This window comes from Microcebus murinus, chromosome 4, assembly GCF_040939455.1.
Source record: "Microcebus murinus isolate Inina chromosome 4, M.murinus_Inina_mat1.0, whole genome shotgun sequence".
Classification (NCBI taxonomy): domain Eukaryota; kingdom Metazoa; phylum Chordata; class Mammalia; order Primates; family Cheirogaleidae; genus Microcebus; species Microcebus murinus.
Window position 1 is genome coordinate 16,036,768 of NC_134107.1, and position 144,179 is coordinate 16,180,946.

Consider the following 144,179-nt stretch of genomic DNA (forward strand, 5'->3'; position numbering starts at 1 on the left):
TCAGTCAAATTCAGTCAACTAGAATATACTTGGTCAATAATTTGAGTGCAATTCTGGACTGATGAATGAGGGTCTGTAGGCAACAAGGTGATGGGATTAAAAGTGGATACTGTATTCAAAGTCACATGGGCATTATCTAACAGATAAGAAGGTGGCTATGTGTATTGGGGCAGGTTGTATTGAAGGCAACATGCCTTATTCAGAAGTCACAGGTTAGAGATTGATGGTGAGCCTTGGTGTGCTGGAGGTCTAATTCAGAAGTCATAGAATTAGTGATGGGTGGTGGGTATTGGCATTATTATCCTGTGAAGGGTCTGCTGTTTCTGGGAGACAACTAAAATGGTAAAAGCTCAGATAAACAGAAAGATTACAATGCTCTAGTCATTCAGTACCAGAGGCCTGGGAATCCAAAGCATAAGGAAGCTACAGGGAAAGCACACCTTGTATGCTTGTTACCTGTGACCATGGAGGCAGAGATTGGAATGATGTGGCCACAAGGCAAGGAATGCAGGCAGACACCAGACACCAGAAGAGGCAAGGAACAGATTCACTCCTAGAGCTTCTGGAGGAAGAACAGTCTTGCTCCCACCTTGATTTTAGGATTTATGTTCTGCTCAAGACTGTGAGAGGATACATTGTTTTAAGCCAGCAAATTTGTAACAAGTTACCACCAACTTGGTGGTTTAAAACAACAGAACTCTATTGTCCTATGGCACAGTTGTGGGGGCCAGAAGTCTGAAACCAAGATGTCAGCAGGGTTGATTCCTCTCTTTGAGGGAGAACCTGTTCCACGCCCCTCTCCTATCTCCCGGGGGCTGCCAGCAATCACTGGCATTCCTGTGCTTGTATTAATAGATGTTTCACCCCAGTCTCTGCCTCTATCTTCACAAGGCCTTCCCTTCTGGTCTCTCCTCTGTGTTTCTCCTTTGCTTATAAGGACACTTGCTAATGCAAAATCATCTCATTTTTAGAACCTTAATTTGATTACATCTACAATGCCCCTTTGTCCAAGTGTCCCCCTGTGTCCAAATAAGGTCACATTCAGAGGTATACAGGGTTAGGACTTGGACATACCTTTGGGGAGGGGAGGGCACAGTTCAACTCACTATAATCCCCTTCAGACTATTATCCCGTTTCAAAGAGAGATCTGGAGTAGCATGTGATAGTGTATTGGCTCTATAAATGGGGATTGGAAAAGTGGGTAGTGATAAATCCAGGCCTAAGTTGTATTTTCTAGATACCTTGTCTTCAGATCTAGGACAAGAGAAAACCAGAAAACAGTATTTGTTACATTCTGAAATGCTTGCGATACTTCTTAAGTGATCCAAGGTAGATGTACTTTAGATGCAGGCATGGACAGAATGGACACAGTTGTGTCTGGGTCTGATGAACCGGCTCAGGTAGGAGAAAGAACAGTAAACTATATTTCATGACTTAATCCCCAGTCTTCTCCCAGGTACCAGTTTGGGCAGCAACTCAGTTATCCTTCCTTCTTACACAGGAAACAGGGGTAATGATATCTGCTCTGCCTATCTAATAGGTATGGAGATATTATGCCAAAAATAATTTAAGGAACAGTAAAGTCACATAAATTAAGTCCCTATGATGATTAGACAGGCATTAGACTTAAAGCTATATTTGAAATGACATAGACTATGAATTCTCATTATTTTTGGTAGTTACTTTCAATACAATTGTTTCAAACATTGAATTAACAAATACTGAACCATAGCTCTTCGGAGTAACAGTGTTAAATTCCTGTTCGCCTCTGCTCACAACATTTTCACCAACCAGTCAATATGTAACCTCGTTTTATGTGTGTCTCTTTAAAAAGATATCTTATTGAATACATATTGTTGATTCATTAACATTGAACTCACTATAGCCAATGGTGCTATAGCTCATGTGTGAACAAAGCTTATCTAACACACACGCTTTCTCTGGAAGGCATATCACAGCCTTCTTTTGCTCAGGAACACTAGACAGAAATTCAGCCTTATGCATGGGGGCTATTTAAACAGCAAAATCACTGACAAAAAAGAGCCCAAAATGCAAAGAAAGTAGTACTAAACATATAGTGGGAAGGGTAGTTTTTTTCTAGAATGAGAGCGAAAAGAAGTTAGAGCTTGGCCTTGTTCTACCTCAGCTGGGAATGTGTGCAGAAAATTTTTCACTCTCTATGTATAATTGTGGATGAGCAAAAGCACCATGAGTATTGATTTGGGGAGTTACGAATTAATTTTAGGTAGGCAAATTTGCAAATACCGAGCCTGAGGACCTTCAGGGCTGAGAAATGGTATTCAATTGTTATGTTTTATACTTTATAACTTTCTCCAATGATCAAATTGCATTTGATTTTTTTGTCCAGGAGACATCTCCTCATGGAATGATGCACAGTGTAGGAGAAAGATCAATCACACAGCAACACCTGGAGATACCTATAGACACCTGGAGAATAAGGGGAATGGGGGGAAAGGACTATGTCAGCCTGTCTCCACTGCCAACAGTAACACGATGGCCAGCACATAAATCAATATCAGTGGAGTGAAGGTGTCAGTGTAATTGCTGGTGAGTCCTGTCACCTGCTGTCTGCCTTCCCAAATCATTTTATCACTCCTTCTCCCTTCTCTCAATTTCTCTAGCAGTTAACCTGACCATCTGGCTGGTACATGGTACAACCGTACTCCTGATCCATTATCATGATTGTGTGATTGCTTCCTGACCACACACCCTCCCTTCCTCCGCAAAGAAGCCAGGCTTCTGAGGGTTACCAGCTGCTGAGGCTTATACTAGGCTTTGTCCAACCCTACCCCACATTCTGCATCATATCCCCCTAAGAAGAAATAGTCCCTTTCCTGGTTAGGCTTCCAGACACTTCAAGCCTAGGGCTCTCAGATGCCCACGCCATGTGGCAAAGACCTTCCCCGCTCACCGGATTTCTCGCTCTTTCCTTGCAGTGAGTGCTCCAGACACAAGTCCTAAGCCAGGAGGCCAGAAGTTTGGTGGAGGAAATGAAGGGGCCCTGAAACCTCAGGGCTGGCAAAGGAGTGACCCAGTGGCTGAGGTTGGCTCCAGCTCAGTAAGAAGGGAGGGAAGTGGAGCCAAATAAGGTGCTCACCTTGAAATGGGCTCCAACTTGAGGGCCCTCTGGCCTGCCAGCCCAACTTCCGAATCTCGGATCTTCACATTTTCTGCCACTTTGTCCCGAGGGAAGCTGGAAAAAGAATTGGGCTCAGAGCCCCTGGAGATCCGGGAAGGGTCCCAGATGGCTTTGATTGAGTTCTGTGGCTCCATCCCAGGCCTTGGAACCAAACACCTGACATCTAAAACCTGCCCCCTGGCTCTGGATGATCTTATACTTAGGATGCCCTATTTGCTCCTCCGTAGAACTGAGATGACGACAATGTTTTTACTCCTAAGATTATGGCACAGTCCAAATGTGATATTGCATTTAACTTTTTAGCAAGGCCCTAAATATTAAGCCCTACATAAATGGTAGCTACAATGATAATGTTATCTATGAAAGAGATGAAAGAGAACAGGCAAAAATGAAGAAGTGGAAAGAGGGATCATGTTTGAGGAAAGCCCCAAGACCACAAGACTTGTTGACAATGTAGGTATGGGATGTGATCAAAAATGCTTGCAGGGATTTTAATCTGGAAGAGATTTTAGTCTGGATGGTGGAGCTGGGAACAGAAAAGAGACAATACGAGAGACAGAGGCAGATCTGGGGTGGAGACAGGCAGAGGGGGGATTCCCCGTGACTTGTTTCTATGGAGCTGGGTTTGAGGGACTGTGTCCAGCAGTTTGACTTCCAGATTTGTGCTCCTGAGAGACAGTAGGAAGAGAACTGATGATGGTGGAATGGACCAAATAGAGGTAACAGCAACACTGAAACAATGGGCACAATTGCCAAGTGGACAATGTGGAGGTGAAGAGGATGGAAGATGAAATTATAAGAGAACTGTGCCATCTGGATAGCACAGGAGAAAGAAGAGCAAGGAGCCATGGAGGGGTGGAAAGAAAATCAAGATGCCATAAAAAGCTAAAAATAAAAACAGCCTATAGGACAGAGGACAAGGGGTTGTCTGGGATTACAGAAGGGGTCAGACTGCAAAGAATAACATAGGGGGATTCCTTGAGGTGTTGGAATTGTTTTGTGTCCTCGTAGTAGTGGTGATAATAAGAATCTATGCATGTGTTAAAACTAGTAGGGCTGTATATTTAAAAAAAAAAGAATTGCTTTCACTATATATAAGTAAATAAGTAAAAAGGAGAGCCTGTAGGAAACATGATAAAAGACCAGTGGACATGATCAGGGGTCAGACATTCCAAAGAGCAACTGTTCTTTCTCCCATCTTTAGAATTCCCCATCCCATTTCTCTTCCTCATTCTTTCTCCCCTATCTATACAGAACACTAAGGAGAAAACCTATCAGACCTGCTCTTCCTTAGACCTTAAAGCAAGTCTCCTAATCTAACTCAAATCAAGATAATTCATCAAGTCACTACTCTCACAGTTTGAAGGACAAGGGGAAAAGGAATTGAGGGCACCGTATTTCATCCTCTCAAGAATCATTATTATCTCCACCTTATGTTTTAGAAGTTATGTAGAAGAGTTAGGAGCATGGACTCTGCAGCCAGAATGCCTTGGGGTCATACTCCTGTCCTCCATAGCTGTGCCAGGTTGGTGAAGTCCCTTAACCTCTCTCTGTGTCTGAGTCCCCTTACCAGTGACATAGGGGCACTAGAAGTGTCTACCTCACAGGGCTGACGTGAGGAGCTGGACTTAACATGTGTAAAGTACTTGAAACCGTGCTAAACTCATATACATGCTATGCAATTTAAAAAAAAATTACAGATAAGAAATCAAGTCTCAGGGATGTTAGGTAATTTGCCCAAGGTATACCAAATATACATATTGGGAGAGTGTTATCAAAATCTGAAATTCAAAATTCTTTCTGTCTTTAAAGTGTATAATGGGGAGCAGAGTGTGACAGAAATGAAGAGTTTGTGTTTTAGTGTGAAAAATGGAAAGCGATAAAGTAAGGAAATGAATGTTTTGGAAAAGAAACGGTGGTAGAAATGAGAAATGAGAAGAAAGCCATGTTTGAAGCTTTTGTAAGCACAGGTGGAATTCCCATGTGAAAAATAATCAAAGACAGAAAAGAAGTGGGGATGTATGCCCAATTTTCATTAGATTTTTTTACTCCATACTTCTCTAGGATGGCACCAGACATTAAATATGGCAGAATATCTCAGCTGAATGAAAACACCTGGGAATAGGATTTGTTTATAGCATAATTTATCTGCAGCACACAGTGAATGCACAGATAACTTGATATGAGTAACCAGTTAAAGTTGTAGGATGCATGACAAGCTCAAAACTGATAATTTATGATTACAGCAAGTCCTCATTTAACATCGTCATTAGGCTCTGGGAAACTGCGACTTTATGTGAAATGACACACTGTATGCCCAAGGAACTTAACTCTTGCTTATATCAATTAGCTCATGGCAAAATTAGTTTTGTACAGTACGTTGTTTCACTTAAAAGTCGTGGTTTCCAAGAAACTATCGATGACGTTAAGTGAGGACTTACTGTATGTGTGTGTGTGCGTGCGCGTGTATTTATGCGTGTGTAGGCTAGTCACCTGTTGTCAGTTCAGTAGCACTACCACTTCCTTATAAAGATGAGATCTATTTTTTCCCAGAGCCCCTGTATGTTCTGCATTAGCATTTGCCAGTGAGAAATATGCATAAGAAACTTGGAAGGTGGAAATAAAGTGGTAGTCATTGTTTCCTGGAAGATCATGGCAGTCAGATAGGACTTTGTAGTATCTCCACAAGGTCCCACTTGTAGATCGTATCTGACCTAGGAATTCTGCAATATCTCCGTAAATTACAACTTTAGTATCATCGTGGTGACAAGACATGGCATCTTGTCAGACTGCCCCACATCAATTAGCAACTTCTCTCCTCCTTGCAATGCTTTACACTGATATCCATCCTCTAGTTGCAATCTTACAGTTGCAATCCTCTGCTCTTCTCATTGTTATTGAACCCCTAATTCTTAATTAAATACCTTATTTCTGTAACATTTGTAGTGGCACTGTTTTCCCGACTAAATATGGGCTGATACTATGTGTACATATCCTAGATCATCCAAGACAGCCCCAATTTCATTCATAAAGCTCATATTTTCCTGAAGAATCCCTGGCATTCCAACACTACCAGTATGCCTAAAACTCACAAAAACAGACCATACCAAATGCTGGTGAGGATGTGGAAATAGGAAGAGTCCTTCATTGCTGGTGGGAATGCAAAATGGTACAGTCACTTTGGAAGGCAGTTTGGCAGGTTCTTACAAAGCTAAACATAATCTTACTATATAAATCCATCACTTGTGCTCTTAGGTATTTACCCAGTGGAGTTGAAAATTTATGTTCACACAAAAACCTGTACACAAAGGTTTATAACAGCTTTATTCATAATCTTCAAAAACTGAAAGCAACTAACAGGTCTCTCAAAAGGTGAATGAATAAACACATTGTGGTATGCCCATAGAATGGAGTATTATTTGGCAATAAAAAGAAATGAGCTATCAAACCACAAAAACACACAGAGGAACTTTAATTACATATTTCTGAGTGAAAGAAGCCAGTCTGAAAAGGTTACAGATGATAAGACTGCAATTATACGATGTTCTGGAAGAGGCAAAGCTATAAGTATCAGTGATTTCCAGGGTTTGAGGATTCAGGGAGAGATTAAATAGGTGAAGCATAGATTTTAGGGTGATGAAGGTATTCGGTGTGATAAAACCCATAGAAGTTTACAGCACAGAGTAAACCTTAATATATAGAAATAGAAAAACTCATTTAGGAGATCAATTAATCAAATAACATGATGTCTGAGATACCCCTCTTGCCCTACTAATCTATAAAAACAGTGAATATTACCCTCTGAATTTCAGGACACATAATATGACAGTTTTAGTAGTATGAAGATTTGGGGAATTCTAAAATATTTTGTTTGAGATCATTTTTAATCAAGCATTTAGCTTCTAAGTTAACATTAACTGTAGCTCCAAGTTTGATTGCACCACACGTTTTTCTAAGCACTTACTTTGCATATGTCAGATATTGGGGATAATGAGATGAACAAGTTTTGGCTCCTGCCCTGTAGCAGATGAATTTAGGGAATAATAAAGAAGGAAAAAAAATCAATGGTTACAAAACTATTACTGAATCTTATAATTCTTCACATTGCTTGACTTTAAAATAGGGGTCATAGTCCACCTCATTGAGTTGTTAGGAATAATTTGTAAATGTGGTTAGAAAAATGCCCAGCACATAGGAAATGATCAATAATATTCATTATTATTATTTTTGCAATTGGCCATTAGAAAACTTACCATCAATGGCTATGGAATAGGAACTCCATAGGCAATTCTCTTAAAGCTAATAAATAGGCCTAATTCTCACAAGTCCTTAATCCTTAACACTCATCATTTCTACATCCATCTGACTCATAAATACTTCTTCATACCATGCTTTATATCTTTGCTTCATATCAAGGAGGATGGGCTCCATAAGACACCCAAACTCAATGACACTACAAATATCATTTTCGTAGGTGTAAGCGAAGCCGGCAGTGTGCATGGCCACCAAATAACCTTTTGAATCAAACACTGGGGATCCAGAAGCCCCGAAGTAAAAACAGGTGTCATAGGTAATCACATCAGCATCGTGAATTATTTTCTCGAAACTTCTTGGCGTGTACATATGGACATACTGTGCACATTTCTTTTCTCGTTGATCCTGAGAGATTACAGCACAAGCATCATGAGACTTTCTGTCTCCATTTGGATGGCCAACAATATGTATCAACCCACTAAGGGGCACAGGATGGAGCCCATGATGTAGTCCCACAGGTACTTCCTGTCCATTTTCCTTCAGCTTCAGGATAGCATAGTCAAGAGTTTCATCAGATACCTCAAACCAAGGTTCAACGAAAAAGCAGTTCTCCTCTTTCTCTGAGGAATCTTCATAACCAAATGTCACCCTGACACACTGACCAATTATGGCTGCCCACTTACTTGGCTCTATTCCTTCTCCCACAATGTTATTTATTACATGCCGACAAGTTAAAATGAACAAGCCTTTAAAAACAAAGCAGGTGGCAGAACCCGTAATTCCATTATAATCCCAGAATATGTACCCAACTGAATCACTGAGATGTGAAAGACGTTTTATCATTTTAATTGGAGTAGAGTTTTTTGTTACTTTCCCAAAATTTGTTTTGTGCAAGTCAAATAATGATGTTTTCCCCTTTCTTTTTTTCATTTCTTTTCTGAAATTTTCTCTGATTTTTTCACTTTCTTTTTTCAAACTGGGGTACTGGTCTGCAATGTATTCCCTCAACACACAGGTGTTTCTTTTCCCCAACTCAGAATTCTCAGCAGCTGCTGGCCCGGGGCCCATTCTTTTCACAACCTCAACCTGAAAGAGCTTGCCCTCTAATTCATCAACTGGCTGGGTGCTTTCTAAAATGGTGTTCAGGTTTTCAATGAGTTTCCAATCATCATTCTCCAAACAGGAAAGAAACCTGCCATCCTTGCACAGAGCATCCCTGATGGTTTCTCCTTTGAAAGCATAGACACAGAGTTTGTACCCTTCTTTGTGAAGCTGCCCGCATTTAACGATCTTTTTCTTGTACTTTCCAGTTCCAATTGCATGAATGTAAAATTTGACACACTCAGGAGATGATACCTTGTCGTGCCGGCCAAATAGTTGGTTACTTTCTTTCTGTTTATTTTTACTTTGGGCAAATGTAATTACCACGTGGCAGCTTTCAGGAAAACAAGTGAGGGGCATTCCAAGGTTGATGAACCCTTCGATTCCTTCTTGGCCACGTACCAGCATTTCTCTGCCTTGATGAGTTTCTATTTCTTCTTTGACAGCCTCGAGAGTGTTGAGAGCCATGTATAAGCGATCCTCCTCACTCCCTGTGAGGGAGTATTTCATTTTTTTGTTTTTCCTCTGGTTTACATCCAAAGTGACATTAATCGTCTTATTTGGGGGCATGGTCTGGTCTTCTGGATTTTTCTTAGGTGAATGGAAGCTTTCAGCCTTGGTGTTAGTCATGTCTCTCAGACCTCCTTTCGATTTCATCTTCATCGGAGAAGTAATGGAATTATTCTGTTGTTCTTTAGGGACCTAAAAGCAATGTTAGATATTCTGAAACTTTATATGCAACCCTAGTTTCTCTTTTTAGTATGCAATTCACAAAGTTTCTCTGGGAAACTCATAACTTATCAAAGTGAGTAGAATTAAATCAGTGTTTGACTTGGGGTCCAAAATTAAAGCTAAGCTACCTGTCACATCAGTCAAATAAGCTCTTGATATCACTACACTGGCAGATTTTCCTGAGAAATATGAGGGAAGAAACACAATTTTTTTCCAGATGCATCAAAAACAGAGATTCTTGACTTTACCATCTCTATCTGAAATAGTGTCATTTCAGGTCTTGTTTACTCTTTTCAGCTATATAATTTTTATATTTTCTGAGCATAATGATGGATCATATGAAAAAAATTTTTTCTTGAAACACTGAATTCAGCAACAATGAGTTACCATGATTTATCAGGCATTAAATATTTTTTAAAAACCCCATATTATTTAACTAATCATTTAGTCATAATAATGTAGTTTTCTAATAATAAATACTTTGAGTCACCCAGCATATATCATAGAAAAAGCTCAAATTATTTCCTCTGTCACATGAATTAATCCCGAAATCCTATAAAATGAGGGGGAACAAGTATGGCTTATCGGATGGAGTCTTTCTGGTGGAGAAAGTTTTTCCAGTTTTTCTTGTATGTGCCCTTTTTAGGGCCACATAATAACCAAAAAGTGAAGTGAGTATCAGAATTCCAAATCCTAGTCCAATATTTTTTTCCATTAGACATCTGTATATATTATTTTTTTGTAAATGTATCCATGAGTTCCATTTTTATAGGGTATTATCTTAAGAACTAGGGGTCAGAGGGAGGAATTTAAAAAGGAGGATTAATCAAATAGCAGAAAGTGGATGAAATATTAAGGGCATATGATTCCTGTGTCTAAAAGATACATTTGTCCCAAGTCATATTATCATAGCATGAGTATCAACAGATATGGGTTCCTATGCCAGCAATGCCCCTTACTGGTAATGAGAATAGCAATGCCAGGAATGTTGTAAAGATCAAGTGTAACATCATTGTGTGACAATGCTTAGCACAATGATTGGCATGTGATAAGTTAATTTTGTTTTCTTTCTTGGTAATAATACTAATATTCTGGATCAAACAACAGATAAACAAAAAAAGCTAAGGTAATATAAATTTACTCTGGGCATACATACAAACTGTTAAAGAACATTCTTTTAGTCTAATGTTGTCAGAAACACCCTTGTCATGCACCCTGTTGGAACACTGTAATAGACTCCCAGCTTATTAAAATGACTCTTGGGTAGATATGAACACTTTTGAAAGGGGAAAAAGGATAATATGTAGTTATTTGTTCAGTCTGTCATGCAGTAGGACAGAGAAAAACATAACTAGGCTTGCCTTGGATATTCTAGATACCCGGATGTTCTAGTTTTCTAAACCAGGACAAATAAAACAAGTTGAAGGGCCAGGTGTGGTAGCTCATGGTTGTCCTAGCATTTCAGGAGGCCAAGGTGGGAGGATGGCTTGAGGCCAGGAGTTTGAGACCAGCCTGAGCAAGTGCGAGAACCCGTCTCCACAAAAAATAAAAAAAAAAATATTAGCCAGGAATGGTGGTGTATGCTTCTAGTCCCAGCTACTCAGAAGACTGAAGCAGGAGGATTGCTTGAGCCCAGGAGTTTGAGGTTGCGGTGAGTATGATGACAACACTGCACTCTAGCCTGGGCAGCAGAGTGAGACCCTGCCTCACAGAAAAAAAAAAAAAAAGAAAACAAGGTGAAGGATTTTAAATTGCATTCTCAAATGCTTATTACCATTCTTCTCGATAAGTCAAAGGAGCATTTTAGACACAGAAAAAAAATACTATGATTTGATATGGTACACAGCTCGATTAGTAGAAAAAGCCCTGAGTCAGTACGTCAGTAAACATACGTCCAAGTCTTCACTTCACTCCTGCTTTAAGCAGCAATTCATTTCTCTTCTCTCCTCGTCATAAACAAATCGAGGATGGCAAAATCTTCCATGCCTGCCTAATAAGGTTATGGTAGGAATAAATATATAAAAATTGTTTTATAAAGGGTAAAGCACTATTTAAATGTAGGTTATTATCATGATTGAATAGATCAGCCACATTTGGAATGGCATATATTTTCATGCTATGAAACACCTTTAATTTTGTTTTTCTTTCATAGTTTAGTGTAATATATTGTATTTGACTTTTATTGTTATTCAAGAAATAGTACAATAGCTTTTTATTAGATTCCTTGATATGGCTGAGATTTGTATTACAACTCCCTTCTGTGCAGCCACCCTCCAAAATAGAAAGGATAAAATAGATGAGAAAGATTTTAACTTATTCAATAATGCCAGCACACAATGAGGTAATTTGTTGGCAGAAAGAACTATAAAACCCAATGCCAAGGATGGCTAAGGCTAATATCAGTATACAAGCAACTCCTTGTATCTGTGGGTTTCCCATCTGTAGATTTAACCAACGGCAGATCAAAAATATTTGGGAAATAAATATTGCATCTATACTAAACATATATAAACTTCTGTTTCTTGTCATTATTCCCTAAATAATATAGCAGTATAACAACTGTTTATATAGCAATTTACCTTATATTAGGTAGTTCAATCAATCTAAAATGATTTTTTTTTTTTTTTTTTTTTTTTTGAGACAGAGTCTCGCTTTGTTGCCTAGGCTAGAGTGAGTGCCATGGCGTCAGCCTAGCTCACAGCAACCTCAAACTCCTGGGCTCAAGCGATCCTTCTGTCTCAGCCTCCCAAGTAGCTGGGACTACAGGCATGAGCCACCATGCCCGGCTAATTTTTTTATATATATTAGTTGGCCAATTAGTTTCTTTCTATTTATAGTAGAGACGGGGTCTCGCTCTTGCTCAGGCTGGTTTCGAACTCCCGACCTCGAGCAATCCATCCGCCTCAGCCTCCCAGAGAGCTAGGATTACAGGCGTGAGCCACCGCGCCCGGCTAAAATGATTTTTTTTTTTGAGACAGGGTCACTTTGTTGCCCAGGCTAGAGTGAATGCCATGGCGTCAGCCTAGCTCATAGCAACCTCTAACTCCTGGGCTCAAGTGATCCTCCTGCCTCAGCCTCCCGAGTAACTGGGACTACAGGCATGCACCACCATGCCCAGCTAATTTTTTGTATAGATTAGTTGGCCAATTAATTTCTTTCTATTTATAGTAGAGACAGGGTCTTGCTCTTGCTCAGGCTGGTTTTGAACTCCTGACCTTGAGCAATCCACCCACCTCGGCCTCCCAGAGTGCTAGGATTACAGGCGTGAGCCACCGTGCCCAGCCTCTAAAGATGATTTAAAGTCTACAAAAGAATGTGCATAGGTTATACACAAATACTAAGCCATTTTATATTAAATAGAAAGGACTTTGAGCATCCATTGATTTGGGTATCCGAGGGGGTCCTGGAACCAATCCCCCATAAACACTGAGGGACGAATGTATTCCATAAGTAGAATTTACAGACATACCTGAGAAAAATAGTGGTCGATTTTCTTATTATGCTTTGCATTAAACCGGATCTCTGATCTGCGCTTCTTACTGCTCATGATGACTTGAAGATGAACAGATGGTTCAGCTGAGACACTAATTTCAAAAAGGTTCAAGTTACAGCAGTTTCTTCATAGCTATCATTAGTTGTGCAAAGATTAACTGGAGTCTCATGTCCCACCTTTTCCTTTGAGCTCCAGACTCACTCTCTCTGGAGATGCTAACTTAGCAAGTAGATGGTTTATTCACCAAGGATAATCACCTCAACAATAAAAGCTCTCTTTTACACAAAGCTACTTGTCAGACACTATACTAAGCACTTTACACAAATTACCTCTAATTGCCAATCCCTACGAGTTCCATGGAAAGTGGGTATATGTGCATTCTATAGACGGGAAAAGTATAGGTTAGAGAAGGTAGGTGATCTGCCCAAGGTCAGAGCGACATGGCAGAGCTAGAATTCCCATTCAAGTAATAATACCCTGCAGAAGAGTGTGCAGTTGGAGAATTCAAAAAGCTGTTCTGTTTACACTGATGTTAAATTCTGGTCTGCATTTAAGAGGGAGATGGCAAGGGATGGTAAAATGACAGGGAAGTGGGTGGGAAAAGAACTGGACAGTACCATAATGACAAAATAAATTTGGAATGAGACTTCAAAAAGAATTCTGGAATGTCTGCCTGAGGTTTATGGTGAGGAACCTTAGTGGCTGCATTAAGTTTTTTGTTTAGAGGGGCATTTTTTCCCTCTATCTCTCCTCTCATGTCTCCTTAGAAGAGAATGAACAATTTAAATAAAATAGTAAAATCTCCAGTAGAAGGATGAATAGCACTGGGGGCAGTAGCCATATCTGTCTTCAGTACCTCACCATCTAAAACAATGTCTGGCACAGGGCAGGCCCTCAGTATAGACACATTTACAAAGATACATTCACTGAGGGAATGGAGTAGGCATCCGATGTACTATGCCCTGTTGTTCTAAGTGCTTTTCATAAACTACCTCATGTAATTCTCGCAACCCTATAAGATAGGTATTACTGTCCCATTTGGATATTAGATCATTGTCTCACAAGATAAAGAACTTGAACAGAGATGTTAAAATTTTCCTTAAGGTCATGATGCTCCAGAGAGTGTACTTTTGAGACTTTTCATTATGAACATTTTCTAACATAAAAAAATAGAAAATAGTACAATGAACCTGCACATGTCTATCACATAGTTAATTACTATTCATTTTTTGTTACAAACTTACATCATCTTTTTATTTGACTAGATTCTTTTACAATTAAAGACATCATGACATTTTAACCCTTATTTTCACTTTCCATCTCTCAAATTAAGGACTTTTCTTATATAATCACAATACTAATTTATTCACACCAAGATCCAAGTAAGGGACACATGTTGCCTTGAATTATGTCTTTTAAGGTTCTTTTAGTCTAGAGAAAGAACTGATTTGTTGAAGTGAACAGAGAAGTTATTTCTATAGGATGTTCACCCTCCTGGGTTGCTTCTTTACACTGTTGTTTAACTGATATTCTATCCCATGTATTTCTTGTCAAGTGGAAGTTATCTATAGACTATGTTCATTTTCCTAACCATTCCACTATGGAACAGTAGCCCTGGCTGTCTCATTCACTGGTAATGAGCTACTAAGGAAATCCATTACCCTCTGAGCCTTGGGTTCCTGCTTGTAAAAAGAGGCAATGATTCTAAATAAGAAAATGAATATCAAAGTGCTATATCAATGTCAGTATTTATAGACCATCTGAGTTCAAATATCGAGTCACCACGTACTAGCTACATGACCTTGGGCATATTAATTAACTACTCATTGCCTCGATTTTCTCACCCTAAAAGGGAGTGGTGTTAGAATCAACCTCCATTTTTGTAAAGACTGAAAAATGCAGAGCCTTTAGAACAGTGCTTGGCACGTGATAGGTTGCCCAATAAATATCACGCTGGTGTTATTTATCAATATCAACACACCAACCATAGGGATACTTTTTAAACAGTAGAGAACCTAGGAAAACAAAAATAGATATATCATTGAAGAACTGGGCTATGCTGTAAGATCCTTGAGCCAACAATTGCCCAACAATTAAGAAAGTTTGGCAATTCCCTGTGTCTTTCATGATGATGTCTCATCTAATGTAGTTTGGGAGAGGACACAAGTGCTTCAGGAGTGACTAACAGACACAGGCTAAAAAAGGAAGTGAAAGTGGACAGAAAGAAACATGCATTTTGTAGGCCACTGGCTTGTACTGGAGCAGTCACAGTGGAAACGGGCAAGAGGTTAAGAAAACCCCCCAATATTTTTCCCCTTCCCACACTGTTTCCAGTATCCAGACTGAACCATGTTGTGAGAAAATATAAAATGCCCTTAGCTATCCTATTCCAATCTGTCTTATAGTTGAAAGTCAATGTTCTATTTACCTTGACTTCCTACAGTAAAGGGATAGAGCAACACAGTCTGTCCTGAGTCCCATCTCCAGCCCACCTGGCAGCTCCCCTTTGGAATTTCTGTCTTTCTCAATCTCTCTTTCCCATCTTCTCTCTCCCTCCATTCCTCCCTCTCTCCTTCCCTCCTTCCTTTCTTCCCTCTTCTCTCCTCCCTCTCTCTCCCCTTCAGGCGTTCCTGAGTCAAGGATCAATGCTGACCCTAAGCCTTATCCAAGCCCAACACCCACCTCACCCAAGCCCACCAACAAGCACATGAAGTAGCCACTGAAATAAAACCCATGTCTTCCTTGCCCCCCAGATGGGCAGTGCTGTCAGGTCCTGGCCTCCAGGACCCATGTCCCTTCCCCTTCCAGCCCACCCTGCCTAGCACCAGAGCACCAGGGTACTCACCAAGGGGGCTGCGTGCCTTGCCCACCGCCAGCACTTGGGCTCAAAGTCAGCGCCCAATGCAGGTCTGGCTCTTACTGGAGGAAGTGAAGGACTCCAGAGCTCCGCAGGAAACACAGCTAGTCTGGCCAGGGAGAACATGCCCATGTTAGCCAGGATGGGGATTGAGCAGGAAAGGGGGGAAGTGGGGCTAAGGGTTTGGTTTGGATCACCTGCTTTTGGGACCTGTGGTCTGGCAGGCCAATTGCTTACTACCTTCTTTCACTTTCATATGTGCCAGGCCTTACTTCCCACCTGAACACTCCACCCGCCCTCTCTACCGCCATCTCTCACTTCTTTGCCTCTCTGGACAGCTGGGGATGCCAGGAGACTGGCTGTTCCTGGGCTCAGGTAGCTCCAGAGCAGAAGTAGGTGGCACTGTTTATACAGACAGCCCCACCAGTCTCAAACAAAACCTTCCGAACTTCTTCTTGGTCCAGAGGCCAGCTTGAGAAACTGACTTCTGGGACCCTCATCTCTTCCCTGTGAACTTTTTCTCTTACACAGTACATTAAAACATGGCAAGGACAGAGACAACTTGTACTGTTGATAGTAATAAGGAAGATTTTCACCAAGCACAAAAGCTTTAAAAATCTGATCAGATAATCAAAAAAGATTCATAGAAAGTTTCTTTACTTCTAGGGATAAAATAAACTCAGCGCTTGGGCAGCTCAACAAAAAGAAAGTGGAGTTCGACATAAGGCAAGATCTACTTTCCCCACCTTTGAGGTCAGAGAGCCCCTGAGGAGGAGGCTGGGGGGACTTCAAGGGGAGACGCTGATTCTGAGTTGAGGGTGTTCTTCTTTGCTGGGGCCTCCTAGAATGTCAAGTGTGGGCTCTCCAAGACACCATTAAAGCAACCTGTCAATAAGACAAAGCTAAGTTTGTCCTCACTGAGGCAATGGAAAACAATAACATTTACTTTTACACTGGCTCGCTCTCTCTCTTTTTTAACCTTTTCAGGGACAACACTCAGTCCCCTTTTCAAGAGTAACAGCAACTGGGTGTACAGGTTTTTATCCACTCTCTCCCCACCGGCCTGAGGTTTCCCTGCACCTGCTGCAGCCAAAGCATCCTGCCAAAACTCCACATCACCCCAGAACCCAAGGGGTAACTCACCTATAGGGGAGTCGCTCCCAAACCAAGCCATCCCTCCCTGCACTTGCCCCTGGGGAACATCTCCCTCCCGGCCACTGGAATCCTCGCACTTTGGAGACTGAACCCGCCCGGGGAACGGGAACGATGATTCTGGCCAACGGAGAGAGAGCGAGCCTGGGTTCTCTTTTCCCCTAAGACACCAACTCGCCTGTTGCAGAAGCCGATTGTCCACGCTCCAGCGGCCAAGCGGAGCAGCGAGAAGGAGCGAGTGGAGAGGCTGAGCCGGGGCAGCGTGCTCGCCCACTCTCCCCTCCTGCAAGCTCCTCCTTTTTGTCGCTAGCAGGACCTTACCTCGCTACCTCGCTGCCCAGCTTCTGTTACCTGGGTTCCCCTGCGCCTGTATATTATGGTAAAAGGCCCGGGTCGCGGACAGACCGGGCTGAGCCGCACTGGAGAGGCCGCGGGAATTCGAAAGACCGGAGTCTGCGCGGCAGGGACGAGGGAGGCGGGGCAGCCGAGGCCGCGAACCGCGCGCGGGAACAGGCCGACGTCGTGGGCGGGAACCGCGCGGCTTCCGCCTGGAGAGCTTCGCTGGCGGGGGCTCGCGGGCGCCCGGCTGGGGCGAGCAGCGTGCCACTCGCTCCCGTGCACAGGAGGCGCTGAGTGGGGATGAGGGGGCTTGGCGATTTGGGCACTTCCCAGGGGACAGCATCCCCAGCAGGAGGAATACCCCCTCCCCACCCCGACTATGACAGTCAGGAAGGAGCCACAGATGCAGGCAGAGTGAACGCCCTTATCATAAGTTGATTTCTCCAAACGTGCAGACGTTCACAATGCAGATGAAGGTGACAGGGATTCCAGTAATACGCATCTCAAAGCTTATGTTCCAAGAAGATAGGAAAAGGCTTGCAAGGTGGGCTGCTCTTTAAGGACCTACGTTCTGAGCACGTGTGCAAGTATTCAACGCTGTGTTGGAGGAGATCGTGGTCACAAAGCTGACAACTTCTACGCAATGTATATGATGTATATAAAGTGATAGGGTGGAAAACTGTGTTGGTAACTACAGTACATGTGGGAATTTTGAGGAACTCTCCTTAACGTACATCCAGTACACCCAGAGTAGCTAAACTTATTGCTTCATCTTCTGTGGGTTCCCTGGAGTTTGGACACAGTAGCCTTAAAAAAAAAAAAAAAAAAAGGTATGAATGCTGAGACGTTTTCTATGAAAGTCACTTTTGGAATCTGCTCTCCTCTGTATTCAGGAAGGATAATCTAAGCTAGTTTTTGAATTTCAAACAAGAGCAGCAATAAGTCTCTTACTCTGGAGGCAATAATAGAACATTATTGTGGACAATCTTTTGTCACTTTAAACTTGAGCGAAGTTAACAGCTTTTGCAGGCCCTTGGCTGCAAGTACCCATGCAGGACAGGATGTGGTTAACCAGAATTCATAGATTCAACAGGTGTGATGAGACAGTCGAAATTTATAAATTGTGGTAGCTCCGACATTTATAAATTGTGGTAGCTCCGTGGGGCAAGAGGGAAAGAGTGTTTGAAATCCCCACCAAAAAAATGCAGAGTTTACTGACAATGTCAGAACCTATGGTTTGAATCAACAAATATTTACTTAATGTTAACCATGCACAAGGCATTGTGCTTGGCGCTATGAGGGTAAAAATACATGAAGACGCAGTCCCTGCTGTGAACAGAGGTGTAACCTGTAACAGACTCAGACCGAAATAAACCCTGCTTACATAAAAAAAAAAAGCAACAACCAAGGAAACCACAAACTGTATAAAAGTTTCACCACTTGCTGTCATTCCTAGAATCTTTAGAAGTTTCTACACCCTTGAGAGCAGTGTGCAGTGATCACCACAGAATCAGAATTTGGCTGATTCTTTTTTCATTGTGGATTCTGGAGCTGTAATCATCGCAATGACCGTAAGAGATGTTGAGGAATCCTGGGGTTGACATTGCCCAACAATCTGAGGACACTGTTTTGGAGAGCTAACCTGGGGACTCCAGACACTAAGCAGCAGCCTGCCATTAGAGCTGAGTCATTCATACTTGGTATGCTTTTGAGATATTGCCTGGAAATTAAGAAAAGAAACTCAAAAAGCTGCAAAGAAGAGCAACATTTTCCTGTTTGGAACAAGCACTGGTGTGTTGAAGCCACTGCATGTAAAGGTACCATGGAGTAAGATCTGAGATGATAAAATAATACAAGTGGGTAATCAACTGAGAATGTGTTGGTGCAGATGCGAGGCATTTTCTATGGCTTTTTCATTTCTCTTTCTCTTTTCCTTCCTTCTTTCTTTCTTTTCTTTTTGCCTCTTTTACATTTCAGTGTATAAGCAAATAGTGATTTAATAGACAGTAGGCTTAACAGCACTTTCTAAAACATGGATGTTAAGAATCCAACCTACTGATAAAATTTGTTTCCAATCTACAGGGTTTGTTTTTGTTTTTGAAAAAAAGCTCTCTCTGTTGCCCATGTTAGCGTGCAGTGGTGTCATCATAGCTCACCACACCCTCAAACTCCTGATTTCGAATGATCCTCCCTCACAGCCCTCCCAAAGCACTGGGATTAAAGGAATGAGTCACTAAGCCTGGCCCAACCTACAAAATTAAGCTTTATTAGAAAGCTTATTCAAATGATTTTGATACATTGAAATATTAGTGCACAAGAATAAAAGGTTATTATTACAGAGGATATAAAATGTATTCCTACAACTAAATCTACTATGTCACAAGGTATCTATTATCTGTGCAACTAAATTTATATAGCAAGATATGTATTACATTCTTTCTGAAATATTTATGCTATTTTGTATAAGTTTAATCATATTTTAAAATATTTCTGGTTTGACAAATTGGGTGCTGGTTTATTGGAGAAAAAGTATACAATAACAAACAATTTTCAAATCTTATACATAAGCAATGAAATAAATTTTGGCTTTAGGTATTAGAAAAATAATCATTTTTTTTTTGATCAAAGGTTACCATCATGTTTTTTCTTCAGTTTTCTACATCTTTGCTATTTTCTTAATTTATATTACTAACTAAAGTTCCCTACTTTAAAAAAAGATGTAAGTTTGAGATTTATTTTTCTGTAACAACCCTTGGCTCTTGTTTTTTCTTTAAATTTCAGGCGAAATGAAGTCTTAATTTCAAATTACAAAATATAGCTTGTAAGATCTAAACCAAATAAAATTCACACTCTCAAGACTACAAACAGGTTTTGAAAAGCTACATTAATCATTAAACTTATTTATTAAGTCTAACAGTTTCTTGTTTTAGAGACCAGAGTTTTTATAATTACAATGAAGCTGCTATTCTCTAAACATAGCCTGAGTTCCTTGTCAATATTTTATTTAGCATGCTGTTTCTTAGTTCTTAGAATAGGTCTACAGGGGACAAGTCTTTTCCAGCGTAGCTCCAAATGTTTTTTTCCTCTACATTTAATCGTTTAATTTGCTGTCAGTATGTAGCTTTTTTTTTTTCTTTTTCCTTTTTGAGAACTCCTTCCTTGAAGGGAAGAAATTACTTCCTACATGGAGGATCAAATATAAAGGTAACAGCATGGGATGAATTTTCTTCCACACCCATATAACACATTTTTATTTCTTGCCACTTGCTTTTTATGTAGTTGCACCATTAAAACAGAATGGACTTAACACAGTTTCGTTATTACATATAATTCCTGAGTTTGTTATTCTGCTGCAGAAATGAATTCTATAATTATACTAAAAGCTTACATTCTTATCTGATTTATTGGAAAATATCTAAAAATAATGCTTTTGTGGCTTTTCATAGGTTTGTAGTCCATAAACATTAATTTTACTCAATCTCTCATTTTTATGGCAAATTTCATTATGGGTAACACATGAACAATAATACACATGGGTATTCTGTGATAACTGGTCTCTTTGGAGAATATTTATTATCATTCTTGAATATGATACTCTGGCTAAAAGAGTCATAATTTGATAACATACCTATAAGAAATTAATATGCAATAGCATATTTAAATTGTAACCTCATCCACATTCTATAACAAGGACTTCTTACAGGAAAAGATTATATCATGCACGAAGATGCCTTGTTTTATATTATTACTTCACAGTTTATTTTAAAAGCCATAACCACTTTGTAAAAAAATAAATATTAAATAAACAAAAAATACAGGTTCATCATATTCTACACAAAGTTTCTTTTTTTGTTTATTTAATTCTTCTTCTTCTTCTTCTTTTTTTTTTTTTTTTTTGAGACAGAGTCTCGCTTAGTTGCCTAGGCTAGAGTGAGTTCCGTGGCGTCAGCCTAGCTCACAGCAACCTCAGACTCCTGGGCTCAAGCAATCCTGCTGCCTCAGCCTCGAGAGTAGCTGGGACTACAGGCATGTGTCACCATGCCCGGCTAATATTTTCTCTATATATATTAGTTGGCCAATTAATTTCTTGCTATTTATAGTAGAGACAGGGTCTCGCTCTTGCTCAGGCTGGTTTTGAACTCCTGACCTCGAGCAATCCCCCTGCCTCAGCCTCCCAGAGTGCTAGGATTACAGGCATGAGCCACCATGCCCGGCCAATTATTCTTAATTATCAAAAGCATTGTAAACAAATACTTATATCATAAAGCAACATGTGTGATCAGGTTAAAAGTGCCACTGTTACTGGTATATAGGTTTTTCTTATGACTTCTTTATAGTATTTAGAAGGTGGGGAGGTGGTGATGTGGGATTCTGCAGCAAAGCCCAGCTTGGCCATTTGACTACTTTTGCTAAACTAGCTAAGATGTACATCTTCCCAGGGAACGAGTAGGCAGTGTGTGTCTGTGTCATGATCCACGAAATGTACCTGTCGCGAATGCTCCATAAATGGTAGGTAACCTTTGTCATTGTTACTACTCGAACTAGTACCATGTTACTCTGTTTTGGTGTATAGTTGCCTAGACAGTTGGGCATGATGTTTGGGTTTTGGATAAGTATTGCCAAATTACTCTCCCAGCAGCAGGAAGAGATGACTCATTTCAATTTTAGATCAAAGGTGTTGGGAGATCAAGATTTCTAAGAGTGAGATCACAGAGACTCCAGCTCCGCCCAAGACCAGGAAGGCAAAGAACCTAAGGGGCTTCCACTAAGGCTCTGAAGGGCGCTGCCCACCCTGGCCCAACTCCATAGGCTCCAAGGAGGCGGCTGCTGGCAGGCTGGGCCCTCTCTCTTTCCAGAAGGGCGAAACTCACCGCCCCCGCTTAGTTGCAGCCTGAGGCCCCAGCGCCAGGACAGCGGGGACAAGTAGGCTGCAGCTGTCTGGAGTGGCCTCCGCCCTTCCTCATACAGCAGGACTCAGAAACCTGCCCTGCTTTTCTCCAGGCCCCGCTGGACTACCTGTCCCTCTTTGATGCTCCCGGGGCACCCGCGATGCTTCTGGACTCGCAGCCCCCGGGAATGAGACCAGCGTGGGCAGCCCCCTTGCAGGGCAGGCCCTAGGCTGCCAGCCAAAGTCCTAAGAACTTCGCCCAGCACCGCCATACGTCAAGACGGGTGCAGTGCCGTCAGTGGCCAGTAGATGGCGCCAGAGGATAAGCCTGAGGGAACGCGTGGAGAGGGCGGAGCCGCGGGAGGGATTGACACACCTCCTGCCCAATGGTAGCGCGAAATGGAGATGGCTTCTCCAATCCTCAGTTCTCTGGGGCGGAGCTTGAGCCCTTCTAGAAACTGCTTTTCTCTTGCTCAGTGTTGAGGAGAAGGGAGTAATTCTCAGAGGTGTGAAGTTGGGGAGCTGGAGATTCACTTCCCTGTGCTCTTCTAAGATCCAGCTGTTGGTCTAACGGAGATAGGACTGAGGTTGGCTGAGCCTGATGGGGCGGCCTCACCTCTCTGGGCTAACAAGTAAGGTCTCAGATGGTCTTTCTCTCCCTCACTCATGTTATCCTGGATTATTGTGAAAACCTAGGGGGGTTCCTGGTGCAGGGCTAAGGAGTCTGCTGTTGTTAATTCAGCTGCCAAGTTGAGCGCTGTCCTGAAAGTATCCCGCCAAGTAATAGGAAAACCAGCATTAATATTAACAATGGCTGGATACTTTCCAGAGCAGGCTGGACCCTTAAATATATTTGTTTCAGTTATATATTTTTTTTCTTGGAGCCAAATATATTACATAGTAGGAAGTTTAATTTCCTATATCTCGTTTTTCTCCTTAGCCTTTTGATAGCAGAAAGAAGAGCAAAAGCATCCTGCAATTGGCTTAGTCATTGCAGCAATTGATTTACTTAATTAAAACCCAGCAATTAACGTACTTAGCCGCAGGCCTCCTCCATGCTGGTCATTGAAGCAGTCAAATCACATGACTGGACTGACAAGAATCATTAGCCAGAGGTCATTTTTAGTGGCTGTCTTTTAGTTCTGTTTTAACTGTATAACAGAACCTCACAAAAAGCAACAACAGAACGGGCAAACAGGAACGTGCAGAATGCACTGTATTCTGTTCAAAGGGGATGGACCCTCATGTCATGTCACCAGCAAGCACGGACCAGGCTCTGATTTGCTCTTCTTGGCTGCCTTGATGAAGCTGGATGCAGTTGGTCAGGATCATGCAGCAAAGAGAGAAAGGAAAGGCTGGATGAGACCCACACGTGAGGCCTCACCTTTAGCTGGTGTGTGTGGCTCCAATCAAGTAAGGGATAGCCGTCACTCATCTTCGTTTGATCTGATTCAGACCTATAAACCTGAAGTCATTTTTATTCAGTCTGTTTGGGGGACGTTTTATGTGTGTGCCAGACATAATGTTAAGCATTGAAAATACCAAGAAAAATGTAACGATGTCCTCACCATGCATTAAGTTACAATCTGGTAGGTAAGAAGGACAAATGAAAAGAGTTATATGTTCCATAAAACAGGAATGAATGGGATGCAGAGGCCGCACAGAGAAGGCTCCAGGGATGCTGGCACAGAGGTGGTGATATTTGAGATGCAGATCCCAAATTCAGATGTGCTTGCTGTCGAATAACCCTAGGGTCTAGGCGTCCGATTATTCAACACTGCAGTGGTAAATCGTACCTAAAGTTTAGGTGGAGAATTAATCTTACCATGAGCACTTGGAACCACCATATGTCTGGCCTATTTGGTGGGACCCATCTTTGCTTCAGAGGGGTGGAGGCAGATATCTTTCAGGATTAGGGCCAAGAAGGGCAGGCCTTATTTGCATACTATTAATAAAAATGTTTGCGCAGCCAATTTACTCACCATTAGAAGCTCCCATGAATAGTCTACAGCAGAGATTTATTTGCAGCAGTGAGATCAGGCGATTAGAAATCTTTAATGCATGTGGTAAGGGGGAGTACTGGGCTCCAGCACTGGACAACAGGAACTATGGTTTTATGACAATGTGTAAAGATACAATTTTGCTTAAAGTTACACCTCAATTTGGTCGTGCAATTGTTCCTTTTAGTTTCAGTAAGTCTGAACACAGGAAATGTCAATCTACATGGTCTAGTAGAGAAAAAAATGAACCTAACGCTGAGAGTAAGACCTCAATGTCCTGTTACTTGGGTAGTATGAAAGAAGGTCTGTCTCTTCTTTCAACGAAGGGCCCTTGAGGTGCTTACAGGTAAATAATTATAGTGCAGATCTAGAATTTCTCAATGAATAATTTCTCTGAGCCAGATTTATGGTTTGTGCACAACTAAGAGAGTATCACATATTTGGATATTCCAACCAGTTGCTAGTTGTCAAAGGAGGGTACATCAGCCAGGGTTCTGTGCAGGTAAAGGAGATTTAATGCAAGGGATTACCTGCTGGAAATCTTTAGGATGATAAGAGCCGTGGGATTCAAGAAGCCAACACTGGAATCACAAAGTTCAAGAACACACCCACTTCACTGTAATCCAGGAATCAGGAAGCTGAATGTACCACCACAAATGCCTCTCCACAGTATCAGAGTGCAAGAGTAGACCCTGCAACATTCCTGGCTGCTACTGGAACTGCTGTAGCTGCTTCTGGAAACCCATGAAGCTGGTGGCTAAACACTGACACTGAATGTGGCCAACGCTGCTGTCTCTAGAGAGTGACTTTTCCATGAGCTAGTTTGCCAAAAGATGACACAGCAGAAAACTGCCTGCTTTTTACGTACACCTTCCAAATAACTTCTATTTGGAGGAACCTGATTTATATTCAGAATTTTAGTGCAAATTAGTCTTGAGATATTTAGCTTTGAGCTTTCCAGACTCTGAGCACCAGACAGTGAGGATGGAGAGGAAGCCTCGAGTCACTGCTGCCAGAGAAGGGTTAACAGCTCTTGCTGTACTAGAGGAAAGAAGTGCAATTTCTACTGTCATTTGCAATAGAGGCTGATGTCACAGGGAGCAGGAAGAGAAGAAATGAAGATTAGGAAAGGATTTTGGATTTTTCAGGAACAACACATGTTATTTTCCTTAGGTTTAAAGGTGTATTTCCCCATTATCTATTGGGCAGAGAACAAGAACCACCATGCCAGTAACAGATGTATCATCCTAGAAATTTAGAATGACAAATGCCAAATTCTTTGTAAGTGTGTAAGTGAGCTAAGAATTTTAGTGGACCATTGAAATTGTTTCAAATAAAAAGAAAAAAAAAACAATTGCAAGAAAAATCAATATTTATTGGAGCTCTAATATGTGTTTTGCATATCCATATAATTCTCTAAAAGTTTTCTAAGTAAGAAAGAATTTTCATTATACTTAAAGGAAACAGCCCTTGACACTCTAAATTATTGGCCTATTTTATTGAAGATAACATCTCTTTTTTTACTAGTATTCTAAAGGTTCAATCTGATGATCTTGAAGTGGTGAATCTAGTTTGTTATTTTTCTCTTCATTTAATAATTTGTATAAAGTCTCATTTTTCTCTTTAATATTGAGAAGAATTGAATCCATAGAGTAGCCAAACTCTATAATGGTCCTGGTATTCTGTCCACATCCATAAGAATGCCCAAAGGCATGCATAGCAACCAATTTGCCAGATGCGTTAAACACTGGGGAGCCAGAGGACCCCTCAAAGAAACAAGTATGATAACTAATTGTGTTGCTGTCCCAGGCCTGGTATAGGAAACTTCTTTTGGTAAACATAGGGCAAACATTACCAGTGGCAGCAAGGGGTTCTACCATCGCACCATAACAATGGTCTCGATACCTTTCTAACCGTTCATTTAGAGAAAGCACAGCACAGCGATCCGTTTGCTTCACCCGCCCCTCTGGATGGCCAATTATATAAACCACACCAATAGATGGTTGATGGGAAATTTGTGCAAACAGGCCTAGAGGAAATGCATTCCCATTTTCCTTTAGTTTAAAAATGGCATAATCTAGAGTTCCATCAGACACTTCAAACCATGGCTCCATGGAAAACCAGTCATCACTATTAGGACAGAATTCTTTGTAAGTGAATGTTACCTTTACACATTTACTAATTGTATCTGGCCATGAACACGGATCTGTGCCTTCACCCACTATCAGCTTTAAAACATGTCGACAGGTGAAAATATAACCGTGATTGAAGACAAAGGAAGTAGCATTGCCTGCATTTCCATTATTGTCCCATTTCATGAACCCAACTGACTTACTATGATAATTAAGTTTTTCAGAGGTTGCAACTGGAATAGAATCCATATTCACTTTTGCAAAGTACTTTTTATATATGTTGAATTGCCGAGACTTTGGCAGATTTGTTCTCTTCCGTTCTTCCTTGAAATACCTTCTCATCAAACTTGTTTCTTCTTTAAAATTTGGATATTGATGCATTATGTGTTCATTTAGTATTTGTAGATTCTTTAAAAGGTGAGTTGCTTTTGGATACCCCTTTTGGATGCCCCGGCGGTTAGCATATTTTTGACCCAGACGGGTGCCTTGCCTAACTACCCGGTTTCTGCCATAACTTGTGTCGTAATGAAGTCTAACAGTGGAAATTGTCCGGCGAATTTTACCTTCAATATCATGCCCTAGACTTTGAGGTGGATGAGTTTTTTCTCTGCTGTGTCCCACATCTTCAGTGTCTCCTTCCATCTCTGGTTCACGGGCCCTTTTCTTAGACTGTGTCAGCCCACAGGGATTGATTTCATCACTGGGATTTTCATCCCGCTTACTTTTTGTGCCTTTCTTGCCACTTGTTTTTCTAGGAATGTCCATTTCTAAGATTTTTCCAGATACTTCATCCACCATGGATCCTTTTCCATAAATTTTATTGTGACCTTCTATTAGGTTCCATGTCAATTCGTCTAAGTCAGACCGAAAGCGGCCATCCTTGCGTAAAGCCTCTGCGACAGTCTCACCCTTCAAGGCATAGACACAAAGTGTACTTCCTTTTTCATGAAGTTTCGTGATCTTAACAAGCTTCTTTATCGTCTTGCCAACAGCAACGACATGAAAAAGAATGCATTCGATGTTTGGATTTTCACATCGACGCAGTACCTGACCCTCTTCTTTCTGGTGACTCTTTCTTCGACCGAAGCTTATATTAAAATGAGATTTTCCAAGCAGGCACTTGAGAGGCATTCCTAAATTTATAAATCCCTTTATTTTTTTTTCTCCATAAACAATAATATCCTCATTTAAATGATCCTCCATCCTTTCACTGAAATGGTCGTTAGCCCTCAGAGCTGAGAAGATGTTCTCATTGGGGTCACCATATGCTGTAAACTCGCTACGGCCCGATTTTCTGGAGGTTTCATTTAAAGTAAAGGTGAAGCAACATTCTTTATTGGTGTTCGAATTTTGATTCTGAATTTTAAGGGCTGCTTCATGCTTGTTGACTTTACTTTTCAGCTTAGAGGTGCTGCTACGCTCTCTTACGTCAGATAAACAGTGATCAACAGGTGTGTCAGCACATGTCTGCTGCAGGGCGGTATCCTTAAAAAAGAAAAGATTAAATATTTTGTAAGAATCACCCTTGATAATCTTTCATGTTTTTCTAATGATAGAACTAATAGATATTCTGCTAAAAATTGGATAAAATTATGGCAAATGAATGAAGGAGAAATAAATCAATTACGATTCTATCACCAGAGATAATCACTCTTTTAATACATTTTGATTTGTTTGCCTCTTATTTTATGCAGATAGAATTTTTTTCTTAAATACTATGCTGCATATGAGTTTATTTTTCACTATGCAATCTGCCAGTGCTTTCACGTGTCATTGAGCAACCTTTGAAATCTCAATCTAAGGGGCTATGTAACATTTCATTGTATAATACTTTTAATCCATTCTTTTACTGCTAGATATTTAGATTGTTTCCAGTCTTTTACTGCTATATATAAGACAAATATTACTATAGAGAGAGCAGTTTAGTCTGTACATCTGAACATTTCTCTAGGTCATATTCCCGGAAGTGGAAATAATGTGGCTAAGGATATAAACATACTTCACAATATCTATACTGCCTAACTGGTGCCCAGAAAAGTTGTATCGACTCACCCTGTTCCTTGTCTACTGTTCCCTGAGGAGCCCAATAATATGGTTGCTTCCTCAAAAGGATTTCCGAATCATTATCTTAAGTATTTGCCAAATAATAGATGAAATGTCATCTAATTTGACTGATTCTCACATTTGCATTTATTTACTTACTAGTGAAACTTCACTTATTTAATATGCCTTGTGGATATTTGAAACAGCAGTTTTCAAAAATTCCTTGTAAACATCTATTTCACCTTTATTCTGTTACCTGGTTTCAAAAGACCAAGGAAATATACTAAAATGATTGGTAAACGACAGGATTGGATACATATACACACACACAAATAAATATAAACATAAATAATCAGTTGGTAGTAGCCTGGGGAACAAGATATTGAGAATGCGATGAAAACGGAAATGAAAAATATTACACCACAGGAGCCATAGTGACTTAGATGGGATTCATTGTGAAATCTGAAGTGTTGGGTCCAGTCTTCATGAATAGAGGGTAAGCCTGGGGAGGGTAAAATCAGGAGAAACAGCTGGGCTTGGTTCGTTCAGGGGGCAGGTGCAATGGAATCGTAGCTGGGCTGCATCAGATTTTCATACCCTGGCATTTTTTAATGACTGAAATATAGCAAAATTTCACTAGGCCCTTGTTTGCCCCTACATGTTAACCACTTGATCCCTGCCCAGCTCCCCTTGTTCTCACAGTAAACATTAACTGCTGTGTAGTTTCCTTGTCAAGCAGGATGAAATCTGTCAGTTTGTTTTGCAGAAGGAATGAGTGCCCTTGAGAAACTGCAACTAGCTGCTGATGTCCCAAAATCTGGCAATTTAAGGTGTTATCTGAGACTAAAAGCAACAGGGACTTCCCCCTTCAGTCCCCTGGACCTCCCCCTTCCCTTGCTACCTAGTGCCCACCCTCTCCCTCCCCTGCCACATGAGACTCCACACTTCGTCCTTTGTTAAGATGGACCTGAGGGATTCTGCTCTCCTCTCACTCTGGCCAAATGAAATAAACCTTTCTCTGTCTCCAGACACCAGCGTCACTGTGTTTGGCTTTGGCTGCACAACGGGTACAGGAGCCTGAATTCGGGGTTCTGCAACATTTCTGGTGACCTTGGCAGGACCTCGTGCCTGAGACTAGATGCCCTGGCTGGGATGGGAATGTACAGGGAGTCTCTTCAGCTGCTCTGCCCAGACACCCTCCTGGCTTTTCTTCCTGCCTTTGACACAATGTTGGCTCAGAGTAGAAAAATGTAAAGGACCTCGGTCTGTTTTCAACTTTACATTTGCCGGGTGAGTCACTGTGCCACAGGCAGTCATGATTCTCTATCACTCCATTTACATTTCACTAAATATTAAAAAGACCCTCCGCGAGAGTGTTGAGAAAATTATTAGACTTCAGCCTTTTGTTTCCTTGTAGAAAAATTAAATTTGGTTTTCTGTGCAAACATTTACTCCTGGTGTTGAGGGGATCCCATGAGGCAATGCGTATAAAGTGCACAACAGACTGTCCTGTCCAGCATATATGACCCTCAATAAGTTATGATCTTGGCCATCCATTTTCCGTGGGACGGGGTCCCTGACCCCAGGAAACCTTAGATCCTGGGATGACTCCACCTGTGGAGAGCTTTAGTCTGGGGAGGGAGAACTCGGTGCTGGAGGTTTCTCTTTGAGGAGCTGAAGGGTGGACAGAGGCCCAGGGCTCCTGGTCTAAAGGTAAAGGTAGGGCAGAGACACTCCTGAGACTCAGAGGTTATAACAGGGAGACTGGTAGGAGCAGCCACCTCCCAGTTCCCTGGGCAGCTTTAAAGCTGTTTAGTGCCAGGATGACTAACCCTGCCTGCCACCCGCTGACCTCTCCAGTTCTCCCCTTGTCTGTGGCCTTGGAGAGAGCAGTGCACTAGCCCCATGGCCTCTTCCCTCCCCCATCCTCCCCATTGCCTTGCCTTCACCCACCTGGTCTTCTTTTTCTCTGAGACTCCTCCCCCACCTCCCAGCCAAAGGGGTACCCACTGAATCAATTCATTCCAGCTCAGGAATATCTGTAAGTGCCCCCTTAGTCACAAGGTTTGGTGCAGGAGTGGGTGAGCTACTCAGCTTGGGACAATACTATGGCAAGGAGAGGTTTTCTCAGGGTACCAGGATAGACTCATCGTCTGGGTACTGAAGCATCTCAAATTACTGCAGCTTTGCTGTCATTATGCAGAAAGCAGCAAGAGGATAACATGAAAAGCACAGCCTAGAGACTGAACAAACACACAAGCAGGTCCTTGAAGAAACTGTGCACTGCCATATTGCAGCTCAGCTAAACCCCGGACTGGCCACTCATGTGAACCAGCGAATCCACTTAATTATTTTCCAATTAGGGAATACTCTTACTGGCAATATAAAAACCTCTTACCGGGATAAAACCTACTGTGATCTTGTACCATACTACCTTATCAGTATAGAAAGCACTATTTGCCTACCACATTCTTATATTTTCTTTATATACCATCAAATCCAGCTATCCTGTTCCCTAAATATGTTTTCATGGGTAGCTGACTATTCTCAGGTCATTGTCTTATCCTTGACCAATTACCTGGTGAAACAGTATTCATTCTTTTTCAAAAAAATCATGACTTTTTGATATAAAAACCTGTACATAATTAGTGTACCCAACTTGATGAGTTGGAAGATAAGTATACACCCATGAAGTCATCACCACAATCCTTGCCATAAACCTATCCATCACCTCTAATAGTTTCCTACTGCCTGCTAATTATTATTTTTGTGACAAGAACACTTAACATAAGATCTACTGTCGGATCAGATGTCTGAATACACAATACAATATTGTTAAGTATAAGCACGATGCTGTACACCATATCTCTATAACTTGTCCGTCTTATATGGAGTAAACTTTGCTACCATTGACTAACACCCTCTGCCCAAAGTCCCTGGCAACCATCTCTACTTCTGTGAATTTAACTATTTTGTATTCACCATCCATTCTTTGAGATCTTTCTCATAGGACATTGTTTTAATTTCTTGAGTGTGAATTCAAGCCTTATTCACTCTATACTAGCACTCGTTTATATCTCAATTTAGCATTATCATTTTGCATATTTTGAGTTAAACAGTATGAGTAAAAAAACATATACTGAAGTCTGACACCTGGGTTCCAGTCTTTGCTCTGAAGTCCATTACTTTTGCAACTTTAAGCAAGTTGGGCTTCACTGTCTTCATTTGTAAAACAAGGATGATAATAATATCTATTGATAGAGTTTTATTAAGTGCTAAATGAGATAATCCATGTGAAATAACATACATAACTTCAGCTTAGATAGAGTTTTCTCAGCAAATATTAGCTATATTATTATTTTTTGCCTGTCTATACTTCCCAGGATTATAAGTGTCTATATCGTCTGCTAGTCACCTTGCTGTCTTAAGACATTTTTAGCATTGTTAATTTATACGCCACCATTTCATTTTTTACAAGCATTTGTATGCGTGATCTCCTCCATATATTTTAAGCAACACAAGACAAGGCATTGTAATGACCATTCTTTAAGAACTTACCGCTTCCAAGAACCTAATCTGGTGCTCTGCTCAGATGCCGCTCCAGGGAGAAGTTGTAAAAATGTACATACCTTTAAAACTTCAGGTCTGGCACCCTGGTCCTTTTCTGTAGCTCCGAATGTCTCCTTCTCTTTAAGATGCATGAAATTCATGATGAGTTGAAAGGGAATATCACTAACTTCTACTAGTGGGCAAGATGGAGAAACAAGGATCGAATTTATTCTCCTTCACCTGAAATGACTAAAACGACAAAAAAAGACAAGATATATAAAACAGAAATTCTCTACCACTGGACATGAGGTAGCACAGGACAGTGATCTGGGATCCCTGAGAGGGAAATCAAATGAGGGAAGCCCTGTGGCTTTGTAGCTCACTGCCTGGAGTTTCCAGGGCATATGCTAGGAGGGGAAACAGGCAGAGCTTGGAAGTTTCCCTGAGTTGAGAAGACAAGCTAAGAGTCCTGGGAGGCCAGGATGGCTGGAGCTTGTAAGGCAGAGTACTAGAGAGAAGAGAGCTACAGCTACACAGACGGAGCAAGTGCCAGACATCTGCAGTGGTTACCCCTTCAGATTTCAGCTAAACAGTGGTCAATGCAGTGCTGGGATGAAACTGCTGGAAGCCAGAAAAAGAACCACCCTAAGAAGCAGAGGATCCAGCAGGATTGAGAATAGTTTTGGGTCCCAAAGTTTCAGACTAGGAAACTTCACACTGTGTCAAGCAGAGGCCTCAGAATGATATTCACTCCATAGTGGGATAAAATGAGCCCTAGACCAAAAGCTTCCCTGGTTCTACCTAATGAAATTTGAAATCAAGCCTTGAAAGTATAAAACAGTTTCTGACTAATAGAACTGTGGACTAAAACAGAACACAAGACTCCTCCATAGGAATGTAACAATTTCTAGCACTCAAAAATGTGAAATTAATAAAGCTTGGTATCCAATCAAAGATTACCAGGCATACAGAGAAGCAGGAACATATGACTCAGAATGAGGAGAAACTGGTGAATAGAAACAGATCTAGAAGTGACACAGATGGCAGAATAGTCAAGAACATTAAAACAGTGTTTACCTTAGATTTCTGGCCAAAATGGATTAACAGGAACTCGATTCACCCCCTAGTTGGAAAACAAAACAAAATGGGCAAAAGATATGAAATAAAGGCTCAAGGAACTGTATCATGCAGTTAAGGACAGAGACAAATGAGGTGCATCCTATGATGCAATGCAGCTGACTCCCTTGAGGAATTCCAGGCCAGGGTGGAATAAGGGCATCAAGGCAAAGCCCCTCGGAATTCCAGATCTGAGGAGACAGATCTCAGAGACCAAGGTGGCAAGAGTTCACAGGTCACAGACCAGGAGAGAGACCAGCACAGAGAGAGCTCCGGATATATGAACAGGGGTCCCCTAAGATATTCAGCTGTGTACTGATCAGAGCAGCAACTGAGGAAACTTCCCAAGGCCAGGAAAGAACCACCCCAAAATGATTAGAGGGGTTAACTTCCCTGGAACCCTCTACCTTCACCCCTCTTAGGGATCTCAGTTTCTCCCTTGGTAGATAAAGGAGTTTGGCTCAGATCAAACTTGTATTGTTCCTGGCAATTATCCCTTCTGAGCTTTTTAAAAAGGAAGACTCCAGATTCCACCCTCAAAGATTCTGATTCAGTACCTGTGGGGTTGTGTTATGGAATCTGCACTTTTATCTTCCTGCCCTCCTCGCCCCCTCCCACCCTTAGGTGAGCAGGAGGTTGTTTTGAACAGCTGCCTAGACTGGGTCCAAGTGTCTTTTCAGGAGGGAACCTCTCCGCATCTGAAACTGGGGAGCGGGAAGGGGGTTCCCACAAAGGGGAGCTGAATAAAACCCCATGCAAACCTCCTGGACTCTGGCTGAGGTCGTGCTGCCTGGCGGGGCTGCCAGCCCTCCCGCTGAGAACTCTGCGACCCACCCAGGCCAAAACACCCACTCACAGAAAGGGAGAGTCTGTCCGTGTCGCGTCCGCGACCGCCGCAGGGAGATTGGCAGGTGCTGTGGCCACTGCGCTTCCCTCGCTGTCTCTGGGCGCTTTGCCCGCTGCTGGCGCCCGCGGGCTTTTAGGGAACCGCCTGGGAGAGGCGCCCCTGGCTCTGGCCAATGGACGGGGAGATCCGGAACCGTTACTCACCCGCTTTTCAAGCCTATTGGCGCTCTCAGCCCCTGAGCAAAGTGGCGGGAAACGACGAGTGTGCGCCCCATGCGCCCGCGGTCGCGTCAAAAGGGCGGGCTCGGGGTGCGGGTGAGGGGCTGCGCGCCCACCCGCCCTATTGATCCATAGGAGCAGGTCCTGGGGTCAGTTGGGAGCCACGCCCGGTACACTGGGGTCGCGGCCAGCTTTTGGGTCCTGGGATAAACTGACCAATCACTTCCCGCCATGGTTTTCCCGCCCAGCGTGCCAGGGGTGGGGGTGGGGTGGCAAGGGGCTGGTGGGGGACGAGGGTCCAGGTGCTGCGCGGGGTGCGTGGGGGACGAGGGTCCGGGCGCTGTGGGGGGTGGGCGGGGGAGGAGGGTCCGGGCGCTGCGCGGGGTTCGCGGGGGAGGAGGGTCCAGGCGCTGTGCGGGGAGCGCGGGGGACGAGGGTCCGGGCGCTGGGCGGGCGGGGGAGAGGAGGGTCCGGGCGCTGTGCGGGGAGCGCGGGGGAGGAGGGTCCGGGCGCTGGGCGGGCGGGGGAGAAGGGTTTGGGCGCTGCGCGGGGGACGAGGGTCCGGGCACTGTGCGGGGATCGCAGAGAAGGAGGGTCTGGGCCCTTGGCGGGCGGGTGAGGAGGGTCTGGGCGCTGTGCGGGGATCGCGGGGGAGGAGGGTCTGGGCGCTGGGCGGGCGTCGGAAGAGGGTCTGGGAGTTGTGCGGGGAGCGCGGGGAAGGAGGGTCCAGGCTCTGTGTGGGCGGGGTGCGCGGGGGAGGAGGGTCCAGGCGCTGTGCGGGGAGCGCGGGGGAGGAGGGTCCGGGCGCTGGGCGGGCGGGGGAGAAGGGTCTGGGCGCTGCGCGGGGGACGAGGGTCCAGGCACTGTGCGGGGATCGCGGAGAAGGAGGGTCTGGGCGCTGGGCTGGCGGGTGAGGAGGGTCCGGGTGCTGCGCGGGGACGAGGGTCTGGGCGCTGTGCGGGGATCGCGGGGGAGGAGGGTCTGGGCGCTGGGCGGGCGGCGGAGGAGGGTCTGGGAGTTGTGCGGGGAGCGCGGGGAAGGAGGGTCCAGGCTCTGTGTGGGCGGGGGAGGAGGGTCCAGGCGCTGTGCGGGGAGCGCGGGGGAGGAGGGTCCAGGCGCTGTGCGGGGAGCGCGGGGGAGGAGGGTCCGGGCGCTGGGCGGGCGGGGGAGGAGGGTCCGGGCGCTGCGCGGGGGACGAGGGTCCTGGCGCTGTGCGGGGATCGCGGGGGAGGAGGGTCTGGGCGCTGGGCGGGCGGAGGAGGAGGGTCCAGGCGCTGTGCGGGGAGCGCGGGGAAGGAGGGTCCAGGCTCTGTGTGGGCGGGGGAGGAGGGTTCGGGCGCTGCGCTGGGGCGGAGGGTGCCGGGCGCGCGGGGAACCAGGGTCCGGGCGCTGGGCCGGCGAGGGAGGAGGGTCTGGGCGCCGCTCGGGGCGCGATGGGGATGAGGGTCCGGGCGCTGGGCGGGCTGGGTAGGTGCCAGGCGAGTTCCGGCCTTTCTGGGCTCCACTGACTCAGCCAGCGCGGCGGGCGGGAGCGGCATGGCGGCGTCCGGAGCGGAGGGGCGAACAGCCCGCCTGAGTGTTTCCTGCGGGGCCTTAGCTGCCCTTCTGCCTCTGCAGGATGAGCGGCGGCGGAGGGATAATCAGCCAGGCGCGACCAGGTGACCACAGTGGCGCTCCCTGGAGACCCTGCAGAGCCCTGGGGCCAGAACCTGCTCTGCTGGGTTCCCTTCACCAGCCTCCAGCAGAGGAAAAGGCCCAAAGTGCGCTGCAGCCACTGCTCCTGCGCTGAGGTCTAGCGGAGCTTGGCCTCCCTGGCAAAGGAGCCACCTTCGTGGAGGGGCTGGTGGACATATGTAGACTCTGCCAACCTTCAGGAGCGGCCAGCCCCTGGGGGTGCCGGCTCCCAGGAAGCCCATTGCTGTGTGCAGAACTTTAGCGTGCTGATGGAGGACAGCACAGTTAGGCATCCCCAGCTGGCGAGCTTTGCATGGGATTTGAGAAAACATCTTCCTGTCTAGGAGCCTGAATTAGGAGCAGATGCCTTCAGTACTGGCTACTTTGGAGAAGTTGATCAAAGGAGGGAAGAATATAGGTGACAATGATTTTGTAATTCACAGAACAAATGTTTAAGTAAAAGTTGATAGTGTTGGTGGAATAATCCCGAACGCGATTCCTAACTTAGTGTAAAATATACACAGAGTCTAAAGTCACTGCTTAAATCCCAGGTGCTCTGTGGGGTTTGGAAAGAGCAGCCTTCAGAGGTATAATTGTAAAAGTTGTATCAGAAAGTTAAAAGAAAAGAAACATCATGAAGGCCTTCTCAAATCTCTGCCATCTCTAAAATCATCGGATAGCGGGACACGTTGACTGGCACCAACATATTCATCAGTGGAGAATGAATCATTGTGGGAGGGAACTGGCTGATCCCCTTTTCCTTGCAGAATTTGCACAATTTAAGAAGCCATGACAAGCAAGAGATGGCAGAGAATGGTGTTGTCAAAATTGCCTGACATCTCTGGGGACAGAGAATTAGCCCTGGAAAGAAACATACCTTAAGGAGTGTCTGCATGTGCCATTTGCTCTAAGTACCTTGTTGGCCCTACTAAGGAATCTGGGTTTTATTATAAATGTGAAGTTTATTTCAGATGGAGGATTTGAGGCAAGAGAGTGATACCCCCTGACTGGTATGTCTAAAGATCACTGTGGCAGCTGCATGGGCTACAAACTCTGTGGGAGACAGAGGAGATGCAGAAGGGAGGACTTGGCAAAGGGTCTATCCCAGGATCCACAGGGGCCAGAGGCCTGGCCTTTGGCAGTAATATTGGAGATGGTAGAGATGGTTGGATTCTGCATTTATTTTGAAGGCCGAGCCTACGGAATTTGCTTATGGATGAGGTGTTCCATATATGAGACAAAAATTTAGTTAAATGATGAAAAATAGGGCTTTTTTTTTTGTTGTTGTTTTTGTTTGTTTTTTTGAGACAGAGTCTCACTCTGTTGCCCAGGCTAGAATGAGTACCGTGGTGTCAGCCTAGCTGACAGCAACCTCAAACTCCTGGGCTCAAGCGATCCTCCTGTCTCAGCCTCCCTTGTAGCTGGGACTACAGGCATGTGTCACCATGCCAGGCTAATTTTTTCTATATGTATATTAGTTGGCCAATTAATTTCTTTCTATTTATGGTAGAGACGGCGTCTTGCTCTTGCTCAGGCTGGTTTCGAACTCCTGACCTCGAGCAATCCACCCGCCTCGGCATCCCAGAGTGCTAGGATTACAGGCGTGAGCCACTGCCCCCGGCCGAAAAATAGGGCTTTTGAGTTGAGCAACTGGAGGGATAAATTGTCCATTAACTGCTATAGGTATGTTTGAGGAAGGAGCTGTTGTGTGCAAATAGTAGTGTGTGTGCGTATTAATAATCCAGGGTTAAAATATTTACTTGAAGAAGCTAATCCATCCAAGTGAAAGATAAGGAGTGAAGTGGAAGGGTTTATATTCAATACATGGTGGTGAATTTCCAGGGAGGCTTGAGAAGGGATGAGGGATTGAACATGGGAGGGAAAGAATATAGATCAAACTAAAAGAAATAGGGAGAAAGAAACTTGGAATTTTGATGGTAACAATGTTGGCCATTAACTGAGAGATGTAATTGAGGTACAATGAAAATTAAAAGGGGAATGAATTAAAAGGGATATCTCCCAGTGTTCGCTGGGAGATATCTCAGCAGAAGATACATTAAAATGCCTGTGTTTCTTTCCCCAGAATCACTATTTCTTGGCTCATATATTTTTGCCTCCTAAAGACCAGTCTTGTCAGTTTGTAAGGGCACCCCAAGGAGCACATGCTTTCTGCCAGTCCCTGAGTTTGCCTACTTCTTCAGCCTAGCAAAGAGGTGATGTTTCCATTCCCTCTTCATTTGCTACTCACTGGAATCACACTGAATGCCATGCTTGGAATAATTAGCTCATGGCACTGTAGGTGGCAGTCTTCCATTTCCACATTAAGTGTAAAAGTGATCCTCACAAGGAAACTAACTGCCTAGAGCTGGCTGGGTCAGCACCTCTAGGTGCAGAGCAGAGCTCCAGCTTTTCTCTGCTCTTTGTTGCTGTGCTCGGGGAGCTTTGATGGAAACCCACTGCAACCGGGCAGCAATGACAGGATAGGAAGTGATCGGGGAATCTGTTGAGCCGCCACTGAAGCCTCAGCTTTAGCTGATGTTTGTATGGGGCTGTTGAAATTGTCTAACATCCCTGGGGGCAGAGTGTTTTCCCTGAAAAGGAACATACCTCAACATTCCCTTGTGAGAATCTTGTCTGTATATAAGCAAGCATCCAGATTTTATCCTAAATGTGACAAGAGTACATTTGGCCAAGCAACAAGTGGTTGGGTCATTTTGCTGTTGTCAAACCCATAAAGAGGAAAAGGACACTCCCATGGTTGGGAGAGATAGGAATGGATCAAACAATAAGGCCAGGTCTGGCAGAGTTAGGAGACAGAGGCAATGATTTTGGAGAAGCCACTCCTTCATGAACCTTTGAAAGATGCTCCCTCACCCCTAAACCAGTAGGCTCATTTCTCTATTTTGAGTTGTAAACAATATGTTCTGGGAATACAGAGGAAGGTGCTACTGCCTCTACCTGGGGAGTGTATCACAGAGAAAGAGAGTTAGATTTGGACTTGGCAGATGAGGGCTGAGTAAGGGTTTGAAAGAGAAGAGGGGACCTGTCATCAGATGTACAAAAGCAAAAGTGGCAGGAGGTATAGGGAGAATGGGCTTCCGGGAAAGGGTTAAAGTTGAGGACGTGGCACCCTGTTCTAGAGGTTGCAATGGGATATGCAGAAGCACAGAAGGGATGGTCTTCTTCTTTCCTTCTCCCATGTGTTTACAGTGGGCTCACCTTACTCACTACTGCTAACAAGCAGAGAGCACTGGGGTGGGGTCTCTAAGCTTTCAGCTACCACTTTGAAGCCAGCCCTGAAGTCCTGGCAGCTAAATCTTCCTGTATAGACTGCATAGTCCATCCTATCCTAAAAGGTAGTGAACTCATGAGGAGGGTCACACCTCCCATCTCGACTCCAGAGTCTTTAATGTGGAGGCCGTCAGCAAAATGGGAATTTTCTCTCTCTTCAAGAAGAGATATGTCCACTATTCTGCAGGTGGTCCTAGTCTGGGGCCAAGATGCAGGGGTGGGCTAGGTGGTTTTGCCTCCAACCTGGTATAGCAGTACTGGGATACGGACGGGGGCAGTGGAATCATTATTTAGTTCAACCCCTATCCCAATGGGGCTGTGCTTGGCAGTTGGTCTTCTGCAGTTCATTTTCCGCAGTCACCCCTCGGGGTAGGTGTGACTTATGCCCCCATCTCACAGATTAGGAAATAGGCTAGTTTGCTGGAGGCCCCAGGACTAGTTGGGGGTAGTGGGGAGGGTGTTAGGTAGGATTTTAACTTTAGAGACTCACAGCTTCTTAGAATCCAGGAGGAAGACTTTGGTTAACTTTCCTCCCCTCTTGGGGGTCTCCATTTCTTATTTGTAAATTAAAGAGGTTTACCAGTTTCTGATTCCCCATACATTAGTGTTCCAACAAACCACTTAAGTAATTTTTAAAAAATTTGGATTCTGGGAATCAACCGCAATGTATTTAAATTCAGTAAGTCTGGGTGAGGCCCAATAATCTGCATTTTTTATCAAGCACAGGCATCATCAGACAGAACTGCCTGCGAAAGACTAGTGCTTTGCAAAGTTTATGAGGCATCAGAATCCTTTGGAGAGGTGGTCAAAACTCACATTCCTGAGGTTTGTTCGCAGAGATCCTGATGGATCCTGATTGATCCTTAGTTGTAATGTGGCCCGGTAATTTGCATGTCTCAGGAGGTGTTGCTAATCTGCTTTTGGGATGCCGGTCTGTGGCTCCACTACCCTACTGCAGCGCCCGGGGTACTTCTTTACTTCCAGCTGGATGGAATGAAATCAGCACAGGCAGCCCCTTCCGGCACCGCCCTCTCCCGGCACCGCCCCCTTCCGGCACGAGAGCGGATCCCTTGAGGACAATGCTCAACCCTAGCCTGCCAGTGCTCGCCAAGGCCAAAGGCGCTTTTTCATGCTGGGCGTAGTTCCTCTTACTGCCTGAAGATGGCGCCCGAGGATGAGCCTGCCGGAGCGGGGCGGGGCAAAAAGGCGGGGGAAAAGCGGGCCGGTGAGAATTGACATCCTTCAAGGCCAATGGCAGCCCAATTTTCCGTTCTCTGGCGCGCAAGAGCTTCCACCCCTTTAGGAAGCTGCTGGCGTGGGGATTAATGGAGGGATGGGAGTGGTGATGCGGTGTCACGTGCTCCCTGAAGGTACACCTGTTAGTCCAAGGTTGCTCTAGGTCGTGTTGGCTCAATTTACCTTCCTCTCAGTTAACGAAGGCTGCTTCACCTGTCTCTGGGCAAACTTGTCTCTCCATCACTCTGGGTATTTGGAGTTTTAAAAAGCGTCACGTGGGTATAAAGCCTGCCTTGGATTTCTCATTTTATGAGCAGCTAAGTATTTCCGGCGCTGACAATGGGGAGCTGCCGGGCGCGAGTAGGGATGCAGAGGGAACAGGGTGAGAGAGACCATGTATGAAGTGTGCACTAAATGCCAGGCATGGTGCTTTGGCATTTTCCATAGGTTTGTCTCATGTAACCATCTTTTTATATAACTCATTTTTCTGTTTCACAGACTAGGAAACAAGTTAATTAAATCGCCCCAGGGCAATCCTTGCATAATTTTAATTAATGTCAGATGCCAAAGCCCCAGGTCTTTTACTGTGCGAAGGCTGCCTTCGCTGCATTTCAGTGCGCCCAGGGCCTGCGAAGCACCTCTCCGCACTCACTGCGCCATCCCTCTGTCGGGGCGTTCACCCATTCATTTCTTAGAGGCCCATCTGCGAGGCATGGGTCTAGTTGCTACTAAAAATACTGAAGAATAGGGACTGTGCGGTAAAGTAAAGGAGATTTTTAAAAAGATATACACAGAATCCTTATGCTCACAATGGTTTTGCTTCCCCACCCTAGCTCCCAACACGTTACTGATGCCTATTATGTTCCAGATAATATGGTGGGGTCTGAAGATACAGAGATTGGTAAAATCTACCCTTGTCTTTCAGAAGCTCATTGCCTTGCTTCCACACACCTATAATTTTTAACAAATTGAGCATCAACTATATATATGGTAGATAGGATATAAACATATATGCTATTGTAATTACTATATTAAATAATTAAACACTTAGAAAATTTTTTAGATAAAAATCAATCTAAATGGAGGTTCAAATATTTTCTCTGTTCACCCCAGTGGACCATCTTGGGCACTTCCTGGAGTGCTTCCTCAGACTGCGTCCCTCCACCCCTGACATGTGCTTGGCTCTCTCCATCCTTTCTTCAGATCTCTGCCAAATGTCAGTTTTTCAGAGAGGACTGCCCTGATGACTTTCTATAAAATATCACTCTCTCCCGCTCTGTCATCTTTTGTCCTTTATCCTGTTTTGTTATACATATGCTATATCTCTCTAAATAGGACATATGTTTACTTTTCTTTTTTTGTTTGGTTTAGTTTCTGTGTCTTTGCCCCAGATTGTAGTCTTCAAGAGGGGCAAGCAGGAGTCCTTAACACTGGTGACCCTGAGAGGATTGGGGATGCCCAGCCCAGTGCATCCTGAAGTCCCCTGCAGGAGTGGGAGTGGAGGGAAGACGGGGCACTGTCCATCATCCTTCTCTTGGTCCCTGCATTCTTCTAGTCTTCAGGGCCAGCATAACTCAGCCCCTCTCAGTGTCCCTATCCAGGTCTTGTAAAAGACATTCCAGGGGCAAAGACAGTGTTGTGCTTTTTGTTGTCTTAGCAGCTACGTATTCTCAGCATTTCTTCTGCTTCTCTCGGACTTTTAGTGAGGAATAACACATTTTCTGTCCCTATCCCCATAGGTAGGAAAAATAAAGCTCAGGCACACCAAAACCTTTGGTGAGACTCAGTTATAGTTCAGAGAAAGACTCCACTGTCTGGCTCTCTCAGCATCTTCTCACTTAAGGCATTACAAGGTTATAGAAAGTGGTCTGGGCTAAGAGCCAGAAAATCTAATCTCTACACCTAGGTTTTCCTCAGAAGGAAGAAGTGAACCAGATGGCTGAACACCCTGTCCCCACACTATCTGACCATACATGGAAGAGCCGAGGACACTTAGAGCTGACTCTGCATTGAACTTCTTACCCAAATGGTGTCCTGATTTGATGATAAATGAAGAATCTTGAGAGGCTGCCAGTTTCTGTATAATGTAAAGAGAATGTCCTGAGAAACCTATACCTGGGTGTAGAGATTTTTTTACTGTAGGATCTATCATTAATGGGCTCCGGGTACACCAAGGATGGAAACCAGTCACACAGCCCTAAAGAGCTATTGTGACTAGCAAGAAAAAGGGTTGGATGTGCAGATGCAGCAGCGTCCTGGAACTGAGATAATGCATACTCATGCCAGCGTCGTCTGCGACAGCCAAGCAGACACCTTGCTGTGGGTGGGCCTGAAATCTGCACCGTGGTCACTGCCGCACTTCTGATGGGAACGCATGCGCTCTGCCAGCTCTTTTCTAGGGCTACATCATTTTATGTACTTGAAGTTCGGTTAAACTCTATTTTATCCTGTGATGATGTTGTTTGTTAATCCCAACCTGAAACCCCTATTGCTGGTCATCGGCTTCTTAGTAGCTGCGTGACCTTGAACAGGTGACTTTCTTTCTTTGCACCTCAGTTTCCTCGTGTGTAAAATGGAGAAAATAACATTTGGTCAGCTTAAAACGTAAGGTTGTAGGGCATCAGTCCTCGTAAGTCAAAGAAAGATATTTGGGGATTTAGAAGACTTCAGAAATCATACTCTTGTGAGGGTCAGTGAAAGATATTTGTGGATTTGGAAGCCTTCATATATCGTATCAGTAGCATACTTACATGTGGAAAATGCTGGAGAAAGAGTTCTAATCAAACAACAAATAAATGGGAACAGAAACCTCAGATAGGAGCAGGTAGTAAAGACAGGAAACAGTGGGGAACAAAACAATCTTCAAATTCACAAATTCATAAATTTCATTTATATGGTTCAATCTAAATGAACAATGTTAGACCCTTGGTGAACATATAATTAAAGTTTTAAAGAAGGATTCTTAAATAGAAGTGATACACTGCAAGGGACATTCTATGATGCTTGCAGCTAAAACAACCAGCACGTGAGGAGAGAGTAGAATAAAGAAATCAATCTATTGAAAGATATCATCTTATTGAGGTACAGAAGGAAGCATAGGGAGAATAGCTTCTACTCTATTTCATATAATAGTAAAGAAATTTGTGTTCAATTATGAGCAGTAGGAAAAATGCTATTGATTGAATAAAAAGGTAATAAGGGAATATGAAGGATAAATAAATTAATAAGATTCTATATTGGAGGCAATATCCTCTGTTAAACAATTATCTTTTGGCTATACACTGGGTATACATTTCAAACGAAAAAACAGCATATAGAGAGGAAATAACTAATTTCCACCCCATTCTCTAGACATTTAGTATATTTCCAGGGACAAATTATGACTATACAAGCATGATAACCCTTTTCAATATATTTTCCTGGTAGCTAAGAAGTTCATTATTCCTTATAAGAAGAGTGGCTGATTTGACCTGAAATGAAAAGTTTGTCTTAGATATATTTCTCAGGAATAGTTGTCAGGTCAGAGAATATGCTCAAAAAGGGATCACAAAGGGCCTGCAGTGCGTGAGTTTGGGAGTACAGGGGGATAAAGATTTAGAACAAAGTTAGGTGAGATCAGGAGCCAAAGAGGTTAGCAGAAAGGTGTGTGTGTGTGTGTGTGTGTGTGTGTGTGTGTGTGTGTGTGTGTGTGTGTGTGTGTGTATCTTGGGGCAGGGACCGGTGGGTAGCTTTTGGGGACTGCCTGTAGGCTGCTTGTGAGGTGTCATGATCTCTAGACCCTGGAGTGAGTCCTTGGGAAGACACAATGTTCTGAAAGTTTGGTGCCCTTACAGATTATAAAATATTTTTATTATCACCCCTGGACATCATTGCTAAAATCTTAAGAATATCACCCCTGTGCACACAGGTTACTCTTCTCATGGTGGTGTGGCAAGGCTTGATTTCCAAGAGCTTCCTTTGGACCGTCCCTTATTTTTCCCTTTGAGGACAGGAGCTCCTTTAGGGTGAGGAAGGAAGGAAGAAATGGTACCTCCTAACCTACTCCCTCTACCCCATTCAAAAGACTCCAAAAAGCCACAGAAAATTTGCTTTCAGAGGTAGTGCATTGGGATCCATGGCATTTTAGTGCTTCCTGACCCCTGAGTCTATTCCTTTAGTGAGGGTAAAAGAAAAGAAGGGTTGCTGTATCAGGGGAAGATTCGTACGCAAAACCCAAGACTTAGGTACCATTTCAGGGGAGTTAGTGTCCATGGTAAAATAGAATTGGCCCAGGGTCATCTGCCTGCAAGGGCAACTGCATGAGGCAAAAACAAGAACACAGAACAAGATGGATGGAACCTTCCTGGGAGAAAGAGTAGAGAGAGAGAGAGAGAGATTTCTTGTCGGAGAAGGATTGGAGTGGAGAAACAAATATATGCTTGTCTTCCCCACACCTATAATTATGTGAAACATTGAAAAAGACAAAAACAAAACAAGAAAACCCAAGATAAATCTGTAATAGCAGATCAAAAGAATAAAAAAAGGTAGTCTTTGGGCCAGAAATAAGAACTGTTAAAAAAAACAAAAATATCTTTAAGTTTGGGGATGGCAGAAGAAGGAGTGGTGGAAAGTGGGCTGAGATGTCCTTTTTGGTGGCCCATGTAGTCAACCTCTGTCCCCATCCAACCTCATGTCCCTGTTTGCCCTGAGCAGCATGGTAGCAGTGGTTGCATTTAGCCACAGGCTAAGGTGATTATTGGCACTATGGCTAGAGATGTCATGCTTGTTCCCAGTAGATGGCTGATGACTCAAGGATGGACCAGCTTGTAGACTTAGAGACAAGTTAGCAGCACTGTCCTTGTGGAGTGTTTCCCTCCTCCAAGGTCCCTGCTGGCCAGCTATGGTAAACTGGCAAACAGATGAATAGAAGTAGTCAAGCATACAACAAGCAGATAACCAAAAATCACCCCAAATATCAAGTTTTTATGGTATTTTGTAAATCCAAATTATCTTTGTTTTTTATCTGCTTGATCTATTGCTTTCTGAAGGAAGTTTTCTGAATTCTCCCAATCTTTTTATATATCTGTCAACTTTTGCCATATATATTTTGTAGTTGTAGTGTTGCGTTATGAGGAAGATTCATGACTTGTCTTGTGGGAGGATTCTATGCTTAGCAGCTGTTCACCTTAAGTTTTATTTTGCCTGATACTGATGTCATTAATTTACGTTCAGTTTAACATTCATTTAGTGTATCTTTTCCTGCTCTTTTAACCCTTGTGTGCTGTTTATTTCAGATAAACTTTGTTGTTCACTGAATATTTGTGTGCCCCCCCCCCAAACTCATATATTGTAACTCTAACTTCCAATGAGATGGTATTTGGAGGTAGGGCCTTTGGGAAGTAATTAGGTTAGATGAGGTCATGAGGGGGGAGCCCCCTGATGGAATTAGTGTCCTTCTAAGAAAAGGAAGAGACACTGAACTCTCTCTCTGTCTTTCCCCACCATATGAAGACATAGCAAGATATCAGCTACCCATAGATGAGAGAAGAGGGCTCAGAATGAAGCCTACTTATTGGACTTCCCAGTCTCCAGTACAGGGAGAAATAAGTTTCTGTTGTTTAAGCCACTCAGTCTATGGCATTTTGTTATGGCAGTCAGAGCAGACTAATACATACACATGCTTCTTGGACCTTGTTTTTAACTCAATGTGAGAGACAGGTATTTTACTAGGAAAATTAATTCATTCATTTTTATTATGATTGTTGATAGTTTGGGACTTATTTGTGCCATCTTTTGAAAATCATCCTTTCTAGCTTTGCATAGTGGCAGTGTCGTACCCAATGAGGTTTATCTGAGGCGCGATTATTGCTAATTGAAAACTTTTCCCAATACTCCACCATGACGACTTGAAATATGGTTGGCATTGGCAATTTTTAATTCTCCCTATGGGGACTGAATAAAAAATAAAAATTAAAATTAAGAAAAGAAAAATGCTCCTTCCTCTTTCTCATGCTTTCTTGTTGTTTCTTTAATACAGGTACATGATAAGGTTTGGGAATCACTCTCTTAATGGGGCCATGTAAGGGCAGATAAGGGGAGCTGGCTTGCACTCATGCAATGGACAGAAGGAGGAGACTGCCAGCTGGGCTTCGCTGAGGCAACTTGAACCTCAAACCCTGGATGAGCAGAACATCCTCTTTTGGATACAGGACCTGCCTGAGGCACTGTTTTGAATTAGGCAAATTTTATTTGCTTCCTCTTTTTTCCTCACCATCTGTAGTTGATCCTGCATTTTGAGTGCTGGAATATAGCTGTTTTCACAGAACCCCAAGTTCCTGATTTTATTTTTTTTATCTCCGACTTTTCTACCCTTCAAAATCCAACATGATATGTTTCCTCTTTTTCTCAGACCATGCTTTCATTTAAGTCCAAATAGCAATCAGCCAGGTCTTGGGAGTTCAACAATCTGATTGGATTAATTCATGCTAAGGTATGACAGATCTACCATAGTCTTCTAAGATGAATTGGAATTAAAAAAAAAAAACCCACAGCTCATTAACCTATAAAATTCTTTAATTGCTGAAATAATTGCACACTTTTAAATCTTATGAAATATAAACATTACGTTTTGTGATTTTTTGTGTGTGTGCGAAGAGATAAGGATGAGTACCACTGGTAGATTTTACTCTCAATCCCAATTTTATTAAGATTTCTTTACATACTTTTTTTTAAAAAAATGTATCCATATCTAGACTATCAAAAAGAGTGAAATTTCCAAAGTTTTTCTTTTTCTTTTCTTTTTTGCAATAGCTACAATGTCCATGATGGTCCAAGTTCCAGTGGCAGCATAGAAGAGCAGGGCTAAAAGAGGTCATGATTTTTTTTTTTTTATTTATTTTTATTTTTTTTTATTTTGGCATATTATGGGGGTACAGATTTTAAGGTTTCAATAAATGCCCATTCCCCCCCTCCCCCCAAAAGTCTGAGTCTCCATCAGAGGTCATGATTTTGTATGTTTTGTTCTTGAAGTACATTATTTTTTGTTGATCAGGGACTCTGAAATGGTAATATAAGTTTTTGATTATAAAGTTCTCATAATGGTGCCTAGCACATGTTCTTTCCTTTATCTGGAATTTGCCACCGCTTTTTTGTCAGGCTCACTCCACCTCACTCTCCAGTCTTCATCTTAGTTGTTGCCTCTCCCAGGAACCCTCCTGACCCCTTAGACAGCAGTGGGGCAGACTCCAAGGGATGAACTCATAGCCAGACTTACAGGAAATGCCTTACCCAGTGCCATGCTTCACTAATGAGTAGGAAGAAAGTGTTTTGAGAAAGGAGGCACAGCAAATGCCACTTCCATAACAGGGGCCCCAGGTCCATCAGCCTTGGTTCTTTGGACTCACTTGTCTGCAAAACAATGATTAAAGTTAGCCTAAAAGAGACATTTGTTGGGGGCTTCACTTTTATACCTTGTTACTCACTAAACTACAAAACTGACTCCGTTCCTTAGTGTAGTTGTGCCTCATGAATCCATAAATAGCAGATGTATTTACAAGAAAGTATCTGTACAGACTAGGTATATTCTACTGACAGTTTTATTACAGTTCCTTATTTATATTTCACGTAGTAGATTCTGCCAATCAAATTTCATAAAGAGTTCTGGTTCCCAGAGGTGAGAACTGCCCCTGGTTTTCTAGTTACATGTTTATGGTAACTTCTTCCTTTCCAACAAGCATATTGAAAGACTTCTTCCTTTCCAACAAGCATATTGAAAGACTGTTCCCTCCCCTGCCCTCTGCCCAGATTGTAAGCTCCTGAGGAGTATGGCTGTTTCTTTTAACATCGTATCTCCGTGTGAGAAGAGTTTCTGGCCCATCATAAATACCCACTAAACACTGGTGAGTGAAGAATGCTACCTTGTGACTTCTGCTTCAATATTAAGTGAGGCTTGCCCAGGAGGGCTAAGTTTCATTGTTTGAACAAATGGAACTAATTTCTGTGGGTCGCATATTCAGGTGTGCCACCCACATGCAGCCACAAATAAACCAGCCCACATTGCAGTTCCGTGGGGTTTTTCATTCTCTTCCAGCACAGACAGATAAAATGGAATATTCTTCTGATGCAGATACTTCACATAATGCTCCAACACCTGTGTCGATTTGCCTTTGCCTTGGTATCTTTCCACAGCGTAGGCCATTCTCAGTTCACAAGAATGAGAATTCTTGTGATATTCACATGGATAATCACAGTCCATGATAATCCATGAGACGGGGACCCCTCCTGGGCTCAGTATACAGTAGTATGCTGGCAGTTTCTGTATGTAGCCAGCGCTGGGTGAAACGCAGGCTCTTTTCATTCCGCCCTGGCCTCCGGCGGGCATTTATCAGCCCAGCATGAGAGATATCCAGTCGGGAAATCTTAAAATTAGGATCATCACTCTGGAAAATGAAAACAAAAACAAAAAATTTTATCCCTACTCCTCGATAGCATCCCATTCTAGAGCTCCCAGCCACTCGTTGTTTAAAGAACCATCATTGCAAAGTTGTTCATTTTGAGCATTGACAATATTTACTCATTCCAATGAATGAATTCATTCTCTCCTCTCCCCAAAACTGATTTATGTGCATTACAAGAACGTATAAGGAAGAACAACACTAAAGAAAAGCTACGGGAGTTACGAGTACGTGTTTTTTTGTACCTCTCAAATTCATCATCTCTGTGGTCCATCTCACACCAGCTTCCAGCCTTGCTCTCATTGGAGACGTTGAGCTTCAGCATATCTTCATTTATATAGAGAACTGCCTTCGAGTGGTTTGCCCTCACTTGCTTTGAAAATGCAGCTGCTCTTATCACCTCACCCAAACTTTCTTGGCAACCTGGGAAGAAAGCAATATTGTAAGTGATTGAGTTCTCTACTTCTGGGGTCCCACCTGAATAATAACTCAATATAATTGCTTAGAAGTTCTCAAACTTGAGCTCACACCACAGTCAGCTGGAGCACATATTACAACACAGATTGCTGTACCCTTTCCTGACCCAGAGTTTCTCAGAATTTATACTTTTAATATGTTCTCAGGCAATGCTAATGCTGTTAGTTGACCCAATTTGAGAAGGACTACTGTCGTCCATTGCCTCTGACTTGTTACCTTGGATATGGATTATCTATCTCCAGTTTATGACTTCACTATTTTCCAGGACTTCCTGTAATTTTTGAGGAACTTTGGAGAATATACAATATGTGTTCACATGTAGATCCATGTTGTCAGTCATCTCCTATATAGGATAGTGAAAAGTCACATCAGTACCCTTGAACTTTTTCATCACCTTTCACTTATTGAGATTGTCAGAAAAAGAAAAATTTAAAAGAAAATTTTCACAGTGGCTCACAATGGCTGAAGTTGGGCACATGGCTTATAAAATCTAGACCTCTAACTAAAGCTGACCTCTTGCCCGGGTAACTGGAGTTTGTTAAGTAGTTCACTGAAAGGTACGTTGTAAGCCTGTTTACAGATGCAGAACAAAGACAGGATGCAGTCAGTCACCCTCCACCAGACCCTAAGATGCCTAAACGTCCTCCCTAACCAGTCAGCTGCATATTTAACTTATGTACAATGTCACTGAGTGCCAGAGTTACAAGAATGTAACTGTTGCTTATTGCCCACCCACTTCTCCCAGATTCTGTGCCACACGCACCCTCCTGTTAGTCAAGGTGTACATATTCTGCCTCATGTAACCTACTTCAGGACATATTTTTGCTCTATAACGAGTCTGTGTTCCTGGGCTCAAGTCCTCAAGCTTGGCTCAGAATAAATCTAACCATGATTTCTCTAAGTCCTGGTACCTGTTATTTCATTTTTCAGTTGACAAAATCTAGGCAGCTGGAATCCACAGTGTCCAAGAGCTGGCCAAGATACTTTAACGGATAACACACATGAGTGACACGTTGCCTTTTCTCAAGGCTTCAGAATATCAGCTTATTAGAATACCAATACTTTCTTCAAAGCCAGAAGCCTACAAAACAGAACAAAGTAATTGGAATTTTTTGGTAGCAGTCAGGGAAAATTAGGTGGTATTTTATACTCATGGGCTCGGAAGAAGGAGACTTGTGATACCATTCTGGCAAGCCAGACTTCACAGAAAGATGAGCATCTGTTTCTGAGGGGGGGATATCAACAAGAAGCGTGAGAGTTTTAGCAGTGAATGTATGATGTCAGAAATTATATTGTTAAAGAGTGAAATATGAAATAATGTAACCAATTTTAAAGAAATGTTCAAAAATTAGAAGGTGATTTTATAAATGCAGGTTCCCAAATATGGCCAAAACCAAAACTGCAAGGAATTTAAAGCAGTAGATATTTTAAGGGAGCTGATTTTAAAAGGAAATAACAAAAGTAGACAAAGTAAAATAAATAGACAAAGTAACTATTCAAGGAATGATGAAAAGAATATCAAAATGAAGCAGAAGAAAACAAATGGAACAATTAGTAAAAATGAAAACTGAAAATAATGAAATGGAGAATAAGACAGGGTGCAAAGGATATGTAAAGCCAAAAGTTCATTTTCATTATTTATTTATTTATTTTAAATTTTTTAAAAATATATTTATTATTTATTTTAATAGATTTAGGAAGTACAAGTTGAATTCTGTTACATATATGTGTTGTATACTGGTGGAGTCTGGGCTTTTAGTGTACCTATCACCTGATTGGTATACATTGTACCCATAGGTAATTTTTCATTCCTCATCCCCTCCCTGCCTCCCTTCTCGTGGGTCTCCAATGTCTATGATACCACTCTGTGTGCCCTGTGTAGGCATAGTTCAGCTCTCACTTATAAGTTAGAATATGCAGCATTTATTTTTCTGTTCCTGAGTTACTTCACTTAGGAAAAACTAGGTTTTCTTCTATGATTTTTATTGCTGCAGGTCTTACCTTTAATTCTTGAATGCATGTTGTGTTAATTCTGTATATGGTGAGAGAGAGGGATCCAGTTTCATTTTTCTGCATGTAACTATCCAATTTTCTCAACATCATTTATTGAATAGTGTGTCCTTTCCCCAGTGTATGTTTTTGCCAGCTTTTTCAAAGATCACTTGCTTGCAGGTATATTGTTTTATTTCTGGGTTTCTGTTCCGTTCATCTATGTGTCTACTTTTATGGCGGTGCTATACTGTTTTGGTTACTATAACCTTGTAGTATAATTTGAATTTGGGTAATGTGATGCCTCCAGTTTTGTTGTTTTTGCTTAGTATTACTTTGGCTATTTAGACTCCTTTTTGTTTGCATGTGAATTTTAGGATTGGTTTTTATAATTTTGTGAAAATTGACATTGGCATTTTGATGGGAATTGCATTGAATCTGTATATTGCTTTGGGCAGTATGTTCATTTTAACAATATTGATTGTTCCAATCCATGAGCAATGGGGTGTTTTTCCATTTGTTTGTGTTGTCTATGATTTATTTTATCAGTGATCTGTAGTTCTACTTGTAGGAATCTTTCACCTCCTTGGTTAAATTTATTCCTAGGTTTTTTTGTTTCTTTTTTGATAGTTGTAAATGAGATTGAGTTCTTGATTCAGTTCTCAGCTTGGTCATTTTGTTCTTGGTGTCTAGAAATGCCATTGAATTTTATATGTTGATTTTATAATGTGAGACTTTGCTGAATTCATTTATAAAATCTAGGAGTCTTTTGGAGGAGTCCTGAGGGTTTTCTAGGTATAAGATTATATCATCAGCAAACAGAGATAGTTTTACTTTCTTTTTTCCAATTCGGATGCCCTTTGTTTTCTCTCTTGCCTGATTACTCTGGCGTAGACTTCCAGTACTATGTTGAATAGGAATTGTGAAAATGGGTCACTTCTTGTTCCACTTCTTAAGAAGAATGCTTTCAACTTTTCCACATTCAGTATGATGTTGGCTGTCAGTTTGTCATACATTGCTTTTATTATTTTGGGGTATATTCCTCCTTTGCTGAGGTTTTTTTCTAAGATTTTTTTTATCATGAAGGGATGCTGGTTTTTATTGAATGATTTTTCTGCATCTATTGAGATGGTTATAGGGATTTTGTTTTTAATTCTGCTTATGTGGTGAATCATATTTATTTACTCGTGTATGTTGAACCATTCTTGCATCCCTGGGATGAAACCCACTGGATTGTGGTGAGTTATCCTTTCGATGTGCTGTTGGATTCCGTTTTTTAGCAGTTTGTTGAGGATTTTCATGTCAAATTTCTAAAAAAAAATTTATTTAATAGATTTAGGAAGTACAAGTTTAATTCTGTTACATATATGTGTTGTATAGTGGTGGAGTCTGGGATTTTAGTGTACCCATCACCTGAGTAGTATACATTGTACCCATAGGTAATTTTTCATTCCTCATCCCCTCCCTTCCTCCCTCCTTGTGAGTTTCCAATGTCTATGATACCACTCTGTGTGCCCTTGTGTAGGCATAGTTCAGCTCTCACTTATAAGTTAGATATAAGTGTTCAGACAATAACTCACTCTGTGAGTTCACACAATAACTCACTCACAGACAATAACACACTCTGTGTGCCCTTGTATAGGTATAGTTCAGCTGTCACTTATAAGTTAGATATAAGTGTTCAGACAATAACTGTCCATCACAGTTATTGATGTGTAGTTTTCTTTTTCTGTCACATCCTTTGCTGGCTTTGGTATTCTGTGACACTGGCTTCATAGAATGAGTTCAGGAGGATTCTCTCCTTCTTGATCTTTTGAAAAAGTTTCAGTAGGATTGGCACCAGTTCTTCTTTGTATGTCTGGTAGAATTCAGCTGTGAATCTATCTAGTCCTGAGCTTTTTTTTGTTGGGAGATTTTTTATTACTGATTTAGCTTTGATACTCAATATTGGTCTGTTCAGGAGTTCTATTTCTTCCTGTAACAATATGAGGAGGTTGTATGGTTTCAGGAATTCATCCATTTCCTCATTTTGTCTAGGTATTCTAGTTTGTGAGCATGTACTTGTTCATAATAGTCTCTGATGATCTTTAGTATTTCTGAAGTATCAGTTGTAATGTCTCCTTTTTCATTTCTGATAGTGTTTATATGGATCTTTTCTCTTTTCTTGGTTATTCTGGGCAGTGGGTTATCAATTTTGTTTATCTTTCAAAGAACCAACCATTCATTTCATTGATCCTTTGTATATATATATTTTTGCCCCTATTTCATTTACTTCTGCTTTGATCTTTGTTATTTCTTTTCTTCTGCTAACTTTGGTTTTGGTTTGTTCTTGTTTTTCTAGTTCCTTGAGGTGTGATGTTAGTTTATAACTTGTGATCTTTCTGATGTAGGCATTTAATGCTGTACACTTCCTTCTTAGCACTGCTTTTTCTGTATCCCACATGTTTTCATTTTCACTCATTTAAAAAAATTTTAAATTTCTTCCTTTGTTCCTTCATTGACTCTGATTGTTCAGGAGCATGTTGTTTAGTTTTCATGTACTTGTGTAGTTTCTGAAGTTCGTCTTGGTGTTGGTTTCTATATTTATTACACTGTGGTCTGAGAAAATACTTGACATAATTTTTGTTTTTAAACATTTGTTAAGACCTGTTTTGTGCCCTACAACGTGGAGAATGTTCTATGTGTTGATGAAAAGAATGTGTATTCTGTAGATGTTGGGTGGAATGTTCTGTGAATTCCCATTAAGTCCATTTACTTTAAAGTCTAATTTAAGTCCAATATTTCTTTGCTGATTTTCTGTTTTAATGATCTATCTAGTGCTGTGAGTGGGGTGTTCAAGTCTCTCATTATTATTCTGTGCTGTCTCTTTTTTAGGTCTAGTAACATTTGTTTAATAAACTGAGTGCTCCAATGTTATGTGCATCCATATTTAGGATTGTTATATCCTCTTGCTGAATGGATCCCTTTATCATTATATTATGACTTTATTTGTCTTTTTTTTTTTTTTTTTACTGTTTTTGATTTAAAGTCTGTTTTATATAAGTATAGTTACTCCTGCTTGTTTTTGGTTTCTGTTTGCACGAAATGTCTTTTTCTTTACTTTCCTTACTTTATCCCTTTACTTTCAGTCTGTGCCTTTATAGGTAAGGTGGGTTTCTTGTAAGCAAAATAAATCTGGATCATGTTTTAATGCATTCTGCCAATCTACATATTTTAAGTGGGACATTTAATCCATTTATGTTTAAGGTTAATGTTATAGGTGAGGCTTTGTTCTCATCATATTGTTAATTTCTAGTTGTTTTATATATTCTTTATTTCTTTTTCTATTTTTATTTTTGTGGTTTGCTGAACTTTTGGCATGTTGCCATTTAATTCATTTCTCTTCCTCCTTTGTGTGATTGTTTTAATAGACCTGCACCTTTTGTATTTTTGTGTTTTTTCATGATGATGAATATTGATTTTTCATTTCCGTGTTTAAGATACCTTTGGGCATTTCCTGTAGTGCCAATATAATGGTGATGAATTCCTTTAGCATTTGCTTATAGGGAATGACTTTATTTCTCCTTCATTTCTGAAACTTATTCTGGCAGTGTATACCATTCTTGGCTAACAGTTTTTTTCCTTCAGCATTTTAAAAATGGCATCCCATTCTCTTCTGGCCTGTAAGGATTCTGTTGAGAAATCCACTGTTAGTCTGATGGAGTTTCCTTTATAGATGACTAGACATTGTTCTCTTGCTAACTTTAAAATTCTTTTTTTGAGTTTGACTTTAGTCATTCTGATTATAAATATGCTGTGGGGAAGTCTTTTTGACAATGTATTTTCCTGAGGCTTGTTGAGCCTCCTGTATCTGAATGTCTAACTCTCTTGCTTTTCCTGGGAAGTTTTCATCAATCATTTCCTTTAATAGGTTTCCTAAATCTTTTAATCTATCTTTCCTCTCAGGAATGTTGATAATTTGTAAGTTTAGTTGCTTGAGGTAGTTCCTGATATCCCAAAGGGTTTGCTTATATTTTTTAATTCTTTTGTCCTTATTTTTGTGTGACTAGATTACTTCAAAAACACCTGTTTTTTAGTTTATAGAATTTCTTTCTTCTGCTTGGTTCTATTTTTGAAGCTTTCAAATATGTTTTGCATTTCCTTCAATGAATTCTTCAGCTCCAGAATTTTTATTATTTTTTTAAATGATATCTCCTTGATACATTTCTCATTCATACCCTGAGTTGATTTTCTGATTTCTTTGTATTGTTTTTTAGATTTATCTTGAATCTCATTGAGCTTCTTTAAAAATCAATATCTGGAATTTATCTATCATTATGAGGAATTCTTTCTGATTGGGATTCATTGCTGGAAAATTGTTTTGGTTCTTTGGTGGTGTCCTATTTCCTTGCTTTTTCATGTTTCCTGTGTTCTTCCATTGATATCTGGATATCTGGTGTGTTAGTCACTTGTTCTGATTTTTTTTTTTCTTTTGGGGATCAAGTAGAACTGAACTTGTTCTGATTTTTTAAAATTTGCTTTTGAAGAGGAAACTTTTTTTCCTAAAGATGTATATATGTTGTTGCTTGAGTAGGACAGTTTGGCTTTGATTTTGGGTATCTGTATTAGTGTGATCTTTGTATGATTTCTTAGGCAGCACACAAGGTTAATGGTATCTGTGATATCCTTGGTGGTTTAGAGAACAGTTATTATTTGAGGCTGCGGTGAAGTTTTGCTGCAGACTTGAACACCAGCTGAGCCAGTCATTGGTCTCCTGTGGTGGCAGCAGTAGGCTAAGTATGCCTGACATTGGGCCCAAAGAGGCTTACACTGGCAATGGTGTCAATGCATCCTGAGGAGCCAATTCTTGGGCTTTCACATGGCTTGCTCAGAACCTAGTAGTTGAAGAAGAAGGCTGGGTGTAGGGCCAGGTTCTCAGGCCCCTGAGCATAGGTGTGACGTGGGAGGTGGCAGTAGCAGTGGTGGAGCCACCCACTAGGACCCAAGTTGATTGGTATTACTGGTAGCTGCAATGGATTGGGCAGGCTAGTTCCCAGTCCCACAGCTGCCTGTAACAGAGTGTTGGGTGTTTTCCTAAGTATTCTTAGCAGAGCTTGATCTCCCATATTCCTTCCTGGGTGGCAGCTGTAGTGATATCATCTTGAGCTTGGCCTAAGGAAAGAGCATTTCCCAGTGTTAAACCCTCAAAATTGTGCCACCTATGGGCTTGCAATCAAAGAGGGCAGGGCCCCTTTCAGGCAAACAGCCTGGGCAAGAAACCATGAGGAGTGTGCTGTGCTCACATCTCAATCTCACAGGAGCCCATAAGAGGGTAATGGGAATTGTCCTAGGTGTGTGTAGAGGAGCTTGGGCTTCCCTGTTCCTCCTCAGCTTGGAGGGGTGCAGCTGTGTCAGCCAAAACTCAGCCCATGGGTGGGATGCTTCCCAGCTTTATACTCCCCAAATGGCTCCTTGGAGCTATGAGCACAGAGGGTGGGGGCCTTTTCAGGCAGGATCCTCTGGCAGGAAGCTGTAGGGAATCTGATTCACTTGAGACTTGGGACCCATAGCAGATGGCTGTAGGATGTTGGGCAAGGTCCCAGATTCATGCTCAATGGTCTCCTTTCCCTGCCCCTCCCCAGCCAGGTGGGGCTGCAGCCACATCTGCCCAAACTCAGCTTGAGGGTGAGTCACAGCCCAATGTCAAACTTTCAAAATGGCACCTAGGACCTGTGTCCAGAAAGGCTGGAGCCCCACCCAGGCAAGCAGCATGGGTAAGAAACTGCTGTCTGCTCACACATCAGTCTTAGCAGCCCACAGCAGGGTGGTGGGGACCTTCCCCAGGGTTTGTGGGAGCACCTGGGCTCCTCTATCCCTCCTCAGTACTGACAGTGGCTACAGCCATCCTGCAGTTCCCTGGTATCAAGTTTCTCAGAATGGTGCCCAGCTCAAGCTGCTCTAGGCTTGGATGCCTGTGGGATTCCACATGGATTCCATTTCTGGAGCAATACCTCTGTGCGGTATCCAAATAGCTCCCTGTGTTTGGCCCGAGACCTGCATGAGTCAGGGGGTTCTTTTGTAGCCAAGATCATAAAAGCTTATCTTGGAGAGTGGGGCTCTGGGGGTCTCTCTCTTATTGTTTCCCTGAGTCTAGGAGCTTTTCCCAGCTCTTAGCCAGGCCCTGCCTGGGCAAGTTACCATGACCCTGTCCTTACCCACTTTTGATGCTTCTGGTTGTTTTCCTGGTAAATCCTAGTGTTCTCTCCTAGACAATCTGATTGTTTGAAATGTTAGAATGGAATTACTATCCTGGCTCTTGTATCTGAAAGAGGCATATACTACCTGTGTCTAGGCTGCTATCTTGATCCTATCTAAAACCTAAAAATTCATTTTTCAATGGCAAAAAAAAAGAGGAGAAAAAGGTGAAACTTCTGGTAAGGCCTTTTAAGGAAAAACGAGAGAGAGAGAGAGAGGAGAAAAAAAGAAAACTAAAAGCATAGAGTAGTAGAAATGAGCAAGGAAATAAGGAAAGGAATAAATTATAAGAGAAGGTTATATGCTACTCCAGGGCAATAAGGCAATACATTTACTCATAAAAGAAATGGATACTGTCCCTCAAGAATAAACTATCACAGTTGGCCTTCAAAGAAATAAAAATCCTTCATAGACTAATAGAAAAGATTGGAAATGAAACTAAATTTCTTCCACTTAAAAAGTGGCCAAAATTAAGTTATTTTACATTTAAATTATACATAAGCCAAAAATCAACACGTAATTTAATATTAGACCATGGTAACAGATGGAAAGATCCCAATCCCAAATCTGATAAAGAAATAACAAAAAGAGATTTATTCACAATGTTCATTATGAATACAGATGCAAACACTCTGAATAAAGTATTCTGAATAGTGTATCAAAAGAATGTGAACAAGTAGTGTTTATTTTAGAAAGCCAAGAATGCCTTAGAAGTTCTTTCAGTATAGTAAATTAAATGAGGAATAGTTGCATGAGTATATAAATTGCCAAAAAGAGAAGAAAAATATGAAATAACATAAAATTTACCATAGGTGTAAGATAGCGGAAACAGTAGGAAAATGCTCTAAAACATATAAAGACAGGATCAAACATAGTTTCAAATGTAAGATGTTATAGCCATTTCGTTAAAATCAGGGATCAGATAAAGATAGAACTAGAACTACTATTGTTGTTAGTTGGTATTGTTTTCATAGTTTGTACAATATGCAATAAAGTAAAAAACTCTAAACAACCAATACAGATATTGGAAAAGAAGCAGCAAATTATCTTTCTTTGTAGATTTACAGTATTATGCATATAGAAAATCCAAGAGATTTTGATGAAAAAAGAAACAACCCACAAACAGGATTTTAAAGCATAGTGTAGCACATTAGGAACACAAAAATCAATAGCAAAATAATAATACTGAGAAATAGAAAAGGAAAAATAATTCAATAGTATTAACAAATAGCACAAAATACCTAAGGATAAGTTTTTTTTTTTTTTTTTTTTTCCAAAGTCTTGCTCTGTTACCCAGGCTGGAGTGCAATGGCATGATCATAGCTCACTGCAGCCTTCAACTTCTGAGCTCAAGTGATCTCCCTACTTTAGCCTCCTGAGTTTTATTAGATAGCAAAACTTACCATGAAGCTGCTGAAGTAGCATATGAAAAGTTTATAAACAAATACAGAAATAGATACAAAAATATATAAACATGTTATATGAAAAAAAGAGGCATTTAAGTTTCAGTAATGGACTGATTTATTTAATAAATAGTACCAGCCTAATTAGCTAGCCATGTGGAAGATAGAAAAGAATCTTAATTCATGCTATTCAAAAATTCATTCCAGATGAAATGAAGATTGAAACGTAAAAATTAACCTGTTATAAGACAAAATAGGAAAACATTTGCATAATCTTGGAGTAGGAAAAAATCTTAATTAAAAAAACCCCTCAGAAGTCATAGTGAAAAAGATAACATATTTAGTTACATAAAAATTAAAAATGCCTTCATGTCAAAGTCTCCATGAATAAAATAAAAATAATTAGGCTAGGCGCAGTGGCTCACGCCTAGCACTCTGGGAGGCCAAGGCAGGAGGATCGCTCAAGTTCTGGAGTTTGAAACCAGCCTGAGCCAGAGTGAGACCCCGTCTCTACTATAAATAGAAAGAAATTAATTGACCAACTAAAAATATATATACAAAAAATTAGCCCAGGAGTTTGAGGTTGCTGTAAGCTAGGCTGATGCTACGGCACTCACTCCAGCCTGGGCAACAAAGCGAGACTCTGTCTCAAAAAAAAAAAAAAATTATATATTGGGCAACAAATTTGTAGCACACACCTTGTGTTAGTATCCCTAATATTCAAAACACTCTTATAGTATTTTCAAGAATGACACAAAAATTCAATGTAAAAATAATCAAAGGATATAAACAGTTTAGAATTAAACTGCAGGTGGCTGATAAACATGAAAATAATTTCAATTTCCCTAGTCAGAGAAATGCAAACAATAAGATGCCATTTTCACACATGAGTTTGGCGTAACTTAAAAGAGAGACGATAGGCAGTGCTGGGGAGAATGTGGGGAAACAGTTCTTCCGTGTACTAATAATGGAAATAAAATTGTGACAGACTTTTGGGAAGGGAATCTATCTGTGTCTACCAGACTTAAAACAAAACACTCTGACTTGGCAATACCTCTTTTAGAAATCATTTATACTGAGAAAAGGTTCCAGGATGTAAAGACATGCCTACAAGGATGTTTACTGAAGCACTGTTTATAGTGGCAAAGAACTGTGGGCAATTTGAATCCAACAACAGCAGAACCACGAACTGAATTACAGTGTATTCATTCTACGCAGTATCACAGTTATTAAAAAGAATAAGTTAGTGCTGATTGATTGACCCAAAGGGATGTCTGTGGTACATTAAAGACAAATTAAAAAGTGATGAAAGAAGAGTGGTCAATATCCCTGCCTGTGTTAGTATGAGCAAGGACACTGATTACCCCAAGGGGTAGGAAAGGAGAAGAGGAAGGGAAGTGAGAGGTTGTTAACTTCTTAAAACAACACTGGATTTTCCCACTTGTTTAACTAGTATATATTACTTTGGGGAGTAAAAATTAACAAAGAAAAATTTAAAAAAATGTTTTTAGATAAATTCTCCTGTATCCTACCCTTAAAGGTTCTTATTCAAAATTGGATTGAATTTTAATACTGAAAGGAACAAGGTATGCTATGGAATTAGGATAGAGGAGTGTATTTCAAAGTGAATTGCATTATGCAATCTTTCCATTTTCTGTTATATATACGTACCATAGCACTTTTATGTTTTTTAATTAATTAATTTATTATTTTTATTTCATCATATTATGGGTATACAAATATTGTTAAGGTTACATATATTGCCCTTGCCACCCCTCCCCCTCAGCTGAGTCAGAGTTTCTAGCGTGTCCATCCTCCAGGTGGTGCACATCACACTCATTATGTAAGTATACACCCATCCCCTCCTCCCACTTCCCCCCTCTCACCTGCCCTGTTAAATTTTTTTTTGACATTTTGGTTACATTTTATATCTTTGCCTCTCCCTAGGAAGGGTTAGAGGTATGCCCTTCCCCTCCACAACGCTCACTACATCCCTCAGATGTGGTTCTACCCCTCCCCCCCCCAGTGAACACTACTACCATTTGAGCACCATAGTTTTAATCGGTCAGTACCAATTTTATGGCGAGTACATGTGGAGCCCATTTTCCTGATCTTGTGTCACCTCACTTTGGATAATGGGCTTAAGCTTAATCCAGGATAGTATAAGTGGTGCTGGCATGCTGGCATTTCTTAGAAAATATTCCATTGTGAACATATACCAAATTTTAATTATTCACTCATGAATTGACAGGCACTTGGGTTGTTTCCATGTCCTGGCAATAGTGAATTGTGTTGCCATAAACATTCAGGTGCAGATGCCTTTATAATAGAATGTCTTATGCTCTTTTGGGTAGATGCCCAACAATGCTAATGCTGGGTCGAATGGGATTTCTATTTCTTGCTGTTTGAGGTATCTCCAAATTCGTTTCCATAAAGGTTGGACTAATTTGCAGTCCCACCAGCAGTGTAAGAGTGTTCCTGTCTCTCCACATCCTCACCAGCATTTGTTGTTTTAGGATTTCTTGATATAGGCCATTCTCAATGGGGTTAGGTGGTATCTCATTGTGGTTTTGATTTGCATTTCTCTGATGATTAGAGATGTTGAGCATTTTTTTTTATATGTTTGCAGGCCATTATTCTGTCTTCTTTGGAGAAGTTTCCGTTCATTTTCATTGCCCATTTCTTGATGGGGTTGTTTGATTTTTTTCTTATTAATTCTTTTGAGTTCTAGGTAGATTCTTGTTAGTAGACCTTTATCAGAAGTGTAGAGAGCAAATATTTTCTCCCATTCTGTGGGTTGTCTATTTGCTCTAGTGATAGTTTCCTTGACTGTGCAGAAGCTTTTTAATTTGATCAGATCCCATTTGTTTATTTTTGCTGCTGCTGCGATTGCCTTGGGGGTCTTCCTCAAGAATTCTTTGCCTAGGCCAATGTCTGAAAGGGTTTTCCCAACATCTTCTTCTAGGATTCTTAAGGTTTCATGCCTTAGGTTTAAATCTATTATCTATCTTGAGTGGATTTTTGTGAGGGTTGAGAGGTAGGGATCCTGACTCAATCTTCTGCATGTAGCTATCCAGTTTTCCCAGCACCGTTTATTGAAGAGACATTCTTTTGAAATTGCAGATGATGTAAACAGATGGAAAAAGCTGCCTTGTTCGTAGATTGGTAGAATCAATATTGTTAAAATGTCAATATTACCTAAAGTGACCTACAGAATTAATGCAATCCCCATGAAAGTACCACCATCATTCTTTACAGATTTAGAAAAAATAATTATTCACTTTGTATGGAACCAGGAAAAACCTAGTATAGCCAAAGCAATCTTAAGTAAAAAGAACAAACTGGCAGGTATCAGTCTTCCTGACTTCAAGCTGTATATAAAGCAATAATAGTTCAATCAGCCTGGGACTGGCACAAGAACAGAAGCATTGATATTTGGAATAGAACTGAGATTCCAGAGATGAAACCATCTGCATAGAGTAACCTAATTTTTCATAAAGCACTTTTATATTTTTAATATTTTTATTCATTGACTCACTTTTTAAACAAAAATAGCCTTGGTCAAAGCAATGAAAATATGCTTATTTAGTTAAATCACATAGCCCAACTTCTTCAAAGTGTGATATACTAAATAGCTACAGGTAGTCAAATATCTTTTTATTTCAATAACTTTGTAGCTATTTTGTGTATTTTAGCAATGCAACTATAGCATCAAACTCATGATTTCATATTTTCATTGCTTTGAACCCAGTCCTTGAACTCAAATTGTCAGGAAGCCAGGAGATCAAATGAACATCCCTACAGAAAGTGCCCAGAAAAAATATATGGGGAGTGTAAGGCCCAGTCTGGTTCCCAACTTCTACATCACCCCTTTCCTCAAGCTAGGGCCACTCCACCACTTTCTGTACCCAATCCTGACCCTGTTTGCAAACTAGTTTTGACTTAGAGTAGTTTATTATTATTTGCAGACTCAGCTTCTGTACCCATAATAGAGATTATCAGCCCTCCAAGGACAGCTGTGAATGGAAAATTTAAAGCAGGTGTCGGCAAAGATTTTCTTTAGTTTCTTAGAGACAAACTAGCAACTATTTTAGGCCTATGGCCATTTTGGAATTTGTCTCAGTTTCATTATTAAAATTGATAAATAAGAAAAATTACTGACACATATCCATAAACTTCAGTTGAGATGACATTTGAAATTCTGGGAAATGTGCCAAGAATTTAACAATAATTTGGAGAAGGCCATCAGTGTAACTGATAGTTGTTCAAAGCTCAGGCAAGGTTCAAATTTTAATTCTTCCTACTACTTCCTTGTCAAGTTGCTTAACCAATCAGAACTTCGAAATGTTTTCTCACCAGTAAACTGGAAATTAGAATGCATGCTCATCAGAGTTATGGGATTATACAATGTAATGCATATAAAATGCATAGCAGGCTGGGTGCGGTGGCTCACTCCTGTAATCCTAGCATTTTGGGAGGCCGAGGTGGGCGGATTGCTCAAGGTCAGGAGTTCAAAATCAGCCTGAGCAAGAGCGAGACCCCGTCTCTACTATAAATAGAAAGAAATAATTGGCCAACTAATATACAGGTCTTTCACTTCCTTGGCTAAATTAATTTCTATTTTATTCTTTTTGATATAACTATAAATGGAATTGTCCTCTCCTTCCCTTCCAACTCTTTCTGTGTCAGGGTTGAATCTAAATCTTTTGATTTCATTTTTCAGGCTATCACTACTAGACCTCAACTCACCATTCTAGTTTCATATCTGACTGCATCTTCTATCCACCTTGTATTCCAAGAAGACTCTTTTTATTACATGCAGTGAGTTTTCTAAACCCAGGAAACAAAAAAGCTAATGTCTTCCCATCTTCCTCAACTGGTAAAATCAAATTCACTATTTCAGAATTCAGGTTCCAGGATGCGAATGTTTATAGATACTACATAACTATATTGAAGATCACTCTGATTATATCCTGAGTGAGAGGAATTTGTTGAAAAAAATGGTTGACCCCACACACTAAGATAATGGTTGATAACATTTTCAACAATAAAACACAAAGTAAACAGCTTGAATATGTCCTAAAGATATAAACTAGTTTGCAAAGTAAACCAACCACCTAAAGCACTAGTGTTTCTAATAAGAGATTAAAGGAGTAGACAGTTTTCTTAATAAGTTTGAAGTCTCCTGAAGAAAAAGAATAAATTTGTATAATTAATGACATTAAGTAAACATGAGTATGACGTAGTAGGTAGTCATTGAGAAGACTATATAGAAAAGCAATGATAATGAATAGATGGGTAAAAAGCAAAATATATAATAACTTGTACATGATACTTACCCAAAATATTGTGTATTGGGACAAGGATTTGAAGAGAATAAATAAAGTTATTTTGGGGTGGTAGAAATATGGGTCATTTATTTCTTATTTCAGATTTTTCTTTAGTACAATTGGCATGTTTTTATTTTTACACAAGTTAGAAAAATACATGGAGAGGCTGGAACTATAGTTAAAAAGAAGGATTTGAAAACAGAAAAAAATGCTATCTTTCTTTTTATTATTATAACCTTCTTCAGCTGAATCTCCCTTCTCCTACAAAATTATCAAAATTCTAGACAACCTACCAGTCAACAACTCAGCAGAGAGGAACCACCCCCGAGAGCAGCTCCCTTGCTCACATGGTCACCTCAGCATAGTGGGCACAAACACAGACTCAGGAGTCTGCATGTCTGGGGACAGATCCCATCTCCGGCTACTAGCCACCACACGACCTCTCCAGTGTCAAGTTCCTCATAAAAAGTGAGAATTACGGTACCTATGTATCAGGGCCCTTTGGTTGCAAGTAACGGAAACTGGCTCTGGCTCACTCAAGCAAGAAAGGAAAATTAATTATGAAGATATAGCGCTGCTCTCAGAATCCAGGGAAAAGCTTGACCCACAAAACCTTGCTAAGGACAGGAATCAGGCATCCCTGCACATCGGGGCACAGAAATTAACGGATGGTTTCCTTAGAACATCGTTATAAGGAACATCAATTCCATTCTCTCCATCTCTGTGCCACAAAGCTCAAAATTTAGCTTCTAAAGATCTGATAAGACTAATGTGGGACTAGTGCCCACCACTACTTGAGCAGGGAACTTTAACTGACAAGTCCTTTAAAACTATAGACAATGGGGAAAGGACGAGGGAAATTAGGTGTAGTGAGAAAAATGGAGAATGAATGAGAAAGGCAGGCAAAAATAATCGATGTTTACTGCAACCTACCTTATGGGGTTGTTGCAAGGGTTAGATGACATATTGTAGGCAAACAACCAACACAATGACTTCCGTGTGGTAAATGCACAGCAAATGTCAGTGACCATTAATTATGATAATAAAGACAATTAAGGCTACAAAATAGCCTCTCATGGACTTTTGATAGTATATGAGTAATTATATGTTTTCTAGAAAGAAATGTGGCAGCATGTTTCAAGAATCTCAGAATTGTTCATACTCTAACCCAGTAGTTTAAATTGCAGAAATCTATCTTAAATTATAACCACAAAACATAAAAATTGTGTACAAAGATGCCCCTCACACTATTATTTTTTAATAATAGCAAAATTTTGGAGGCATCCTAAATTTTCAATAGAAGAGTGGTTAATAATGGATTATGGCATATCGCCATTATAAGATGGACTCTTTTTTTTTCAAAACAGAGTCTCACTTTATTGCCTGAGCTAGAGTGCCATGGCTCATAGCAACCTCAAACTCCTGGGCTCAAGCAATCCTCCTGCCTCAGCCTCCTGAGTGGCTGAGACTACAGGCATGTGACACCATGCCTGGCTAATTTTTTATGTATATTTTTAGTTGTCCAGCTAATTTCTTTTTATTTTTAGTAGAGATAGGTTCTTGCTCTTGCTCAGGCTAGTCTTGAACTCCTAAGCTCAAAGATCCAACCTCCTTGGCCTCCCAGAGTGCTAGGATTACAGGCATGAGGCACCGTGCCTGGCCTAAGATGGACTATTATGCAAGCTTTAAAGTTAGGTTTAAAAATGTTTTTTAATGTGAATGAATTTTGCTATCATATAATGTTAAAATAATAAGGCAGTGAACAGAATTGTAGAGTGAATATGATTAAAATTATATACAAATTATATCTCCCTATAGATATATAAAGATGTTAATAGTGCTTCATTCTGCTAGTAAAATTATGGGTAATTTTATTTTATTTTTTTACATTTTTTTAATGTATCAGTTTTGACAGTGATCTTGTATTGCTTTTATAATTAGAGAGAACAATTTGTTTTTATTTTTTAATTTTTTTATTGTTTTATTATTTTTTGCTCTGAATCTAAGCACAGAACGAACAATTTGTTTTAAAAACATGTTTGACTCTGTCTTCAGTGAGCAAGCCATTGATTAAATACCATCGGGATGTTTCATAAAATTTTCTATGGCAATGTTTGACCTTAAATAAAAAACTTCAGAAAAAAGTTTGGTGTTTTTGTTTTTTAACATATATAAATCATGGAGAGTTTTCCCCTCAATGGGCTCTTCTCAAACTCTTCAGTATTAATATCTTAATCCAGGGTTCTGAGCAGAATTAATGGGGTTTTGGGCTCTTGTCCTTTACCTTGGACTTGGGACTGTCCTAATTCTGGAACAAACTCCATTTCTCAGCCTTTCTTCTCTCCTGCTAATAAGACAGTGTAGGGACAGGACTCAGGCCTCACTTCTGACCAAGGAAGGCAACAGGGGTCAGTATGACCCAGCCAGCCTAATTAACTGTGGAAGAATAAAAGCCAAATGACCTCTTAGCCCATACCCATATAAGAATTCAGCCCATACCCATATAAGAAATATAAGGAGGGGGCCAACTTGTCTGTCTTTGAGTAATGTCTTCCAGGACCACTGCAGCAAGATGCTGACACCAGTGAGAAGGAACCTGGCTGCAACAAAACCAGACCTATCTGGATCTAACCACCTCAAGCCAGAAAAGAACCCCAAACTGACCTTACTAGACTTTTCCCTCATTATAATCTCATTTTAATGCTAAAAACCATGCCCAAGGGTAGAGATTGAAAATGCTCATGATACATGTGATGCATAATGAAGCATGACTGCCAAGCGTGCACCCCTCAATAGAACCCCGCCTCTATATGCGACCACTTCAAAACTGACACCTGCCTCCCTTTTTACAACCCCCTAAAAGTCCCCCAGCCGTTTGTTCAGAGAGCCGGTCTGACTGCCCTCTTACCAGTGCTGCCTTCCTTTTTGTTCAAACAGAAAGTCCCAGTAAAAGCCTTTCCTGTATTAATCTTTCTGGGCTTGTGTCAATTTCTATTGACTTGGGCACCAAGAACCTGAAGTCTGGTATTCAAATTTAGACAACCGAAAAAGAATACGCTCACACCAGCCTAGTACAAGTATCTCTTTTGCTCTTTTTCTTATATCTCTACTCTATATGGCTTCAAAAGCTTCATAGAGTTAGGATGTTAAAAAATAGACAAGTGATAAACATTTATTTCTGCATAGTGTCAGGAGTATATATATATCTTTGCCTTCAATCTCTTTGACATACACATACACAGTAATCATTTTCATATGTTAATAATGCTCACAGAAACCACTTTTAATAGCTTCATTGGATCCGGGCAGCAGACATCCATTCTTCTCTAACCCTTAATGTCCCTGTCCAAACACTACTATATGCCTTGAACACACCAGGATTAATCTTTATGCCTGTTCATGTTGGTCACCCCAAAGAATCCTGACTCCCAGAACATTCCCCATCTCCCTATTTCAATCCTGCTACGGCTCCACCCTCCTCCGGAATTTAGGAATCCCATGTTAACAACATCTCCCATGCCCTCACCTCTTCTGTGAACATTTCCTTCAGCTTTTTACTCCCAACTCTCCCCTGAGGACGTTGTTAATGCTTCAGCTTTTACAAATGGCAAGTGGTTGTTATTCAGTAGCCCTCAAACATTGGCCTAGTGGTGGGGTGTCCATCCTCATCCTCCTTGCTCCCCATCACCGTCCAATTTTGAATCTATACAATCAGATTACATCACCCATTACCCTGTCGCTATTGCCTCCATCTACTGGTCTCAAGGCTCTCACCCCTCATTTTTCAAAGATTGTAGCTCCTGGCTTATGGACACTTGCTCGAATATTTTCACTGTTTTCATTTTTGGTGATTTTAATAAGTGCATAAAGGATATTTTCAACTGCTGGCCTTGGTCCCTTGAATGCATCTTCTTCAAGCATCTTAGTCCTTCACCTTTCTCCAGCCGCCCACTTCTATGGTCATATCCAAAACCTTACCATTACCAACAATTAAAACCCCTCCTTAATTCCATAGTCCTGATTTTGTGCTTCCTATTCTCTGACAATCACCTCCTTTTCTGCTCATCCCCCTTTAAACCCTGACTCTAATATAAAGGCAGCCCCACAAGGACCTCCAATCCTATCATGTTGTCCCTCTCCCTCACCTCCTCTTTCCCCTTTTTCGTATACATAGATCTCATGAGTCGTCATTACAATCACTGCCTTTCATCTACCCTCAACCACCTTGCCCTTAATTCACACTGCTGTCGTACTCATGTGGAAAAACCGCAAACCTGGTTAAATTCGACTCTCTTCCTACCTTGGGCCTGAACTTGGCTGCATATGGCTGGAGAAAAAAAACACACTTTCACACTGACTGGTCTTACTTCAAATTTATGACCACACACCTCCAGTGGGCTCTCATGACTGCCAGTCAATCATATTAGACTTCCGCAATGCATTCAGTCTCCCACGACTTAGATGACTGCTTCACCACCTCCTCTCTCTTCAGACCCATACTTCTTCCCTATTTTCATTCTCCACAGATGGCCTTATTTCTCAATTCACTGAGAAAATTCAAATTGTCAAATCACAACTGCTCCCCCACTCTCTCCCATGGCCCTGTGCCTCATTGTCATTATCTGCTGATATTCTTTTTCCTTATAACTTGTCACCTTGCACCATGCTACACAATTTATTTGTTTCACTGTCTGCCTCCACACATGAGGCTAAGAGCCCCATGCCAGCAGGGATCTTTATTTTGATGTATCCTAAGTGCCTAGAAAAATTCTTCATATAAAGTAGACATTCAATCATTCAATAAATATCAGTAGATGAATATCACATCATTCTTCTGATATCAGAAGTCTTACATTTACAGCATAGATATTTTATAAAACTACTCATGCATTAAGCAACCCTATTACCACTATCTAGTAGGAGATAGCTACTACTCACATTTGAATGTGTATTCTGCCAACGTTATTTTCTATGATTGAGTCCTTATTTACAAAGGCATATCTGTTAATATAGAGGATAGAACATATTTAATCTAACAGTTTTCAGTTTGGTTTGCATAGATATTCAAGTATGTTATATAGACTTCCATTTTTGCCTAGAGATCCACAAATGTTAGGGTGGGCATCCAATGGGAGACAGAATGGTCCCCAGAGAGACACCTCTGCAAGTAGAGGCCAAGTAGAGGTGCATATCCAAGGAAGGGTATGTCCAGATGGAGTTCAGTTGTGTATGAGCAGCTGCCTAATCCTAGGGGAGGGGCAATGTGTTGGGCATGGGACAGGATCCAGAGTTGAGTCTTTGATGAGAAACAAAAATCACAGAGATAATGTTTTTATAAGACTGGTATACTCTTCATATTGCTTTGCAATCTGCTTTATTCATTTGACAGTATTTTCGGGAATATACTCCCTTGACATTAAGCATTTTTACTCAACATTACTATGAGTGGGTATAACACAACTTACTTAAGAACTTCCCTATGGTTGAACATTTAAGTATTTTTCTGACTTTTTACTTTTCTGAATACCTCCGTCATTAATCTCCTGGACTTTCAAATTATTTCCTTAGATTTCATTTCAAGAATCAAAACTGAGAATCATGAATGGCTAATATTATGTTTCAGAAATGCATAAGATCTGGGCTTTATGCAGCTTCTGCTAAGTGTTAGCTACCTTCACACGCAATATCTCATTTAGTCATCTCAGTAGCCCAAGTTATGCTCATTTTACAAATGAGGAAATAAAAGCTCAATATGGGATTTTTTTCAAAGTCATTAAGCTGGGCCAGTGGCAGACAGAGGATCTACACCTTCTTGTCTGACTCTAGTTCCAATGCTAGCTCCAATCTGCCTCAAGACTGCCTTGGTTTTTGGCAAACTCTGTGTCAGGACTTTGGCCAGGAGAATAGCTTCCCTGTGGGCTCCTTTCCCATCTCTAGGGCTAGTGAGCATGCCAGTTCCTTTGACCACCTGCCAGTTCCAGAGCAGACTCCTATGCCTTAGTCTTTAGGATCAGCTCTGGAGTCTCTCTAGAGCTTAGCCCAGGCTCATAGAGTACAGAGGGCTGGGGCTGGACTCAGACACATATACCTCCTTTTCAGGAACATCTACCTTCTTACAGAGAGTGGTCACTCTGCAAGACTCCAGCAGGGGCCTCTCCAAGTCAACTTTCCTGATGCACCTAGTCTATGGATCAAAATAGAAAGGTCTCTCCTTATGTCAGCACCTTAGGGCTCTCTGGTTCAGCTCACTTCTGATACCAGTCCCACCATAGTCAATATTAGTTACAGGGTATTTTTCTGAAACACTCATGGCAGCCTAGACTCTGGTAGGAATGTGGACTCGCTAAATAGCAGCATTGAATTCTGGTTTCATAGGTTTTGAGTTCATGCTAATCAGTGTTGGGCTCTTCAAGCTGCATTTCAATGTTCCCCAATTCCTCTCTGATCTGGGTCCCCACACAAGTGGCTAGTTCTGAATGTCCTTCTATCCCCTGGGGCTCTGCAGGCCCAGCATGGGATGATGGTGGAGTAGAGGACTAGGAGAGCATTTGGGCATGGCCCCACTTTCACAAAGGGTCCCAAACTTGAGCTTCTGATGTTATCTCCCATTGAGGTGATATGTACAGGAATTCTGACAGAACTGAAAGAAAGCATCCACCATAAATTACATACTGTCAAGAAACCACATTGAATTAATGCTTTATAATTCCTGTGCTGATCTTATGAGTAAAACAGTTGTATTGCATGGCACTTTTTTTGTTGTTACACATAAATTTATAAAATATACACATTTTAAAGCTATTATAGTGTGTGTCTATGTTTTGGTCTGTCTTTACTTTTTAATATGCCTCATACCAAAAAGAGTGGCCATGATCTGGGCATCTTTGAACCCCTGTGAAGTCCTGAAACTCTTGCTTATGTCAGGGTGTTGGGACTGCAGGACTGGGTGACTGTAGAAAGCAGTTGCAGGCCCACCCTCTGCATTCTCTCACAGCATGTCAAGGGTCTCCGGGATGCTTCTTTCATATTAATGTCTTTCCTTAACCCTTAGCAATGCGAAACTAGGATGTAGCAGCTGCCTCAGGGAGAGGGGTTCCCATCTGATGGCAGTCAGTATCTGTTCATAGAATCTGGAAGCCGCTTAGGGATTCTGAGACAACTTGCCTTTGTAAGGTCTTTTGGAGAAATTTGAAGAGACTTAAAGGTCACTCAATCCCCCTTGGTTAAAATCAACTCTTTAAAAGTGATCTTAAGGCAGTGACTAGATGCTGGCACAACCCACCTCTTCTGTATGGTAGTATATTCCATTCATCAGCATACTCACCAAGATATCCTCATACTCTCAAATCCAGGGGCAGTTTTTTTTGTTTGTTTGTTTGTTTTTTTTTTTTTTTTTTACATCGAGGGTGTTTATAGGGTCAAGGTCATCTCTGCTGGCTTCTGAGATAACTGGAGGACACATGGGCCAAGGGTTCCTCTGAAATACCTGCTTTGTCTCAGAATTCCTAAAGAGGTTCCTATTGATGGTCCACAGGAGCATCCTAACTCTTAATGCAGGAGCTTTGGTGATTGAGCAGATTCTGCACTTCTGGATGCTCAGGGAGGTGTTCTTCAGCCAGTCCAAAGACTTTGAACTGACAGTGGCTTTAGATGTGGTTGCACCTCTCTGTAGCAGAAGAAAGCTGTTCTAACTGACTGGTGGCTGGGGGCAAGGCATAGAAAGGCCAAGTAATATAAGCTATTTTGGGTCAAAAAGACTGATAGTACTAATATGAATGTGTCCCAGAAGAGGATGGAGGTGTCTGGAGTTTGAGACGAGCAACAACCTACCACTTAGAAAAACTGAAGACACAGAAGTGAAATTCTAAAGCCTTCACAGGGGAAGAAAAGGGGCATCTGGGGACTTTATGGAGAGGAAAAGTCATGTCAAATTGTTCTATGAAGGTGATGAAATTTCAGTGACTCCTGAGAAATAGGAAAATGAGATGTGGTCTTGGATAGATCAGGGATTTGGGAAGATGTGGACTCTACAGGATGTGTTTTCTTGGCTTTGGGAATCCAAAAAAATTTTAGAGCTATATGGCTCTCTGAGGTGTTCTGTACCTCTTAGAGTCTAAAGAAGAGAAAAGCAAAAACATTATTGACTGTACTACAAAACAACAGAGAACCCTATAGATTGCTCATAAATATTTTCTTCCCTAATTCTTTTGTCTCTTGCACCCCATTTTTCTACCCTAAACTCAGTTTTCATTATTTGTCTGGTCCCTGCTAATGGGCAACCCATACCTTCTCTAAGTCCACACCCTAAAACTGTGGGTAAGACAGATACCCAATGCCTTCTACCTTCATCCTTTGTGGCCAACGACCTGATTTCAGCCTCTGCACATGTTTCCTGTAAGAAACAAAAATCAGAAAAGAGGTTTATTAGAGATTGCTTAGTCTCAATGTCCCATTTGCATTTGAAGAAAATAAGTCCCAGAAAGTGAAAGTATGATTAAGTGTGCAAAGCTGATACCAGAACCCAGATATCCTGAATCCTAAGCCACTGTTCTTTGTTTTGCAAGATGCTGGCTTCCACTTTGTAATGCATTTTACATGTTGTGGTTTTAAGAAACACCTTCGACATCTCATCATAATTCTCTTCCTTTCTTCTTTGTTTTGCAATGTACTGGCTCTCACTGTGCAATGCATTTTGCATGCTGTGGTTTCAAGAACCTTCAACATCTCATCATAATTCCTCTTCCTCATTAGTTGAATCAATCTGCATAATTATTTGAGCTGGAAACTTTTTTCTCTTCCTCTAGCCTGGTCTTGGCTTGAATAACTTGGTTAACAAGTCCTCCTATTACAGCAAGGGGAATTTTGATTAATTAATCTTCAAATATGTGCTCAAGACATTATTTTATTTATTAGAGTGATCATCAGAAAATCTAAAACATTCAGTAGCCAACAGAAATCTAAAATACATCCATATTTCATGCATAAAGAGCCTAAATGCATTTTTGTTTAACTTTATTTTTTTAAAAGCACTTTATTGAGGCATGATTGACATACAAAAAGCTGTATATGTTTAAAGTATAAACTTTGATGAGTATGGAGATAAATACTTATGCAACCATTACCACAATCTAAGCCATATCCACCACGTTCAAAAGTTTCCTCCTGCCATCCCTTTATTATTATTGTTGTTGTTATTATTATTGTGTGTTTATATATTTGTGTGTAGTAAAAACATTTAACAAACGATTGACCATCTTTATTTCTGAATTGGCAGAAGCCTTGTCTCTGATGTCACTGAGGCGCTTTGTAAATCACTATGTAGCAGTCTGACTGGACACAGTGAGACTGGATATTAGCAAATGGTGGAATGGAACTTTCTAGTATTTATCTCTCCCACAGAAACATCAATTTAAACAACTATTCATGCACAAAAATTCCTTGGCAAGAGCTAAGGAAACCAGGTGAGAGATTACAGCATCTGGATATAGCATAGAAACAAGAAAAGATGGATTCAAGAGCATAGGAAGGACAATTTTACATTATCCGTGTCACTCTCCCCCCAACCTCTTGTAGCTCACTGAGCTTTTTATGATAATTTTTTTCTCAAAAAAAATAAAAATAAATAAAATAATTATTGTAAAAAGCTCAGTGAGCTACAAGAGAGCACACATAGACAACTAAACAAAATCAGAAAAATGATATCTGAACAATATTAGAAGTTCAGTAAAGAGATATAAATCATAAAGAAGAACCAAACAGAAATTCTGGAGGTAGAGAACACAATGATTGAACTAGAAATTTCCATAGAGGGTTTCAACATCAGACTTGCTCAAACAGAAGAAAAAATCAATGAGCTCAAAGACAGCCATTTGAAATTACCCAGTCAGAAGAACAAAAAGGAAAAGAAATTTAAAAAAGTGAAGAAATCCTGTAAGAATTATGGGACACCATTAAAAGAATCAATATATGCATTATGTGTTTTCGAGCAAGAGAAGAGAAACAGATAATAGAAGAAAGATTGTTTAAAGAAATAATAGAAGAATACTTTCCAAATCTGAGGAAAGATATAAATATCCAGGTATAGGAAGATTTAATTCAAAAAAGACTACACAAAGATATATTTTAATTAAACTGTCAAAAATCAAAGTAACAGAATCCTGAAAGCAAAAAGAGAAAAGAAGCAAATAACATGAGGGAGTTCAAATGAGGCTAATAACAGATTTCTCAGCAGAAACCTTACAGGACAGAGAGAATGGGATGATATATTGAATGTACTATCAAAAAAAAAAGTGACCAACCAAAAATACTGTTCCCAAGAAAAGCTGTCTTTCACAAATAAAGGAGAGATAAAGACTTTCCCAGACAAACAAAAGTTGAGGGAGTTTATCATCACCAGACCTGTCTTATAGGAAATGCTAAAGAAATCTCTTTGAGCTGAAACAAAATGACATTAATGAATAACATGAAAACATCTGAAAGCATAAAACTCACTGGTAAAAGTAAGTACACAGGCAAATTCTGAATGCTCTTATAATGAAATGGTGATGTTTAAATCACATATCTTTATTATGAAAATTAAAAGACAAAACTATCAAAAACAGTAATAGCTACAACAATCTGTGAAGGGAGTTAAGGGATACACAATATAGAAAGATGTAAACTGTGAGATATTAAAAACACAAAATGTGATAAAAAATCACAAAATGTGAGTGGGATAGAGTAAAAGTTTAGTTTCTCTAATGTGATAAAAGTTAAGTGGTTAACAGCTTAAAATAGCTTATAATAACTGTGCAATATTTTATGTATTCCTCACAGTAACTGCAAACCAAAAACTTACGGTATATACACAGAAACATGGACCAATGGAACAGAATAGAGAGTCTAGAAATAAACCCATGCATTTAAGCTCAACTGATATTAATGAAGGTGCCGAGAACACAGAATGGGGAAAGGCTAGTAGTCTCTTCAATAAATGGTGTTCAGAAAGCTGGATATCCATGCACAGAAGACTGAAATCAAATTCTTATCTCAAACCATATACAAAAATCAACACAAAATTGTTTAAACACTTAAATGTAAGACCTGAAACTTCGAAAATACTAGAAGAAAACATGAGAGAAAAGCTTCATGGTATTGGTTTGGGCAATGACTTTTTTTTTAAATATAGAACTCCAAGACACAGACAATGAAAGCAAAATTAGACACATGGTGTTACATCAAATTAAAAAATGTCTGTGCAGCAAAAGAAACAATCAATGGGTCAAAGAGGCAAACTATGGAATGGAAGAAAATATTTTCAAGCCATACATCTAAGGAGTTAATATCCAAAATAATAAGGAAATTAACTCAATGGCAAGAAATAAATAAGTTGACTAAAAAATTGGCAAATGGCCTGAATAGACATTTCTCAAAAGAAGATATACAAATGGGCAATGGGTAAATGAAAAAAATTCCCAACATCACTAATTACCAAGAAAATGCAAATTAAAACCGCAATATCATCTTATACCCATTAGAATTGCAGTTATCAAGAAGACGAAAGATAACTGGTGGAGAGGATGTAGGGCTCTTTGTGTACTGTTGGTAGAAATGTAAATTAGCACAGCCATTATGAAAAACAGTACAGAAGTTCCTCAAAAAATTAAAACTAGAATTACCATTTCATCCAGCAATCCCACTACTGAGTATATATTCAAAAGAGATGAAATCAGTACAGGTATACCTCGTTTTATTGTACTTCACTTTATTGTGCTTTGCAGATATTGTTTTGTTTTTTTAACAAATTGAAGGTTTATGTCAGTCCTGCATCAAGCAAGTCTATCAGCACCATATTTCCAACAACGTGCTTGATGCAGGATTGAATGCTTAACCTGTTACATGACTATATTTGGAGACAGGGCCTTAGGAAGGAAATTAAGGCTAAATGAGGCTTTCATGGCAACGAGGAAACTGGCAGATAATGTGGTCTCAAATAACAGATGGCAATCAGAAGCGGAAGAGTGATATTTGTCTCCAATCTCACTTGGAGGCCTTTGGCAAGGGTTCTAGAGCCTTCATCTCTAGAGCCAGACAACCTAGATCTGAGCCCTGGCTCAGCTATTTTCATTTTGTGTAATTTCGAGCAAGCTACTTAACTGCCCTATATCTGAATTTTCTTCTCTATAAAATGTGGTTAAGAGTAATGCTTACCTCATAGGGCTATTGGGAGGATCAAATGAAACAATTAGAATGTGCCTGGCATATAGTAAATTTCTCAATACATGTTAGCCATTATTATTCAAAACCTATAGTCAGCCAACTAAGGAACACCTTTGAATTTCTTTTAGTCACATTCTCGCTGTCCTTTAACTTTTTTTCTTTCTTTTTTTTTTTTTTTTGTGGACAATTTTATAACATTTTTTGTTTGTTTTTTACTGTCTTTTAATTGAATGTCCATAAGCAGATTTATTTAAAAGCCTTCTTTGGTAAACCACAAATTCTCATGAAACATGAAAGAGAGAGTGGAGATAGGGATGGGCATCTAATAACCCCTGTTGGAGAATTTATTATTGAGAAACATATGATCTCATGGAGAGAGGGTCAGGGAGACTGAGCTTAGAAGAAGTGAGCTGATGAAAGCTCTTTCCAAACAGGGGTACGCACGTCTATGTCATATCTCAAACTGTACAAAAACAAATTACATGATCAAGACGAGTGTACTCCCGTAAAATTCCGAAATAAAAAAAAAGTAAGTACATTCATAAATATAGAGAGCCATTTGGCTTTACAGCCACCAAAATATAATGAAGACTTCAAGTAAAATAAGTTACCATTACATATTATTTCCTTTCCTCAAACTCAATGTCTTCAAAATGTTAACATAAATCAGACTGTTTCACATCGATTTTATAAAATACAGATTCCCAGGCATTCTGGGAGACTCTGAAACACTTGATCTGGGGAGGTTTTTGTGTTTTTAACAAACCCAATTGATTTTACAGTGGATGGTGTGAGGAGGACACATCAAGAAACCAGTTTTACCGCTTCTTTCCAAAGTGAATTCTAGTCCTTCCTAAAATTTCGTCCAGTAATTGCTTTTTCTTCCCCCGCCATCCTCCACCTTAGAGAACCAGAGGACAGGGTATGTGAAGCTCACTTCTCATGCTTACAGTGTCTTCTCTGAGGCACTCTTGGCTTTTGCCAGGTCACAAATGGTTAAAGCTAGTAAGCCAGGCATTTCATGGAGGAAGCCAAATTTTCCAACTGTTTTGTTTGCTCTAATGACATTATGTAATAATGCTGCAGCTGGGCCATTTCTGTCAACTACGTAAAGTTGCCTTATTATTATTCCTTTAGAATAGCCAATCAGCTACCAGTGGTAAGGTATAAATCAAAAGATTCCTGCATAAAATTTTTTATAATTGTAGAAGATAACTCAATACAGCACGTATTTCCAATCTTCCTCTGGTCCACAAAGCCTCTGTCTTCAACATCAATGGAGAACGTCTAGTCTGCTCTACAGAAACCCACCACAACTTCTTGGAGCTTTACGCTAAGCAGTGACAACTTCAGTCAGTTATATTTTAGGTGGGTGAGACTATAGAGTGGTGGCTACGGAAGCTTCTCCATTGCCGCCCAGAACAACTGCAGAAGGTGGTGTGTATACAGGTCTACAAAGAAACTTCAGGTAAGCAGAGTCGCTTTGGGCAGCCAAAGTCTTTCTTTTCTTCAGCCTTTCAGTTAATTAGGATCCTTATTCTAAATAATTCGTATTTGTTAATTTGTTTTTTTACCCCTGCACATGCTTGGAAGGAGCACTCACCAGTCCCAATGTTTTGTTTTTTGTTTTTGAGACAGAGTTTCACTTTCTTGCCCAGGCTAGAGTGAGTGCAGTGGCATCAGCCTGGCTCACAGCAACCTCAATTTCCTGGGCTCAGCCATCCTCCTGCCTCAGCCTCCTGAGTAGCTGGGACTACAGGCATGTGCCACCATGCCCGGCTAATTTTTTGTATAAATATTTTTAGTTGGTTAATTAATTTATTTCTATTTTTGGTAGAGACAGGGTCTCACTCAGGCTGGTTTCAAACTCCTGACCTCAAGCAATCCGCCCGCCTCAGCCTCCCAGAGTGCTAGGATTACAGGCGTGAGCCACCGTGCCCGGCCCCAATGTTGAGAAGTAACTCCTCAACAACTTTTATGTCTCTGGAACTGGAAAATACTTTAGAAATCATCATACCCAGTGGGTATCATTTTGAACTTCTCCAAATGCTTTCCTTAAACTACAAATTATCAATATACATGTACCTTTCCCTGATATCCTTCAGTTCCCCATAGTAACACTGTGAGTAAAGAAAAGAATCAGATTCTCTTGGCCTTCAATCCATGCTTCTAAAGTCTTACTTGTTCATTTGCATAGGAATGCCTTCCTTCTTTGAGTCTGTGTCATGTGGCTAAAGTAAAACTTTATCCTTTCCTGTTGCTCTCTGCCAAGTTTCTGTCCATTCACTGATGTATTTGGCACCTGGCTCCCAAACGTTTCTCTCCATCAAACTTCTGCTACATCCTGGTGATGTTTATGACACCTGAAACTCTTATTGGCTTCTTGGCTTATTGGCTTCTTCTCTATTGACTTGGAATTGAAGCCAATAGCAATACATCCCAAATTGATCTCCCTCTGAAAACCTCAAATTGCCTGAATACATTCCCCCTGTCTGTCACCATTGCTATTCTTTGAATTCATAAAGTACTTTCATCCTTTGCTTTTTCACTTCTTCCTATTTATTAATCCCCAACCTACTTTACTTCTTTCCCTCTCTCTCCTAGATCCCACAATTTGTCAGTTTAATTTTCCCATTCCTATATTGTCAAATGCCTTGCCCCTTATCCTTCTGGCCCTTCCTGCCTGGAAAAATCCAACCTTTCTTTGTTTCAATTTGTTTTCTTTGCTTCTACTCTCAGGGTGCTGAGCTTATGCATGTGGATGTGTAAAACATCCAAATGATGGTTTCTATCTTTACATGATCCTAAGCAATGCCTGCCAATCCCTCTATCCCTTATCCACTCTTTCTCCCACTAACATCAAAAGCCATTCAAACCCTAGCCATTTCCTATAAAACCATACTGTTTCTCTATGCTTTCCTGGCACCCTCCTTCACCCCATTCAGTTCCAAAAGGTGACTTTTGGAAAAGGAAGAAATTCTATTTCTTCCAGGAAATAGACATTCAAAGATCATTTGTCAACTTCCTGCTCTTTTTTTCTTTTTTTTTTTTTTTACTGTATTTACATATATAGTAAGTCCTCACTTAACATCTTGATAGATTCTTGGAAACTATGACTTTAAATGAAAGACAGATAATGAAACCAGTTTTACCATAGGCTGATTGATATAAACAAGAGTTAAGTTCCGATGGCGTATTTCTGGTCATAAGACATCACAAAAGTTCTAAATGAAGACTTCAAATAATTCTAATATTCAACATTGAAATAAATGTGAGCTATACATACGTTTAAGGAAAATTAGTAAAAACAAGTAAGATACTTATTTACCCAATTTTTGGTGAATCAGTGAGTGATGGTGATCAGAGTGGTGGTGGGTTAAATAAAAAAATAAATGTTTGTAAAGTAAAAATTGTAAGGAGCTCAAAAACAATTACAATTATGGCAGGCTTGCTGAGTGCTTTTGCACAGTGTTCATTGTCATGCATTTGTATGATTATCATAGATTTTTATTTTAAAATAATTTGTGTTCATTCATTTTCCAACCTAGTTATTCCAGTTCAGGGTCGAGAGTGGCCAGCTTGTCCTGGCAGCTCAGGGTGTAGGGCAGGAACCCACCCTGAAAGGGTGTGTTGCAGGGCATACTCACACACACACCCACACTAAATTGGGGACAATTTAGACACCCCATTCACCTAATGTGCACATCATTGGGATGTGGGAGAAAACCAAATACCTGAAGAAAACCCACATAAACATGAGAAAATGAGCAAACCTCACAAAGACAGCAGCCCCAGTAGGAATTGATATTTTTCTCATCAACATTGTAATGAAATGATCTTGAATGAAATAATATTTGAGGACTTGCTGTATACTTCCACACATAATCTTCCATTCACACCCATCCCAAAATCTTTCTCTGACATCTCACTGGAAGAGGTATTCTTCCTGTCCAAAATTACGTTTAATACCTATACTTAGAATTATGGTTGGTGATAAAATGAATCGATCAATAGGACATAAAGGATTTGAAACAGTGGCTGGCATTTTGTAAGAGGTCAATGAATTTTTCTTTCACATTTCCATGTCCTATTATAACATATCCATTGGCTTATCGATTACCCCCATCTTATATCCTATCTCTAGTTAGCATGAATATGCTTAATTTTTTCATCTAATAACAGAAATACCTTCCTTTTATCTTCCTTGCACCTTTCTTTCTTCCTTGATACTCTCATGTTCTCCTGGTCAAGCTCTTTGAAAGAGTTATCTTCACCTCCTCACATTTCATTTAGTCCTCGACCCACTTAAACCGGTTACTTCCCCCATCATTCCATGACACATCTCTTAGCAAGTCAGTAATCAACTCGTAACTCCAAAATGCAGTGGCATTTTTAGTACTGATCTCTTTTCGCTTCTCAGCAGCCTTTGACTCATCTGGTCACTCTCTCCTTGAAAGTTTCTCCCACCTTGACGTCCAAGATACATCTCTTGATTTCAGACTCTTCCTTGGTCACCTTTCCCCTCTACTGGCCCCTCTTCCTCACTGATCTTGTTAAACATCTGTTTTCTTCAACGTATTTTAATGGATGATTATAACAGAGTGACAGTTGGATCAAGTTGAGCCAGAAAGGTTCTTCTGCCTCAGAGCAGGGACGAGTTGGAAATAGGTGTCCCCCATTGGTGGGAGTTGAGTCAGGGTCTTGACATGGAGGAGAGCTGACTGCAGTGTGGTAGAGGGTGGGAAAGCCTGTGCTATGGACAATGGAAAGAGGGGACAAGGCTGTACATAGCCTTTTTGCTGCCTCCCTTTTCTGCGTTGCATACATGTTCCATATCTCAGTTTACACGCTCAAAAATAACCTGCTACTGGGCATTTTCTTTTCGATTTGAAAGCTTCTGTTCATAGTCACATTTTGCTTAGAAACTTGACTATGCCTGGAACAAGGAGAGCTGATGCTTAGTTTTCAAGGAAGTGTATTCCAAGGACCCCATTTCTCCTCCTCACTGATTCCATTCATTTCTTCACTGAACAAAAGTTCATTAGTGTTTACACTATTGCCATGTGCTGTGCTTGATACTTGAGCACAAGGAAGAATAAGACATGGCCCCACTTCCTGAGATGATCACTCTCCCCTGGGGAAACACTCTGTGAAAGGCCTGCAGAATGGGCAGAATTCTGTGCCATTTGGTTAGTGTCCCTGTCACCCTAGACAGGGAAACAAACATGCTGGCTTTTTCTAGAGCTGTGGATTGCCTCAAAATGTCTACTTTGTGTTAGTAGATTTCTTCAAGCAAGTTGTATACAGTACCATCTTTGAAGTTGCAGTTTTCTTCAATTATGTTCTTGTCCTATGGAATGTTCACTTTAAAGGGCTTTGAAATTTCCCGCAGAACCTTATATATACACCATCCACCACCACATGAAACACTTTACATAGTTTGTGACTTAATGAAATTATCATGACAACCTAAAAGCACATATTATTATACCCATTTTATAGATAAAGTGAGACAGAGGCTCAAGTGATTTGACTTACTTAAAGTGACCCAGAGAGCAAGAAGAGGACCCAGTGTTGTAATCTTGGTTTGTTTGATTCCAAAGACAATGTTCTTAACCACTGTTTTTCCTTTTGCATTGATTCTGGATATACGTGTTAATATGTGTGTATACACACACACACACACACACACACACACACACACACACAAACATTTCATAGGTGCTGAATTTTCCAGGATTGTTATAATTGAAAAAACTATTGATGTCTCCCTTGTAAGTCATCACAATAGCTTAGAAATTCTTGTATGTGTTGGTTCTTAGAAAATGTGGCTACTCTTGTACAATGCCTTTACGTATCATATGAGAGGTCAGGTATATATAATATAAAAAATATATAATTATATATATAAAGAAAGTCAGATATCCATGTGTATAAAGCTGGAAGAAAGTTCAAAAGTTCCTGTATATATCTTATTTACATACCACTTTTATTTCAGAAAAAATTTCAGGTGGTATACACACATGTACGTGTATACGGATGCCCATTTACCTATCCATCTTTACATTATTATTTTGCTATTATATCATATATTTTCTTAACTTCATTACATGGACATTTTTCTGTGTCATTAACCACTCTTCAAAGACATAATTTGCCTGATAATCCATTATTTGGGTTAATTTAATCATTTCTCCATAAGAGGTTTTATATTATATGTAAATATGCAGTATCATAATATTACAATAAACTTCCTTATGTTTACATCTTCATACACATCTATTATTATTCCCTTGTGATGAGTTTCTAGATGTGAAAGTAAATAAAATAAAGGATTTGCACTATTTTTCAGGTTGCTAAGATACACTCCCAGTTCCTAGATTTTGCCAATTTATACTTGGATGGTATCACCACTAATCAACAATTATTTTGTTTCTCAGGAAAAAAGGACTACTCACAATATAGGCCATGGATTTTTTCCACATGATTACATTCATTCATAATAGCTGAAAATACTACTCATACTATGGCAATATTAGTGCAAGTGTTTCAATGCCTGGGGCTTTGAGGATCTAAAGCCCGCTACCACTAACAATGTGTGGTATCCTGGGTGACTTCTCCTTCCTCCTCTTTCTGGACACCTGTCTTATCTCTCCAGGTGTTTTTGTTTGTGTGTTTGTTTCTTCAGATCATCTTCCTGAGGGAAGGAGGCTAAAGTGCTACATAAGATGTTTGTGCTTCATGAATCCGAGAAGCTGCAGATTCTATATGAATCCTTGGAAAAGAACATCCCTGAATCCTTGAAGGTAAGGGAGTAGGGGACATCTGAGGAGAGAGGTCTGAGGTGTGAGGATGATAGATCTGGGGTCAAAACCTTCCTGGACAGATGGAAATATAAGTCTAAAGTCAGAACCCGTTTGCAGGAATGATCTTAATATCTAAATCCAGTCAATCACATACTTGGTTTCTTTTTTGTGACCTCACATCTTTTGAATCCATCCTACAGCTCTCTCTACTGGATTTCCTTATCCCTTCTAGTAACTGCAATATCTCTTTATTGCCATTTTACCAGCCCCCCTGCAACTTGGTGATGGATTCATCTGTCTGGCACGATCATATCATACCCTTATTTTAAAATTTGCAGTCCATCCCCAAGGCACAAAGTGCACATTCTTTAATTGGGTTACAGGGTTTATAACAAAATACCCAGACTTTCCTCTTCCATCTCCCAATGTTCTCCTGCCACATACCACATCCTATCACCACCGAACCCCTTACAGTTCAGCAGTTCTGATGTACTGTGGCACATCTTCAAGCATTTCACACATGCTTTTTCTCTTACCTGCAATAACATGCCCTCATTCTCTCCTTATTTTGCCAGGAAAAGACTTTACTTATCCATCAAGACCCAGTTCAAATATTGTTTAATACTCCTCTATAAATTCCCCCACCACTTTCTAGACTGGTAGCGCATTTACTCCTTGGGATCCCACACCACCATGTGCGTACATCATTCAGAACATGTGTCCTATTATTATTGAATGATGTGTCTCTCTATCATTCTAAATTTAACTTGAAGGCAGTGGTCATATCATATTCATCTTTACATTTCCCATACTTAACACAGATCTGATATATCACAGATGCCAAATAAGTGGTAAGTTATGAAACAAAAAAAAAAGTGAGAAAAAAATGACATGCATTTAAAAAATGAATGTCAGGGGAGTTAGTTCCTAATGATTCAGCTATTCATTTGGATTTTTGTGGAATCGTATTGGGCCCTCTGGTAGCATACCTGTCAATGAGTATAATTCAATGATCCAGCTTGGAAGCACTGGCTCCATCCTGTCAAGTCCTCCTAAAACTCTTGCTTTATTTTCTACTCTACATCTAAGACCCTATCTCAGAGACTTCATCTTCTTCCATTTTGTTCTGTTGCTTTTCAGGTATATGGCACTATTTTCAACATTAGAAATAAAAACCCATTCAACATGGAGGTGCTGGTGGATGCCTGGCCAGATTATCAGATGGTCATTACTCGGCCTCGGAGAGAGGTAGGAGCAATAGCTACTGAACACCAGGGCAGTCACTCTCAGGTTGTTCTCTGTGTGGCAATGAGGGGTTTGAAGATGGGGGATGGGGAGAAGAACTTTGGCACCCTTGATGCATACAGGTTCTGGAAGGGCTACTAGGGGGATTGTTTGGGAGAGGGGGTAGGACAGTGAGATAAAGCTTGAAGTTAGATCTGATGGTCAATAATTCAGGAGTTGCAAGTAACTTTAGGATCCCATCTAGTCAGTCTTTTCCATCAATACTCTGATCATAGGCATACATCTCAACATAGGCTTCTATGGCTAGAAATGGTTAAGAAGTGTTTTTACCTGCCAGGACTACTGAGGGTAAATGTCAGCAGCAGAGGGTAGGCAGGCATGTGGAGGCAGACTGGGCCCTCTATTCCAGGTAGTACTCTGGCTCTGGCATAACGGTTCTTTCCCAAAGTCCACTCGATCTATTCCCATGCATGCCCAGAGCCAATCACTGAGCCAGCCTCAGAGTACTGGGTCAGAATTAGCTCAGGTTTCTCCTCACCAAAGACTCAGAGCCTTGCCAATCCTGTTCCCTCCACTTCTCTCCATACCTTAGGCACCTTTTTTCACTTCCTTAACATACACTGTTTCTGGTATACTTCTAATTCGAGACAGTGGAGCTACTAACTCACCCTCCCAGGGGCACCCGACTTCTCGCACTGTCAGAAAGGAACCACTTTTTAGAGTATTAGTAGTGAATTATTCTGCAAGGGATTCCAAGGCCACTTTCTACAGCTCTCTCAGAAAAATAGAGGATATCAAACAATAAAATCTCTAGCACTCTAGACCTATGCAAGAACTTTTTTCTAAATTGTAGTGCTATGTAACTATGATTGATATTTGTTATGTCAGGAGATGTTGGATGACCTGGATCATTACACCAACACTTACCACATCTTCACCAAAGCTCCTGACAATTTAGAGGAGGTCCTGGCATGCCCCCAGGTTATCAATTGGGAACAAACCTTCCAGATCCAAGGTAACTAGTCTAAGTTAAAAGGCAAAGACCCATGGTCCATTGGTAGCAGATATGGGAGGGATAAAGCAGTATCTGTCCTTCTTCTCTCTCCAGGTTGCCAGGAGAGTGTGGACCAAGCGATAAGAAAGGTTGCAGCTTCAAAATCTGTGCAGGTGGATTACATAAATACCATGCTTTTTACCTTAGAAACACTAGTGAAACGAAAGACTTCGAGTGATGACAAGATGGAATTGGTGGAGTTGTTTAAAATGCATAAAGTGGATGAAGATAACAAGTGAGATTTTACCTTTTACTTTCCAAATTCCTCATAGAATTATTGAGGTGCCAAAAAGGATATACTTAGAAATGTAGGATTTGAGATTAAATTATGATGGGATACACAATCGCATGGGTAAAAGAAAGGAGTTACGTTAGCAGATGCTTGCTGAGCATGGGCAAAGCCTTGATTAGATGAGGTCTTTTGCATATATTATCTCCCTTAGACCTCACAAGAGTCTTTCTGAGAAGGTAAAGGGCATAATGTTGCATTGAAAAATATTTATTAAAACTATTTATTTTTTATAAAACTATTACATGCTATAGAAAGTATATAAGTATATAAAGTAAAAAATAAAGGTCTTTCCATTTTGGTTCCCTACAATCTTCCTGCCAGGTATAAATATTCTTAACACTGGTATGTATACTTTTATTACTCTAGGTATGCAAGTTGTTCTTTTTTTTATAACATATGTACATACTTTACTGCAACTTATGCAAGAAATATCTTCATAAATAGATCATCACACAGTTGTAGAAATGTTTCTGATTGAGAGATTCCTAGAATTGGAATTGTTGTGTCAAAGAATTTGCATTTTAAATGAAACATGTTGAAAAACTTGATGGTGAAAATTTCATGAATTTAATATGTGATACCATAACATATGAAGCAACCTAAACACCCATTAATGGGGGGAAAGGTGCATTTATTATAATACATCCATACATTGGAATACTATTCAGCCATTAGAAAGAATGAAGCAGCTCTACAGAAATGATTAGGGAAGAATTCCAAAATATATTGAAGTGAAAAAAATAAGGTGGACAGAACAGTGTATATGTTATGCTATTACTTATGTAAATAAACAAATGTGTGTACACATATAAAATTACATAGAATACGAAGGTACAGAGAAAAGTTACACGAAATATATTGGCATTTGTGGATGCCTCTAGAGAAGACAACTGGGAAGTAGGAGATAAAAGAAAGAAGAGAGACCCACTTCCCTCTAATAATTTGTACATGCTTTATAATTGCATTACTAATTCCAGAAGTCAATAAAATCTAAACACACTCATACGATAGATTTAGCTAGAAGAGTCAATAATATTCAAATCCTGCTCTGGCCTTGCTACGTTCCCATGAGAATCTTAAGAGGAAAAATGGTAAATGGGGATTAAATAATATTTAATAATATAAATCCAGAGACCTGAAATAAAACACCTGCCCTAAGGTGATTCTTTCCTCTAGGCTCAAATGCATGTCTTGATATCATGGCATTCTAGCTCTGGCTATCCACAGGAGGGAGGGTAGCAGGGATCTTTGGGGAAACAGGCTCAGGATCAGGTAAGGCATGGAAGAAAACAACAACAAAGCCTCATCCATGTGTAGAACATTTAGTGCCTGGTGATCCACCCACTGGGACACATGGAGTGACTTGGAAACTGACAAAGTTTCCCAAAACTTTTTCCTCCTTGCAGAGGGTTGATAGAGATCTTCCCCTCTTCCCTGCCCTCATACCTACAGAGCATGCTATTGTGTCTTTACAGATGAGAAAACTGAGTCTCAGATAACTTGTACAATAAGAGAATCAGGATGTATTGTAAAGCAGCAGTCCCCAACCTTTTTTGGCACCAGGGGCCAGTTTCATGGAAGACCATTGTTCCACAGACCAGGGTGGGGACGGTTTCAGGATGATTCAAGCACATTATATTTATTACATTTGCAGCCAGCATTTATTACATTTGCCTCCCCAGCACCAGCATCACCGCCTCAGCTCCACTGCAGGTCATCAGGCATTGGATTCTCATAAGGAGCACACAACCTAGATCCCTTGCATGCACCTTTACAGTAGGGTTCGCCCTCCTATGAGAATCTAATGCTGCTGCTGATCTGACAGGTGGCAGCGCTCAGGTGGTGACGCGAGTGATGGGGAGCTGCTGTAAATACAGACGAAGCTTCGTTGCTCACCGGTGCTCACCTCCTGCTGTGTGACCCAGCTCCTATTATTAAATAGGCCAGATAACAGACAGATACCAGTCCCTGGCCAGGGGGTTGGGTACTGCAGTTGTAAAGGATACAGTGTCCCTCATCCCTCCATTATTTAGAAACATTTTGAAGCAAACATAGAAATTGTAGTTTTTTTATGCATCTATTTGCTCCTGTCGTCTGTAGGATCCCCAAGGAAAGGGATGGTGTTATATTTATTTTCTGCAACTCCAGTATTTGGTAAATATTGGCTTAATAAATACACAGTTTTTTTTTTTTTCTTGACAGGGAGAAAGACTTTCCAGTCATTTTCTTGGATGCCTCACATGCAGGTCTTATAAATGAGCAGTGGGACTTTGGAAAAAATGAGAGGAGCTTGAAATACATTGAACGCTGCCTCCAGAATTTTCCAGGATTTGGTGTGCTGGATCCAGAGGGGAAGCCTGTCTCTTGGATTGTGATGGAACAGTCCTGTGAGCTGAGGATGGGTTACACTGTCCCCAAATACCGCAGCCAAGGCAACATGTGGCAAATTGGTTATCGCCTTGTAAAGTATCTTTATCAGAAAAAAGTTCCATTTTATTTACATGTGGCAGGTGATAAAGAGAAAGTCCAACAGAAAGTGAGAAGTTTTGGGTTTAAGATTAGTGCTTGTGGCTGGCATCAGTGGAAATGCACCCCCACGAAATATTGTTGATTGGTACTATTGTCCAATTCAAACCTTCTTATCAGTGGAAAAACATTAACACAAACACGGTGATCTACATTAGCACAAAAGCATTCGATTACCTGAGATCTGTGTATTACTTAAGCCCACCCTTATGTAACATCATTGTGCTCCTCCTCTTCCATATTCTTACAGAAAATTAGTGTGAACCCTTTGGTGTCATACTTTTCCTTTATGATGACAGACATCGTAGACTTAGAATCACCCGATGTAATCATTAGTGAAGGTAACCCTTTAAACATAATACTTTCTTACTTGAAGAAGACTTCTTTCATGAAAAAAAATCCTTCGTTTTTATGCTTTTGTGTTTAAAAATAAAAAGTCTGCTTTAAAAATTGTCTCCTTCCCTCTACAAAGCTTTCCAAAGGACCTCTTAGAATCCCTCAGCATTCTACACTAAATTAAATTATGTGGCCATCAGCAAAAGTTTGGTTTTCTGACTAGCTTTTTATCACAAGGTAGTGCTAGGTTGAGTTGTGTGGCTTAACTTCCAATTTCAATATGATTTTTATACTTATGATGTATCAGCTTCCAATTGTTGCAATAACAGATTACTACAGATTTAGTGACTTAAGGCAACTCAATTTATTTTCTTATATTTATGGCAGTCATAAGTGCAAAATGGGTCATATGGGGCTAGAACCAAGGTGCCAGCTGGGCCAGTTCCTTCTGGAGGCTCTAAGGGATGAACCAATTTCCTTGTCTTTTCCAACTCCTAGAGGCTGTCCTCACTCCTTGGCCAGCGGCTCTGCATTACATCACCTTCTCTTCTGCAGTCAAGTCTCCCTCTGCTTCCCTCTTATAAATACACTTGTGGTTATTCTTAGGGCCCACCTGGATAATTCAGGATAATTTCCCTCTCTCAAGATCCTTAATTTAGTCACATCCCCTTTGCCACACAACACTCAGAGCTTCTAGGGATCAGAACTTAGATATCTTCGGGGGGCATTATTCAGCCTACAACATATGACTATCAAGCGTATGTTTCTTCATGAGCCAAGTTACCTCATACTTTCAGAATTTACATGTTCTCAGTCCAAGACTGACCAGAATTTATTTATTTATTTTTATTTCAGCATATTACAGGGGTATACAAATGTTTAGGTTACATATATTGCCTTTGCCCTGCCCAAGTTTCTATATTCCAAGTACAAATTCATGAAAGAGAGAATTTAACTCTAGCTTGAGACTTTTTCTATGTCCAATCCTATCAACTATGAATTAAGGGTAAAGATCATTTATAAAAATTGGTAGTCAGAGCACATTCATATAAGGGACTTGAGGGAGAAGGCACCACAGATGATGTGTAGTTAAATTTAGGTAAAATAGAATCAACGTCTTCATCTTCAAAATAGTCTTGATATCCTTGGTGCTTGAAGATACACGCCCACCTAGGCTGGCAGGGGATGGGCACAGTCAGTCCATAACTGTAGACCATGGCCTTGACAGCCCTGTGACTCCATAGGCACGCTCCCAGGCACGCTGCCTGTACACTGAGGCAGCCCTTTAGGAACGTAGTACCTCTCCAGACCGCATTCTTCCTACCCTAATTTATATTCCAGGACTTGGTCCTTAGGATCAAACTCTCAAGTAGCCATAACACACCTTGGCTGTATAACTTAAAATAGAGAGCTCTGATCCAAGTCAGTAATAAAGGAATCACAGAGACACAACAAAATGAGGGAGAAATGGCTACACAACGATAATAGCATTAATAGGTTCCAGGCAGTGTTCCAAGTGCTTCACACATTTTAACTAATTGAATACACACAATCATCCTGAGAGGTAAGAAGACATGGTTATCACAGAACAAAAACTTACACTAGGGAACATTTATCTCCCTCGTCCTAGGCCGCCCCAAGAGTAAGTGGCCAATTCAGGAACTGAACTCAATTAGTTAGTATGGCTCCCAAGCTGGTACTCTTAACCTCTGGGACATAATGTATGACAGGCTAAGGCTTAATAAACATTAACAAATGAGCTAAAATATGGACTAATTATAGTGTAGCAACACCAGACCCTGAACAATAGCATTGATTAGAAGTAGTTTGCAGTGCCACCATCATGGAGAAGAGCTAAAGGGGCAAGTAGATCTTCACCTTGAAACAGATTATCTAAGATATAGCACAGGGAATTAACAAAGAGGCAACAAGATGCTCCCAAAGTGAAGGGGAGGGAAGTGGGATGACCCATGTGGCAGGATTGGATGTACATGAGGAAGGCATCTACACTGGGAAAGGGAAAGAGGAGAGCTCTATACTTTCCATGTAGACATTGCAATTGGAGCTGTAGGAGGGCCTTTCCACTGCAGTAGCCACTAGAGTGACACAGGGAGCTGACTGGAGACTGTGCAGTAGCACTGCTCTATAGAGAAGGCACAGGGGTTCCTGCTAGCTTATGAACCCTGGGCACTATGGCTGGGGCCATTTTGAGGTCCCAGCCCTAGAGTGCTGCATCTACCCAGGGGTCAGATCCATTGCTGCTGACTCTCCATTACCTGTGCTGGGCCAGGAAGGGATCAGGGAGGATGCACACCCCCATGCACTCCATGGGTGGGTGCTGCGGGACACCACTACCACTGGGGGACATGGGCAGAGCAGACACCCACAGAACCAGTACTTGCTGCTGCCATCCAGCCATCCCACCCAAAGCTGCTGTGGCACATGGAGGGAGAGAGTGCCTGTGGCCCTTGTTGCCTAGTGCTGTCATCTGGGTAGCAGCACCACTGACAGACCTGGGTGGCACAAGTGCTCAGGTTGTTGTAAGCCCCTTTTCCATGCTGCCACCAAACAAACCTGGGGGGGGGCAAACACCCACATCCCCTCTACACACATACCTACTGCCTACTGTTGCCACTGGACCTGGGTGAGGTGAGGGTCATGCCATAATGCACTGGCAAATGCCATCACCACCATACCTGGGCAAGGCAAATGCTAATATGCTGCACATGCCCACTGCCTGCCACATGTCCACCACATGCCTACTGCCCATGACTACTACAGAGGAATAGGAAAATGCAGGGAACAGCAGTGTTAAAGGCTCATGGTTCATTTGTCCCTCTCCTGCTAGTTTCCAGAGTGGGATTTGAGTGTCCCATATAGGGTATTCTCTCTCTCACTCTCTTTCTTTCTCTCCCCTCTGAGTGGCAGAGATGCAGTAGAGGAGAACAGGTATACTGCAAAGCTATCTGTCTTGACCTGAGAGAAGAGGTTTCAGATGAGAATGAATGGGCCTAAAAACTCTAGCAACATGAATAAACATCCAGTTTTGACACCCCAAAAGGATCACAATAGTTCTCCATCAACACATTCCAACCAACAGGAAATTGAGGAAATGTCACTTGTGGAATTCAGAATATGAATGGCAAGTAAGATCAATTGGATTGATGAGAAAGTTGAAAGCCAATCAAGGAAACTGAAAATAAATTTGGGACATGAGTGAAGAATTCACTAAAGTGATAGATGATATAAGAAAAAATATGACAGATCCAGAAATGAAAGAGTCATTCATGGAAATTCAAAATACAGTGGAAAGCTTTTAACAACAGACTAGACCAAGCAGAAAAATTTCAGACCTTGAAGACAATGCTCTCTAATTAGCTCATTCAAAAATGTACAAAAAAGAATCAAGAAGGATGAATCATCCCTCTGAGAAATACGGGACTACGTAAAGTGAATGAATATAAGAATCATAGGTATTCATGAGTGAGAGGAAGAATAAGCAAAAAAGCATGGAAAATCAATTTGAGGGCATAATTAAGGCGAACTTCCCTGGTGTCACTACAGATTGAGACATCCAGATACAAATGACATCATCCAACACCTGCAAGATTAAGGCAGATAGGACATCACCAAGGCACTTGGTCATCAGTCTGGCCAAAGTCAAAATGAAGAAGAAAGTACTGAAGGCTGTAAGATGAAAGCATCAAATAACTTACAATGGAAAACCATCAGACTTAGGAAAGACTTCTAAGCAAAAGCCTTTTAAGCCAGCAGGGACTGGGGTCCCAGTTTTGTCTTCCTAAACAGAATAACTGTTAGCCAAGAATTTTGAATCCTACAACACTAAGTTTCATAGTGAAGGAGAAATGAAGTCTTTTCTAGATAAGCAAACACTAAGGGAATTTGTCACCTCCAGACCTACCCAACAGGAAATATTAATAGTGCTGTGTACATGTAACAGAACAATTGATACCCATCACTCTAAAAACACTCAAAAGCTAAAAGTCACAGCTTTTGTAAAACAGTAACACAGGGAGAAAACAAAGCAACTAGATGGCAATCAACATGATGACCAGAACAGCATCTCAAATATCAGTAGTAACATTGAAATATTACAGCCAAATTCAACCAGACCTACAAAGAAGAACTGGGTACTTATCATGCTGAAACTGCTCCATAACTCATTCTATGAAGTCAGTGTCACCCTGATACAAAAGCCAGGAAAGGACACAACAAGAACAGCAACAACAACAAAAAAGAAAACTACTGACCAATATTCCTCCTTAAAATAGATGCAAAGTCCTTAACAAAATACTAGCAAACTGAATGATAACACATCAAGATAATTCACCATGATCAAGTGGATTTCATCCCAGGGATGCAAGGATGGTTAAAAATACAAAAATCAATTAGTGTGATTCACCACATAAATAGAAGTAAAAACAAAAGCCATATGACTATCTGAATAGATGCAGAGAAAGCATTCAGTAAAATCCAACACCCTTTGATGATAAAAAACCCTCAACGAAGTATAGAAGCAACATACTTCAAAATAATAAAAGCCATATATGACAAATCCATAGGCAACATTGTACTGATTGGGGAAAATTTGAAAGCATTACCCTTCAAAAATGGAACAAGGATGCTCACTGTCACCACTTCTATTCAGTATAATACTGGAAGTCTTAGCCAGAGAATCAGGCAATAAAAAGGAATAAAGGACATCCAAATCAGGAAAGAAAAGGGAAAACTGTCTCTATATGCTTACTATATAATCTTATGTGTAGAAAACCCTAAAGATTATACCAAATGATTTCCAGAATTGATAAATAAATTCAATAAAGTCTTGGGTTACAAAATTAATGTACACATATCAGTAGCATTCCTACAAGTCAATAACAGTCCAGCTGAGAACCAAATCAAGAACTCAATACCATTTCAATAGCTGAAAAGAAAAGAAAATACCAGGGAATATTCTTAACCAAAAAGGTTAAAGATACCTACAAGGAGATGTATAAAGCAGTGATGAAAGAAGTTATATATGACACAAACCAAAGGAAAAGCATCCATCTCATGCTCATGAATTGGAAGAATTAATATTGTTAAAATGTCCATACTGCCTAAAGTGATTTACAGATTCATCATAGTTACCATCAACATTCCAATGTCATTTTCCTCAGCTCAAAAAAATCCTAAACTTGATATTGAATCAAGAAAGAACCTGAATAGTCAAAGCAATCATAAACAAAAGAACAAATCTGGAGTCATCATATTACCTGACTTCACATTATACTATAAGGCTATAGAAAACACACAGCATGGTACTGGCATAATCCCACTACTGAATACCTATCTAAAAGAAAAGAAGTCATTTTCTAAGAAAAAATGAAACAAAACAACAAACAAAAAACCCACCTGCACATGAATATTTCTCCCAGCACAATTCACAATTGCAAAGATATGGAATGAACCTGACTGTTCATCAACTGAGAAGTCAATAAAGAAAATGTGTGTGGTGTGTATTTCTGTATGTGTGTGTGTGTGTGTGTGTGTGTGTGTGTATTTCATTCCTAAAAAGGAACGAAATAATGTCATTTTCAGGAAGTTGGACAGAACTGTAGATCATTCTCCTAAGTGAGATATTTCAGGAATGAAGAAACAATACCACATGTTTTCACTAATAAGTGGGAGCTAAATGAGGGATATATATTGCCATAAAGTGGTGTAATGGAAATTAAAACTAAGACATGGGGAGGATGGAGGGGGTTGAGGGATAAAAATCTATCAATTGGCTACAATGTACCTAGTTCTGGAGACTGGGATACTGAAAGCCCTCGTTTCAGCATTATACAATTCATCCACATAACAAAAAAACTTGTATCCTATAAATCTACTGAAGTAAAAGAATTAAAACCAAACAAAACCAAACCCCATAAAATAAAAGGGTAGGATCATAAACCCTCTAGTCTCTCTAAATAAGTATGGTTAAGAAAACATCAAATCTGAATAATAGCTGGCTCTTGTTCTGCTGCAGGTACTTGGGAGGAGAAGGAAAAAAGTGGTATTGCTTATAGAGATCTATCTACATCGCAGCTCTTCTTGGCCAGCTTATTTCACAGGAAAGAGTTGCTGGCTAAAGGCAGCACTTTTGGTAGCCTAAAGCAGTTCAGCCTCCTTATGCAATAAGAGCTTCAGAATGCACACTGCCAACCTGGCAACATTACAGAGATATGACCCTGAACAGAGCAAATGAGGAAGGTTCTTGATCTCACTCCCAGTTACGCAAAGTTTATACAGCTTGGCACATGTTTTCTATTAAAAACGTCAACTCAGCTGTCTCAAAGGTTATCCTTTAAGATCACCATACTCAAAGAGTGTATTTCACTTTCTGGAATAATCTGCTGCCTCTTTTCTTATCTTTGGACCTCTGCAGAGACTGAAAGAGAAGACAGCTTTGCAGGTGAGAACAGAGGAGAATTGTGAAAGAGAAGACAGCTTTGCAGGTGAGAACAGAGGAGAATTGTTGCTCTGGGACCCCTTATCTCCTTTTACTTCCCCACTGGAGTGGAATGAATCAAAATACTGTGTTGGATGTGGATAAGAACTTCTGAGCTCATTCATGCTGAGAATGATACTAGGGGAAAAGGTAGCTCTTCCATTTGAAAAACTTTTGTCAGACATCTACTGTATGCAGGGAAATATCTTAGATCTGTGAGAAATTTTTGACTGGATAAAGCCATGTTTTGTTTTGAATTGATAAATAAAAATTGAAAGACTTGGGAGCTTACCATTTGTTAGTGGGTGGCAGAAAATATAATAGTCACTAGAAAGGAGTATTCTGGCTCAGGTGGCATTTATTTAACCCAAGGTGTATACATACTATGAAAGCATTCCCTCATATAATCCTCTGATAACATTCTAAGGTAGTCAGCCTTTTCCTTGGATAACTGATATCCAGATAAATTAAGTGCCCTACATAAAGTCACAAAGGGAGTGGGCATATTTTAGTGCAAGGGCTAGAATTCAGAGGGGATGAATTATTACTTTAAAACCATAAAGTATACATGCAATTGAAAAATCTCATCTGTAATGTTTCCATAATATTATTTGGTGTTTCCTTCTAAACATTCTCTTTATATATGTAGTATATAAAAATGTATACACAAAAGACCACTACATATCTAATTAAAATTTGTGCACTTTTTATACCTTTTTATATTTATTTTAATACTCTCCTATATGTTACTATATATATCCTAGCATTCATGTTAATGGGTTTTAGAATGGTAAAATAATGATAAACCACTATTTGTGTAAATGATCTTATATAGAGACACTAAGATTGTGTCCAGCATTTACCCATAAGTTAATATTGCTTTACAAAATCTTTCATAGGGCATTTTTCTTCCTTAAAATTTTTCTGTTTGGATAAATTCCAATTACTAGAATTGGTGTATCATAGGTTTTGAAGTCCCCTCTACAAGACATTGCTAATTCATTGTCAATGAAGGAAACCTATGAAAGTACACTAGCTCCCTTGGGTCTCCTCAGTTTGGAGTTAACTACAATTGTTGAATATCATGTTTGTGCTTTCAAGGTGCTTGTGTACATGTGCAGAAGGTTGTACCCAATATCCCTGGCTATATGTTATTATTGCATCCACGATAATCTGGCATTAAACTCTTTGCTTCTTATTTTCATGTCATCTTCTTCTGAGATGCCTTCAGCTAAAATGTCAAATTATCTTTTAGCAATGTTATACTTCTACTGTTTCGAGATTTTGTGAGACTTGGCGCAGGTGCCTCTCTTCTGGTCTAGGGCTTTATTCAAAACAGCAATTGGTACGAATTCTTATGTGCAGTATATATTTGGCCTTCAATAGAAACTTTGTCTTAGTCCAATTGGGTTGTTATAAGAAAATACCATAAACTGAGTGGATTATGAACAGCAGAAATTTATTTGGAATAAATATGGATATATGGAATCAGGCAAGTCCAAGATCAAGGTGCCAGCAGATCTGATGTGTGGTGAGGCTTGTTTCCTAATTCACAGATGGTACCTTCTTGTTGTGCCCTCATGTGGTGGAAGGGGTGCTCTCATATGTGGTAGAAGGGGTGCTCTCATGACCAAGTCCCCAAAAGCCCCACCTCTTAGTAGCATCATCTTAGGGGTTGGAATTTCAATATATGAAATTCTAGCAGAGAAGAAGCTAACCAGATTTAATTCCCTAATATTTATAAACTAAGTACATTGACATCATAAATGCTTCTGATATCATTTAAACACATGACCAGGAAATTAGGAAGTAGTAAGGATGTAAATGAATTTCAACAACAGAAACTTGATCATGACATAGATAGGATTTTGCAAATTCCAAACCTTAGTCAATAATCAATGTTTGAATCTACTATAAGAAGAAGAACTTGCTCCATAGTCCCTAACACAAAGAGTTAGACAGTACTTCCCGAGACTGTAGCAACTAACCTATCCTCTGATACCATTCTCTCGTCATTGGCCAGTTAGGTTTCAATCTCCTATAAGAACCCTGTAAAGCCTCCACTTAGAAGTAAGAACTCCTTCTTGTGACATCTCATAGAGCGTAGGCAGAACATTTGATGTGGTTATTTGCTACAGCATGTTGTCCACCATTGTTAGTCAGCATGTTATGATTCAATCCTTTTGAAAATTTTGATTGGATACAGTAAGTCTAAATGTAGAAATGCAACTTTATATTACTTAGTAATATACACTACCACACATTAGACTCTTAGATTTAGGAATGGGGCACAGTTCAAAAAGAGGTGAAAATTGGGGATAGGGTGAGTGAATAAGTTTTAAATATCACTTGATAATAAAAATGAAAAGAATAATGACATAATTTAGACCACATGAAAGTGTTCCACATCAACAAATCTGCTTCAAATGTCATGAAATCTACAGCACTGTTTTGAACATATATAAAATAAGTGATTTCTAAGTATATTTTTACTTATGTGCATGCTTTATTTTCCTTACTTGATTATGGGTTCTTAGACAGTAGGAAACATGTCTATGATAATTTATTCAAAGCTCACAGTTGCTCAAAAGTTAATCAGGGTAAGTGTATCAGTCACGGTCCAAACAGAGAAGTGGAAGTAAGAGATCTTATGCAATTATGTGTGCCAGTTAAGCAGTTTCTATAAGGATGTTACTTCCAATATGATACTACTAAAGATTAAAGTACACGGAGAAGGCTGTATGGAAGGGAAAATAAATTTTAAGTGGAAGAGAGAAAGAATGAGCTGAAACCTACAGCACAAGCTGGAGCTCACAGGGACAGTATGAAACCTTATGAGCTCTTGATGACTCTGTCCTTGGCAATATGGGTGTCCTCCCTGCTTTCTCCATTTATGGAGCTGAACACACATACTTGTCTCAGACGACAAAGAATCTGAAAGGGGATCTTGGGGACAGTGGAGAACTTTCCAGCCCAGCCAGTGCATTGTGTAAAGACATAAGTTACAAAAATAGCTGCTGCTTCAATTCTGCTTTCCAAATCTCCTGTAAAAATCTCTCTTGTGAGAGATTTCCTAACTGGAAATGTGCAGGGAAGGAAATTCCAGGAAATGGTTTTCTGCCTAGGCAAGGTGACACCTTATAAAGCCACTACAATAAGTTCTCTATCAAGATTTCGTGAATGAATAAATGAATGGAGGGATGGATGAATGCATGAATAGACTGATACTCAGGTTTTCCAGTCTAGCCACAAAAGTCAATTTAACTTATATTGTAACTGTACCAAAGTATTTACAAATAGAAAACAACTCCAATCTTAGGTAAGGAGAAATTTTATTTACGAGAACATTCGAAGAGGAGGAACAAGTATTGCAATAGGGTGAGCCCTCAGATCCTAAGATCCACAAACATCTAAAAGGTCAGGAAGAAAAGGTCTGTTTTTTTCATAGCAAGAATAAACAAAGTTTATGCAATGCCTTTTTTCACAGTAAGGAGAGTTTTCCTGTATACCAGTGTTGGCTCAGGCTGAGGGTGGGTCAAAGGTCAGAGTCCCACTGGATTGGAGAAAAGCTTAACTAAAGTTTGGTCAAGTTAGCCAACAAGAACTTTGTTCTGATGGAGCAATGAGGATGAACAGTTTAGTTAACCATTTATGAGGGAGGAATAAACAGGGTAAGGGAGAACTCTGTGTAGGGAAGAGGGATCAATATTTTACTAGAGATCGGCCTATTCTTGGTGGGGGCTATTAAGGAGGAGGTGTGTGATGACTCAGCCTCGGGGATGGAGAGAAGACTGGACAAAGTTTGGCTAACAAGGATTTTCTCCTTGTTTATCAGTGGAGATGAGCAGTTCAGCTAATCATCTGTGAGGCAAAGTATAAGGCTTTGTAGACTCCATGTTTGGTCTTGTCACAGGTGAAAAAGGAGGACATCTCAGAGTCCTGTGTAAGTCATTTGGGGAAGCATGAGTCCTTGCAGTGAGCCTTTTCCAGAACACAAAGCGAGAATGAAGGGATTTTTTTTTTTTTAAACAAACAATTGTTGTTTCTCAGAATCATAGGTCTTGGGTGAAGTTCAGCATTGTCAATGCCTTGTGGAATTGGATCTATTGAAAAACACTTCGACCTTAACCTTTTGGCCTACCTTAAGAATTAGCTCCATGAGTCTTCTTTCTATACTGATGTGAAGGGTATTGTTGAGGACTTTCCCTACTATATCAGTGACTCCCGAATATGGCTGAATATGTCTGCTGGAAATAATGAGTAGCACATGGAACTCTCATATACTCCAATGAGTATGTAAAATGGTGCTGCTGATTTGGAGAACATGCAGTTTCTTATAAAGTTACATATACACTTACTTTATCACCTTGGAAATGCACTCCAAGAAAAACAGAATCATCTATCCACACAAAGATTTGTACACAAATGTTTATAGCAACTGTATTCATAATCATGAAAAACTAGAAAAAACCCAAATATCCTTCAACAAATTAGTGGATAAACAAACTCTGACACGTCCATGCAATAGAATACCATTGAGAAATAAAGAGGAATACAGCATTGAAAAACCCGACTGCTTGGATTTGCTGAAAGAAAGAAACTTGTCCCCAAAAGATACATAGTAAATAATTCCATTTATTTGACATTCTGTCAAAGGAATATAGAGGAGATCAGAACAAAGGAGTTGAATGCTAAAAGGGGTCTCTGCCCCTGGAAATTGCCAAAATTTGGCCAGCGGGGGATGGGACAGAGAGAGCAACCTCTACTGGACAGATGTGAGATACCGGGACGTTAATTCAGTGGGGGCAGCTGGCGGCTGGTTGATTCAGCCCCCTGAACCGCCATCCGCTGATTCCCAAGGAGTCGTCCCCAGTGCCGGCTAACCATGGGTGGGTGTCTGCCATCTATGGGGTCCACAGCCTGGACATGCTGCAGTGTGACAGTGTGATGTGGTTTTGGGTAACATCCCTTCCTCATCCCAGAGGCTTTCGCACAGGGTGTGGCAGGTTTCACCCTAGGAGGTGAGGAGAAGCAAGAGAAGCCGCTTTCTCGGTGTGTTTGGCATAAATCCGCAGGACTTCGGTGCTAAAAAGTAGTCCGTGATCTGTCAATTCAGCTAGCCGGGACGGTGTTGGTGGGTGGACCTTGAGCGTGTCCCCAACACTGATGCTCCAAGGGTGGAAGGCTGCCATCTGTGGGATCCCCAGATGCTGGGGCACACGGTGGTCTCAGACAACACTCCGCCCCCAGTCTGGCAACTTTCTCACTGGGTGTGGCAGGCTCTGCTCTCGGAGGCGGGGAGAAGAAAGAAAAGCCCATTTCTCTGTGTGTCTGGTGTGAATCGGCAGGACCTTGGTGCTAAGCAATAGGGGGCAGCCTGTTGATTCAGCCCACCAGACTGGTTTAGATCATCTGGTAAGAACATAACTCTAAGGCTCACTTTTTGCATCTAGGTGGCTGCCACCTTTGGGGTTTATGGACTAGGAAGGAAAATTCTGGCCAGAGTCCTCAGCAGTTGCACCAATTGACCCCTCCCATCAGAAGCAGCCTCCCAAGTGTGGCGAAAGTGTTTGGAAAAACATATTCGTGGCTCCCCCTAGCAGCAGATCAAGGGACCACAGAAGCATACACACTCAGGCTTGCCCATACCAGTTATGGTCTATCTTGCCCTTGCCCTCACTTAAAGGGGGAAGATGGTTCAAGTAACCCTTGGGAGAGCCAAGACCCCTGTCAAAGATCGGGGCATTCACATACTCAATCTGGGAGACCAAAGCCCAATACTGAGGCATCAGATTACCCCGAGAACTGGCTCCTCCATGCAAACTACAGTCAATGACAGAGAAGGTAATACCATAGCTTAACACAGTAACTTCCATCTCATGCTATTAGAGGGCAGTGAAGTCATACACACAAGTGTAATCCACCACCTAGGGGCTTAAGTTGGGGGAACTAAACTCACTAATCTCCATTGGCAAGAGGTGAAGACAACAGGTCAGAGGTAACCAAACTTGCTACAATACATTTTAGGCAATACAGGACCAGCGTCCCTCTTCCCAGCACTGTCAAGGAACGTCTCTTTGGGGGCCTGGAGTTAGGGCCATAAACCAGTCCTAGCACTTGCAGTTCTTGACCAAGTAGCCTGTTAAGAAAGAATAAGTAAAAGAATGCAGGAAACATGAAAGGTTAGAGAGAAAAGTCACCCCCAAAAGAAATCATTAGACCCTCAGCAACATATTGCAATTTAAACAAAAGGATTAAAATGTCAGAGGAAGATTACAAATATGAATTGTAAGAAAACTCAATAGAATTGAAGAGAAAATAGAAACCCAACACAAAGAAGCCACAAAAACAATAATGAAATGAATGAAAAATTCTCTAAAGAAATTGAAATATTACAAAAGAGCCAAACAGAAACACTGGAAATGAAAAAAGCATTTAAGGAACTACAAAACACAGTGGAAAGCCTTAAGAATAGAATAGATCATGCAGAAGAAAGAATATCAGAGCCTGAAGATAATGTCTATGTGCCAAACAAATCAGATGAAGAAAAAGAACACAAAAGCAAGAGACAAGAAAAAATATACAAGAAATGTGGGGTTATGTAAAGAAACCAAACATAAGAATTATAGCCCAGAGAGAGAGAATAAAATACACAAGGGATGGAAAATCTATTTCTTGGAACACTGGAGGAAAATATACCTGTTCTGGCCAGAAATCTAGATCTCTAGATAAAAGAAGCACATAGAACTGCCAGGAGACCAACGTGAAAAAGTAATCACCATGTCACATAATTATTAGACTTGCCAAGGTAAACACAAAAGAAGTAATCTTTCAAGTAGTAAAACGAAAACAGCAGGTAACCTACAAAGAAAAACCTATGAGACTAACTGCAGACTTCTCAACTGAAATCTTACAAGCCAGAAAGGACGGGGCATCTATCCTCAATCTTCCAATAGAATAATGGCCGACCTAGAATTCTTCACCCAGCAAAACTAAGCTTCATCTATGAGGGAAAGATAAAGACTTTTCGGCATGAGCAATCACTCATGGAATTTGCAAAGACCAGACCTGCCCTGTAGGAAGTATTCAGACCTGCATTTCATACTGAACAGTGTAATAGACACCCACCAAAGCAAAATCACTCAGGAGTTAAAGTCCAGAACCTGGATTCTACAATGGCTCGAGAAGTAAAACAAAACAATAAGAACTTCTTCAATAATATGAACAGAAATCTACCCCAAATATCAATTCTCTAAATAAATGTGAATGGCTTGAATTGTCCTCTGAAGACACATAGACTGGCTCAGTGGATAAAAATTCATAAGCCAAGTATCTGCTGTCTCCAGAAAACACATTTAACCCACAAAGATGTTTTCAGACTCAAGGTCAAGGGTTGGAAAAAACAACTTCTAGGAAAATGGAAACCAAAAGAAGGTGGGGATAACTATACTTATTTGAGATAACATAAAGCTTAAAATAGCAAAATTAAAGAAAGCCAAAGGTGGTAAATGGTAAATGGTAAAAGTAATGGTAAAAGGAAAAATGCAACAAGAAAACTTAACCAGTTCTTAACATTTATGCATCCAACACAGGAGCACCCAGATACATAAAGCAAACCTGTTTGATCTAAACAGCATGATAAACAGTAATGCCATAGTAGCTGGGGATTTCAACACCCCACTGACTGAACTGGACATATCCTTCAAGCAGAAAGGAAGCAAAGAAACAATGAACTTAAACAGAGCTCTAGAACAAATGGGTCTAACAGACATCTACATGATATTCCACCCAAATAAAGCCAAATATACATTCTTCTCATCAACTCATGGAACCTTGTCAAAAAGTAATCACATCCTAGGCCACAAATAAGACCTCAACAAATTTAGAATAATAGAATTTATACATGTATCTTCACAGACCATAGTGGTATAAAATTAGAGTTCAATTCCAACATAAACCCTCATCACTTTGCAAAGTCATGGAAGTTAAACAATCTATTGCTGAAAGACTATTGGGTCAAGGAGATCAAGATGGAAATCAAAAATTCTTTGAATTAAATGATAATGGGGATACAAGTTATCAAAATCTGTGGGATATAATAAAAGCATTCCTGAGAGGAAAACTAATAGCATTACATGCTCACATTTAAAAGACAGAAAGCTCAAAAATCAACAAACTAATCAACTATCTCAAGGAACTGGAAAAGAAGAGCAAATTAATTATAAACCTAGCAGAAGAAAATAAATATCTAAGATCAGAGCAGAACTAAATGAAATTGAGAACAAAAGAACTATACAGAAGATCAATAAAACCAAAAGTTGTTTTTTCAAAAAGACAAACAAAATTGATAGCCCTCTTGCTAGATTGACAAGAACTAGAAAGGAAAGGACTCTAATAAGCTCAATTAGAAATGAAAAAGGAGAGGTCACCACAGACATCACAAAAATAGAAAACATTACTTTGAATACTATAAAAATCTCTATGCCCCAAACGCATAAAATGTGGAGGAAATGGACAAAGTCTTGGAAACACACAACTTCTCTTAGCTCAATCTGGAGGAAACAAAATTCCTGAATAAACCAATATCAAGCACAGAAATTGGAGCAGAATTTAAAAACCTTCCGACAAGTAAAAGTCCCAGACTAAATGGGTTCACACCTGAATTTTCCCAAACCTACAAAGAGGAACTCATACCTATACTACAGAAATTATTCCACAACATTGATAAAGATGGTGTCCTCCCAACTCATTCTATGAAGCCAATGTGAAAATCAAATAAAAAAATGCAACACCTTTCACAATAGCATCAAATAAAATTAAATTTCTAGGAATATATTTAACAAAGGAGGTGAGAGACATATATAGGGAGAACTACAAAACGCTGAAAAAAAGGAACTGTAGAAGAGGTAAAGGGATGGAAAAATCTACCATGCTCATGGATTGGCAGAATCAATATTGTTAAAATGTCCATACTACTTAAAGTGATCTACAGAATTAATACAATTCGTATCAAAGTACCATCATCATTCTTTACATATCTAGAAAAATAATTCTATGCTTTGTATGGAACCAGAGAAGACCTTGTATAGCCAAAGCAATCTTAAGCATAAAGAACAAATTGGAGCGTAAAATTATTTTTTCTATATCTGTGAAGAATGCTGATGGGATTTTAATAGGTATTGCATTGAATCTGTAGATCAGTTTGGGTAGTATAGACATTTTGATGATATTGAGTCTGCCGATCCACGAGCATGGTATGGATTTCCATCTGTTTACATCCTCTGCTATTTCCTTCCTCAGTGTTTCATAGTTCTCCCTGTAGAGGTCTTTTACCTCTTTGGTTAAATATATTCCTAGGTACTTTAATTTCTTTGTTGCTATTGTGAAGGGAATTGAGTCTTTGATTTGGTTCTCAATTAGATTGTTGTTGGCGTATATGAATGCCTCTGATTTCTGTGTATTGATTTTGTATCCTGAGACTTTACTAAATTCATTGATCAGTTCCAGGAGTTTCTTGGTTGAATCCTTGGGGTTTTCTAGATACAATATCATATCATCAGCAAACAGTGAAAGTTTGATCTCTTCTGCCCCTATTTGGATACCTTTGATTCCATTTTCCTGTCTGATTGCTGTAGCCAAGACTTCCAGCACTATGTTGAACAGAAGTGGAGATAGTGGGCAGCCTTGTCTGGTTCCAGTTCTAAGTGGGAATGATTTCAATCTTTCCCTATTCAGTATGATGTTGGCTATGGGTCTGTCATATATGGCTTGTATCATTTTTAGGTATGTCCCTTCTATGCCTATTTTCTTAAGTGTTCGTATCATGAAAGGGTGCTTCGTATGGAACCAAAGAAGACCCCGAATATCAAGAGCAATTCTAGGCAACAAAAACAAAATGGGAGGCATTAATATGCCAGATATCAAACTATACTACAAAGCTGTAGTAATTAAAACAATATGGTATTGGCACAAAAACAGGAATATTGACCAGTGGAACAGATGTGAGAATCCTGATGTAAAACCATCCTCATATAGCCATCTCATCTTTGACAAAGCAGACAAAAACATACGCTGGGGAAAAGAATCTCTCTTCAATAAATGGTGCTGGGAAAACTGGGTAGCCACCTGTAGAAGGCTAAAACAGGACCCACACCTTTCACCTCTCACAAAAACCAACTCACGCTGGATAACAGACTTAAACCTAAGATATGAAACTATTAGAACTCTAGAGGAAAAAGTTGGAAACACTCTCCTAGACATCGGCCTGGGCAAAGAGTTTATGAAGAAGTCCCCAAAGGCAATCACAGCAGCAACAAAAATAAATAAATGGGACATGATCAAACTACAAAGCTTCTGCACAGCCAAAGAAATAGTCATGAAAGTAAACAGACAACCTACAGAATGGGAGAAAATTTTTGCATCCTATGCATCCGATAAGGGACTGATAACTAGAATATACTTAGAACTCACGAAAATCAGGAAGAAAAAATCAAATAACCCCATTAAAAAGTGGGCAAAGGACTTGAACAGAAATTTTTCTAAAGAAGACAGAAGAATGGCCAACAAACATATGAAGAAATGCTCAACATCTCTAATCATCAGGGAAATGCAAATCAAAACCACAATGAGATATCACTTAACCCCAGTGAGAATGGCCTTTATCAAAAAATCTCCAAACAATAAATGCTGGCGTGGTTACGGAGAGAGAGGAACACTCCTACACTGCTGGTGGGACTGCAAACTAGTTCAACCTCTGTGGAAAGCAATATGGAGATACCTTAAAGCGATACAAGTGAATCTACCATTTGATCCAGCAATCCCATTGCTGGGCATCTACCCAAATGATCCAATGACACTCTACAAAAAAGACACCTGCACTCGAATGTTCATAGCAGCACAATTCATAATTGCAAGGCTGTGGAAACAGCCCAAGTGCCCATCAATCCAAGAATGGATTAATAAAATGTGGTATATGTATACCATGGAGTACTATTCAGCTCTAAGAAACAATGGTGATATAGCACATCTTATATTTTCCTGGTTAGAGCTGGAACCCATACTACTAAGTGAAGTATCCCAAGAATGGAAAAACAAGCACCAGATATATTCTCCAGCAAACTGGTATTAACTGAGTAGCACCTAAGTGGACACATAGGTACTACAGTAATAGGGTATTGGGCAGGTGGGAGGAGGGAGGGGGTCGGGTAAATACATACATAATGAGTGAGATGTGCACCATCTGGGGGATGGTCATGATGGAGACTCAGACTTTTGGGGGGAGGGGGGAAATGGGCATTTATTGAAACCTTAAAATCTGTACCCCCATAATATGCCAAAATAAAAAAAAATTAAAAAAAAAAAAAAGAACAAATTGGGAGGCATCAGTCCTACCAGACTTCAAGCTTTATTATAAGGCTATAATAACCAAAACAGCATGGTACTGGCAAAAGAACAGAGATATAGATTATTAGAACAGGATTGAGAACCCAGACATAAAACCATCCTAATCTTTAACAAAGCAGACAAAAACATACATTGGGGAAAAAAATCTCTGTTTAATAAATGGTGCTGGGATAACTACATGCAGAAGATTGAAACTGGATCCCCACCTCTCACTTTTCACAAAAATCAACTCAAAATGGATAACAGACTTAAACTTAAGGAGTGAAACCTTAAGAATTCTAGAAGAAAATGTTGGAAAAACTCTTAGACATTGGCCGAGGCAAAGAATTTATGAAGAAGACCCCCAAAGCAATCACAGCAGCAAAAAAATAAATTAGTGGGATCTGATAAAATTAAAAAGCTTCTGCACAGCCAAAGAAACTGTCATTAGAGCAAGCAGACAACCTACAGAATGGGAGAAAATATTCGCATGCTACACATCCAATAACAGGCTGATAACAAGAATCTATATAGAACTTAAGAAAATTAACAAGAAAAAATCAAACAACCCCATCAATAATTGGACAAAGGACATGAACAGAAACTTTTCTAAATAAGCCAGAATAATGGCCAGCAAACATATAAAAAAAGTGATCAACATCTCTAATCATTAGGAAAATGCAAATCAAAACCACAATGAGATATCACCTAACTCTAGTGAGAATAGCCTTTATCAAAAAGTCCCCAAACAACAAATGCTGGTGTGGATGTGGAGAGATTAGAACACCTTTACACTGCTCGTGGGACTGCAAATTAGTACAACCCCTGTGAAAAGTAATTTGGAGATACCTCAAAGAGCTAAAAATATAAATACCATTTGATCCAGCAACCCCACTACTAGGCATCTACACAAAGGAAAATAAAAGACATTCTATAATAAATATATCTGCACTCGAATGTTTATGGCAGCAAAATTCACAATTGCAAAGATGTCGAAACAACCCACATGCCAATCAATACATGAGTGGATTAATAAAATATTTTGCATGCATACCATGGAATACTACTCAACTACAAAAAACAATGGTGATCTAGCACCTCTTATATTATGCTGGGTAGAGCTTGAGCTCATCCTTCAAAATGAGGTTGTAGGGGGGAAAAGGCACACCCCAAATCATGCTTCTATCCCCGGCTTGGGAGAGGCAAAGGCATTACTTGAAACCAAAATGTTTATATCCCCATAATATTCTGAAATAAAAAGAAATAAATATGAATAAATAATAATGCTAACAGTAACTAAAATGATGGACATATATTAAGTTCTGCTCAAGCTACACACTCTACTAAAGACTTGAAACTTAGCTCATTGACCATGTGCCAGATTACATGGATTACCCCCATTTAATCCTTTTCACTTTGTTTCAAATCTACACCAAGTTGTGTGTAAGAAAAGCCACCCAATGGACTTTTTTGGATGGCAGTGTGGGTTGACTCTTGCTTGTGCTGATTATAATAATAAAAAGAGTAATAATAGTTATAATCATGCATTGAGTGCTTACTATGTCCCAGACACCCTTCCAAGAACTTTATATGTACTGATTAAATTTTCTCAACTGCTGTATGGAACAGGTACTACAGCCATAGCCATTTATAAATGAGGAAATAAGTATTAATAACTTTCCTGATGTCATACAGCTTCACAGTGGCACAGTCAGGTTTGTCAAGAATGGAAACTGAATCTCAAAAGATGCTTACACATGCCTAGAGAATAAAGTTGTTACTCTCAGTACATCTTCCATTCCTGGAATTCTGAGCGGTGTAACAATGAAAACGAAAATTCCAGAAATATTTTTAGAAATTGAAAAAATGGTATTCGAAATAACATCAGAAAGAGATACCTGTACTTTCCACCAGTCTAATTCTTTCTTGGTGTTGGTGAGAAGTTTAGTAAATGAGGAATGAACAAAATAGCAGGAATGGAGGCCAAACCACTCATTAGAACTGTATATTGTGTCCACGTCTTCTGGCTCATTTCCTTACTTGATGTTTCTCGATCCTCTCTGTAGGGTAAGCTACCTGCCAAGATGTTCCGTTTGCAGAATCCACAGATGCTGCATATGCTAGAGAAATCCTTGAGGAAGTGCCTCCCTGAGTCCTTAAAGGTGAGAGTAGAACATTCTTAGAGGAAAAAGGACTAAGAACTGCCTATAAAAGAGCTGAGAAAGAGAACAAGCATTCAGTGAGCACTTATTTTGTGCCGGGCACTCGCTTGCATAGCATCTCATTTAGTAACGCCACCTTGATGCAAGGCAGGTATATTATCCATGTAATTGGTGAGGCTCAGTTATATACCTTGACCAAGATAACATCAATAATGAGTTGCCTTGCTGTGATTTGAATCCAGCATGTTCTTTGATGCGTGATGACTCAAAAATATTTCTTTGTACCCTTCCAAGCATTGTGTCATATAACACTAGAAGTTTTCCCAACGTTGCAACATTGACTGGAACTAACACATTAATGTTTAATTTGTTATTTTGAAATAATTATTTGCCTGATAAGTGGTTAACTACATTATTATGCTCTGAAATGATTAATAAATCAATTATTATTTTAGCAAACTCCAAAGAATTATGTATTATTTTGGATGAGATAGAAATTTTGTTTTAGAAATGGATCAACGATCTTGTACCATGGAAGATTTTTTTTCCAGAACATGGTATGTTGCAAAAGGACTAGAGTGTTACCAGGGATAAAGAGTGCCTTTGTATGATGATAAAGATGTCAAATCACCAAGAAGACATAAAAAAATGCTTAAATTGATACATCTAACAACAACATGAGATTGAAAAAACTGAAAGACAAAATAGATAAACCCACACAATAAAATGAAAGACTTTATCACTTGTTAGGTCCAGAGCCCAGAGAGGGAGAGACACATGAAGCCTCATGTATAGCAAAATGCTGTTTATTTTGAGCATCTGGGTGCAGATGGGTGGAGGTGAAAAAGCATGGGTGGAGGAGAGAAAAGGGGAGAGCCTTGGGTTTTATAGAGGGTTTTTTCAGGGAGAGTAAGTGGGCCAGAACAGCTGTTTGTAATTAATTCTTTTGCCAACAACCAACTACTGAGACCCCTGTCGCAGTCACAACCATCCTTCAGCTCTGGCATCGTCCTTATCAGGACAGCTAGAGAGGGATAAACTTTGTCTCTGTCAGGCAGGGAGAGGGAAGGAATGCTGGCTGCAGCTGTCTGTTAGATTTACAAAGTCCAGGGACTCTCCAGACTCCTGCTGCTGTTGTTTTACAAACCTAATCTTTGTAGTAACCACATTCTGTCCTATACATAGTTTTTGGGTTCCCACCTGGAAAAAACCTAACATCACTCTTCTCTAACTACCGTATAGAATAGGCAGAAAATACACAAGTATATAGAAGAACTGAACAACACTATAAACCAACTTAAACTAGCTGACATTTACAGAGTACTTCCCTCACCAACAGAAGAATACATATTCTTTTTAAGTGTTCACAGATCATTTACCAATATAGACCATACTTTTTAGAAATTTTAATAAATTGAAGCCATACAAAGTATGTTCTTAAACAATAATGAAATTAAACATAATATTAAAAAATAAAGTATCCGAAAATTCCCCAAATTTCTAGAAATCATACAAACATACTCCTAAATTAACCATGCTTCAAAGTCACCAGGAAAATTAGAAAATATTTAATTCAATGAAAATGAAAGTACAAGATATCCAAATTTGTGGGATGTAACTAAAGTAGTGGGAAATATATAGCATTAAATTCTTATACTGGAAAAGAAGAATGATCTCAAATCAACGTTTTAAGTTTTCACATTAAAAACTAGGAAAAGAAGAGCAAATTAACCCCAAAGGAAGCAGAATAAAGGTAGTTATATTTTTTAAGAAGTAGAAATCAATGAATGTGAGTGGAGAAAAATAATGAAGAAAATCAGAGTCTATAACCTGGGTTGTTGAAAAGATCTATAATGTTGAGAAACCTCTAATCAAACTGACCAAGAAATAAGGAGAGAAGACACAGATTACCCATTTCAAGAATGAAATGAGGGACATTGCTATAAGCCCAATAGCATTGTAAGCACAATTAGGATATACTATTATCAACACAGTACACATAAATTTCACAATTTATTCTGTGAAAAGCACAATCTACCAAAGGTGCTGAAGAAGAATATACAACCTACATTGTCCTATATTTACTAGTGAAAATTATTTTTTTTTCAACAAAAAACTGCATGCACAGACGGTTTGTTTCACTGGCAATTTCTACCACACATGTAAGGAGGAAATAATACCCATTCCACAAAAACTCTTTAAAAATACAACAGAGGAGGGAACATTTCCAAACTAATTTTATGAGGCAAGAATTACCCTTATGCCAAAACCAGAAATAGATATTACAAGAAAACTACAGAACAATATCCATCATGAACATAGATGCAAAAATTCAACAAAATTCTATTAAGTACAATCCAGGAATATATAAAAAGAATAATACATTACAACAAAGGGGGATTAATCCTAAGGAAGAAAGGTGGGTTCAACATTCAAAATTAATCAATGTAATTCACATTAAACAGACTAAAGAAGAAAAAATAACATGATTTTTTTCTTAATAGGTACCAAAATAGTGTTTGACAAAAATTAATATTCCTAATAAATAAGCCTCTCAGTAAATGTCTTAGTTTTGTATTGTTATAACAGAATACCACAGACTGGGAAATTTGTAATGAATAGAAATGTTTTTAGCTCATAGCTCTGGAGACTGGGAAGTCCAATATCAAGACGCTGATATTTGGCGAGGGCCTTCGGGCTACATTATCTCATGGCAGAAGAGCAGAAGAAGGAAGGGCAAACGAGCAATAACATTAACCCATTCATGAGGGTTCTGCCCTTATGACCCAATCACCTCTTACTAGGCCCTGCCTCCCAATATTGTTGCATTGGGGGTTAACTTTCTGACACATTAACTTTTGGGAAACACATTTAAAGTATAGCAGCAAGGTAGAAATAGAGGAGTACTTCTTCAATCTGATAAAAAGCATATAGGAAAACTTTATACTTAATATGAGACTAAATAATGAAAGATTGGGTATTCCCCCTAAGATTGGTAACAAGGCAAAGATACCTACTTTTACCACTCTTATCCACTATGGTACTAGATGTGCTAACATCTGGTACAAGAGACAATAAAAAGAAATAAAAGGAATATATACTGGAAACAAAAATAGAAAATAGCATCTATTTACAGATGACATGATAGTCTAATGTAGAATCTACAAAAAAAATATCTAGATATAAGAAGTAAGTTTAACAAGGTCATAGCATTCAAGGTCAATATGCAAATTACAAAAACAATTGTATTTATACATACTAGCAATTTACATTTTCTTTTGTTAATGTATTATATACTTGGACTCCTCAGGGCAACGATACTAATGCATTTAGTATAGTTATTACACTGATCATGTTGATGGGAAATCTGGCAGGAATGGCATATGGACTAAACCACATGGGCTTAGTGTAACTCCAAGGCACTGATCCCTCTGACTGAGGTAGGGAGAGCAGCAGTCAATAGAGCAGAGTCTGGAGTCAAACTTCTTTGACCCCAAAAAATTCACTGCACAACATTGTAAAAGTTAAACAACTAGGTGTCAGTGTTAAATCTTCTGTGTTTAAATAAGTAATACACCGATACTTTTCATAGAGATTCCAACTCAATATTAATTAACATCTCAGATAGTTTTGTGTACTGGGACCTGAACGAGAGCCCATCTATATCTCCAAACAGTGGACACTGAATAGTTTTATCTGATATGCCAACTCGAACTCATTCAATCTGTAGTGGCTGCCTGGAGCAGCATGCTCTGGCTTAGTGATGCTGCCATGGCCATAGGAAGGTGGAGTGATTCCACTTAAATTTTATCTAGTGCTTATGAATGCCACTGGTTCTAAATTCCAATATTTTTTAAAAAAGTAACTTCTTTATTTTTCCTAAACTGCATTTAAGTTCTATATCGAGCCACACAGATGAAAGAAAATTTAATAATTTCATATAAACTCAGTAAAGTCAAAGTTTTCCTCTCTTTCTTACTCCTCAGTCTGACATATACATATTTCAAGGCAAGAGTTTGAAAGCACAGGGTGAGATGTAGTTTGTGGTCATTGAAATGTTCATTTATTCTATTGGTCTTGGTCTTTGGCATCTTTCCCCCTTGTCTGCTGAGGCATTATGTTCCCAACTGCATGTAGGTCCCAAGGACCACCTTGCTATGCACAGCTATATTTCCTCTCCCCACAACCACAAGGCCATCTCCACTTTGGAGGCTGTCTCTTTCTCAACTTCTTCAATGCTCTTCTTGGGGGCATTGATACATATTTCTGAACTTTGTTTACCAAGGCTGAGCTCTTAACACTATGCTCTGACTTTACCTATGAAATAGGTAGAAGCTCATTTAACCTTCCCAGAAAGTAATTTGGATATATATGTAAAGGGAAAAGTATTTAAATGGTAGTTGACATTTGACCCAGAAATTCTGCTTCTAAAATTGTAATAACAGGCACATTTGAAAAGATTTATGCAGAGAGTATTTGTTGAAAAATTAACTTATCTAAACAATCAGAGAAAACTGACATGACCAACAATAGGAAGTAGGAATAGTGAATATATTGAATCTATGTCTTCCCATATAATGGACATGAAGAAGTCATTAAATATATTAGTGTAGATTTGTGCTTATTAACATGGAAATATGCCTGTAGTACAGTATATGTGTGAAAAATAGATGTTAAACTAATATATATTCAGTAATATTATTTTTTATATAATAGCATATACACATAAATAAACAGAAGAAAATGGAAAAATAAAACACTAAATTCTACAATGTGAGACTGGGTGATTTTTAATTTATTCATTTTATTTATCTTTTAACTATATTTATAAAATATTTTCATGGTTTGATCCCTGAATTTATTTCCATTTGGGATAATAAAATAGAACCTGAAGATTGTTTAAACTAGATGTCCTACCAGCTATTCACCATAATTTCATAGAAATAAACCTTGTCCTAGTCAAACACAAAGACACTTTACTATTTCTTTGAAATGTGCTGACCCTCTGCTTTATTGAATGCTGTAGGTTTATGGAACCGTCTTCCATATGAATCAGGGAAACCCATTCAATCTAAAGGCCCTGGTGGACAAGTGGCCTGATTTTAACACAGTGGTTGTCCGCCCTCAGGAGCGGGTAAGTTGCTATATGTGGAATAAATATGCCTCTATGTTTATATTTTCTATGTGTTTACCATGTGCCTGTCCATATGGTAGACTCAGGAAAACAGAAATTAATCATAGTGATGGTCAACAAGTCCCTGTCCTCAAGACTCTAACAGCCTAAGGAAATCACAGAGAAGTAGATAAATGTCAACATGGTGTGAAAATGGACAAGAACATACAAGAAACTTATATTTTTGTTTTAAGAAATTGTTCTTGTTTAAAGAATATTTATGCTCTTTTCTTAAGACTATGCTTTAAGATACAGAAGTAGCACTGGCAGAGAGATGATTAAAACTAGAGATATCAGGGGTTGTGAGGAGAGGACCAGAGAACCTTCCTGGTAGACAGACATTTCACCAAAACTGGATTTTGAAGGTAAATAGATTTCTACAGCTGACAAGGTCTAGAGATACAATCTAAGATGAGAAACTAAAACCTAAAAATGTATGAAGTATATATGAAGAATATTAGGGAAATATAAATAACAAGTTACAATGTCTACATTCGGGAATATATTTTCAATGCCAGACTTTAAAAAACAATTCAAACAAGGTGGTTAATACATTTCAAATATGATTACATTTGAAACACATTAAAAATGTCAAATAAAAGTCCAAGGATGCAAAAATATCAATGTTATTCACATAGTATCACTTTCATATACATTATTAAGAAATAAAATGTAAGTGTATATTGCTTTTTAAGCAGAAAAGGAGGTACAACAATTACTTTCATGAATACATATTAAAGTATAAAACTCCCTGGTAGAGGTAAATACAAACCCAGAATACTTCAATATTATATAGTGGTGTGTAAATCATATATATCTCTAGTGTGAAGAACTTAAAAGGCAAAATAGTCAAAAATAACTAAAGCTACAATAAGTTTTTAAGGAATCCATAATATGAAAAGATGTAAATTGTAACATCAAAAACATAAATTGTGGGGGGAAGGGTAAAGTCTAGACTTCTTACATGTGAAAGAAGTTAAGTTGTTATCAGCTAAAAACAGCCCATTGTGACTATAAGATGTATTATGTAAGCCTCATGATAACCACAAAACAAAACACTACAGCAGATATAGAAATGAGAAAGAGAAAATAATCAGAATCAAAGCTTAGCACTGCAGAAAATTACCAAATTACAAAGGCAGACCATACTAGAGGATAAAAGAAACAAGGGAGCTATACAATAACCAGAAAACAAATAACAAAATGGCAGTCGTAAGTCCTTACCTATCAATAATGACCTTGAATGTCACTGAATTCAATTCCCTAATCAAAAGAAACAGAATGGCTGATGAGTAGATTTAAAAATCAATATGTAACTATATTCTGCCTACAAGAGACCAACTTTAGCTTTTAGATTACACATCAGCTGAAAATGAAGGGATGGAAGAAGATATTTTATGTAAATATTAACTAAAAGAGAGTGGGGATGGCTACACTTACATCTGATAAAATAGGCTTCAAGTTCAAAACTGTCATAACAGACAAGGAAGGTCATTACTTAATGATGAAAGTGTCAATTCATCAAGAGGACATAACAATTCTTAATATATGAGCATCCAATTAAGCACCTAAATACATAAAGCAACTATTAATGGAAGTGAAGGGAGAAATAGATAGCAATATAATAATAGTAGGGGACTTCAATATCCCACTTCCAACAATAGATAGATAAACAAGACAGAAAATTCATGCAGAAAACCTGGATTTGAATTTTACTTTAGACCAAAGGTACTTAACAGACATATTCAGAGTTTTCTATTCAGCAGCAGCAGAATGGAAATATACATTTTTCTCTAGCACACATGGAAAATTCTACAGGGTAGACCATATGGTAGGCCACAAAATAAGTCTTAACCAATATAAGAATATTAAATCATATAATTTTGGACCATAAAAGTATGAAATTAGGAATCAATAACAGGAGGACTCTTGGAACTTTCACAAATATGAGGAAATTGCACTGGAGGTCAAAGAAGGAATGAAAAGGAAAATTTAAAACTATCTTAAGAAAAATAACAATGGAAACATAACATACCAACACATATGGGATACAGCAAAAGCAGTTCTAAGAGGGAATTTTTCAGCAGTAAATGTCTGTATTAAAAGAGAAGAAAGATTCCAAATAAATAGTCTAATATTATACCTCAAAGAAATAGAAAAAGAACAAACTAAACCTAAAGTTAGCAGAAAAAAAGGAAATAATATAGGTTAGAACAGAAATAAAATAAATAGGAAGTATAAAAACCATAGAAATTATCATTCAAACTGGGTTGGTTTTTTGAAAAAAATAAAATCAGCAAATTCTTACCTAGTTTAAGAATAAAATAGAGAAAACTCAAATAAATTAAATAAGACATGAAATTGAAGACATTACAACTGACATCTCAGAAATAAAAAATGGTCATGAGGGACTATTACAAATAATTATATGCCAACAAATTCAAAGACCTAGAGAAAATGGATAAATTCCTAGGAAAATACAAGCTACCAAAACAGAATCAGGAAGAACTAGAAAGCCTGAACATACCAGTAATAAATTAAAAGATTAAAGAGATTAAAGAAGTATTCAAAAACCTACCAACAAAGAAAAGCCAAGCACCAGATGACATCATGACTGAATTCTACCAAACATTCAAGAAAAATGAATAAGTCTTCCAAAAAATAGAGCTAGAGGGAATACTCACAAGCACATTTTACTGAGGCTGGCATAACTTTAATACCTAAGGCACACGAAGGCATTACAAAAAAACAACACTACAGGCCAAGTTCTGTGGTGATGAACATTGATGCCAAAATCTTCAATAAACCATTAACAAACTGAATTTAACAATGTAACAAAAATGATTATATATCATGACCAAGTGGGATGTATCCTTGGCATGCAAGGCTGTCTTAACACATGCAAATCACTCTATGTGAGACATCACATTGACAGAATGAAAGATAAAAACCATGTGATCATCTCCATTGATGTACAAAAACATTTGTCAAAGTTCAATATCCTACCTTTCCTTCCTTCCTTCCTTCCTTCCTTCCTTCCTTCCTTCCTTCCTTCCTTCCTTCCTTCCTTCCCTCCCTCCCTCCCTCCCTCCCTCCCTCCCTCCCTCCCTCCCTCCTTCCTTCCTTCCTTCCTTCCTTCCTTCCTTCCTTCCTTCCTTCCTTCCTCTTTCTTTTCCTTCCCTCCCTCCCTTCCTCCCTCTTTTCTTCTTTCCTTTCTTCCTTCCATCCTTCCTTCCTTTCTTCCTTCTCTTTCTCCTCTCTCTCTTTTAAGACAGAGTCTTAAAATGTTCAACATCTCAAATCATCAGGGAAATGCAAATCAAAACCACAATGAGATATCACTTAACTCCAGTGAGAACAGCCTTTATCAAAAAGTCCCCAAACAACGTATGCGGAGAGACAGGAACACTCCTACACTGCTGGTGGGACTGCAAACTAGTCCAACCTCTGTGGAAAGCAATATGGAGATACCTCAAAGCGATACAAGTAGATCTACCATTTGATCCAGCAATTCTACTGCTGGGCATCTACCCAAAAGATCAAAAGTCACTTTATGAAAAAGACACCTGCACTCGAATGTTTATAGCAACACAATTCACAATTGCAAAGCTGTGGAAACAACCCAAGTGCCCATCAATTTATGAGTGGATTAATAAAATGTGGTATATGTATACCACGGAGTACTACTAAGCTATAAGAAACAACGGTGATATAGCACCTCTTGTATATTCCTGGATAGAGCTGGAACCCATGTACTAAGTGAAGTATCTCAAGAATGGAAAAACCAGCACCACATGTACTCACCAGCAAATTGGTATTAACGGATCAACACCTAAATGGACAAATAGCAGTAACATTTATCAGGTGTCAGGAGGGGGAGGGATGGGTATATACAACCACAACGAGTAAGATGTGCAACGTTTGGGGGATGGACACTCTTGAAGCTCTTACTCGAGGCGGGAAGGGGGGCATGGGCAATATATGTAACCTTAACACTTGTACCCCCATAATACTCTAAAATAATAATTAAAAAAAGAGTCTTACAAGTTGCCTAAGTTGCCTGGGCCAGCCAATGACCTTTGTTGATAAAAACAAACAAACAAAAACAAAAACAAAAAAACTCTCAATAGTTTAGGTATAGGATGAAAGTTTCTCAACACAATAAAGGTCATTCCTGTAAAATACACAGATAACATTACAGTCAATGGGGAAATAGTGAAAGCTTTTCCACTAAGATGTGGTACAAGGCAAGGATACCCACTCTCTCCGCTTATATTCAAATAATACTGAAAGTATTAGCAAGAGCAATCAAAAAAGAAAAAGAAATAAAAGGCATAGAAATCAGAATGGAAGACCTAAAAATTATATCTATCTGTAGATGACTGAGGGAAAAATACAGGTCCCCACCACATAACAGAATCAGTGAGCTTCTAAAGAAATAAAAAATAGAACTAGCACATAACCCAGCAAACCCTCTTGGGGTACAGCAATCCCTCTTATGGGTATATATGCAAAGAAGATGAAATCATCATCTTGTAAAGATATCTGTATTCCCATATTCATTACAGAATTATTCACAATAGTGACAATATAGAGATACCTTAAGTCTGCAACAGATGAATGGATAAAGAATCTGTGATATATGTGTACACTGGAATATTTTTATTCTGCCTTAGAACAGGAGACTCTGCCATTTGCTCCAACATGGATGAACCTGGAGGACATTATTCAAAGTGAAATACGCCAGACACAGAAAGAAAAATATCACATGATCTCTTCTATATGTGAAATCTTTTTTAAAAAAATATTCAAATATAAGGAGATAGAGAATAAAATATTGGCTACCAAGGTTGGAGGAAGGGGAAGAAATGGGGAGATGTAAGTCAGAAGTACAAAGTAGCAGGTGTGTAGGATAAATAAGGCTAGAGAACTCATGCACAAAATGAGGACTATACATAATAAAATTGTACTATATTTGGGATTCCTGCTAAGTGAGTAGATTTTAGCTACTTTTGTCACAAAAACAAAACAAAACAAAAGAGTAATTATGTGAGATGATGGACATGTTAATTTATGTCACTATAGTAAACATTTTACTCTCTGTATATATTCCATAAGATCGTGTACACCATAAATGTACATCACAAAATTTATTTCAGAAATACTAAACAGATCATAAAAATGAAGAAATTTAAATTAATAATGAAACTCTAAAAATGGAATAATAGGTGCTTTTGTAATATAATTTTAAAAACACTGACTGTTACTTATATTATTGTTGAATTATGAGTACATTTCTGTGCAAAATTTTCCAGCTATTCTATCATAGCTGGGTAGTTGTCTTTTGATCCTTCCTTCATTTTCAAATAATCCCACTTTATATTTGTTAACTTTGAGAAATCTTTTTGAACAAATGTCACCTTTTGATTTTGCTGGTAAGGCAAATGATTTTTCTTTTAAAAAAAATAGTGCATTGTGGTTTACATTTTAAAGACATTCCATGTCTTCATTTTGTGTAGCTTCATCACATGTAGATGGAAGTCTTAATACTGTCATGTTCATAGTACATTTGTTGTGAAACTCTTTGAAATATAGTAAGCTTTACTTTCATAACAGAAGCTTGTCTTTGACAATAATACTTTCCTTTCTTCTGAAGATTACAGAATTTAAAGAAGAATCGTTTTTAAACCAGTGCATGTTTGGTTAACTCGAAATTGTAATGCAACATATAGATATCTGGTTCAGTAGTGTTTGTTTTTTTAATCATAACTTGAGTCTCTGATTTGTTTTCATGATGTACAGGATTCAGGAATAATTATAATACATTAAAAATAGGCATTTAAGTTAATAAAGTAGCATGGCGTAATGAAATACTAAACACAAATATTTCTATCTTTTGGTATAAACAATTTGATTTATTCTATGCTGTCCAACAAAACAGGAGATGACAGATGACTTTGATCACTACACCAACACCTACCTAATCTATTCTAAAGATCTCAAGAACTGTCAAGAATGTCTTGGCACATCAGATGTCATCAATTGGAAACAACATTTGCAGATCCAAAGTAAGGAGACTGGAATATAGGCTGGCTTTCGGGATCACCTGTATCTACATTGTAGGGTCACTTTTCATCTGGAGCACATTCCTCTACAACTTTTACATCTTTCTACCAAATTCTAGACTCTCAGCTTGATGTTCATTTATTGCACTAGCTGTCACCACCTCTTCAGGGGAGCAGAATTCAAATATTATAAACTATGGGGATGATATAAGGAACTGTGAGGAATGTAATTTCTTATTAGCTGAGAATTCATGATACATTTTTCAGACATATTCAGGATCTTTTAGGGTGGTTGCATGTTGAGAGTAGAGCTTCTTCCCCAGCCTTTCATTCCTGGAATAACAAAGGCAGCTCATTGTGCCACACAGCACCTCCCAGGTCACCAAGGACAACAGTAGCTGCAGTTAGGAGCACAGCTGGCCTCTTGAGCCAGACTCCCCAGGGTGGCATCCTTTCTCTGCCTATTACTTGCTTTGTGTTCTTGTGCAAGTGTCTTAACTATTACTCAGTGTCCTCATATATAAAAATAATGATAGTAAAAGACACGAAAGCATAGGTTCAATATAAGGATTAACTGAAGTATCAAATCAATACCTGGGAGTGTAGTATGTGCACAATCAAGATTGGCTACTATTTTAAAATACTGCTTCTCCTTTGACTTCACAGTAATACACTAAGTATTTCTATTCTAAAGTATTTCTAAATACACTAAGTATTTCTAAGTATTATCTCTGTTTTACCTAGGAAAACATTCACAGGGAGTGACTTTCTCAAAGCCACAGAGCTGGTGCCAACACTTCAAGCAAGATTGTCTGACTCTAAACCCTACATATTTTCATTGGGCAACTTCTTGTAGCTTCTAACTGGGCAATTACTTCTCTCCTTTCTTTACTCCCATCTAGGTTCACAGTTCAGCCTGGATGAGGTGATACAAAGTCTTGCAGCTGCCAAATTCGTTGGGGTCAAGACAACGCAGTGCCTTCTCTATATGATGCCCAAGACAGCAAGGAAACTGGTTCCTTTCCTGCTGGAGAACAAGAACTTAAGTCCTGAATTTGGAAAACCCAAGGCTATGTGAGTTTGGTGAAAGATACTCTTACTACTCACATATTTTCCTGCTGAAATAGCCTTCCCTATTCACTCCCTACATTCATTCTTGCCTCCTTACAATCCATTTCCAGGATGATACTGTTAGTACATAATGTGAATTATGTCATTCTCCTGCTTATAAGCCACTAATGTTTCTCAGCTGAACTTGAATAAAATCCAAAGTCCTTCCTGGGTCTCAAAGGCTATACATGACCTGCACCCATCACCTCTTAAACTTCACCTTATCCCTTCTGCTCACTCCCACCAGCAGCTCTGGCCTTTCTGCTACATGATTCTCATATACTCACACATACCTCTGGATCAGTGCATTTGCTTTCCATCTGCCTAAAAACTTCTTCCCTCTGATCTTCACATACTTTTCCCTGTTTGCCATTCATACTTTCCAATATTGTTTCCTTTGACAGTTCTTTCCAAAGCACCCTATCTAAAACCACCTTCTCCTATAATTCTTCATTATAAAACTCAAGGTTTATTTTCTTTATTGCACTTTTCATTATCCAAAATCAGCTTATTTGCATATTTATCCACTTGCCTGTTGTTTGAATCCTTCCCCACAATATTTTACATCCCACAGGAGTAGGGTTCCTCTTTGTATTGTTCACTGATAGATCCTCAATAGCTAGATCAGTACCTGGAATCTAGTAGGTGCTTAATAAATAGGATCTAATGAATTCACTTCACAGAGCAGAGGTTTTCCAATAAAAATAATTTAAGCATATTATATATTCCCCTCATTCATTTTTAGTCTAATATTAAGTAGAATTGAAAACCAATGATGATGATTTGATGTGGAAATGCTCAATCCTTTGGTCCTCTGTGCTCTAATATACGCAGAAGAGTTTTATTCACTTTGTAAAACACTTTCAACCTAAACACACCTCCACATCTAGAATTTCATGGATCCTCTTGTCCACCCTGTGTGATAGGTAGAAGACATTCTCCCCATTTCCTGGCAGAAAGCAGGCTCTGATGATGAAGTGGCTTGATCACTGTGTGCGTGGTCAAGGGTTTGAGTCTAGATCTTCCAGTTCCACATCCTGGGCTCTTTGCAGGATGCCTATTGCAGCCCCTTTACACCATTGCAGGAGCCTTCAGACCTCGGTCCTCTGTAAGGGTGGTCATCTGCACTCCATGTTGCTATTTGTTCAACATAGTGGCCAAGGACTCCTTTGACACCCACATTCTAAGATCCCATGATTTGAAGCTCTGGCTTTATAGCCTGCTAAAATGTGCTTTGGGTCATTCATTTATTTTCTGTTTACTCATTTTTCTCATCTATAAATGGGGGTGATATCACCTGCCTCATCTTACATGGAGAGTCACAGCAATATTGAGAAGAACAATACTTAATTTTTTTCTTGAGATAGAGTCTCACTCTATCTCCCTGGGTAGAGTACAGTGGCATCATTGTAGCTCACTGCAACCTGAAACTCCCAGGCTCAAATGATCCCCCTCCCTCAGCCTTCCAAGTGATGTGAGTCTAGGCATGCACCATCAAGCCTGGCTCATTTTTCAATTTTTAGTAGAGATAGGGTCTCACTGTTGCTCAGGCTGGTCTCAAACTCCTGAACTCAAGCAATTCTCCTGCCTCTGCCTCCCAGAGTCCAGGAGTACAGGCATGAGCCACTGCTCCCAGCAGAACAATACTTAGTTTTTATGAATTTTTTATTGTTTGTGTGGTGCTGTCCTAGGTACCTTTCATACAAGAGTTATAATATTCATATCTGTCCTTTAACAATATCCTCCTTTTATATGAGAAGAAATGGAGGCATAAAGATATTAAGTTACTTGCCCGAGACGGCACAGCTAGTCAGTTTATGAACCCAGGCAGTCTAGCTACTGAGACCATACCCTTACCCCTGCTCCTGTTTGCCTCTCAAGACAATTTGGGCAAAAATAAATATAATACTTCACAGTATGTGTGATATTATGGGCTGTTTCTTTCCCCTTTTTACCAACAGTAACCAAGAGATGTTTAAACGCTCATCTCTGGAAATCACCAATGCTGCCTTGGTGAATAAATTCTGGCATTTTGGTGGCAATGAGAGGAGTCAGAGATTCATCGAGCGCTGTATCCAGACCTTCCCCACTACCTGTCTGCTAGGGCCAGAAGGGACCCCTGTGTCCTGGTGCCTAATGGACCACACTGGAGAGATGCGGATGGGTGGCACCCTGCCTGAGTACCGAGGCCAAGGCCTTGCCTCCTGTGTCAGCTACTTCCACTGCCAGGTTATGGAAAACCTTGGCTTCCCCATCTATATGCATACAGACAGAGCCAATATATTTGTACAGAAAATGAGTCACACTCTGCATTATATCCCCATGCCCTGTGACTGGAACCAGTGGAACTGTATACCTCTGTGAAACCAGCCCTGAATATAAGTCAATGTTGGGTGGGCTGTGCGTGTGGTTGGAGGAGTGGATGGTAGACAGAGAGAAAGAATAAATTGTAATCAGCAGGAATGGAGGGCATGCTGTTCTGACTCTGGAAAAAGAAAGTGTGAATGGCTAACAGGTTTGCACTCAAACTTTCCTTCCAATCTAGTAGATCTCGTGTGGTCAGACCTTCCTGTAGTAAGTCCTCTGGCTCTGCTCAAGTTCCTACACACCTAGATCTCAGGGACACTTTTTATTCAGCTGCGTGCTGCCCTAGTGCTCCTCCTGGAAATCCTGAATCTCACATATGGATTGCTGCCCGTGGACAGGTCTTGTCAGTTTTGCCAGGATGTGACACTATCTCCTGGGTAGTATAACTTTTCCCTCTCTTTTTCTGTGTCCTCTTTATTTAGTGGCCAAAGTGTGTCCTATCTCTTCTGTAGGTATTTTGAAGTGATTGTTTCATGGATAGCCCTTTGATCTCTATTTAATAACCATATTAACATATTACCTACAATTATGTGATATTGGGTGTAGATGACACCTGGGAGAGTTAATAAGGGAAAGATGAACTGATGGTAGCATTTTTCCTCACTGCCACTCAGAGAAAGTGAGAGCAGCATTATCTTCCTAAGGTTGGGCTAATTTCCACCGTCATAAGCACCCCACCATAAAGAAATTTTATATTTGATTGCAGAAGCTAAGATAGAAGGTCCATCAGTCATAGGACATGGAGAGGGGATAGTTGGAAAGATAAAAAGATAGATCAATAGTGACAAATATTCAATTATACCAATAAAACACACTACATAATCTTTACTTAATGTTACTCAATTTTTATTGGCACATCATTGTCATATATATTTTGGGGTACATGTGATGTTGTGATACATGCATACAGTGTGTAATGATCAAATCAGGGTAATTAGAGTATCCTGCACCTCAAACATGTTATCTTTTCTTTGTGTTGAGAATGCTATACTTTTTCTCCTCTAGAAATTTAGAAATTATTGTTAACTGTAATACTAATGCTAATTTTTGTTCTTCCTTTTTCTATTCCTTTCTTCTTTTCTTTTGAAAAATGCATTTTCTTGAGGAAAATTGTAGAGTCTGGAATTAGTGACATCGAAATGAGACGAGATTGTCCTGCTTGTTAACATGAAATTTTCATGCCCTTTGTCCAAACAGATCTATCTGATTCTCAATCATTTCCTCATTTCCCCAGCAGCAATAGATAGTAAATGATTGCTTACTGTGTGCCAGCCACTGTTCTAGATGTGTTGGACAAATACTGAGCAAAACATAAATCCCTTGTGGGGCTTACATTCTAATACGTGATCACCTATTCATATAAAATAAAACATATCAATAATATTATATAAACACCGAATATGGGGCAGTAGAGGATAGGGACTAGTGTGGAGCTGGACTCCTCAGATGAAAATCCAAGATCTGCCTTTAATCAACTAGAAAGTTGGGCAAATTATTTAACCTCTCTGTTGCCAAAGCTTCCTCATGTGCAATGAAGTATTATGTATTGAGAGGATCAAATGAGTGAGAAAATATAGGTGTAAAAAACAACAATGTCTGGCACATATTAAATACTAAAAAAATGTTAGTTATACTTCTTGTTATTAAACATGAGCATAGGTTCAATGTGAACTAAAGATTGTTATTCCATAATGTATCTGTGAGGGGGCAAGAAATGGTTAGCAAGTTCAGACTAATTGGTATGATTTACAGACTATAATTTTCTAATTAGATTCAAATCTTGTGCCAAGTTGGCATCTACTAGCTGTATATGTTCTGTGACCCTTGAGTCAGAAATGCCAGTGGCAGCAAAAGGAAGGATACGTTTCTTTCTATTGGCTAGAGTCCCAGTAGGGATATCCATTGAAATTCCTCTGTTGGATTACCCAAGAAGCAGACACTAACTACACCTTTGCCATGTTTTTTTATGAAATATGCTGAATATAAAATGTTGAAGTGGTTTTTAACAAGGCATAGAATACTTTCAGGTATTATATATAGTAACAAAAAAACCCACAGACTTCTGAATTCTAACAAATGCCTGGCATGGACATTCATCATGGTCATTTAAAATTCTATATGAAATATCATTTTATCCAGGGTGATACTTCCCTCACTGTCTTCTGTGGCTCCACATACAGGGGTCTATCCTCCATCTCTACCAGTCACCACTAGCACTACTGCTCAACATCTTCTTTTTTTTAATTATTTATTTCAGAGTATCACAGGATGCAAACACTTTGGTTACCTGAATTGCCTTTGCACCACCTGACAAGTGTGCCCATTCCCCGAATAGCATGCACCGCATCTGTTAGGTGTGGATTTAACCATCTCCTCATTCCCCCTCCCACCTGCCCGACACCCTGACTTCCCATATATGCACATTAGTGTTAATCAATTAGTACCAATTAGTACACAATTTAATTGTGAGTACATGTGGCGTTTGTTTTTCCATTTGTGATACTTTACTTAGAAGAATGGGCTCCAACTCCATCCAGGTAATGCAGTATGTGCTAGATCGCCATTGTTTTTTGTGGCTGAGTAGAACTCCATGGTATACATATACCACATTTTGTTAATTCACTCATGTATTGATGGGCAATTGGGTTGTTTCCACATCTTTGCAATTGTGAAACATTCTAAACATTCTAAACTAGGTGGCATTTTAACATTCTAAACTAGGGGGCATTTTAACCTAGGTTTGTCCCAACTCTAGTAAATGGTCAAGGCATTGCCTGTCTCAAATGGGGGAGGTTCCAAAGGGATTACCCCTGCTGTGTGGGAAGGTTCACTAGGGTTTTGTGCCCAGGGTACCTGTAGAACAAACCTCCCACAGGTACTCTGATTTGGAATCTCCTTTGGCTGGGTTCCATTGCAGAGTTTCTGCGGATGAGGATGGTTTCTGATTGTCTCTGCCTATCCTCAGGAATATTTCTCCCTTCAGGCAGTCACAATGCTACTCATGAAAGGCCATGTCTCCTGCTAGAGAACCCAAGAAGGTGCAGAAGCTGTTGGCCACCTCATTTTCACTTTTTTATTATAGAAACTGTGAGCTGCAAGGAGATTCTTTGTGCATTTGGTGCGTGGCAGAATCAGTGGGAAGAGCATTGTAACTGTGGAAGTCCATTATCTTACTGTCTGCTCAGAGCTTTTCCTCTTCACTGTGGCCCCAGGAACTCTTATCCTCAGACTCAAACTCTGCATTGTGGCTGGTATAGCTCGTGGTGCTATGTATTTATTTATGGTTTTGTTTTATTTTTAATGTGGGGAGAGACACCAGCTTGCCTCTATGCCACCATTCTGGAACCAAGAGTGCTCAGAAGTTTCCTTTTTCCTTATTAATCTTTGGTTGGGTGTATTATCAATTATGAAAAGTGGAGTATTTAATTCCCTGACTATTATTGTATTGCTGTTTATTTTTCCCTTCAGTTCCATCAATGTTTACTTCATTTATTCTGATGTTGGGTTCATATATATATAAATTTTATATCTTCTTGATAAATTGACCAATGTTTTCCTTTCCTCTCCAAAGAGAAGCTGGGGAGTTGGGGCCTTCCTCCAGATCATGTGGTACTATGACAAGAGGACAGATTACGGTGGGAGGGTGCCAGAAGGGTGCCAGATATATTCCCACTGGCTCCAGAACTGTGAGAAACAAATGTTTATTGTCTAAACCACTCCGTTTATAGTATTTTTATTATAGCAGCCTGAATAGACTAAGACAATGGCATATCATGCTAATCTTATCAGGAATATTCCTTTTGTAAGTAAATTATAAGTGAAACAAATGTCTTTGTGCTGGAAGATGACATACAAATATTTTGGGGATGTAACTGAGACTGCCTGTCATGTCAAAACCCAGAGAAAATAAACTTGTAGCTCCACTCAAGATGTAATGTGTGGGTTCTTTAAATTCATGGGAATATGGCTCTTCCATGCCAATCAAGATAAAGACTACTTGTCTTCTGGGTCTCTCAGACCTTTCCAAATGTTCGGTTCTTTAGTATCCTCACTGGAATTTTTCTCCTTACAAAAAAAACAAAACAAAACAAACAAACAAAAACCTTCAGGAATGCATCATAATGCAGGTGGAGTAGACTTATGACAGTGGGTAATCCTACCCATAATAAATGGTCATGTAAGACAGTCATGTCATATTTATTCTTTAATTTAGTTGACAAAATAAATAAACTCAGACCATAACCTGCCCCTTACACAGAAAAACAATCAGTTTAAATTTTATAGTCCAAGTAGTTATGGGTAATGGAACAGACTTAATTTCTTTCAGAAGATGAATATCTCAGTTAAGAAAATAGAACCTTAATTCCGTTCTGCCTAGAATTTAGAAAGTCTAGAATTTTAAAAGTCACCCTGCCCTAACAATGAAACAAGGCTAGATAAACTGTAAAATCATACATGTTCTAGAACTCATTCAGAATCTGAGGGCACAGGACAACAAAACAGGCTGAATTCCAAAAAAGGGCAGACTCTTCTGAGGTAAGAAAGGATATAGTGACTTTCTCACCTTTGGCAGAGTATGGGAAGAATGGTGGCTTCCATACAAGCAGATAAATATAAATCAGTTAAAATTTTATTGCATTGCTGAAGGCTGAATGTGAGCTAGCATGACAACAGAAAATCTCGGGGAGCTGCAGACACAAGAGGAGCTTCAAGTACTCAGACTCTGTCCAGCGGCTTCTCCAGGTGCTAACAGTAAAGACTGGGGGCAAACAGAAGACCAGACAGTGCCTGCCTTCGTTTTCTAAGGAATGTCACTGTGGGAAAAGTATGAAGCCCAACCCCTGCCTAGATTCTCTTCTATAACTTAAAACCCTTAAGCTGCTGGTGGAGGGGCAATAAAACCTGCCAATCTCAAGACACAAGTAAAGACTCACAGTTGCTGCGGAAGGGTCAAAGAAATTAAGTTCCTCTACTCTTGGATAAGGACGGAATATTGTTCTGAGCTCAGGATCTATTCACACGTTAGGAAGTGTGTGCTACCACGGAGGCTGGTAGTGTTTTAGCATATTTATCTTTCTATAGAGGAATCCCTGAGGCTGGGTAATTTACAAAGAAGAGAGGTTTATTTGGCTCATGGTTCTGCAGGCTGCACAAGAAGCATGGTGCCAGAGCTGCTTCTGAGGAGGGCCTCAGGCTGTTTCCACTCATGGCAGAATGCAAAGAGGAGCTGGCGTGTAGAGATCACATGGTGAAAGAGAGGATCAGAATGAGGGGAGGGAGGTGCCAGGCTCTTTTCAACAATCAGTTCTCCAGGGAACGAAAGAGAGAGAGAGCCATTACTGCAAGGACCACAGCAAGCCATGTCTTCAAGATCCAAACACCTCCTACCAGCCCCCCCCCAACATCTGGGACCACATTTCAACATGAGATTTGGAAGGGACTAGCAAACTATATGCAATCTATATCTATAGCACTTCATCCCTGCACCGCCTCCCAAATCTCATGTCTCTCTCACATTGTAAAATACAATCATTCCATTCCAAGAGTCCTAACTTGTTTCAGCACCAACTCAAAAGTCAAAAGTTTCATCTGAAATTCAAACCAAATTCTTTCCAGCTATCATCCTGTGAAAGCAAAAGAAGTTATTTATGTCCAAGATACAATGATTGCACAGACATTGGGTAAACAGGTAAAGAACACTTTGGGATGTAAGGTCAGCCACAGAGGCAAGGCTGAGGTTGGCTGTCACAGGTGAGAAATAGAATGCTGAGAAAGCTCCACCTCTAAGGCCCATAGGGCCCACCTGACCAGGACAAGAGAGAATGTGCCCTGCTTTTGCACCAGCAGCCTGAAAACCATTGAGTAATAAGCTTCTCTCTCAGATATTAAGTTGTGGTCCTTTCCTTCTACAAGTGTTAAAGACATAACAGATTTAGGGACATCTTTTCCAGACTTTTCACAATTTACAAATCTTTTTCACCAGCATAGGAGGGAAACATTTTTGAACATTTTGAAATAAATATGTCTGGTATGGATTTGTCATCTCTTTTAACTTCCATCTTTCCATCTAGATTACTGTCCTATACAATAGGACTATTTTTCTTACACTTCAAAATCACCTACCAGATAAGTTGCAGATTATTTGTTTTAATTATTTTTATGTGTTATCAAAGCATGTGTTAGCATTTGACCATATGTGTGTGTGTGTGTGTCTGTGTGTGTGTGTGTGTGTGTGTGTATATATATATATATTAGTTTTAGAAACAAGGTCTCACTATGTTGTTCAGGCTGGTCTTGAACTCCTGGCTCATATGATCCTTCTGCCTCAGCTTCCTGAGTAGCCTCCTCCAGGCCTGTGCCACTATACCCAGCTTGTCTGGCTGTATTTTCATAATGTATTACCATGTGTAATTCTGGGGTAGTAAAAACTCTATATGGAGCCAAGCTTCATCTAACACTGTAATGTAGGTATGTATACACTAGTATATAGGACAAATTAGTCTGAAAAGTCCAAAATGAATTTGTGAGATTTAATGAATTAAGGGATTTAATAAGAGTCTTTTTTTGTGGGAGAGGGAGTACACACATTTCTGCAGTAGAACAACATGGAAAGAAATTTTTCTCTCCATTGTCTAATGAGTATGAGCCGTATGGAATGGGACTTGACATAGAACCTTAGGAAAAAATTTATTCTACTAAATATTTTATGCACACATTTGTATATGCATAATGCACTATTAGATCATTATTTATTTAATACAACATAATTCTATGTGCTTACCACATACCAGAAACTTGTCTAAGTAATTATTTTCCAAGAAATTATAACTATGTATATCTAAATTACAGAAAGGCAACCTCACTTCTGCTTATATTTAGGATTTTTAAAAGCTGAAAAAACTATAGCTCCCACCCTAATGGTGAGACAAGGCTGGATAAACTACAAAACTGTGTATGTTCTGAAATTCAGCAGGATGGTGAGGGCACAGGGCAACCAAGTGGCCTGAATTCTGATCAAGGACAGGCCCTTCTTAGGTGAGAAAGGACACATAGATTGTCTCAGCTGTGGCAGAGCAAAGGAAGAGCCCTTAATTTTTCCTTAAAACCCTATAAAGTAAGTACTATTATTTACTTAATTACTGATACATTAGTGGAGGCAGGGAAAGATGAAATAATTTGATAATAGTTACACAACAGGTAAGTGGTACAATTAAGATTCAAATGCTGTTAGTTTGGGACCATCGTCCTCACCACAACACACTGTGTTGTGCTCCCCTGTCATCACGGCCAGCCCTTCAGCCACAATCCCAGAGAAAACCACTTAGGATGCTAAGTCATGCTGGTGCTCCGAACTTTTCCCCTTGTACCTGATCCTGAAGTGTGTGTGAAGGCTACGTCTGTTATCACATACAACATTGCAAAATAATAACCATAGTGTTAAGATCAGAAAAAAATCTTTGCTTACCTCATACAACACACACATTTTACAGCTGGGGCAACAAGACAGAGAGGTTGAGAAAGTAGTCCAAGATACGAGGGCAGCAGACAACCTTGAATCCTGGATTTTTTTGCCTGGCTGAGTGTGAGAGCGGAAGGACAAGGAGTGGGTGGCTGGGGGTCAGGTTTCTGCTAGGGGGGAAAGGAAGGACCCCACTCTTTGGTTGCAGTCAATTTTTGTGAGATATGAATTCCACTGGGGTCAGAGGCTCCACTATGTTAATAGTGACAGAACAATCTCAGTGGACTTTGGCCTTGGAGGAGCAATTAATGATGAAAATGACTTCAATCCAATCAGAAAAGATTCCGAATTAATGTTCTAAGAGGGGCGGGACTCCTGGAGAAGACAAGGAAAGTAAATGCGAAATAAGCCCCGTAACCTTGCACTGTGCTGGTGCAGCGAGCGAAGGAACACACAAGCTTTTTATTCCACTATCTCAACATTAGCCTCTTCTCTCCCTGTACCTTTGATTAGTGTCTCTTCTTCCCTCCAAAATGAAGCTTTTGACTCACTTAGGAACAGGGTGATGAGGACAAGGACCGGGAGAACGTCCAATTCCCCTTCTTAGTTGTTCCATACGGTGGAATTGAGACCCAAAATATCTTTTTAATGAACCCTCCTTTCTTTTCTGAGGATGGTAGACTGAGGGTGATGTGTAGTAGTGGTGACGTGGGAGTGAAAAGGCTCTGGGCTTAATGTCTATCTAATTCAGACATGCCGAGCCTCAGCTTCCTTCCTTCTCTATAAAAGTGAGGCCAAGAAGTGCCCACATTGAACCAATGTTGGGATGTTTCACTGAAGCCTCAGAATGAGCAGGAGAGAGGACACAGATCATCCTAAAAAGGAAGGATCCTAACAGCTTCTTTCCCTCCATACTAGTAATTTGCTCTTTTGCACATGCAGGGAAGAAAAAAGATTGGATTCTGAAAATCAGACCTCATCCACATCTTTCTCGCTGTCTTGCTTCTATTGAGGATAATGGGAAGGGTGGGAAGAGGTGATTGCCTCCATAACCTAACCCACCTTCCAGTATCTGGTCTGTTGGTTTCACACAGCTTTGGTTTGCCTTTATGTGCAAGATCTTTGGGGAAAAGAGCAAGAGATCTGTGGTGTTTTGAAAAAAGAAGTTGAGGAGGCACACTGTTAGCCTCCCAACTTTGCAAAGCCAACTTCTACAACATGGAACCATGAAGGGAAGGGTTATATTCCACTAGAGTAATAACCAGAATTTTTGCCAACACGGCACAAGGTCCATATTACAAGCCCCAGCTCAGCAACATCTGAAGGAGACACACCAAAACTCCCTCTGCAAGACCTTGCTGTACTGACTGCATCAGGAGGACATTTCATTTCCCAGAGGCTGCTGTCCATCATTTGTTGCTAGGGATATCAATAGAGATTGGTGTGAAGACAACTTTTCAGAGGAGGACTCATCTCAAACTAGTAGATATGTATGATGAACAAGTCTAGAGGTCTAATGCACAACATGAGAACTATAGGTGATAAAATTGTATTGTGTATGGGATTCATGGTAAATCAATAGATTCCAGCTGTTCTTGCCATTACAAAATGGGCAACTATGTAAGATGATGGAGATGTTAATTTGTTTCACTGGGGTAGCCTTTTTCTATCTATATGTACTGCAAAACATCATGTTGTATACCTTAAGTATACACAATAAAATTGATTTTTTTAAAAAAGAAGATCATTGCTCTGGGAAGCTCACTCTCTCTACTTAGGTGAGTCAAATCAAAATGCCCATATTGTGTTACACTCAGAATATGCAGGCAAATATGCTCAAGAAAGAGTAGTGACTTCGACTACATAATATCTGGCACTTAGTGTATAAAGGGAAGTTTGTCAAGGACCATGAACAATTCTTAGAGGTTTCTGCTCTGAACTAATATTATAAATGAATTAGGAGAGATTTGGGTGCTTTCTAGAAGCAAGTGGGTGAATGGAATACTTGTGCTTAAAGTCAGAGATGAAATAAGTAGATTAATAAGAACAAGAATAGAGACCAAATTTGTTGTTTATTTAAATCATATAAAATTTTTTCCTTTAAAGCTTTCAAGTGTAGTGTTCACTTTGGCAGCACATATACTAAAATTGGCCCAATACAGATGAAATTAGCATGGCCCCTGTGCAAAGATGACACACAAATTTGTGAAGTGTTCCATATTTTTTATTTCAGCATATTACAGGGTTACAAATGTTTAGGTGACATATATTGCCTTTGTTCCACCCGAGTCAGAGCTTCAAGTGTGTCCATCACCAAGACAGTACATACTGCACCCAATAGGTGTGACTATACTCATCCCTTTCACGCCCCTCCCACCGGCTCGACACTCAATGAATGTTACTACTATAGTGTGCTTAAGTGTTGGTCAGTTAAGTCAGTTAATACCTATTTCATGGTGTGTACATACGGTGCTTGTTTTTACCTTCTTGTGATACTTCACTTAGTAGAATGGGCTCCAGTTCTATCCAGGATAACACAAGAGGTGCTAGATCACCATTGTTTTCTGTGGCTGAGTAGAACCCCCTGGTATACATATACCACATTTTCTTAATCCACTCATGTATTGATGGGCACTTGGGTTGTTTCCACATCTTTGCAATTGTGAATTATGCTGCTATAATTCTTTTAGTATAGATTTCTTTTTCATAAAATGTCTTTTGTTCCTTTGGGTAGAAGCCCAGTAATGGGATTGCTGGATCAAATAGTAGTTCTACTTGTAGTTCGTTGAGGTATCTCCATATTACTTTCCACAGAGGTTGCACTAGTTTTCAGTACCACCAACAGTATATGAGTGTTCCTATCTCTCTACATCCATGCCAATATTTATTGTTTGGTGACTTTTTAATAAAGGCCATTCTCACTGGATGTAAGTGATACCTCATTGTGATTTTGATTTGCATTTCCCTGATGATTAGAGATGTTGAGTATTTTTTTCATATGTTTTTGGCTATTAGTCTATCTTCTTTTGAAAAGTCTCTGTTCATGTCCTTTGCCCACTTTTTGATAGGATTGTTCAATTTTTTTCTTGCTGATTTTCCTGAGTTCTATATAGACTCTAGTCATCAGCCCTTTATTGGATATGTAGAATGTGAATATTTTCTCCTATTTTGTAAGTTGTATGTTTGCTCTTGTGATAGTTGGCTGTGAAGAAGCTTTTTAATTTGATCAGGTCTCATTTATTTATTTATTTTTGCTGCTGTTGTTGCCTAGGGGTCTTCTTCATAAATTCTTTGCCTAGGCCAATGTCTAAAAGAGTTTTCCAACATTTTCATCTGGAACTCTTACACTTTCATGCCTTAGGTTTATTCTGTTATCTATCGTGAGTTGATTTTTATGAGGTGGGAGATGTGGATCCTGTTTCAGTCTTCTATATGTGGCCATCCAATTTTCCAAGCACCATTTATTAAATAGGGATTCTTTTCCGAACTATATATGTTTGTGTGCTTTGTCAAAGATCATATGGCAATATGAGGATAGTTTTGTGTCTGGGTTCTCTGTTCTGGTCTATTGGTCTATGTCGCTGTCCTGTGCTAGTACTGTGCTATTTTAGTTACTATAGTCCTGTAGTATAGGTTGAAGTCTGGTGAATTGATGCCTTCTAATTTCTTCCTTTTGCTTAAGTTGCTTTTCTATATAGGGTCTTCTCTGGTTCCATACAAAATATAGAATTATTTTTTCTAGATCTGCAAAAAATGATGTTGATATTTTAATAGGGATTGCACTGAATTTGTAGATCACTTTGGATAGCATAGACATTTTAATAATGTTGATTCTGCCAATCCATGAGCATGGTGTGTATGTCCATCTGGTTACGTCCTCTGCTATTTCCCTTTTCAGTGTTTCTTAGTTCTCCCTGTAGAGATCTTTCACCTCTTTAGTTATTTATATTTCTAGGGTTTTTATTTTCTTTGTTGCTATTGTGAAAGGTATTGAGTCTCTGATTTGGTTCTCAGCTTGACTGTTGTTGGCATATAGGAATGCTACTGATTTCTGTACATTGATTTTGTAACCTGAGGCTTTGCTGAATTTATTTATCAGTTCTACTAGTCTCTTGGTAGGTTCTTTTGGGTTTTCTAGATATAAAATCATATTATCAGCAAAGAGTAATGGTTTGAACTCTTCTGCTCCCATTTGGATACCCTTGATTTCCTCCTCTTGTCTGATTGCTCTGGCTAGGAATTCCAGCACTATATTGAATAGAAGCAGTGATAGAGGGCAACCTTGTGTGGTTCTAGTTCTAAGAAAGAATGCTTTCAATTTTTCCCCTTTCAGTATGATGTTGGTTGTGAGTTTGTTGTATGTGGCTTTTATCATTTTGAGCTATATCCTGTATATGCCTATTTTGTTAAGTGTTCTTCTCATAAACGGTGCTGAATTTTGTCAAATGCCTTTTCTTTATCTATTGACAGGATCATATGGTCTTTGTTTTTACTTATGCTTATGTTGTAAATTACATTTACAGATTTGCCTATGTTGAGCCATCTCTACATCTCTGAGATGAAGCCCACTTGGTTGTGATGGATTATTATTTTTTATGAACATCTGAATTTGATTTGCAAGGATTTTATTGAAAATTTTTGCATCTATATTCACAATGGATATTGGTCTGTAGTTTTCCTTTATTTCTGAGTCCATTCCTGGCTTTGGTATCAAGGTGATTTGGGCTACATAAAACATATTGGGGAGAATTCCTTCATTCTCAATATTATGGAATAATTCCTGCAGGATAAGTATCAGTTCTTCTTTGTTGGTTTGGGAAAATTCAGGTGTGAAACCATCTGATGTGGAAATTTTTTATTGGAAGATTTTTTAATTGCAGCTTCAATTTAGGTACTTGATATTAGTCTACGCAGGAATTATATTTCTTCTTGATTGAGCCTAGGAAGGCTATGTGTTTATAAAAATATGTGCATTTCCTTCATGTTTTTAACTTTATTTGCTTAGAGATTTTCATAATATTCAGAGATGATATTTTGTATTATTTTGGTATCAGTTGTTATATATCCTCTTTCATTCCTGATTGTACTTATTAGAGTCCATTCTTTTCTGCTTCTCATTAATCTTGCAAGAGGCTAGTCAATTTCATTTATGTTTTCAGAGAACCAACTTTTTGTTTCATAAATATTCTCTATAGTTCTTTTGTTATTGATTTCATTTAGTTCTCCCTTAATCTTGGTTATTTCTTTTCTTCTGCTGGGTTTGGGATTGTTTTGCTCATCCTCATCCAGTTCCTTGAGAAGATTCATTAGATTGTTGATTTGTGATCTTTCTGTCTTTTGGATGTGGCTTTTATGGCTATACATTTTCCTCTCAGTTCTCCTATAGCTATACATACAGATTTTGATAAGCTGTGTCCCCTTTATCATTTAGCTCAAAGAATCGTTTGATTTCAATCTTCATTTCCTCCTTGACCTATCATTCCATAGTACCTTGTTTAATTTTCATGACTGTGTAGAGATGAATGTTTCTGTTAGAGTTGATTTCTAATTTTATTACACTGAGGTCTGATAAAATGAATTGTATAATTTTTATATTTAAAAAAAATTTTGAGACATGTTTTGTGGCCTAAGATATGGTCAATCTTACAGAATGTCATCTTAGCTAATGAGAAAAATGTATATTCAGTGGTTGTTGGGTAGCATGTTCTGTAAATGTCAGTTAGGCCCATTTGTTCTAGAGTTCTGTTTAAGTCCATTCTTTCTTTCTTTATATTCTGATTAGAAGATCTGTCCTGTTCAGTAAGAGGGGTGTTGAAGTCCCTGGCTACTATGTTGCTGCCATTTAACATTTTGTTTAGATCAAGTAGGATTTGCTTTATGAATCTGGGTGCACCTGAGTTAGGTGCAGAAATATTTGGAATTGTTATGTCTTCTTGTTGAATTGTATCCTTCACCATCATATAGTGACCACTTTTGTCTTTCATTACTTTTATTGATTTAATGACTAACTTATCTGAAATCAGAACTGCTACATCAGCATTCTTTTGGATTCCATTTGCGTGGAATATTGTTTTCCATCCCTTCAACTTGAGACTGATTGAGTCCTTGTAGGCTTAGATATATTTTCTGGAGACAGCAGATACATGGCTTATATTGCTGTATCCATTCAGCAAGCCTATGTCTCTCTAGTGGGGAGTTTAAGGCATTCACATTTATTGAAAAAATTAAAAGTGTGGTGGATTTCTGTTCATCCTGTTGAATAGAACTTTGTTGCTTTGTTTCATCTCTTGAGCCATTGTAGTATCTAGGTTTTGACCTCTAGTTTTTGGTGATTTTACACTGGTGGATGTCTATTGTGCTGATCTGTGTATAATGTAGTTCTGAATACTTCCTGTAGGGCAGGTCTTGTCTTGACAAACTCCCTCAGTGTTTGCTTGTCTAAGAAAGACTTCATTTCCCCCTTATATATGAAAATTAGTTTTGTAGGATATGACATTCTGGCCATTATTCTGTTTAAGAAGACTGAGAATGGGTTTCTCATCCCTCTGGCTTATAAGGTCTCAGTAGAGAAGTCTGCAGTTAGTCCGATGGGTCTTCCTTTGTAGGTTGTCTGCTGCTTTTGCCTTACAGCTCATAGGAGGGCCTCTTTCGTGTTTATTTTGGCCAGTCTGATGACTATGTGTCGTTCCTGTTTGCAACGAATCTACCAGGAGTCCTGTGAGCTTCTTGGACCTGGGTATCTATATTTCTAGCAAGTCCAGGGAAATTTTCCTCCATTATAACCTTAGATAGTTTATCCAACCCTGTGTATTTTCTTCTTCATCCTCAGGGATGCCTATGATTCTTATGTTAGTCCTCATCACATAATCTCACATTTCTTGTAGGCTTTGCTTTTTTTTTTTTTTTCCTTATTTCTCTGCTCAATCTCGGAGACTGACTTGTTTCATTGATATTTGTTATCTTTAATCTCTGAGATTCTTTCTTTTGTTTGACATACCCTATTCTTGAGCCTTTCCACTGTATTTTGTAATTCCTTGAATGTATTCTTTATGTCCAGAAGTTCTGTTTGATTGATTTTTAATATTTCAATTTTGTTAGTGAATTTTTTTTCCAATTCTTTTTTCTTTCTTTCTTTCTTTCTTTCTTTCTTTCTTTCTTTCTTTCTTTCTTTCTTTCTTTCTTTCTTTCTCTTCCTCTTCCTCTTCCTCTTCCTCTTCCTCTTCTTCTTCTTCTTCTTCTTCTTCTTCTTCTTCTTCTTCTTCTTCTGGTTTCCTTGTGTTGGGTATCCATTTTCTCTTGCATATCATTGAGGTTTCTTACAATCCATGTTTGAAATTCTTCTTTTGTTATTTCTGTGTTCTGAGTTTGGTTGGTATCCATTGCTAGAGAGCTGTGTTCCCCTTTGGGGGTGTCCTTTCAGTTTGATTCTTCATAATTCCACAGTTCTTTCACTGATTCCTTCCCATCTGGAGCAGCTGTTGGTTTGAGACCAACAGCTTGTGAGACTCAACCACACTCTGTATGAGGAGTTGGTAAATGCATTAAAAGGGCATACAAATTGACCTCCCTGTCAGTAGGTGACACTTGCTAGGAGGAGCAAGCTGCAATGTTGTTTTTCAGTCCTATACCTAGCTTTAATTCCTCTGGAGAGGCACTCTCGTGTCTCAGGTGGTGAATGAGGGCCCTGGAACTTCCAGGTGTGTCCTTATTCTCCATTTCAGCAGGAGCAGATTGGGGAATGAGGCTGGGTGGGGCTGGGTTGGGTAAGCCAGCTCTCAAGTTCTACAAATTCTTTTAGCAGGGGTCAAAGGTCTATTCCTTCTCTCTGGGCAAAGCTGCCAGAGAGGGGCTGAAATGGCCCCACTCAACCAGAAAGTATGCATGTGGAGGTAGGGCTGTCTGAGACCCACAATCTGGCTGTCTAGAGGAGTCCTTGTCCTTTCCACCCTCTCTTATTCTGCAGTTTCTCCTGGGCCTCTGCTGGCAGGTAGGCAGGACCTCAAGCCAGTTGAGCTCTCCCTGACTGTGATGTGAGCCAGGAAGATCCCTGCCCAGGATCATAGCCTGAGCAGGGAATGTAGCCCTTCCATGGGAGGAGGGGTGCCTCGAGCATACTGCAGCTAAGACACAATTTGATCTCCCCCTGAAGGCACATACATCTCCTGAGACTAGTTCACAAATATTCCTTCTGTGCCCCTAGGCAATGTGATTGAAACCTGGGTGTACAGGATCTGGCCTACAGGCTTGATTTTTGTTTTTGTGGTTTCTTTATATTGGGTTTCCATTTTACCTTGTATTTCATTGACCTCTCTTACAATCCATGGTCAAAATTCTTCACCTGTTATTTTACTATTCTGATTTTTGTTGGTAGCTATTGCTAGAGAGCTGACATTCCCTTTTGTGGGTGTCCTTTCACTCTGATCCTTCATACTTCTGGAGTTCTTTTGCTGATTCCTTCATGTCTGTGGAAGCTATTGCTTTTTACTTTTGGCCTTTCTTTTGTTCAGATAATGACACACATACTTTAATCTCTAAGTCAGTAGGTGATGCCTATGCCTGAGAATCAACCATATCCTATAGGACTGAGTCAGTAATTATAATAAACAGCATGTAAATTGACCTCCCTGTCAGTAGGTAGCACTTCCTAGAAGGAACAAGCTGTAATTTTGGTTTGGGGTCCTGTGACAGACTCTAGTTCCTCAGAAGAAACACTCTAATGCCAAAGGTGGTGGGTGGAGCCCTGGAACTTCCAGGAGAATCCTTTATTCTCCACCACACCAGAGGTGGGTAGGGGAGTGAGGCTGAGCAGAGTTGGGTTGGGTGAGCCTGCCCTCAAGCTCCTCAAATGCTGACAGGGGACGTCCAAGGGTCAAAGGCCCATTCCCAACCCCTGGGCAAAGCTTCCAGGGAGGGGCTGAAGTTTTCCCACTCAACCAAAATGCCTGCGTGGGAGGAGAGGCTGTGTAAGATCCATAATCTAGCAGTCTGGAGCAGACCTTTCTCCTTTCCACCCCCCCCCTTACTCTATAGTTTTCCCCAGGCCCCTGGGGACAGGCAGGACCTCAAGCCAGCCAAGCTTGCTACAACTGTGATGTGGGCTAGGAGGTTCCCTACTCAGCATCTTGGCCTGAACTGAGAGTGTGACCCTCCCATGGGAGGAGGGGTGCTCCATGAACACACAGCAGCTAGAAACCACACTGCACTCTCCCCCTTGATCTTCCCACGTGGGCACCCACACCTCCTGAAACTAATTCACAAATATCGACTCTGTGCCCCCAGGCAATGCAATCAAGACCGGAGGGGTGTGGGATCTGTCCTGTGGGACCCAGACCCCAGGGCTCTATCCCTGACCATGCCAGGGAGAACCCTGCTGGCCCCAAGTCACCTATGGGGCATTGAAGCTGGTTTAGTATTCCTCCCACCTGTGGTGTGCTCTGCTCTGATGGGACCACCATGCAAGCAGCATCAGAGAGGGCCAGCAGGCAGGGAGCTCAAAGTCCAAGCACCCTTAAGTCCACTGCAGGACCCCAAAAGGAAATTTCTGAGTCCCGCTCCATGTGGAAACCTCCATATGTTGGCTCAATTGTCTCTCCACAGCCACAAGTGGGGGAGGAGAAGGGTAGTAAAATAGTCTGGGTGGAGAAAAGTCTGCATTCTGGACATCTCTGCTGACCCTTTCTCTGGGATGCTATCCATCCAGGATGACTGAGCCTCAGAGATCACCTGGAACCGACTGGACACCTTTGGCTCCTGCAGTCTGTATCAGAAGTGGGAAATATCTGTGTGGGGACCAGCAAGATGGAACCTGAAGATCAGAAGCCCTCTGGGGAGGATGAAGGTGCAGGTTGGGTAGAGAAACAATATGGCACCTGCCATCCAGCTTGGGCCTGGGGGGGAGTAAGTGCCCTGGGAAGGGGGGCTGGGAGCCTGATGCCCTGTCCACAAGAAGCTCTCAGCTCACTGGTGGCAGAAATCTCTGGGCTTATGGGGGAAGAAGGTATTTCCAGCAGCTTGGGAAGCCAACAAAAATCCAAGATGCGAGGGAGGGAGGAACTAACCACACCACCTACTCTTCTCACTGGTTTCTGAGCCTCTGAGGGGTAATCTCAGCCAATGTCTTTTTCCTTCCAGTTCTGCTCCACAACCTTTTCCCATGGAGTCTCCTGTAGATTCTGACATCCTTCCTTCAGACCCTCATCTGATCTATGTTTCCCTGTCTGATTTTTCTCTTTCAACTAAAACTTCTCCTTCTTACTGAGATGCTCTGGATGATTGTGTCTCTGGTCCACCATCTTACACTGGTTGTGACTTACACTTTCTAGATATTATTTTTATAAATTTATAATTAAACACTAAGAGGGCATAATGCTTGCTTGTGTGAATGAGGCATGAAATGCTTAGCAGGCTGAACTTAAGTAATATAGTTTCCAGAATATGGGTTAAATATTAAGTCTAATATGATTTGATACCAATACTTGGGATGCCCAACTATGCTTTCACCACTTCCTCATAAAAACAAGCTGGTTGGAGAACACTAGAGATGTTTTATTAATAAAAGAAAATATACCTTCAGCTAATGAGTGTGTGCAATGGGAAAACATAGATCTCTGAATGCTAAGAATTACCCAGCATGAACATTCACCTGGTTTGTTTGGTATGTGAACTGAAGTGTCTTTTATATTCAGAGTGACATATTTACCATCCTCCATGGACCCACATCAGGTCATGTTTTTCATCTGTACTGCTCAGCAACAGCATAGATACCCACATATTGTCTAGAGCCTCCTTCATATCACTTGGAACCAGTTACATCTACAATCTGGTCTCCACCAAAGTTCCTGTGTAGAGGATATTAGAAAATGTGTAAAGAGACTGTGAGAAAGGTGGAAATCTGGCAGTCTTGTAAACAGGACTCAGGATATGAATGCCTGTCAGCCAGTTGTATACAGCAGGCTTTGGAATGCATGGGAGTGTGACTGATGTTGGGTCCATACCCTTTTCTTTACAGCCTTAAGGAGTCACAAGGAATCCCAAGATAAACATGGATATGTTGCATATCACTAACTGCATATTAATAACTTTAGAATAATGTGTTTACTGGCACCAGAGATTTTTATCTGTATGCTCTTTCCAAACATTCTCTCTGTATGTTCTTTGCTTTGACCATTTTGTACTCCAGGGGATATTTGGCAATGCCTTTCTCTGCAATAAATACAGAGGTTTGGAGAGGTTCAGGAGCTCTTTGAAATGAAAAGAGTCTCTCCTCCTCCTTTAACCTGAGATTAGTGGTCTGGAGCGTTATTCATGGTGCCATGACACTGGCAGAAACACTGGCCTATCTCTACAGTTCTTTGAGAACTAAGCTGGGGACGACTTCAGCACATGGAAATTGCCTTTTGTAATATTTATTCTACTTTTTTGTAAGTACCTTTGTCAAGAAGAGAAAAAAAATATAATCCTTATATTTTACCTAGACATATTGTACAGTTAAATTAATACCCTCATAAATACTGTTGGTGGGAAAGAACAAAACAAAACAACATATTCGGCATGAAAGATTTTGGCCTTTAAAACAACTGCATTGCAGAAAAAAAAAGAAAGGGGTGTTAATCACCAGCCAGAGACTAGGAGTCCACAGCCTCCTTTTTAACACATCAAAATAACAGGCTCTCATTTCTAGATGAGCACAAGCTAAGACCCCTCAAAGTATTATCTGTGGTCAGAAAAGCAGAGGAGTCTTTCTGACCCTGAAATAGGGAGAGGCACCTCATTCTCAGGCAAAGGAAAACTCATCTCTGACCACAGTGCAGGTGAAGAGACCTCATAACATTCCTGAAACCAAGAGGACACACTGTGAAACACACAGCAGGGCAGGAGGGGGCGCACTTTGTACTCACAAGTAAGCAGGGTTCAAAAAGCCCATTTTAAAGGGGTGCCTCTATTGTAAACGTTTTAAAGAAGAAAGCATTTGTTTTATCACAATTTGAGTAAATTTCTTTGTCTAACTACTGATGTGTATTGCTGCTTTATTATGAAACGGCTGATTCCCTCATAAAAGTTCTTCTCTATGGCAATACAGTTTAAACATTTATTTACATTATTATCAATTATAAATATTAATTTATATGTTATTGATTCCACATGTCTGCACATCCTTCAAGGACTCCTTGAGGACTTCACTAGGTCTTCCTTGGAATATGCAGTGTGAAGGCTTCAGCTCTTGACAATAGCTGAGACAGGATGGTTAAGAACAACAAAGTATGTCTGTATATCAGCTTTAAATTCCACTTGTGAATTCTGTACTCTATTTACAATTCAGTTAAAGTCTGCAATTTTTGACTATTTTCTTTAAATAGCCTATAAATACTGTTCGCTCTCCTTTATATTATAAGCAATTAATTAAATACTTTCAGGAATTTTTAACTATATCTATGCTTTGCTCTTCAAAAGACTTCAATTTTTGGTACCAAATGAAATATTCTTAAATGCTAAGCAATTCTTGTCTCTTTCCAATAAACTAAACTTTTCAAAATTAAACATATGGTAAATCTAAAATATATTGGTATTGGTTCTTGCAATATTGAAGCAAAGTTTTAATAAGGTTTAAATTTAAAATTTAAATTTAAAATTATAAATCTAAATAAATTACCTCATTATATCTTTTAAAATGGATCTAAAGATTGTTACTTTAACAAACAAATTCTCTCATATATTATAAGTATATAAAATAGTACAATACAAATACGTAGTCATAACTTCCTCAACTCAGAAATACTTGGTTCAATGAGTCTGATTCCTATAAATCAGTAGATTTCAGCCAGGAGGCATTTTGTACTCCAGAGGATATTTGGCAAGGTCTAGAAATTTTGGGTTCTCACAACTTGGTAAATGGTTAAGAGTGATTGGGACAGAAGTTGCTCCTGGGAGCAGCCAGGGATACTGCTAAATATCCTACAGTGCATAGGATAGCACCTTATAACAAAAAAATTATCTGGCAAAAAAATATAAATACTGTAAAGGTTGAGATACCCTACTCTAAATGTTAGTATGTTTACGTCTAACACTGAAAGATGCCTACCTGCTTGGAGGAGATATGCATCATCCCAAGTAATGGAGGTTATTTACTAATACAAAACTAGTTACATTTACTAGATTCTTTTACAGGAAATTGATACAACATGCAGAACACTATTTTCAATGTTATATCAATAATTTCAGGTCTTTTGGAGGCAGAGAACAATAGCCAAATAGAACTCTCCAGTTCCTTGTAGGACTATCAAGATGAACAATTATACACATTAGAAAACACCTTCAAAACAACTAAAATAACAGGTGAGAAATCATACTATCTGGTTTTAGCACAAGCACAAGAAAAGACGCATTGAAGAAAGTAGGAAGGACAGTCTTGCATTTCCTGGTCCACTCCTCTTTCAACCCCAGTCAGCACAGCCTGGAGAAACAATCCATGTGCCTGTGGGAGGAGAGGGATATGAGTGTGAGACTTTTCTTGGAACTCAGTAATGCCCTGTCACAGTGGGATACAGTAGCAGGGAGAATTCCA

At 39.8% G+C, this 144,179-nt stretch overlaps 4 protein-coding genes and 2 non-coding genes across 15 annotated transcripts; 4 read left to right on the forward strand and 2 right to left on the reverse strand.

The window, feature by feature from the left end:
• Positions 1–6,468: 6,468 nt before the first annotated feature.
• FAM111A (FAM111 trypsin like peptidase A) lies at positions 6,469–17,239 on the reverse strand. Of its 6 annotated transcripts, none has more exons than XM_012749990.2 (5): positions 17,101–17,239; positions 16,344–16,482; positions 15,586–15,706; positions 12,717–12,831; positions 6,469–9,217 (listed from the first exon to the last, which is right to left on the reverse strand). In XM_012749990.2, exons 4-5 carry the CDS (start codon positions 12,792–12,794, stop codon positions 7,490–7,492), a joined length of 1,806 nt encoding a protein of 601 aa, XP_012605444.1. In that variant the 5' UTR covers positions 12,795–12,831; positions 15,586–15,706; positions 16,344–16,482; positions 17,101–17,239; the 3' UTR covers positions 6,469–7,489. The 6 variants fall into 6 exon arrangements, with proteins under 6 accessions (XP_012605444.1, XP_075857963.1, XP_075857961.1 ...); XM_076001848.1 differs by having other exon boundaries at positions 17,071–17,224; XM_076001846.1 differs by having other exon boundaries at positions 16,928–17,224.
• Positions 17,240–18,569: 1,330 nt separating this feature from the next.
• On the forward strand, positions 18,570–88,490 carry GLYATL2 (glycine-N-acyltransferase like 2). 3 transcript variants are annotated; one of them, XM_076001853.1, is made up of 6 exons: positions 18,570–18,944; positions 82,834–82,951; positions 84,092–84,199; positions 85,085–85,211; positions 85,305–85,485; positions 87,745–88,490. In XM_076001853.1, exons 2-6 carry the CDS (start codon positions 82,874–82,876, stop codon positions 88,151–88,153), a joined length of 903 nt encoding a protein of 300 aa, XP_075857968.1. In that variant the 5' UTR covers positions 18,570–18,944; positions 82,834–82,873; the 3' UTR covers positions 88,154–88,490. The 3 variants fall into 3 exon arrangements, with proteins under 3 accessions (XP_075857968.1, XP_075857969.1, XP_012605330.1); XM_076001854.1 differs by having other exon boundaries at positions 18,570–18,905; XM_012749876.3 differs by lacking the exon at positions 18,570–18,944 and adding an exon at positions 76,189–77,613.
• On the reverse strand, positions 25,449–33,805 carry FAM111B (FAM111 trypsin like peptidase B). Of its 2 annotated transcripts, XM_012749869.2 has the most exons (4): positions 33,673–33,805; positions 32,778–32,823; positions 31,781–31,949; positions 25,449–27,593 (listed from the first exon to the last, which is right to left on the reverse strand). In XM_012749869.2, exons 3-4 carry the CDS (start codon positions 31,859–31,861, stop codon positions 25,500–25,502), a joined length of 2,175 nt encoding a protein of 724 aa, XP_012605323.1. In that variant the 5' UTR covers positions 31,862–31,949; positions 32,778–32,823; positions 33,673–33,805; the 3' UTR covers positions 25,449–25,499. The 2 variants fall into 2 exon arrangements, with proteins under 2 accessions (XP_012605323.1, XP_075857966.1); XM_076001851.1 differs by having other exon boundaries at positions 31,781–32,823.
• LOC142870698 (U4 spliceosomal RNA) lies at positions 45,873–46,013 on the forward strand. The gene has a single exon (XR_012919047.1). It is a non-coding gene; the product is annotated as a U4 spliceosomal RNA (small nuclear RNA).
• A 6,245-nt stretch (positions 88,491–94,735) lies between the features above and the next one.
• On the forward strand, positions 94,736–127,087 carry LOC105863142 (glycine N-phenylacetyltransferase-like). Of its 2 annotated transcripts, none has more exons than XM_012749928.3 (6): positions 94,736–94,907; positions 108,349–108,444; positions 113,471–113,578; positions 119,559–119,685; positions 120,585–120,756; positions 122,754–127,087. In XM_012749928.3, the coding sequence occupies exons 2-6, from the start codon at positions 108,367–108,369 to the stop codon at positions 123,154–123,156; spliced, it is 888 nt and encodes a 295-aa protein (XP_012605382.2). In that variant the 5' UTR covers positions 94,736–94,907; positions 108,349–108,366; the 3' UTR covers positions 123,157–127,087. The 2 variants fall into 2 exon arrangements, with proteins under 2 accessions (XP_012605382.2, XP_012605383.2); XM_012749929.3 differs by having other exon boundaries at positions 94,736–94,864.
• Positions 127,088–132,736: 5,649 nt separating this feature from the next.
• Positions 132,737–132,843, forward strand: LOC142870746 (U6 spliceosomal RNA). Its single transcript, XR_012919090.1, has one exon. It is a non-coding gene; the product is annotated as a U6 spliceosomal RNA (small nuclear RNA).
• Positions 132,844–144,179: the final 11,336 nt, after the last annotated feature.

Bases quoted from the DNA above. Each gene is read 5' to 3' on its own strand.
- FAM111B (XM_012749869.2), bottom strand. From the start codon at position 31,861: ATGAATTTCATGCATCTTAAAGAGAAGGAGACATTCGGAGCTACAGAA. The intron at 27,594-31,780 runs GTATGTACATTT...TTCTTTTTTAAG, and splicing joins CCAGACCTGAAGTTTTAAAG to GATACCGCCCTGCAGCAGAC.
- GLYATL2 (XM_076001853.1), top strand. From the start codon at position 82,874: ATGTTTGTGCTTCATGAATCCGAGAAGCTGCAGATTCTATATGAATCC. The intron at 85,212-85,304 runs GTAACTAGTCTA...TTCTCTCTCCAG, and splicing joins ACAAACCTTCCAGATCCAAG to GTTGCCAGGAGAGTGTGGAC. The intron at 85,486-87,744 runs GTGAGATTTTAC...TTTTCTTGACAG, and splicing joins AAAGTGGATGAAGATAACAA to GGAGAAAGACTTTCCAGTCA.
- FAM111A (XM_012749990.2), bottom strand. From the start codon at position 12,794: ATGAGCAGTAAGAAGCGCAGATCAGAGATCCGGTTTAATGCAAAGCAT. The intron at 9,218-12,716 runs GTATGTCTGTAA...CATTGCTTTTAG, and splicing joins TCGACCACTATTTTTCTCAG to GTCCCTAAAGAACAACAGAA.
- LOC105863142 (XM_012749928.3), top strand. From the start codon at position 108,367: ATGTTCCGTTTGCAGAATCCACAGATGCTGCATATGCTAGAGAAATCC. The intron at 119,686-120,584 runs GTAAGGAGACTG...ACTCCCATCTAG, and splicing joins ACAACATTTGCAGATCCAAA to GTTCACAGTTCAGCCTGGAT. The intron at 120,757-122,753 runs GTGAGTTTGGTG...TTTTACCAACAG, and splicing joins TTTGGAAAACCCAAGGCTAT to TAACCAAGAGATGTTTAAAC.